This window comes from Budorcas taxicolor, chromosome 9 (assembly GCF_023091745.1).
Source record: "Budorcas taxicolor isolate Tak-1 chromosome 9, Takin1.1, whole genome shotgun sequence".
In the NCBI taxonomy this organism is placed as follows: domain Eukaryota; kingdom Metazoa; phylum Chordata; class Mammalia; order Artiodactyla; family Bovidae; genus Budorcas; species Budorcas taxicolor.
In genome coordinates this window covers 41028182-41172360 of record NC_068918.1, presented here as the reverse complement: position 1 = coordinate 41172360, position 144179 = coordinate 41028182, and the positions used below count along the sequence as shown (strand labels likewise).

General features: G+C 42.2%; 1 protein-coding gene across 1 annotated transcript; it reads right to left on the bottom strand.

Moving 5' to 3' along the window:
- Positions 1–49526: 49526 nt before the first annotated feature.
- On the bottom strand, positions 49527–118201 carry SIM1 (SIM bHLH transcription factor 1). The gene is made up of 11 exons (XM_052645929.1): positions 118027–118201; positions 108762–108844; positions 105377–105466; positions 104771–104879; positions 104550–104635; positions 103624–103823; positions 103320–103426; positions 102548–102695; positions 78083–78251; positions 52464–52866; positions 49527–50257 (listed from the first exon to the last, which is right to left on the bottom strand). The coding sequence occupies exons 1-11, from the start codon at positions 118199–118201 to the stop codon at positions 49527–49529; spliced, it is 2301 nt and encodes a 766-aa protein (XP_052501889.1).
- Positions 118202–144179: the final 25978 nt, after the last annotated feature.

Here is a 144179-nt window from a genome sequence, read left to right as displayed (position 1 = left end):
TGACACGGTTGCAAATCTCAAACCTAGGTAAACACTAAGACTATGACTATGCAAAAACACTTTCTATATAAATGTAACATTTATAGACATATTCTGGATTAACTATACAAAATCCCTTTGTGCTTAAAATTAATATCACTGTTGGTGATGACCAGACAGAAGACAGCCATTGGGAGGCAGATTACTTTATATTCCATCCATCCACTAATAATACCCCTTTAGTCAGAGCTAATGCTGCAAAAATTTTTTCTTTTGTTCTTTATTCTCTTCCCTTTCCCCAACGGGATTCTTGGCCTGAAAGGAATTTTTCCATTGCATCTGATTTCCCCGAAGTCCATCTAGGCAGCCTATCATTTGATATTGAATTGCTGTGTTTCTTGTGCCCACCCTGCTCGTGGCGATCCCGTTTCAGCTTGGTGCCGAGCCTGCATTGTCATCCACCCTCCACACGTTCTCCCCAAAGATCTTGTGTTGCAACAGCTTTGCCACAGGGTCGGCAGCCTGGCTGAGGTCCAGGAGCATGTTGTGGGTGATCCTGCTTCACGTTTCATGTTAAGTACGGCTGGTGGATGCTGCTGAAGGAAGGGCTCGAGAAGCCAGATGTGACGTCTAGGGAAGGCTGGACACCATCGTCATCTGGACAGCTTCCATTTGGTATGAAGCTGGATGCCATGTTGGTTTCTTGCAGTCTCCTCTGTTCTCACTGAGCATGGTTAGCTAATGTTCTTGATGTTAATGTCTTTGCTGAGGAAACAGAATCAAGCCAGGTAGTAAAAGTCATACTGTCTCTAATATGCTAAATAATATCATTTGTTCAATATTTGCATTTTAAGTCATAAAAAGATAGGCTTCCAACAGATGTTGGAAGATGTTCCAAAAACATCCATCCAATGAATATTTTACTGAACCCTTTGCTTTATACTGTGATCTGTATTAGGTATGGGAAATAGAATGGAGAACACTTATCCCTGGGTTGGATCCGTATTTATTTCCATCTTCAGTTAATTGTTTTGGCATTATAGAACCAATTCCAGAGCTCTGTTCAATTGTACTGTCAGTAGGAATGTTACAGATTTAGATATATGCCAGTATTATATTTTAACCTAAAACTGACTGAAGTACATCTAATTAAACCATTTCTTTTCTTGTTTGGGGGTGGTTGTCCTATACCTACATGTAGTCTTGTAAAATATGCAAACAAAAAGAATCATACAGAACAAAACCTATTAATTTCTGGCTCATTGCCCCTCAGGTCACCTGCAATACACATGTGTACTTATACACACATACTCACCTACTCCCCTCCCAGAAGTAACCTCTGTCAATAGTTTGGTATACATCTCATGCCCTTATATACATATGTGTTTATTTATCAATTATACTTCATTTCTTTCTGTGTAAATGGGATTATACAGTATTGTTGTTCTTGCATTTTTCATTTAAAAATATGTCTTAGAGATTTTGCCAAGTCAATATGTGTAAGCCTACCTCTTTCAACAACTAAATAGTATTCTTTACTAAGGATGGACTATATTGGATTTAACCCAGGTCCCAATTGATGCATCATGGAACCATTTCTCAGCTTGAAGGAATAGCATTTTATTGCCAATTTTTTTTTTCTGTTTTAAGGAATTTCTGAGAAAGGCTACACCATACATATGATCTCCATTTTCAATATGCTATTTCTTTTCATTAGTTGTGTTTGAAACGTATCAAAGCTCCATAACAGAATTCTGGGTCTAATTCTCTCTGGAGTCTTCTCTGAAGTACTCATTGCATGGAGGCATACGTTTCAAGTTATATATTTGGTGGCAACAGTAACTTTACAATGACTTCACACTTTGCATATTTTAAGACAATTAATTAGTATATAATATTGCATGTCCAGCATGGAAATTTAAACCCCATACTTTGGGCAAAATATGTAAAGTGACCTTGTAAGTCTTTATTTACATGATTTGGAAAAGGACATGTCTCCGAAAACAGAGAATAATAGTACAGTACATTATTCATTGGATGAACTTTGAAAATCTGGTCCCAATAGCAACAGAGGTTGGATCAGGATTAAATCTGAGCGCTTTGGTTATAATCCTCACATAGACCAAGACCCCTTAAGTTTGTCCCCTCACATACCTTTTTGATGAAGAGATAAACAAGTGTCAGTGAAAAAATGTGTTAGTGGGTAGCGGTGCTGATGTAATTTAAAATAATTTTGAACATCAATTTCATCTATTCTGGCTGTCACTTGTTGACCTTTGTTCCCCATCACAGATGAGGAATTGCTCAAAATCACTCTTCTCCGAGATGCTCTCCCAGGTTGTGAGCTTTCTGATACCCCATTAGGAAAAATAATGTACACACATAAGCATCAGTGGTATTCCCAGGAACAGGAATATTAACTGGTTTTGTGAAAATTTCTAAATGGAATGTTGTTATTTTTATCATCTTATGCTAATCTTTTAAAAGATCACTGAGTTGAAATTATGGCCATCCACATGTCTCTACACATTTTACCAAATTCTGCATAAGCAATAAGTTTAATTTCTTGAGTACAGGGGATTAGCTTCACAAAGTCATCAGACTGGGAAAAAAGCCTCTGAAGTCCATGAAGCACTTTGGAGACTGAGTGTTTGGGGCATGATTACTGGTGACTCAGGTGTATCAGCTTTATCCTTAACCCCTGGTCAGGTTAACCAGTAGACTGTCTTCATGCTTTCTGCTTTCACAGGTGGGTCTCAATGGTGTCTCAGCAACAAAGCCTGGGCAGAAATTGAAGGGGAAATCATTGTTCAACAACGGCAAATATTCAACACCATCCTCTTTTCTCTTGGGTATAGGAGGTAAAAAAGTGAGTCAACTGGAAAGTGACATAATCTACCAAATGCAGCCTCTATCAGGACAATGAGAAAAGGAATCATTCAGCCTTCGAACATCTTGTCAGGAATATTTCCTTGCTTCTACAGATGAACTGCAAGCACGCAGCCTGTCTCAAGTCTTCTCCAGCAGCTCACAATGCTGTCTCTGCCTCCATAGCCTCTTCTGTTGATGTCTGGAGTGGGGAGGTCTGTTCACTTGAAACAAATAAAAATATCCATACTTTGTGAAGTCATCTTACATGATAAAATCCATTTAAAGTCTTTTTATTTCCCTACAACATATGGTTTCTTTTCTGCTTCTTTCCTTTCCCCTTAATTTCTTTACAATAACAGAAATTGACTTTTTATTATGCCTTTATTCCATTTCCCCCTATTTTCAATATAATAATAGAAATAAATGCTATAGCTTGTTTTTTATTCAAAAACTGTAGGTAAAGATCACATCAAAATTAAATGACCAGTGACAATGAGATACCAGTTCACACCCACTGGAACAGTTCAAATTAAGAAGACTGATCATACCAAGTATTGTCAGATATGTGGAGCAATGAAAAGTCCATGGCTAGAGGGGATAAAAATTGGTAAAAAGCCATTTGGAAAGTAGTTTGGCAGTTACCTACATCAATCACAAGCATGGTGAATCATGCAACATGGAATAGCAGCCCCGGGCAGATCTGTTAAAGGGCCCACCTGGCTGTTCTTCCTAATTTCTTAACAATGGTTCCTCCTGGAGCTGAGACCCCTGTGTGTCATGGGGCCCCTCCATGGGCCATGTATTGTTTCCTATTGATGCCATAACAAATTACTACAAGCTTAGTGACTCAAAACAACACAAATTTATTAACTTAAAGTTCCGGAGAGAAGTCTGTTGTCAGAGGCTTCACAAGAGAATCCAGTCCCTTTTTCCTACAGGTTCCCCACCTTCCTTTACTTATGGCTCTTCCTCCATCTTCAAAGCCCAACTTCTGATTCGGTCTTCACATTGCCTTCTTTGTCCTTCATCCTCCAATCCATTTGTGATAAAAACTCTCAATAAACTGGTATAGATGAAATGTACATAAAGGCCATATATGACAAACTCACTGCTAACATCATGCTGTTCACTCACTCAGTCATGTCCAACTCTGCAACACCATGGACTGCAGCATGCCGGGTTTCCCTATCCTTCACTATCTCCTGGAGTTTGTCCATTGAGTCGGTGATGCCATCCAACCATCTCATCCTCTGTTACCCGCTCCTTCTCCTCCTGCCCTCAGTCTTTCCCAGCACCAGGGTCTTTTCCAATGAGTCGGCTCTTCACATCAGGTGGCCAAACTATTGGATCTTCAGCTTCAGCATCAGTCCTTCCAAGAATAGTCAGGGTTGATTTCCCAGGCTAACATCATATTCAGTGGTATATGCTGTCAACTGGCACATAAAAAGATGTTCAGCATCACAAATTGGGAAATACAAATGAAACAGCAATGAGATACCATCTTACACCTGTTAGAATGGCTATTATCAAAAAGACAAAAAATAAAAAATGTTGGAGAAGCTGGACAGGAAAGGGAACCCTCGTACGTTGTTGGTGGGAATGTAAACTGGTGCAGCCATTATGGAAAATAGTATGGAGATTCCTCAAAAAATTAAGAATAGAACTACCATGTGATCCAGTTATTCCACTTCTGGGTATATATTCAAAGAACATGAAAACACTAATTCAAAAAGATGTGTGCATGCCTAGGTTCACTGTAGCACTATTTACAATAGCCAAATACGGTAACAACCTAAGTATCCAATAATGGATAAAGAAGATATGGTATGTGAATATAATGGGATGCTACTCAGCCATGAAAAAGGATGAAATACTTCCATTTGTAATGACATGGATGAACCTTGGAGGTATTATGCAGAGTGAAAGAAGTCAGATGGAGAAAGACAAATACCATATAATTTCACTCGTATGTGAATTTGAAAGAAACAAATTTCCAAACAAAATAAATGAAAACAGACTCATAGATTCCAAGAATAGATTGGTGGTTACCAGAAGGGAAGGTGATATGCGAGTGGGGAAAATGGGTGAAAGGGATCAACCATATGGTGAGGGATGGCAGCTAGACTTGTGGTGATGATTACTTTACAGTGTACACACATGTCAAATTATAATGCTATACACCTGAAACATATATAACTTATAAATATAGACTCATATACATTTATACATATATGTTATTATATATGGATTGTTAGGAAGCAAGTTTGGAGGCATTGTAAAGGCATGCTAGCACCACACTGAAACTTTCCCTTTGATATACTCAGAAGAATTTAAAACATTCGAAAAGAAAAAAAAACTTACTCATAATATGATTTGGTTTTATTTAATCCATGTTGGGGCACAAATAACATCTCTTGTGCCATCAGCAGTGTAACTCTCACACTTCGGGAGATGCTGGTTTTAGTTATAAAGCTGCCAAGCCAGCCTCTCTCTAAAGGAACACAGTAAGGGAACAGAGTCCTATTCTGCTTATATTTTATGGATCATATCACATTCATCCCACATAAACAACATATCAGCACTAAGAAAGGAACTTGACTTGGATTACACAGCTAAAAAGCAGCCTCAAGAGGATTTAACCCTAGGTGGTCAAACTCCAAAGCCTGGCCTTATTCCATGTCTGAACCAGTGGAGAAAATGCAAATAAGGACATAACTGCTTCAGACTTTGGTCTAGAGAGGATTCATCCAGCTTCTTACACGGATGTGAACACACACATGTGCACGCACACATGCGCGCGCACACACACACACACACAGGTTCTGGGCCCCTGGGAACATTTAAGCCATATTCCTTGATTTCTTACCTTTTAACAGTGAGTATTGCCCTTAGCTGTCCATTGAAAATACCTGAGAAGTTTTGCACCTGAGCTGTGGCTAGACGTCCCAAGATACATCTAATGCACAGTCAAAGTTGAGAGTCCTGGAGAGGCACTGTGGGGGTAGGGTGCAATGGGAAGGGAATGAGTTCTGTGGTCAAGCTAGTTCAAATCCTGGTTGCTGAGTTTTTTTAAAAAAAAGGGTTTTTAAAATTTAATTTATATTGAAGTGCAATGGCACCCCACTCCAGTACTGTTGCCTGGAAAATCCATGGACAGAGGAGCCTGGTAGGCTGCAGTCCATGGGGTCGTAAAGAGTCAGACACAACTGAGCGACTTCACTTTCACTTTTCACTTTCATGCATTGGAGGAGGAAATGGCAACCCACTCCAGTGTTCTTGCCTGGAGAATCCCAGGGACAGAGGAGCCTGGTGGGCTGCCATCTATGGGGTCACGCAGAGTCAGACACGACTGAAGCAACTTAGCAGCAGCAGCAGCATAGATGCTTTACAATGTTGTGTTAGTTTCTACTGTACAGCAAAGTGATTCAGTTATACATATACATATGCCCCGTCTTTTTTGGATTTCCTTACCATTTAGGTCACCACAGAGCACTGAGTAGAGTTCCCTGACTTGTACAGTAGTGTCTCATTAGTTATCTACTTTACTATATATATATATCAATCCCAATCTCTCAATTCATACCACCGCTAACACCCTTTTCCCCTGGTTGGTGTCCATATATTTGTTCTCTACATCTGTGTCTCTATTTCTCTTTTGCAAATAAGATCATTTATACCATTTTTCTAGATTCCACATAGGCTTCTAGGCTTTAAAAAGAAATGATCTTAAGCCAAAGATTGTTAAGGTATGGTGGCTCAGCCTCCCCTTGGAACATATTAGAATTGTACATTCTTAAGCTCCACCCCAGACCTGTTGTTATTCAGTTGCTAAGTCGTGTACAATTCTTCACAACCCCATAGACTGTAGCACGCCAGTCTTCCCTGTCCTTCACTATCTCCCAGAGTTTGCTCAGATTCACATCCATTGACTCAGTGATGCCATCTAACCATCTCATCCTCTGTCATCTCCTTCTTCTCCCGCCTTCACTCTTCCCAGCATCAGGGTCTTTTCCAATGAGTCAGCTCTTCACATCAGGTGGCCAAAGTACTGGAGCTTCAGCTTCAGCATCAGTCCTTCCAATGAATATTCAGGGTTGATTTCCTTTAGGTTTGACTGGTTTGACCTCCTTGCAATCCCAAGGACTCTCAGGGCTCTTCTCAGCACCTCAATTCAAAGGCATCAGTTCTTCAGTGCTCAGCCCTCTTTATGGTCCAACTCATACCCCGGACCTACTGAGTCAGAAACTTCTGGGGTCAGGGGCCCAGCAATCTGAGTTTCAGTGAGTCTTCCAATGACTCTGATGGACTGAAGTTTGAGAACACCAAGTGTGGGCAGTTTTTCTTTCTGAGTCTGTTTCCTCTTTTAAAAAATGGAGATATACCCATTTCTACAATGATGCTGTTTGAATTCTGTAAGATAATGTGGAAGGATCAATGCTTGTTCTTCAGATAGCCCATGGGAATTTGTTGTATGTTTCAGGGAACTCAAAAAAGGGGTCTGTAACAACCTAGTGGGGTGGGATGGGGAGGCAGGTGGGAGGGAGGTTCAAGTGGGAGGGGACACATGTATACCTATGGCTGATTCATGGTGATGTTTGGCAGAAACCAACACAGTTCTGTAAAGCAATTATTCCTTAATAAATAAATAAATAAATTTAAAAAAATAAAGAAAACTAGTTCCTAGAACACACTATGTGCTCAATAAGTTATTTTGTTCATGGAGTAATAATTTAAAGGCACAGTGCAAATAATATGGGTGACCCTGGAGACCATCTTATGGTATATTTTTTTAATATAATTTTTATTTAATATATTCAGAAAATACATGGTTCAGGTGGACAGGGGGAAGGGACAACATTACACAATAAAACATCTTAGAAAAGCTCTCTCCCCATTTCTGCCACTCCCCATGGACTCCACACAGGAAGCCACCAAATCTTCTCCGATTCCTTCACATCTGCTATTCGTGTTCTTTTCCTCATTTTATTCCTGTCTTGCCCACCCTTTTATCCTTCTAAAGTCCTCATTTTTTCCAGTGGACACAAGATTTAGTCTTTTTCTATTCCTGCTTGAATGAAGGATTTCACTCTAAAGGAACCAATACGTTAGTTATTCTGAACTATTAAAATGAGTAGCACATCGATAAGATGGGGCTACTGACACCAGGTAGGAATAGGAGTACGTCAAGGCTGTGTATTGTCACCCTGCTTATTTAACTTCTATGCAGAGTACATCATGAGAAACGCTGTGCTGGAAGAAGCACAAGCTGGAATCAAGATTACTGGGAGAAATATCAAGAACCTCAGATATGCACATGACACCACCCTTATGGCAGAAAGTGAAGAGGAGCTAAAAAGCCTCTTGATGAAAGTGAAAGAGGAGAGTGAAAAAGTTGGCTTAAAGCTCAACATTCAGAAAACAAAGATCATGGCATCTGGTCCCACCACTTCATGGGAAATAGATGGGGAAACAGTGGAAACAGTGTCAGACTTTATTTTGGGGGGCTCCAAAATCACTGTAGATGGTGATTGCAGCCACGAAATTAAAAGATGCTTACTCCTTGGAAGGAAAGTTATGACCAACCTAGATAGCATATTAAAAAGCAGAGATATTACTTTGCCAACAAAGGTCCGTCTAGTGAAGGCTATGGTTGTTCCAGTAGTCATGTATGGATGTGAGAGTTGGACTGTGAAGAAAACTGAGTGCCAAAGAATTGATGCTTTTGAACTGTGGCGTTGGAGAAGACTCTTGAGAGTCCCTTGGACTGCAAGGAGATCCAACCAGTCCATTCTGAAGGAGATCAGTCCTAGGTGTTCTTTGGAAGGAATGATGCTAAAGCTGAAGCTCCAGTACTTTGGCCACCTCATGCAAAGAGTTGACTCATTGGAAAAGACTCATGCTGGGAGGGATTGGGGGCAGGAGGAAAAGGGGATGACAGAGGATGAGATGGCTGGATGGCATCACCGACTCAATGGACGTGAGTTTGAGTGAACTCCGGGAGTTGGTGATGGACAGGGAGGCCTGGCGTGCTGTGGTTCATGGGGTCGCAAAGAGTCGGACACAACTGAGCGACTGAACAGACTGAACTGACTGACCGACAAAACACAAGTTTTTCCAAAAATATGCACAAATGTCCAATAACATGTCCACAAATAACCCAAAGTTTGATTTTCCCTCTTTTACAGTTTTCTTAAATCTGGCTTTGATTACATAGCTAATAATAATTCTTTAGATGTATATAGCACTAGCTCACATTTTCACATATAATAACTGATTTGAGCCTCATGTCAATTCTTTGGGACTGAGAAAGTGTGTACTATTACCCCAATTACATGTGAGGTATTCTTTGCTCTTCCAGAGCCATAAGCACAATAGATTCTTCTGCAAATTTTAGCAACGTGTATTGAAAGTTTGCATGTGCCAGGCACAGTTAAGTGATTACTTTCAGAAACATATATATTATATAAGACATAGCTATATAGGATGTATATTATATCTGCTGCTGCTAAGCTGCTTCAGTTGTGTCCGACTCTGTGCGACCCCATAGATGGCAGCCCACCAGGCTCCCCCGTCCCTGGGATTCTCCAGGCAAGAACACTGGAGTAGGTTGCTATTTCCTTCTTCAATGCATGAAAGTGAAAGTGAAAGGGAAGTCGCTCAGTCATGTCCAACTTCTTACAACCCCATGGGCTGCAGCCTACCTACCAGGCTCCTCCGTCCATGGTATTTCCCAGGCAAAGAGTACTGGAGTGGGGTGCCATTGCCTTCTCCAGTATATTATATAATATGAAACAAACAGGAATGTAGCACATGATACACCTGCAGAGATTTATACATTAGGACACACTTTCTCATCCACTCTTCCTGCCAGATGCTACCATGCTTGGTTTGTCCCCTGGCCAATCCCAGCTAGATCTGAAGTCCTGGAGCCCACAAAACCCTCTGGCAGAAGGAAAAGACTCCCAGCAGTGCACCCCACTGGATGGTACCTCACCAACTGGTGAAGATCCCAACAGACATATTGTAAAAGGAATTATAGGTGAAGCAGGAAAGAAAGCAACTGAAAAAGTAAAGGACAGAGGTGGAGTCACAGGCAAGTTCAATTGACAGAACTGTCATCTTATCCTAGAAAATGCCCCAGTCCTCCCTGGGATTGGGCTCTTCAGTCCTGGGCAGCTTCCTGGCCTCCTCACTTTCCACTGATCCTCAGGGTCAACCCCACGAACTGAGGCCCAGAACATACTCCTGTTCCTCCCCTCCTGAGAGAGCCAACACACTGATTCCATGAAGGGAAACGTTATTCTGGATTAATTTTATTAATTAATGTTATTCTGGATTAATCTGAAAAAATCCAGCTGTTTCTTGTATCATTGAGAAAGAGAGTAACAATAATCAACATTGCTTCAATATTGGGGAGAAATGGTTTCATTGTCCTGAACAAAATAGTGGTTTTAACTACTGAAGGAAAGGAAATCCTTCAAACTTGGGAAGAGAAAGTGCTTTCCCAGGGAACTCTGCTCAAGGTTATGTGGCAGCCTAGATGGAAGGGATGTTTGGGGGAGAATGGATACATGTATATGTAGGGCTGAGTCCCTTCCTTGTCCACCTGAAACTATCATAACATTGTTAATCAGTTACATTCCAATATAAAATAAAAAGTTTAAAAAAGAGAGAAAGTGGTTTTTGTTTTCCCTCTCTTCTCCACGCTCATTAAATCAAAATATGAGCAGCCAACAGAGCCACGCAGTGTTAGCCATAAATGAACCAAACACACAAGTCTGCGCAATTTAACAGATTGTTCAGGGCCATTTAGGTCACTTTAGATTTTTATTTAAAACATATCACATTTTATTTATTGTTTATATTTATACTACAATGCTGCTAAAATGACCAAATCTAGAGGGTGCCTGCAGCAGGCTGGGGCCAGACACAAGGTTCTAGCAGACCGGGAATGTGGGGCTTGATATCCAGTGGTGTACAGGGTGAATGCTTTTTTTCCAACACAATGCACTCTCGGGAACTATGTTAGGACGAAAGCATCAGCTCCTGTTTTGTGAATCCATGTTTCACTTTAAAGTCACTCTCAATGTGTTGCTGTCACTGCAGGGAAACATACCAAAAATATATAAGTAAACAAATAAGAAGAGAATAGACTCTTCTTGTAGCTAAAAGTTTTATGACCCTTGTATATGTTTTTCACCTGTGCTGGTTGGAGCAAGTGTATTTGGACTATGTGAATAACAAATTGAGGAGCAACGGTTCTTGTTTTAAAGGAAGAAAAACATGGCTCCTGATTAATCTAGAAATGTTGCCGCTTTGTATTCTGACCCCATGACAGCAGGCTGAGTATCTCTCTTCCTGGCCCCCAACAATCACACCTGTGTGTTGTAAGCTCCTAAGTGTCATTAATAGAAAACACCATCTCTGTTTAAAAAATGATAACTCAGTTATTCCAAGATAGGAAGCTCTTCTTCACCCTCAACACCTGCATAAAACTGCCAGTCGTATTTAAAACAAGTGGGCTGGTATTTGTTTCCAAATACCAACAGCTAGATAAATACCACATGATGTGAGGGATAACAAACATTCTACCATGGCCTCTGATAGTTTACAGAGATTAAGTCAGACAACATTGAGAAAATCAAGCAAGCAAAGAATTTAAGATGTAACTTCCTCCCAAAAGTGTGAAAAGCAGTGGGAAATTTTAAAAGAAAAAACAAGGAAATGTCAAAAACTTCACAGAAAGAACTTATAGAAAATACCAGTACAGCTATCAGTGTTAAATTAGACATCTCTGGAAAGTGAAAAAGTGAAAGTGAAAGTCACTCAGTCGTGTCCAACTCTTTGTGACCCCATGCATTGTAAAGTTCATGGAATTCTTCAGGCCAGAACACTGGAGGGGGTAGCCATTCCCTTCTCCAGAGGATCTTCCCAACCTAGGGATCAAACCCAGGTCTCCCGCATTGCGGGTGGATTCTTTGCCAGCTGAGCTACCAGAGAAGCCCCAGACATCTCTGGAAGTGGACTTTACATCAGACAATGAGAAGTGGATTTTGACACTGCACCACCAAGTCCAGTCTTTAAAAGGATGTGAAACTGGCAGAAACAGGTATAGGACTGGTACAATTCCAGGGACATTGCTGGCTAAAAAGACCTCCCTTATTTGGTGATAAGTCACATTCCTCCATTGCAGTTTTATTTCTGTGGGTTATAGTTTGTTTCTCATCAGAAGGCCTATGTACTTGAGGAAAGTATTATTCACACTTTAGTGACAATTATATTGTTATTTCCTCAGAATAGCTTTCAACCGGAATGTGGAAGAGAACAGGAGAACTTAACAGTTGTTCTTTAAGCAAAAATACGTCTATTTTTATGTTGGAATCCCCCAAATGGCCATCAAGGTATAACTATGGACACCCATTTTCACCAAAATTTCCTTTTTTACCAGATATACATCCACAATTTATGTTACCACATGTATAATATTTAATGGAATATAAATGCATAATGAAATGAAAAAAGGTGAAAAGGATACTTTGCTGCAGATGGTGAGTATAATATAAGAGGGAAAAATCCATGTTAGGACTCAGGACTTCTGGGTTTCAGCTCCAGGTTTGCCTCAACTGACCATGTGACCACAGGCAAAGTGTTGACATCTCTGGAACAGAACTCTTTCCTCTATTTATAAAAGGGGGAAACTAAAAATAGAACTACCGTATGACCCAGCAATCCCACTCCTGGGCATATACCCATAATTTAAAAAGACTCATATATACCAGTGTTCATTGCAGCACTATTTACAATAGCCAGGACATGGCAGCAAGCTAGATGTCCACTGACAGAGGAATGGATAAAGAAGATGTGGGTCCATACACGCAATGGAACATTACTCAGCTATAAAAAGGGACAAAATTGTGCCATTTGCCGAGATGTGGATAGAACTAGATACTGTCACACAGAGTGAAGTAAGTTAGAAAGAGAAAAACAAATATCATATAATATCGCTTATATGTGGAATTAGGAGGGCTTCCCAGGTGGTGATAGTGGTAGAGGACCCGCCTGCCAATGAAAGACAAAAATTAGATGTGAGACAAAAATTAGAAAGACCATACAGATTAATTTATTTGCAAAACAGAAACAGAGACACAGATATAGAGAACAGACATATGTATACCAGTGGAGGAAATGAGGGGTGGAATGAATTGGGAGAATGGGGTGGACATCTATATACTACTATGTATAAAACAGATAACTAATGAGAATCTACTAACCCAGGGAACTCAGTGTTCTGTGGTGGCCTAAATGGGAAGGGAATACAAAAAAGAGGGGATATATGTATCAGTTCAGTTCAGTCGCTCAGTCGTGTCCGACTCTTTACGACCCCATGAATCGCAGCACGCCAGGCCTCCCTGTCCATCACCAACTCCCAGAGTTCACTCAGACTCACATCCATCGAGTCCGTGATGCCATCCAGCCATCTCATCCTCTGTTGTCCCCTTCTCCTCCTGCCCTCAGTCCCTCCCAGCATCAGGGTATTTTCCAATGAGTCAACTCTTCCCATGAGGTGGCCAAAGTACTAGAGTTTCAGCTTTAGCATCAGTCCTTCCAATGAACACCCAGGACTGATCTCCTTTAGGATGGACTGGTTGGATCTACTTGCAGTCCAAGGGACTCTCAAGAGTCTTCTCCAACACCACAGTTCAAAAGCATCAATGCTTCGGCACTCAGCTTTCTTTATAGTCCAGCTCTCACATCCATATATGATCACTGGAAAAACCATAGCCTTGACTAGATGGACCTTTGTTGGCAAAGTAATGTCTCTGCTTTTCAACATGCTATAGCTGATTCACTTTGCTGGACAGCAGATACTATAAATAATACAATATTGTAAAACAACAAAAATTCGTTTTAAAAAATGAAAATAAAAGAGGGAGGGAGGCACTCTTGTGTCAAGTCTGTCCTAGCTGAATAATCCGGAGAAGGCAATGGCACCCCACTCCAGTACTCTTGCCTGGAAAATCCCATGGACGGAGGAGCCTGGTAGGCTGCAGACCATGGGGTAGCTGAGTCAGAAACGACTGAGCAACTTCACTTTCACTTTTCACTTTCCTACATTGCAGAAGACAATGGCAACCCACTCCAGTGTCCTTGCCTGGAGAATCCCAGGGATGGAGGAGCCTGATGGGCTGCTATGGGGTCGCACAGAGTCGGACACGACTGAAGTAACTTAGCAGCAGCAGCAGCAGCTGAATAATCAGAATTTCTACTTAGGCGGAGAGCAAAATTTTGCTGGGCTTCTGCGGCTCTCCCACATTCTGCTCTTCTATTGGGCTCACACTGCGTTTAGAACTTTCTTCTTAGGTGTCTTCATGATTCACTGTGAGGTTCACTGGACATGCGAGACCTGTACAGACCCCCAGGACTCCCACTGCAAGATCTTCTCACTGTCCAAAAAATAAACATTAACATTGATACTTTGAAAAATAGAAATGTGAGGAATGGAATTGAAAATGACTTAATGCCTTCAGAACTTAAAATTTTTTAAACAGTTTTAATCATTATATTAACAGAGATCTGTAACTTATATTTGTGAACACCAAAGAAAAATCCTGTCCTATAGCATCATTACCTTGTTAACAAACTTTGCTGGAACTGATTCGTGTAGAAGGAATTGAGACACAGCAGACCACTTGTGATTTTAACAGAAATTATTTTGCTGATGGAGGCTTTCACCAGGATGTTACCCACACATATATGCCGCATGCATGTTTGTCTACTAGAGGAAGTATGATAGATACTGTGTTAGGTTCTCCCTTCTCTTATGGCCCAAAGAAAGAGGAAAAAAAAAAATTCTACTGCCTTAGCAGTTTGAAAGCGAATGAAACGAGCTTTTCACTTTCTAAAGCATTCTTCTTGTTTAGAACACTATGCAATTCAAATTCACTTGCCAGAATATAAAATCAGATCATTTAAGAGGTGGGGGTGGGAGGGGGAACAATTCAAGGGAAAAAGACCGAAGGAAGCCATGTGTCATTAATTCAGTTATAAATTATTAGCCAAAAGCAGCCTCTCAGCATTTGTATTTGATGAACAAAAATTGATTGCTTCAAGGGCATTTCAGTCCTTTTGATGTTCCCATCTTTTAGCCCACCACAAATCTGAATCCTTAACAGAATGATTATAGCATTATAGTAATCCTGAGAGCCAATACTAAAGGATTTGCAAGAGCAATGGAGATCAATAGTTTGAAGAAAGAATGTCTTTTTGAATCGACAGTGCTGTCTCGCCTGATCGTGAACCTGAACAAAATAAGTGGGGGTAAATACACAAGCAATCACCCAGGCCGCGCCAAGGGGCTGGAGGGGCCAGGACTCTCCTGCTTGAATAGGACTGAGCGCTGAATATTTCTAAAGGATTAAACCCTAACTAATGGCAACCCAAAGATATTTTGCAAACAATCAGTCTTTCCCTCAAATAGTTAAGATAATACATTACGGGTCCTGGTTTGGTATTCAAAAGACTGGGTTCAGCTACAGGTTCAACATTTGCTTTTGCATAGAGTTTGAGATTATGGGAAATTGGATTAGAGGTAACGTTGTCTTAATGGCTAGCTGCTTCGGGCCACTTTGAAATAGAGAATCCCCTGCAGTATTTCAGGACGGGCTGGAGAGAACCATGTTCTTAACACACAACACATTAGAAAACCCAATGGGCCAGAATTGTTTAAAGACACAATTGCCCACATCTATGGGATTTCCAAGTTGTAACATCATTTGATACCTCAAAAGACAGCGAAAGGCAGCTGACTGTTAAAGGCTCCTTGAACAATTCGGGGATTAGCATAAAATTAGACATAAAGGAGGTAAGTACAGCATCGGCACTTGCCCACCACAGTAGGGGCATTGTTAGCAAACGCAAATGGACTCAGTGAAAGTGTGAAGGCATCTTAACATTGTCTGAGGACCTGCATGCTTTAACATTGATGTATATATTTTCCAGTTCTTTGTTTCCTCAACAAGAGGCCAGCTTAGCCCACTGGAGTGAGGAGGCTTCAGATGGCACACATCTGGAGAACATCCCATGGAAAAATTGTGAATGGCTAAGTAATCTCTTTCAGTACCAAGACAAGGAGTGGTAATTTATGGTTTAACAGACTACAAAACCTGCCATTAATTCTAACATAACAAACTTTAAACCAAATGATTCGGAAGAGTGAAATAGGCAACAGCAATTAACAGAAGGAAAGCAACTCTTCCAGATGACACCAGCGTCACACTGTCTTTCGAACACACACAAAATTTTTTGTCCATCAGAGCTTATGTTTTTGGCCATCGTGTGGGATAGTCTTGTTGGCATTACACTGCTCGAATGGCATCGATCCCCACATTTCTGGCATCTAAAAGAGTGGCTCAAATTAAAAGCATGTTAAAGTCACAATCCCTGAGTGTTGTGCTGGGGCAGATGAAACATTTTATTTGGAGGCTGTGTATGATGTGATCCTTAAAGTCAACCTTTTTCTCAAGCTGTTTAAAATGTTTTGTAGCTGTTCTTGTGCAAATGAATCAAAAGAAGGATAAGCGGGAACTAGCATAAATAACAGCAGCCTTAAAAGGGGGCAGCAAAATTGATAGCTCTACAAATGGCAGCCACCTGTACCAGGAAAACTCAAAGAAAGAGAATAAGTATTTGAAGAGAAAGAATAATTGGAGATGTGACAGCAAAGAATAGAAATCACTCCCCAGGAGGTGTTTAAAAAGCTCTTCTCTCTCCTACTTAATCACAGTTCCCTTAAGCCCATAAATTAAAATGCAGTGCGTATGGTACATGCATTATAAGTATGAATACTCATGTAATCTAAAGCATCTTAACTTTGCCCAGCTTGTTTTCATACTGCCAGAATCAATTCCATTAATGATATAAGAACAACACAATTTTACAGTGAACTGTTCTCTATCACATTTTCTTATACTTTTATTAAATTATCATATTGATGGTGTGTTACTTAAGACCTCAACAAAATTTTGATTTCTCTAACTAATAAAGATTTACCATTCTTCCCTTTATCAACAGTATAACAGACATTTCACTAAATTTGAAAGAAACTTGTAAAAGAGTAAAGCACTTGCTGGCAATTTATCCCCAAGAGTTAAAATGGTGCAGCTTGATGTAGCCAGTTCAGTTACAGCTTTACTACATTAAAATAAATGTTTTAAAGGAAGCTATTGTGGAAAAAGAGAGGCACAGTTTCCTAACTGTTGAAAAAAGTGACATTTAGTTCTCTCTCTTTATCAAATTAATAATTCTATTCAACCAATATGATTGGCATGAACTGATCTTGTAGGAGAGATCCCAAGAAGAATAAAACACTTTACAGCAAGGATTTGTGAACTAGTAAGGGTCCATGAATCAAGGCAAATTGGAAGTGGTCAAACAGGAGATGGCAATAGTGAACGTCAATGCTCCAAAAATTAGTGAACTAAAATGTACTGGAATGGGTGAATTTAACTCAGATGACCATTGTATCTACTACTGTGGGCAGAAATCCCTTAGAAGAAATGGAGTAGCCATCATGGTCAACAAAAGACTCTGAAATGCAATACTTCGATGCAATCTCAAAAACGACAGAATAATCTTCGTTCATTTCCAAGGCAAACCATTCAATATCGTCGTAATCCAAGTCTATGCCTGGACCAGTAATGCTGAAGAAGCTGAAGTTGAATGGTTCTATGAAGACCTACAAGACCTTCTAGAACTAATACCCCAAAAAGATGTCCTTTTCATTATAGGGGACTGGAATGCAAAAGTACGAAGTCAAGAAACACCTGGAGGTACCAGGCAAATTTGGCCTTGGAATACGGAATGAAGTTTTGCCAAGAGAATGCACTGGTCATAACAAACACCGCTCTACACATGGACATCACCAGATGGTCAACACTGAAATCTGATTATATTCTTTGCAGCCAAAGATGGAAAAGCTCTATACAGTCAGCAAAAACAAGACTGGGAGCTGACTGTGGCTCAGATCATGAACTCCTTATTGCCAAATTCCGATTTAAATTGAAGGAAGTAGGGAAAACCACTAGACCATTCAGGTATGACCTAAATCAAATCCCTTATGATTATACAGTGGAAGTGAGAAATAGATTTAAGGGACTAGATCTGATAGACAGAGTGCCTGATGAACTAGGGACGGAGGTTCCTGACATTGTACGGAGACAGGGATCAAGACCATCCCCAAGGAAAAGAAATGCAAAAAAGCAAAATGGCTGTCTGGGGAGGCCTTACAAATAGCTGTGAAAAGAAGAGAAGTGCAAAGCAAAGGAGGAAAGGAAAGATATAAGCATCTGAATGTAGAGTTCCAAAGAATAGCAAGGAGCGATAAGAAAGCCTTCTTCAGCGATCAATGCAAAGAAATAGAGGAAAAGAACAGAATGAGAAAGACTAGAGATCTCTTCAAGAAAATTAGAGATACCAAGGGAACATTTCATGCAAAGATGGGCTCGATAAAGGACAGAAATTGTATGGACCTAACAGAAGCAGAAGATATTAAGAAGAGGTGGCAAGAATACACAGAAGAACTGTACAAAAAAGAGCTTCACTACCCAGATAATCACGATGGCATGATCACTCATCTAGAGCCAGACATCCTGGAATGTGAAGTCAAGTGGGCCTTAGAAAGCATCACTACAAACAAAGCTAGTGGAGGTGATGGAATTCCAGTTGAGCTGTTTCAAATCATGAAAGATGATCCTGTGAAAGTGCTGCACTCAATATGCCAGCAAATTTGGAAAACTCAGCAGTGGCCACAGAACTGGAAAAGGTCAGTTTTCATTCCAATTCCAAAGAAAGGCAATGCCAAGAATGCTCAAACTACTGCACAATTGCACTCATCTCACACGCTAGTAAAGTAATGCTCAAAATTCTCCAAGCCAGATTTCAGCAATACATGAACCGTGAACTTCCAGATGTTCAAGCTGATTTTAGAAAAGGCAGAGGAACCAGAGATCAAATTGGCAACATCTGCTGGATCATCAAAAATCAAGAGAGTTCCAAAAAATCATCTATTTCTGCTTTATTGACTATGCCAAAGCCTTTGACTGTGTGGATCACAATAAACTGTGGAAAATTCTGAAAGAGATGGGCATACCAGACCACCTGACCTGCCTCTTGAGAAACCTATATGCAGGTCAGGAAGCAACAGTTAGAACTGGACATGGAACAACAGACTGGTTCCAAATTAGAAAAGGAGTACGTCAAGGCTGTATATTGTCACCCTGCTTATTTAACTTCTATGCAGAATATATCATGAGAAACACTGGACTGGAGGGAGCACAAGCTGGAATCAAGATTGCTGGGACAAATATCAATAACCTCAGATATGCGGATGACAGCACCCTTATGGCAGAAAGTGAAGAGGAACTAAAAAGCCTCTTGAAGAAAGTGAAAGAGAAGAGCTCAACATTCAGAAAACGAAGATCATGGCATCTAGTCCCATCACTTAGTGGCAAATAGATGGGGAAACAGTGGAAACAGTGTCAGACTTTATTTGGGGGGGCTCCAAAATCACTGCAGATGGTGATTGCAGCCACAAAATTAAAAGATGCTTACACCCTGGAAGGAAAGTTATGACCAACCTAGATAGCATGTTAAAAAGCAGAGATATTACTTTGCCAACAAAGGTCCGTCTAGTCAAGGCTATGGTTTTTCCAGTGGTCATATATGGATGTGAGAGTTGGACTGTGAAGAAAGCGGAGCGCCAAAGAATTGATACTTTTGAACTGTGGTGTTGGAGAAGACTCTTGAGAGTCCTTTGGACTGCAAGGAGGTCCAACCAGTCCGTCCTAAAGATCAGTCCTGTGTGTTCATTGGTAGGACTGATGCTAAAGCTGAAACTCTAATACTTTGGCCACCTCATGGGAAGAGTTGACTCACTGGAAAAGACTCTGATGCTGGGAGGGATTGCGGGCAGGAGGAGAAGGGGACAACAGAGGATGAGATAGCTGGATGGCATCACCAACTTGATAGACATGAGTTTGAGTGAACTCTGGGAGTTGGTGATGGACAGGGAGGCCTGGCGTGCTGTGATTCATGCAGTCACAAAGAGTCAGACACGACTGAGCGACTGAACTGAACTGACTGAAGGGTAGTCTATGAGCCAGTTATAATATTATTTCATTTGGACTTTCCTGGTGGCTCAGTGGTAAAGAATCTGCCTTCAACACAGGAGGCATGGGTTCGATCCATGGGTTGGGAAGATCTCCTGGAGAAGAAAATGGCAACCCACTGCAATATTCTTGCCTGGGAAATTCCATGGACAGAGGAGCCTCGAGGGCTATAGTCCATGGGGTTACAAAGAGTCAGACACGACTGAGCAACTAAACAACAGCAACAGAAGTCTATGTGCCATTTGTAGATTATTTCCTTAGTGCCAATGTCGCCTAAAATCTGGTATTGATTTTAAAAATACATATAATTCCAAAGGGATTCGGGCATCATTTATAAATAAATGAGTCGTATGTAAGCAATAAGAAAGCAGGGCAAGCCAAACCACACCAGGCAACACCAACCTTCGCCAAATACTTCCCTTAGGACAATACACCCAAAATACTAATATATTCCAAGGAACACTTGTCTCAAAAGATGTTCTTTACAGAAAAGTGATTCCATGGCCACATACTTTAGATATTACCAAAACTATACACCGATCGTAGAATCACAATATGTATTGTTATATAAAATCCTTTTATAGACCTTTAATAAAGAGCTGAACTGTGTTTAAATTTCAATATTTCATAGCATATGTGTACATGCAACCCCTTTATTCATTACACTCATTAACATAACTGAGAACAAGAGCTCAAAGGAACAAATTTTGGTAAACTCTGCTGAGGGCCACCCTCTAGCATCATGCCCTGGGCTGGACCAAAGTGAAGATTTTTCTGCTCTGTGATTCAACTTCCACTGATACCGGGAATATTGCAGTTTCTTTCTTAAACATAAGTTAGCACGAACTATTATAAATATTCTTTACAGAATTTAATGCAACTTCAAAAACTGGATTAGAAATGAATAGATTTAATTAATCATCATTTCTTAAACTTTCAGGACAATTATAAGATTAGACTGTTCCAAATTTACATAACTAAACCAAAAATGTTGTGTGTTACAAGAGGTAAAAAAAAAATTAACTATCTGAAAAACTGGTGGATATTAAGTTCCACTGCACAAAAATAGAAGGAAAATGACACAGGTCATAGGTAAGTGACGGAGGCCCTTGAGTGGATGGTAACAGACTTAAGAGCTTGATTTCAAACCCTTAATGATAAGAACCAAGAGACTTTAAGTTATTTGATTGTTACTCGGTACCTTCAGTAAAAACAGAGAATTAATTATAGAGGCAGAGAATTCTTCATGAAATGGAAGGGTAAGAATACAGCTGAGACTGCCAGGCCACCAGGAATCCTGCAGGTCAGGTCCTTTCAAATCTCTCTGAATCACATCGTGGTTTTTCTTGTCTGTTTCCATTCTTTTTCTGGCTGCAGACAGGTTTTCTCTCCTCATGGCCCAATTTGACAGCCCTATGGTTCCCAGATTTACAGGTGACAGTAGCAGCCATGCGCAGCAACTAGAGGTCTCAGTTCCAACACCAAGTTATCGGAGAAAAAAATGCAACTGATCCATTTCAGGACAGGTACCCAGACAGCCTTGGTTAAAGAGATGGGTGAGTGTTAGTTGCTCAGTTGTGTCTGACTCTTTGCGACCCCATGATTTTCAGCCTGCCACGCTCCTCTGTCCATGGAGTTCTCCGGGCAAGAATACTGGAGTGGGTTGCCGTGCCCTCCTCCAGGGGATCTTTCTGACCCGACTGAGTCTCCTACAATGCAGGCAGATTCATTACCATCTGAGCCACCAGAACAGCATATAAATATGGGACTGCTAAGCAACTACCCTAGGGAGCTGAGAGGAGGCTCTCAGAGAGCCATAGATAGCACAGGGTTTAAGAAGACTCTTCAGAAGTACCCACTGCTGGCGCTGTGACTGTGGGTGTTTCCCACAGTCCATAGCAATTCGTGTCTTGGGAAAACGGACTGTAAAATGGGCTTTACAGTCCCACAGATATAGGAAGATTGGAAAATACCATTCTGCTGCTGCTGCTGCTGCTGAGTCGCTTCCGTCGTGTCCGACTCTGTGCGACCCCATAGATGGCAGCCCACCAGGCTCCTCTGTCCCTGGGATTCTCCAGGCAAGAACACTGGGCTGCCATTTCCTTCTTCAATGCATGAAAGTGAAAAGTGAAAGTGAAGTCACTCAGTCATGTCCAACTCTTAGCGACCCCATGGTCTGCAGCCTACCAGGCTCCTCCGTCCATGGGATTTTCCAGGCAAGAGTACTGGAGTGGGGTGCCATCGCCTTCTCTGAAAAAATGCCATTACTCGCACTAATAATGGAAAGGCCTGTTACTATTAGAGCAGAACTGCAGTGGTTTACAGAATATCGTAATCTCACTTCAGAGAAGGTGGTGTCCTAAGAATCCTTCTCCCTCTTGTCTGACTACAAGAACTAATTGTTTAGTAAGGTAAATACCTTGAAGACAATCTTAGATGTGGTCCTACTTAATAATTGCTAACATTTTCTGAGACACTGTTCTAGGTTTTTTAGATGAAATAATTCTTCCCTGGTGGCTCAGATGGTAAACAATCCATCTGCAATGCAGGAGACCCACGTTCAATCCCCAGATCAGGAAGACCCCCTGGAGGAGGGCATGGCAACCCACTTCAGTATTCTTGCCTGGAGAATTCCATGGACAGAGGAGCCTTGCTGGCTACAGTTCATGGGGTCTCAAAGAGTTGGACACGACTGAGTGACTAAGACACACTTCATCCCCACTTTATAAACTGTGAAACTGAGGCTCAGAAAGGTTAAATAAATTTTCAGAGGCCACAGACCTAGTCAGTGGCAGAGCACCTTTTCAACCAAAAGAGTCACAGTGGACCCTCAGAGTAATCAGCCTGTCCAATCTAAAATCCAAGAGAAAGGGAAACAGATGTGTCTGGAGCTGAGTGATAGAACACTGCCTTGATGTAGTCTAGATATCATCCACCTTTCTCATGAGATAAAATAAATATATTCCAATTTTAAAATGCAACTGAAGGACATCCCTGGTTCTCTGGTGGTTAAGACTATGGGCTCCAAATGCAGGGGTCATGGGATCAATTTCTGGTTGGGGAACTAAGGTCCCACATACCACACTGCTCAGCTAAAAAAATTAAAATGAAAAAAATGAATTAATTGCTTTGTGCACAGGTGCTCAGTCGTGTCTGACTCTTTGCAACCCTATGGACTATAGTCTGCCAGGCTTCTCTGTCCATGGAATTTTCTAGGCAAGAATATGGGAGTGTCAGTGCAATTCCAGAAAAATAAATGACCCAATCAAAAAATGGGCCAAAGAACTAAACAGACATTTCTCCAAAGAAGACATACAGATGGCTAACAAACACATGAAAAGATGCTCAACATCACTCATTATCAGAGAAATGCAAATCAAAACCACAATGAGATACCATTTCAGCCAGTCAGAATGGCTGTGATCCAAAAGTCTACAAGCAATAAATGCTGGAGAGGGTGTGGAGAAAAGGGAACCCTCTTTAACTGTTGGTGGGAATGCAAACTAGTACAGCCACTATGGAGAACAGTGTGGCGATTCCTTGAAAAATTGGAAATAGCACTGCCATATGACCCAGCAATCCCACTGCTGGGCATACACACCAAGGAAACCAGAATAGAAAGAGACACGTGTACCCCAATGTTCATCGCAGCACTGTTTATAATAGCCAGGACATGGAAGCAACCTAGATGTCCATCAGCAGATGAATGGCTAAGAAAGCTGTGGTAATATACACAGTGGAGTATTACTCAGCCATTAAAAAGAATATATTTGAATCAGTTCTAATGAAGTGGATGAAACTGGAGCCTATTATACAGAGTGGAGTAAGCCAGAAAGAAAAATACCAATACAGTAAACTAATGCATACATATGGAATTTAGAGAGGTGGTAACGATAACCCCACATACGAGACAGCAAAAGAGACACAGATGAATAGAACAGTCTTTTGGACTCTGTGGGAGAGGGCGAGGGTGGGATGATTTGGGAGAATAGCATTGAAACATGTATATTATCATAGGTGAAACGGATCACCAGTCCAGGTTTGATGCATGAGACAGGATGCTCAGGGCTGGTGCACTGGGATGACCCTGAGGGATGCGATGGGGAGGGAGGTAGGAAGGGGGTTCAGGATGGGGAATACATGTACACCCTTGGCGGATCCATGTCAATGTATGGCAAAACCACTACAATATTTTAAAGTAATTACCCTTCAATTAAAATAAACAAATTCATATTTTAAAAAAAAGAATACCAGAGTGGGTTGCCATTTCCTCCTCCATGGGATCTTCCTGACCCAGGGATCCAACCCGAGTCTCCTGTGTCTCCTGCGTTGCAAGTGGATTCTTTACCGTTTGAGCCCTCAGGGAAGCCCTAAAACAAATGAATAAATAAATAAATATAAAATTCTTTTTCAAAAAAGACCATGATACTGTATTACCTTGTGGTGGTGGGAGGTATAAAATTATCCAGGAATGGCACACTAGACAATACAAAACAAGAAACAATGGTTCCTGGATCTGAATGGGAAGAGGTGATGCTTGAAAACTACAAAAAAAATCTTAACATGCACAGACTGGACAGTTTAAAAAAAATTAAAAATAATAAAAATAAAAACAGAATTTAAATCAGTGTGCTAGCAAAGGCTAAGGAGCACACAAAATTAATTAGCAACCAAGACTAAAAATTATTGCCTCCAAAGGCAGTCAGGGACATGTCCTGTATACCATATGTAGAGAGACACTCAATCCACAGTCTCAGGAATTAAATTATTTCCTCAGTTCATAAGAATTGAGCAAGAAATTAAAAGAGTTCGTGTTGGAATAAAAAGCTTTCTAACCAGGTTTGTTCGCTGGAGTTAAAGGACTGTTAATTTCAAAATATGTGTACTTAAGAACAGCGTTTGATCTGCTGACAAACCAAGAATTTTCAATAAAATGGAAAAAGTTAAAATCTGGAAGTGATAAAAAATTGTCATGAAAAAGAAAATGTTTCAGTTGTGTGATAGCAGCTTGGTGCCAGGTCTGAGAGACACTGAGAGGATCCAAAGATTTTCAACGCAGAGGCACATGCTAGAGAATTGTCCTGTACACCATTCAGGTGTGGTACAGTCCCTGTCTTTTAGGAATCAGTAGTTAAGAGCAATGGTAACCCACTCTAGTACTCTTGCCTGGAAAATCCCATGGAGGAGGAGCCTGGTGGGCTGCAGTCCATGGGGTTGCTAACAGTGGGACACGACTGAGCGACTTCACTTTCACTTTTCACTTTCATGCATTGGAGAAGGAAATGGCAACCCACTCCAGTATTCTTGCCTGGAGAATCCCAGGGACAGGGAAGTCTGGTGGGCAGCCGTCTATGGGGTCGCACAGAGTTGGACATGACTGAAGCAACTTAGCTGCAGCAGCAGCAGCAGTTAAGAGCTACTAGAGTGTCAGTTTTCTTCTAGCTTCAGTTGGAAGGGAGCAAGGGAGACAAGGAAAGTTCTCCCTGTTTTTCCTAGCCATGGTTGCAGCCTCTGGACACGCTGCAGATGACCTGGGGTGTGCTTATTCATAGATGACCTCACGTTGCTCTCAAACAGCACCTATGCTGTCAATCAGTACGATAATTTTCAAAGACATGAGTCTGCCCTTAACTCGACAGCCCTATCTCCTGTCCATGGAACCGCAAAGGCAACAAAACTTTCAGTGGCTGGGGTGGAGAAACAAAAGTTGTAAGATTAGGAGAAATTAAAGCTGGAAGCAAATTCAAGGAGAGTTCCACAGGACTGAACTGAAGCGTCATCGTCAGGTAGGAGCAGAAACCTGAATGTGATTATCACAGGAAAGATAATCATATCTTATCCTTGAGCTTGACTGGAATGTAAGAATGAAGAATGCATGGCGGGAAGCCCCAAAATATCCTTTTCCTCTCTGGTTCTCAGCAAATGAGCTGCAACTTAAATCCCAGAGACCACAGCTTGAAAAGCTCCACTTCAAGATGAGAAGGAATGAGAATTACAGAAACTCAGAGTTCATTGAGTATAAACCATTCGCAGCCTTGTTAGAAATGAAATGCCCTGTTTCATAAAATTAACCCCAGTTACCATGTATGCTATGTATGGATTATTAGTTTCCAAAATATATGTATGCAAAACATTACACTCACTGCATTATGTGGAATAAACTTATTTGTCTCTTAGTGGTGTAGGAGGCCATGGAAGATCTCATTCTGCTTCAAGCACAACATTATTTAACACCATTTATCACTCAGCTAAACATGTGTGAAATTGCTAGTTAACACAATTCCTTTCAATGGTCTGCCAGATTACAAACCAGCTCTCACTCTTTGCAATATATGTCCTCTCTGTAAATTAATGTAACTGGAGTCAGAACCACAGGTAATACTAACATTGCTATACGATCAGGCGAAGGTCCGTCATGTGTCCTGAAATTCCAGGTTTCAGCCTTGCAGAGATGACATTCGCAGGGACTAGGTCCACATTCCCTCCCTTGCTTGCTCTGTCTCCCCCTTCCTTTTCTCCAGGAACCCTTTGAGGACCTTCTCATTTTGCCCCTTTTTCACTTGGTCTGTTTTCCTTTTTCTGCCTTTCCTATGTCCCTCTGGACTGCAGGATATCTTCTCCAAATTTGAATGTAAAAATCAGTTCAGAGAGCGTCTTGATAGAATTTGATAGCACTACTACTGGAAAGACTTGGATGGGGGTAGGGAATGATTTAATGCGTTGCAGAAGAATCATCCTTTTCTGCAGGCAGAAAGCATAACCCATTAGCATTCCAAACAGGCTGTTCAAAGCTTTCAAATGACGAGGCTGAGCTAGTCTTGCTCTCTCCCCAGGCACACACATCCCAGGGGTGCCTCCGACCTGGAGCCTCCACACACACGGCTGGCACAGCATCTGGGATTTTATCACCACTGCAGTGAGTCTGGACGGACCCACTGCTGCTTACTCCAAATATTTTTCGTGACTGAATGACTTGATATGCATTAACTCACATGATATTCTTTGTAGTTGATTTTTGCAGATATCTGCTCTTTTGACACATTTGTATTACAAAGAGGAACATATGGCCCCCAAAAAACTCTTTCTATATGTATAGGTTCCAGAGTTTGCAAATCTTTTTGTTTCTAATTTGGCTTTTAAAAAAACTTCTTTTTTTTACACTTTAAAAGTGGTTTTTCTACAAGGAACCCATGTAGTCATACTAAAAATTCCTTAAGGTCAATGGAGTTTGAGTGTGTTCATTTTACTTAGGAGATAGATAAATAATGTTAATTAGAAGGCTACAATAAACAAGAAATACAAAGAATGGATTCCCATGAAACAACGATGTAGTGGGTTACCAGACCCATCTTGCCCCTTATCTGGCATTTCTCCTAGCCCCTGCCCACCCAAACTCCATCTTCACCATCACCTCTAGGATCATGCCCACTGAGACTCAGAGGCCATACTCCTTTGACAGCTGGAATGCACAGAGTAACATGGGTGTTGTGGAACTAATGGGAATAAAAAGTAATCCTGCCAAAGTAAAAACAGAAAAGTGGATGGACCTGTTGTGTTATGTCTCAGTTGAAGAATCTTGGCTCAGCTGGGGAAGAAAACTGTGAAAGATGATACATATCTATTTACAATGTTTTAAGTGCTTAAATGAATACCCTATGATATAAGGACAGAGATTTTCAGCTATGAAAATTATAGTTACTTATAGCTACTTATCACAAGATTACTTTATGATGAAAATAGCAAAAACAGTTGAAACAAATTTCACCTCATGTTTTACTTCTGTAATACTAAAATAATTATAATAATAGCTCAGTAACAACCTATGTTGGTGGGATGGGGAGGGAGGTGGGAAAGATGTTCAAGTGGAAGGTGACGTGGGTAAACTTATGACTGATTCATGTTGGTGTTTGGTAGAAACCAACACAATACTGTAAAGCAATTATCCTTCAGTTAAAGATAAATAAAATTTAAAAATAATTATAATAAATGTTATATTTCATAAGAAAATTTCCAAACAAAATTGTTAAGGGCATGACTTCAAGGACATTCTGCCCTGCTTTCAGTGCTGGTTCTGTCACTTGTGAGCTCCTGACTTTGGTCTAGTAACTTACTCTCTCTAAGCTTCAGTCATTGCATTTAGCTAATATTCAATAGATGTTAGCTATTCTTATAATTTTGAGTCATTTTTGTGTCAGTAATAAAAGCATTTTTACTGTTTTAGTCAGAACAAGCAATGTTAGCTGGTATAACAAACAACTCCACAACTTCATTGAACTTAATTCAACAAAAGTATTTTCTGTCCATGTTACAGGATGAGATTAAAGGTAGTACTTTTTTCCCCTTTGAAATCATTTTAATAACCTGGCAGTGATTCAAAGTATGAAAAGAAGATTTAAATTCCTTTTGCTTAAAGGGATACAACCATGATTGCCTCACAACACTCATGATCAAGGGCAATGATGAGACCAGGAAGGGTCATAGGAAGGCTTCAGGCTCGCAGATTGAAAAGCCTGGTTTCAGAAAGTCTCTTGAGAGCTAGCAGGCAACAGGAAATATGAAATTGTATGAGATTCTCAGAAGACAGGGCATGGTTGCTGGGTAATGAGGACATTGAAGCATTCCTAGATGTCACGTCAGGAGTATTTGTCATCTAGGCGGGGGTGACCAGGATGAGTAGGGCAGGCCTGTTGTCCCATAGGGTCAAGATTATTCAGGTGTAAACCCAGTCGTCCTGCTTGTTGAATTCACCCTGGAGAAACCTGACCACACCGAAGTCAGAGGGTCCGATTCTGTCCACAGCTGTCTCTAACTAAGGATGGTTCTGCTCATCAGCATGGGGCTGAGACTTCTCCTGTCTTGTAGCCTCTCCATAGTCTATGGCCTTGAAGTCCATAACTAGATCTTCTCCATCCAGCCTATAGAAAGGGAACTCAAGAGACAGCAGCAGTAGCCTGCAAGATTTCACCACTTTTTCTCGTCTAGCATTTAATCATATGGCCCCACATCGATGTGAAGAGAATGGAAGATGCAATCTAGCATTGTGCCCAGAAGAGAGGAGGGCAAGGTTCTGCAGCAAGAAGACATCCTTATTCTTACTAGTCATCCTTGACACAGGGCATTCGCTGGAGGGCTACTTGAGATGGAAAGATGAAAAGAGAATGGTGTAATTATGATGTGACATTTTGTGAGCACTAAATAACTTGACCCACAGTAGGGCCAAAGGCTCAAAAATTGTTAGCTATTTTATTAACTCTGTATGCAAATTTACACATCTTAGGCATATTACACACCAAATACCCTGTGTGAGACTATACAACCTCCTTCCCACAGACCTTTCAAACCTATGATATATTTGTTACTCTGCTTGACTAAGACAGAAACAGAATATCCTTGGCAATAAGAGGATAAAACCGAGGCCCTAAATCAACATTAGGTTCCATATTTTCTAATAGTCCTGCTACTTACATCTCCTAGTCTTCATCTCAGCTTCTCTTAGTTGTTTTCCTGAGATTTCTGAAGGTGGAAAAGAGTCACGGTGTAGCCTGGTGACACTATTGTACGATCATTCAAGAACATGAACTTACTCACAGTTTCTCTATCTCATAGCTCTCCTGTAAACACGAGCTAGAATTACACTTTCTTCTGCAGAAGATCTTTAAAACCAATGAAATTGAGACTATCATTTCAAGGAGTAATATAACAACCAATCTTCAAAAAACAGAGACCTGTTAAATAAAAAAAATAATTATGTGATTGAAATCTAAAGATGACTTGTATCTGACAGGCCAGTGAAATACACCAACATATTATTTCTTCCATCGCTTTAGTCGTGTCTGACCCTGTGCGACCCCATAGACGGCAGCCTACCAGGCTCCTCTGTCTCTGGGATTCTCCAGGCAAGAACACTGGAGTGGGTTGCCATTTCCTTTTCCAATGCAGGAAAGTGAAAAGTGAAAGTGAAGGCGCTCAGTTGTGTCTGACTCTGTGCAACCCCATAGACGGCAGCCCACCAGGCTCTCCCATCCATGGGATTTTCCAGGCAAGAGTACTGGAGTGGGGTGCCATTGCCTTCTCCATCCATGATGATACCCTATGTGAATTAACTCATAAATGTGTCAAGAATATGTTTATTTTATTGACGTTATAGTTATCAATGGGGAAGAAAATCTCCTCCAAAAGCACAAGTTGGTTTTTGTAAAACTCTTGCCTTTTGAGTCCAGGAGAATTTGTTTCAGTTACTTTCCAGCAAGGAGAATAACCTACTTATATAATGTTGACAAAATGGAATCACAAAACAAAACAGAATGATCTTCCTAATACCTTGTGATACAACAAGACCAACTAACTTGCATATTCAGAATATTTACCAGATAGTGGTCTAGATGCTTTGAGGTAGGTTACATTACTAACCTCATTTTGCAGATGGGAAAACGGAGATCCGGAGAAGTAACTTACCTAAGGTCATGGTGTAGTTTGGGGCAAAGCTAGAATTTGAGTAGAGAATCTTGCTCCAGAGTCCAAGTTCTTAACCAGAACCAGTCCTTAACAACGAGGGACTGACAAACTCTCCGAAACTGATACTTGATGCGTATGTTAAATATTTCTCATGCCATTTCTGTGTAGAAAAATAACTATTTGGTATTCCAAGCCAATGGTTGATCCCTAGTGCTGAATGTAGGGGGTAAAGTGATGAAACTAAGAAAAGTGTTTACTACTTTCCTCCTGAACCCTCTCTTCACCAAAAACACCTCCCTCTGAACGCGGCTGTGGGCTGCAAGCATCAGACTGATTCTGGGCAGTATGGAAACTCAATGAGGGCACAGAGGAACCAAGAACTCCATAGTGCAATCTCCTAACAGGGATTAGGCTGGCTAAGATGACAGTGCCACAGGCTCTTCAGAAGTTCATGTCCACGTGCGTCTTGAAGAACGAATGTTCTAGCCCACATCTGTGGTCCCATTTCCAACTGAGGGAGGTGGTTTTTGTGTGAAGTCACACAGCCGGAGCCCAGGTACAAGAGTCCCTCACAGCCAGCTCCCTGGAGAGAGCTGGGGGCTTCTCCATGGAGACGCTGTCTCTCCCGCCCCTCAAGCTTACAGGCAAGCCACAGAAAAGATGTACTTTCTCCAGCTTTTACAATATGGGATAAAGGATAATGGATGGATTGCAAAAGAAGTTATTCAAATGTTCTTGGTCCTTTTTGCTTTTTTCAGTTGGTGTTTGCCATGCAAAGGGTGAAAGCCTGTTGAGTTTGTTTTCTTTCTTTTTTTTTTTTTTGGTACATTGAAGGGTATTAACGTTTTATGGAGAGGAGATGGATTGGTCTTTTTGAAGTGCTTGGTTTGCTATTACTGCTCAAAGGATGAAATCAGTTCCGCATTAAGCCAAGGCTCTCATAGTAGTCGGGGAGGCCAAAGGCACATCATGTCTCCACTTTCTGAACTCAAGGCACACAGCTCAGAGACAGTCATGGGATAGCTGAGATCTGCTTAGAGCCACTTGCAAATTAGTAGCTGTAATTGGATCAAAACCACCCAGCTGTTGTTTGTGGCTAAATGGGTGCTGCACGGAGTAGCCCCTCTTGTCCACGGTGGGAAAGACGCCTCAGTCAGACTGCAGATTAGACAAGAGTGAGGAGCCTTCTCAGGCCTCAGAGAGTCTGCCACTTTTACACAAACTTTCCAAATTACTGTGGAATTAAAACACTAGGGACCCATTTCAGAGTGAATAAAGAATGTATCATTCAGAGTGAATGAAGACCAAGCCATCTTCCCTTGGTCTTCCTCTTCGTCATGTCCAAAAGCTGAGCAGAGTAAACTCCACGAGGAGACACAACCCTTTCCTGTTCTCTCTCCTACCTCCCCTCTGCCCCTCAAACTCTGGCTGCCCATGTTCTCATCACAGCAGTTGCACAGCTAAAATTTGCTCCCAGGTTGACAGCAGTCTAGGATTTCCCAATGTACTCAAGGGGCTAGGGCCCACTGCTCTGATATATGTCTGCAGCTTTACCTTTAACCAAACTATGACATTTTATCTCTTACAAAATGAAAGTTTGTAAAGTCTGATTGTGACCCAAGTGACCTAGAGTAAATCATGGAGAAATCTCGGGGCCTCAGATTCCTCACCTGTCAAATGAGGACATTAAGGTTTGGGGGGGAAGAGCAAACATGCAAGTCCCTTGATGAGGTTCCAGCGTGGAGCAGGCCCTCTGCCCTTTGTCTATCCCCCTCACGATTAATGCCATGCCCTGAGCACCATGGAGTTCTTCCTACACACTGGGAAAGTTATCCAGTGAGAAATATTTAGGACTTCCTAGTGGTCTAGTCGGAGAAGGCAATGGCACCCCACTCCAGTACTCTTGCCTGGAAAATCCATGGACAGAGGAGCCTGTTAGGCTGCAGTCCATGGGGTCGCTAAGAGTCGGGCACGACTGAGCGACTTTACTTTGACTTTTCACCTTCATGCATTGGACAAGGAAATGGCAACCCACTCCAGTGTTCTTGCCTGGAGAATCCCAGGGACGGGGGAGCCTGGTGGGCTGCCGTCTATGGGGTCACACAGAGTCGGACACGACTGAAGCGACTTAGCAGTAGCAGCAGCAGCAGTGGTCTAGTGGTTAGGAATCCGCCTGCCAATGCAGGGGACACTGGTTTGATCCCTGGTTCAAGAAGATTCCACACACGATGGGGCAACTAAGCCCAAGCGCCACAACCACTGAAGCCTGCACACCTAGAGCCTGTGCTCGGCAACGAGAGAACCTACCGCAATGAGAGGCCCATGGACTGCACCTAGAGAGTAGCCCCGGCTCGCTGCAACTAGAGAAAAGCCTGCACAGCAACCAAGACCTAGTGCAGCCAAAAATAAATAAATTTTTTAAAGTAAAGTAAAAAATAAAGCTAATTTTTAAAAAGAAATATTTGGAGTCATTAAGGACAGCCCCAAATTCACACATATTTATATGAGCATAAATGTTCAATTGCTCAGTTACATTTCTTCAGTCTTATCATTTCAGCAATAGAAGAATAAATAACATGAAGATGGGAAATGGGTTGAAGATATATGACCCCAAACTTCACACCCTCAGAGGGTTTTATTCATCAGTAACATCTTGACCAGAGAAGAAAATTACTTTAGAATATTAAAGAGAGAAGAGGAGGAAATAATGACAAATAGCCCACTGCCGTTTCTCTGCCTTTCTTCAGGATGGCTCCCTGCTCAGCACTGGTTGGGGGCTACCTCTGTAACTCAAATCACCGTATCAGTAGGGTAAGAAAACAGCAAATTTCTGTTTCTACTCTAGACATCAGAACAACATATTTTACAGTGGGCTACAGATGCTAAATTATTTGAATCTTCGTTCAGATGTTCCTAATTTACATTGTCTGTGGCAAATAAAAAGATAAGTACAATCCATATTGCAAATGCATCATACCATGATAAATCTGTAGCCTTCTTTCTCTAGGTCTTCTCCACCTCGTGGAATTTATATTGAAGTCATAATAATGTCATACCTACACTATGAATATCTTCCTGCTAATTATGCCTGGTTTTTAAAACAGTGCCCATTTATGAAGACAGTATTATGGTATTCTTGATTATACCCTAAATAATTCTGTAAACATAAAACATGCTGAATAATATTGGAATTCCACTAAAGAATTGCAATAAAAATAAAACTATCACATACATTCCAACAGTTTTTTTCTTTTTGTAAAGAATGCTTTTGATGAGAGACAACATCCTTTGAAAAAAATCCCAGAACAAAAAAAAAATTCATAAATATTAATTCTGACTTCAGTTTAATCCTTAGAAACAAAAGTTACAGAATTTAGCTCAAAGAACAATATCAAAAGAATAATGATTATAAAAATCATAGCACTTATTATAACAAATAATATTTGTATTCTGAGCTAGTTATATCCTAAGTACGATGCTCCTGTGCTTTAAAAATATTATTTTTAATCCTTTCATCAACCTTTAAAAGTAGGTTTTATCCCCCATTTTATGGTCAAAGATATTGAGACTTAGATCAAGTTCTTTGCTCAAGGTCATATTGCTGGTGAGACAGAATGCAGAATAGCAAGACTTTAGCTTTGAGTTCACATTTAAAATGCTTGGTTTTATGAGTTCTTAAAATGCTTGCTTTTATGAGTTTTCTGCCAGAAATGGCAGAAAATTTCTCCAGTTAGGCTTAACCTATCTTATTAACTCTTTTTTTTTTTTTAATCCTAAAAGGACCTAGTAGATGACTCTTGTACAGTTTCAGTAGCTATCATAACCACATAATGAAAATGTCCAACAGTCAGACTCTGATTCCAGGTCAGATGTGTTAGAACACAGGACGTACTTGGACCACCTATAACCTCTGTGACTGGTTTTCCTCCTAATGCCCCCCCAGTCACCCAGCCCTGCCTGCTTCAACCCCAGCCACTGTGTTCACAGCTTGTCAACTAGAAGAATTTCTCAGGGCAGTGGTAGCAACAGCAAGATCTTAAACAGGTCCTGACGACACCAGAGCAGTTGATGCAGCTGTGTGACCTTCCCAACTGTTCTTCTGACATTTTAAAGCCTTGATTCAGATTCCAAAGCTTAATTTACATCCAGTTTGGCCATGTTTATGGTTCTGGAGTCCATGTCCAGCTCTGCAGCTGTGTGACAGAGTCCAGGTATGTGGGTGAGGATTGTTATTCCTGTACCTGATGGTCACCTGTACCTTTGACACCCACTTGAGTCTGGGACAGTCCCATGGGGTGATGGGAAAGTGAAAAGCTGGTTTCAGAGTGCTTGAAGTGTTTGATTTCATTTCAATGAGCAATCCTAAACTTAGTGAATAAGATTAATAATTAAGATACATCACATGTGCTAAAGACACGAACATGATTTACTCATTTTGATGCACAAAAAATGACAAACTTCCCTATAATTTAAATTTTGAAATATAATGCTAAATTAAAGAAACCTAAAAGGGTAATAGCTTCATTAAACTACATTTCTCCCCACAACATCATCTCAAATCTTAGTGTAATTAAGTGATCTGGCAACTTCTATATAAAGCAATTTGAACTGTGTGAGTAGCCTCTATGTTACCCTATACCCCACGGCACCACACACACACACACAAATCTCAATAAATGAAATGACTCCTTGGAGAAAAAAATGAACACTTTAGCAGAGATCAGTGCAAATGAATATTTTCTGATTAATTACAGTTTATTAAATAGGATTTGGTCTGAAATAAATAGCTCAAGCTTTGGGGTGCACTAATTTTTTTAATATTTAAAAGATTTATATTCTTTGCATTCTTCACAGAATCTTCTTTCCAGGGGATAAATGAAAAGAAAAATCCAGTTCAATTCATTTCTTCCAACATAGCACACTAGGACTTACTCATTTAGACTCCAGACAATGTCCCCTCCAGGCTCCTCGTCCCCTGAGCCTGAATGGAGGGAGACTCTCTCAATGTATGCTCAGCCACCAGCTACCACAAGTCACTTAAGTAAACACAGAGGCACCTTGGTGAAAGCAATTGCATGGTCTGAATACCATCAACTGACACTTCTATTCAGTGACCCTCTCAGGTCTCAGAAATGGTCTTTTCAAATTCCAGGTCTTGAGGTATTGATTTCAATCAGCAGCTTTTCCTAAGAGCATCATTTCAAAAATAGCCCTGTCACAATTGCTACCATCTCATCTTAGTTTCATCTGGGCTTTGTATTCCAATTTGAAACCATTCAGCAAAATGACACGAGAGGGTTTTACCGAGGCATTGATTCAACTTCATGCATAGGTAATAGCATTTATTCTCCTGTATATGAGAAAACATTGATATTTCAGTTTGGTGGAGGGAGGTTCAGGTTTATACAGTCTAGTTACTCTTTTTTCTTTTTCTGAAGAAATAAAAACCTCAAAAGAGGCCAATCTCATCATAAAATTCTCATGCTTACTGCTAAACTGGTGACTTAAATCAGCATAATTCTATTCTTTCAGGTTCTAATGTGGACAGACAAAAATTTTTAAAGATGTGTGGCAGGTATGCACACGTGATTAAAGTAGAAAACATGAAATAATAAACTATAATTTGAATATAAATTTTTTACTAATTGGCCTCTGGCATCTATATGATATTAAGTTTTTCTCAAGCTGTAATTATGAACTCCCTAAATAGTGTTTATTTGATGACAGTGATCAAAAGAAGGCGGACACCAGTCCACTCATTTTGTGGTGAGAATGTAGAAGTTCAGTCACCAATAATTTTATCTGTTAAAAAATTTTTGATTGCCTGGGTAACTTTCCCATGACAGATAAATTCAGCTTATTTTTCTATATCAAGGGGAAAACAAAGGGAGAAAACCTTAATTACTTTCTATGCTCTAAACACTGTAATATATGCTTTACATATATTCTTTCATTTTGTCTTTATATAGACCCCTTAAGGAAATAATACTATAATTCACAAATGGCAAAACAGACTGATATTAAATGACCTGTCCACATCATTAGTAAGCAGCAGAACTGGGATTTTAATGCAGGTATTCAGAACACAAATATTGGCATTGTTTTAGTATCTAGTATGTAACTAGATGTTATGTGAGGTGAGGGGCATTTATAGTTGAACAATATATGTTTGCTGTCCTCAACGAGCCCATATTCAAATAGGGGCAAATATAAAAGAATGGCTACAATTGAAAAAATAGAGAAAGGTCTGAGGTTAACATTAGCACACTGAATGCAGGTGTATATTAAAAGATTAATCTGATGAAGTAGGTTTTGGCCAGGAATGCAAAGATGTTTCCGCATTAGGCAAGAATCCTTCAAATTAGGAAACAAGAAAGAAATGTACTATCATCTTGAGTGCCAAAATGGCATTTGATGAAAAATGTCTATTATTGATGTTTAAAACTTATTAATACAGAAATTTTTAAAAAGAATTGCAAATATTAGAAAATAAATATTATCATTTGCCCAGAAAATCCAAAGGGATCAACTGAACACTATTGGACATGAGTAAACACTAAAAGATCATTGGTATGAGATATATATATACAAAAATTAGCACTTTCCTATACACTACCAACTAAGGTCCATCTAGTCAAGGCTATGGTTTTTCCTGTGGTCATGTATGGATGTGAGAGTTGGACTGTGAAGAAGGCTAAGTGCCGAAGAATTGATGCTTTTGAACTGTGGTGTTGGAGAAGACTCTTGAGAGTCCCTTGGACTGCAAGGAGATCCAACCAGTCCATTCTGAAGGAGATCAGCCCTGGGATTTCTTTGGAAGGAATGATGCTAAAGCTGAAACTCCAGTACTTTGGCCACCTCATGTGAAGAGCTGACTCATTGGAAAAGACTCTGATGCTGGGAGGGATTTGGGGTAGGAGGAGAAGGGGATGACAGAGGATGAGATGGCTGGATGGCATCACTGACTCGATGGATGTGAGTCTGAGTGAACTCTGGGAGTTGGTGATGGACAGGGAGGCCTGGTGTGCTGCGATTCATGGGGTCGCAAAGAGTCGAACACGACTGAGCGACTGAACTGAACTGAACTGATACACTACCAATTCAAAATTAGGAAAAAAGTTATAGAGTAAGGTCCACATATTAATAGCTCACACAATTATTGAGAACCTGGGAATAAAGTCAAGAAATCCACAAGACCACATGAAACAAGATAGGAAACTGTTAAAAGACAAGGATATAGTCTCACATACGACATGGGGGAGAGTCCACTTTCACACTGTCTTTGGAAGGCAACTGGATAGTCCTCAAAATGAAAGATACTCTTCAACTCAGCAATTTTACTTCTAGAAATCTATTCTACTGAAAGCCAGTCACAGATGCAAAAGGATCTTTTTGCAGATATTTATTGTATATTATATATATATGTAATGTAAAATAGTAAATAAAAATTAGAAAGAAGAAGATGTCTACCAAAAGGGGAATAGAAAAGTAAACCATGGCACATCCATACTATAACATATAGTATATCCATTAAAGAGAATTAAAGATGTATAGAAACTGATGTAAAAGGTTGCCCATGATACATCATTAAATGAAAAAAAGAGATCAAAACATTGTTTGCATTCTCATTACTAAATACATTTATGTGTTGTATCAATTTTTAACTCACCTATTGTTTTTGTAGCTATAAAGCACAACTAAAACTCACTGTACACTTGATAAATTTGATAACAGAAATATGAACCAAATGGAGTGAGAGCCCAGAAAGGAAGTGTAAAACATTCCCAGGGGGAGTAGTCAGGTTTCAGGCATCATTTGAGAACCCTGTGCCATGAAGGGTGAAGAGGGACTTTCTCAACAAACAATGGCCGTGGAGCATTTAGGAAGAGAACATCCTGTGTCAGGATGTAGGAAAGTGAAAGCCATGATGTGTTCCAGGAAGACTGAAAAACCAGTGCAGTGGAAACCTAGGCGGTCTGGGGGAACAGATGGAAAACACAGCAAGGAAGTAGTCTGGGGCTCAGTTGTGAAGCACCTAATATGACAAGCTCAGAGATTTACAACTTCTAGGCGGCTCAAATGGTAAAGAATCTGCTTGCAATGCAGGAGACCCAGATTCAATGCCTGGATCGGGAAGATCCCCTGCAGAAGGAAATGGCGACCCACTCCAGTATTCTTACCTGGAGAATTCCATGGACAGAGGAGCCTGGTGGGCTACAGTCCATGGAGTCACAGAGTCGGACACAACTGAGTGACTAACACACACACAGCAGCCAACAGGAACACAAAAGCCTTTTTACAGTACATGAATGGCATAAATTCTGGGGAAAGACCTTATCAAGAGTAGAGGAAATGTATTGTATAGAATGAAGGAGGAAAGTTTGAGGGGAAGGAGAGGGATTTGGAAAAGGAAGGAAGGAAGTTGAATTTGTGGTAGTATCTCACACAGTGACAAGCTAAGATTTGGGAGTGAAGTGAAGTGAAGTCGCTCAGTCGTGTCCGACTCTTTGCAACCCCATGGACTGTAGCCTACCAGGCTTCTCCGTCCATGGAGTGGGTTACCATTTCCTTCTCCAGGGGATCTTCCTGACCCAGGGATCGAACCCGGTTCTCCCACATTGGAGGCAGACACTTTAATCTCTGAGCCACCAAAGTGTTCTTAAAAGTGAATCTGTGTCATGTAACAAACTTAGAGATCTGGAATATGCATCAGAAGTGTAGAAAGAGGACTGGGCAAATTAGGAGGCAGGGTAGGTTTGAGAGGTAAGCAGAGCTGGGAGACACAGTGCTCATACTGACAGAAGTCAGGAACTGCCCCCAAAGCGTCACGTCCATGTCATCTCCTCCAGCATACAAGTAAGAGGGGAACATCACTTACACAGGTGAGACCTCAGGCCTCAAAATCAGAAGATTGAAAGCAAGTTGCAACTCTTCCCCCATGAAGAGAACATCAAGCATCACAATGTTTAGAGAATTCAGAATCCACAAGCCACAGGACGTGAAGTAACACTGACTGTAGAGCAAGAGGAAATAACCTGAAATAACAGCGCCATCTTTGGTGAGGGAGCATGTATCTACGGTGTTTCTATCATGTGCGGGCACTGTGCTGGGGGCTGGGGGTTGGGCACAGTCCCTGAGATGAGGGCGTTTCCTGCTAACAGAAGAGCCCAGACAGGCACATTAGAGAACATCAGCTGCCAAGCTGGTGAGAGCGTCAACACGGGGAGTCCAGGAAAAAAAAAAGTGGGTCAGTAAGGGGAAGTCAGGAGAGGTGGGCATCCAAGGAGGGGCAGCATGGGGGGAAGTGGAGTGGAAGGGCATCCGGACCCTCCCTCACCTCTCCCACCCCCACCGTGGATCTCTTGACACAGGTGTTTCGTCTGTATTCCCAGTAGCGAGCTACATATCATCCCTGGAGCCACTTGATACCTGTTAGTTGAATGCTGACGGGATGACATATGAGGGGAATGAGAAAAACTGCATAACCATATTTTCAGAGGCTCAGATGCTAAACGCCAACCTCTATCATGCACTTGCTGTCCACAGAGGGCATTGTCTCGTTGAATATCCACCACAGCTTTTGGAGATACAGAACCCAGAATCCTCATTTGACACAGGAAGGCACCTGGTTCATGAGATGAGCAAAGACCCATCTATTTTGAGATGTTGGGGAGAGATACTAAGATGTTTCAGGAAATCAAGAGCTACAGAACACCTAGTCTGCAACTCAGAGTGGAATTTCAATCGTTCTCAGGATTTTAAGCAGCAGCTGTGAGGGCTAAGGGTTGTTGTGTTGCTAAGTCAGGTCTGACTCTTTGCGACCCCATGGACTGTGGCCTACCAGGCTCCCCTGTCCATAGGATTTCCCAGGTGAGAACGCTGAAGTGGGTTGCCATTTCCTTCTCCAGGGAATCTTCCTAATCCAGGGATCAAACCAGAGTCTCCTGAATTAGCAGGTGCATTCTTTACCACTGAGCCACCAGGGAAGCCTTGAGTTAAGAATAACTGAGCAAAAAACAGGCTTGATGAACTGAAGGCTGGCCACATCTGGGAGACCCTGTGTGTGTGTGTGTGCACGTGCACATGTGTGTGTAGGTATGTACCTACATATGGCTCAAGCAAACACTAGCACACAATTAAAAATCCTGGGGAGGCAATGATTGGAATCAGGAGAGGAAGACCATGAGGCAAGTCCATGAAGAGAGCCATGGAGGGATTGAAGGCTGCAACTGTCCAAAGAGAGGCTTCGGGACTTAAAGACATAGGGACAATTTTTCACGCCTGGTCTCAATCTCCTACATTTACAAAATATCACATACTGAACAAGATAGTGAAAATGAAAGTTAGTTACTCAGTCATGTCCAAACTTTCGAACCCATGGACTGTAGACCACCAGGCTCCTCTGTCCGTGGAGTTCTCCAGGCAAGAACACTGGAGTAGGTTGCCATTCCCTTCTCCAGAGGATCTTCCTGACCCAGGGATTGAACCTGGGTCTCCTGCATTGCAGGCAGATTCTTTACTGTCTGAGCCACCAAAATGCCATACACTGAATGGCAAGAAGTTACCATTAATTTTTGCAGGTGTGAGAGTTATACATACATATTTTTTAAGTCTTCATTTAGAGACGGGTACTGAAGTAAAATGAAATGACGTCTGCAGGATGAGGGGAGCTTGAGAAAAGAGTAAAAATTTGGAATAATACAACATGACAATTTCTGAAGAAAGAGTGGGCATGTGTGCTAAGGTGGCTACAGTTGTGTTTGACTCTTTGTAACTCTATGGATTGTAGCCCACCAGACTCCTCTATTCATGGGATTCTCTAGGCAAGAATACTGGAGTGGGTTGCCATTTCCTCCTCCAAGGGATCTTCCCAACCCAGGGATTGAACCTGCATCTCCTGCGACTCCTCCATTGCAGGCAGATTTTTTACTGCTGAGCCACCAGGGAAGCCCCTAAAGGAGGAGACCTGGCCATAAATCAACCGGAGGGAACCTGAAAAAGTGATTGAAGCCTCTAACCATCTTATTTCATTTTGAGGACATTAAGTCGAGCAACAGCAAAGTCTATGAAAGAAAAATAAATTTCAAAAATAAAATTCTGTCTCTTACATAAAAATACACTTTCTACATATTTTAATTCATGCAGAAAAAATATCAGGACTAATTATATGGGGTATTAACAGATGTGAGTATTAACAAGGTACACAGGTGAATGAGAGAAGAATTTAAGCAGTGTGAAGACTTGCTTGTTTTCCCACCACTTCTCTCACCCTGGGAGAAAAAATTTCTTAACTATTGATAACCTTTCATTTTGTAACAGAATTGTAAATGTTTTTTAATAGGGTGTCTCTGACCTTTCAAATGTAAAAATGGGTTTAGCATCACACCATGAGCAGACCCAGTATCTAGCCTAATTAATAGGGCATGTGACTAACACAGGACTAAGGTTGAAATTAGAAATGTAGAAATTCACTGAATAATGAACTTCAATTATTTTCTGGATGATTATCCTCAGTTCTTAACACTCAATCTCAATTCCCCATTCCTAAGTGAACTCTAGAGATCTTACCCATAAAAAGAGTCTTCAGGTTCAACTTTAAAAAAATACATATATACATAAAATACAAAGCTATCAGAAAATCCTCACCAGATACTGAGAATGATTTCCTTATGGCTTGGGAGATTCTGCCAAGATTCCCTTTAAGGTTTACTTAGATGGCACTCAAGGCAGATTCCCATATGGAATTACTCCCCACACAGGAGCCTGACCTGGGGGAAACTGAACAAAGCAGAGATTATTTACAAACTCCCAAAGCACAGGCTGTTTTACATTTCTCCCACCCTGGATCTAATTCCACTGGTAAATACAGCACATATTAAGTTATAAAGCATAATTATGAAAAGGCCAAGAAATGCTACAGAGGATCAACCTTCCTGACACTGTGAGGCTGCGGCCAGGGACCCGGGGTGGCTGGACAGGCTGCCGGGGTTGCTGGCACCCAGGAGTTATCACCATCACAGAGGGAACCAGAGGCAGACTGATGCCAGCAAGCGTGCCATTGCTTAAGGACATCTTACAGGACGCATCTGTGTTCTGGGGACAGTCCAGCAAGCGTGCCATTGCTTATAGACATCTTACAGGAATCATCTGTGTTCTGAGAGACAGTCTTACTGTCAGAAAACTTTGGGGCAATTTTCCCTTGTATGGGGAAAATACATAATGTGGGAGTTGCAATAGCCCTCTAAGCTCTCCCTGAAGAGTATCCTTGAAAGCAGGCCCTTAAATAATACAGATAATACTGACACACATAGGTTCTTGATGGAATGGGTTTTTGGTTGGTCTTTATCCAACGAGGAAGGAAATTTTTCCACAAAACAAAACAATATTTAATGGCAATCATGATAAACTCATACCTTTTGTTTTGGCTCGTATCTTGAGTATGTTGGTTGAAAAAATATGTAGTTTATACTTACTGTTTAACCCACTTGTATTTTTGTTGAGAGAGTCTCAACATTTTTTTTTTCCAAACATTATGGAGATCCTGCTAGAATAATTTTACTTGTAGCTTGTTTAAGCCCTGGACTTTTCTTGGGATCACATTCATTTAAAAGAAGCATCAGAGCACTCACTTACCAGGAAGGCAAACTATCGTGCAAGGATGTAGCAGGATTGGCCTCTGTCTGCCTTGGACCAGTGTGTCAGTGTGATAATGGAGAATGACCTTAGTACAACCTGAAGACCACACATCCAGTTACTGGCGTCACCACTAACTGGACTGAGGAACTATTTTATGCAACCACCATTTAGACCATATTTTCTTTCACTTATTTATTTATATACATAAAGCAGATTAAAGTAAGGTAGCATTTTGGAGTAAACCTGCCTGGGTTCTACTTTCACCTCAACCACTCACTTACTTAGCTGTGTCACTGAATTACTGAGTCACTCTATCTCACTTTCCTCATCAGCAGAGATAGAGTGTATTGGTATTTCCCTCTGTGACAGGGTCTATTCAGACTCCAGTGATAATCTGAGCTTGGTTCAATGCCTGGCACATGATTCAATAAATGCTTGTCATGATGAGCTAAGGAATTTACACTTTCAAAGCACATAAGGAAAATCAAAAACCCTCTTCATGTGCTTTCCTAGAAGGTCCTACACGGAGAAAGATTCTGGTGTCTATCCTCTGTGGGGCATATAATAACGGATTCCATAAGTGTTGTGAATTAAATTGGAAGTGCAAGTTATTTTCATATGTAAAGTAAGTGAAAACAATTTTATTTTCAGAAATGGAAGCACTAAAACAAATATTTAAAGAATCACGTAGAAAAATACCTGATAAATGCTGTTGTGTTAATGGCAACAATATTTTGTGGTACTTTGTCAAAAAGCTTTATGAAGTAGAAGTACCATTTCCATTGAATTAAAAATATATCATGCAGGTTTGTTGAACTGTCTAATGGTTGGCCATTTCTGGAATGCTTGTGTGCTTGCTCAGTTACTTCATTTGTGTCCGACTCTTTGTGATGCCACCAGGCTCCTCTGTCCATGGGATTCTCCAAGCAAGATTACTGGAGTGGACTGCCATGCCCTCCTCAGGGGGATCTTCCTGCCCCATGGATCGAATCTGTGTCTCCTGCACCTCATGCACTGCAGGCAGATTCTTTACCCCTGAGCCACCAGGGAAGCACCATTTCTGGAATACATCAAGGTAAATCAGAAATCCCTGGAAAGGGAAAAATACCACATTGGGTTCTATGAAAATGAAAAAAAGAGAGAATCACCTGGCCATCTTTTTTGTTTGTTTGACTTTAATTTCTAAATTTTAAAAATACCTTGAGTTCCAAAAGAAAAAGTATTCAAACTACATTTTTAATGTTTTTAAATTACAGCAAACTAATCTCAATATTATATGTTTTATTTTCCCCCCTTGGACATTAAACATGTAACCTATACTTTGAAATTTTTCGCTTTATTTTAGCAAAGTGGAGACCAAAACAAGCCCACTTAAGATGTTCTGATTAAAAAAATTGAGAAAACATTCTCCAGTATCTAATGAAAATCAGGCTCATTACTTAATAGATACTGTGCATATGTTTAAGTTTCTATCGCTAGGTCTCTTAAAGTATATGTGGGTGTGTGGGGGTGTGTGTTACCAAGAGAATCTAGTGCTAAAACAATCTTTATTTTTTTTACATTGCTAGTCTTCTTGTTGGTGGTCTGTTTTGTCCTACAGAAATTTTTCTTTCAATGAATAATTCAGACTCAAATTACATATTGATAACTATATTTTAAACCAAAAAATTCCTCACATAATAAATACATTTTATGCACATTAACTTCGAATTTACTTCAGAAAGCTATTTACAATATAAATAATTATAAATGGGAACACTTTGCAAGATATCATTGACATAGCTAATATTTTCTACTTTACATTCCAAAGTAAAAGTTCAAATTACAGACTTATATACTACGATGTCACTAAAAACTATACATTGCAAGATGGTATTTGAAATATTGGCAATCAGTATCTTCTTTCACAAATATAATCCTTTTTATAGCGTGTCAGTCAAAAAACAAACAAAATATTTTATCTCTTCTTTGAAGTGCCTACTCATATGTTTCACTTTTTGAAATATTTCCCTTTGGGGAAAAATAATGGAAAAAAAAGTTACAGTATTTCTAAAATTTTTTCCACGCCAATTTTAGTTCTTTTGAAATGTAAACACACCAGGGTTGTTGGGTACAAATTCAAATGTGATTAAATGTGTTCCAGATCAGAAAATTAGGACAAACTCTCCACTATATAGGCCTATGAAAGCAAAGTCCCATGCAGCAAAACTGCAATAAATAAAATGATAAAGTTTGGCATTAAATTATTAATTAGAATTTATCATGTGAACCATCAGTTTTTCAGGAGCACAGCAGAGTAGAATCTTGTTACTTGTTTTACACTTGTGTTTGTGTGTATACATATATACACATGTACACAGCCTTTCTGCATACTGTCCTAGAGAAGGAACTCTGAGCAAACCCCTATTTGGATATGAGCACAATCTCACTTTTCAAATTCAGCATTACCCGTAGAACTCTTGTGCACAAGAAATGAGCCCCACACAAAAATTCCTCTCCCCAAGAATATTTTCTATGCATGTGTCCATAGCTGTTCTGTCATTCATTTGACATTTAGAAGGAAAATGAATGTTTTATCTACAATGCATTTCCCAGTAAGAACTAACCAATCGATCTTGCTGTCAAATTCTTATTCACAAAAGCTGACACTGACATGAAAGTTGAATCACTTATTTGGAGAACCACAGGATTCACACTGTTATTAAATTATTCCAAAAACAAGATATATCTTTCTGTCCTGTAATTTGCGTGAATGAAGGAACCAAATCTGGGCACTAAAACTTTTTAAATCAAAAAGAGCACATGGAAATGTAAGCTCTTCCACTGGTCTAGGTAAGTGACCCCCAAATAGCCAAATTCTCAATTTTCCAAATATCCAAATATCCAAATGCTACTAGCACTAATAGAATTGCACAGAATATTTTAGTAACATTCAGCTCTTGAAAGAAAGAGAGAGCTACAAAATATTATATCTGTACTCAGATAGTGTCCTTAGCTGTAGTGTCTTCTATTAAACTTATTTGGTCTAGGTTTTGGGGGGGAAAAATCCTCTCATTTTATTTTAAAATGTCGATGCATATTTTCCAAATGATCTTTTATTGAATTGATTCTCATCCCCCAATAAAAGAGACAAGAAAATGAAGGATATTATCCTCTTCTAGAAGAGCCCCTTAAAGTCTGGTTTAAGTGGAATTCTCTGCCCAGAGGCAGCATGTGGCAGCAGGGTGTACCGAGAATTAAGAATAGTACCCAGTGGAAATATTCTAGCCCTATAACATATAATCAAGAAAGAATGAATGAGTTTTCTGTACAAACACTGAAGGCAAATCTTTTATTGTATCCTGTCTTTCACATTGTCACATCAGCCCTGTGTCATATTATCCTATATCAGGCAATTACAGTTTAGAAAAAGCCAGCCCATTATACTCAGCATACTATGTCAAAAAAAAAACCTGTGTAACACATCTAAATGTTGACCTGTAGTGATTGGGACATTAATATTATGCATCCAAAAATAATGTGCCAAATCTGTATCTTCTCAATAATAGTTTTAACTAAATGTTCCCAAGGAAGAGGGGGAAATATTTATTTCTTTGGTCATACAAATATTTAAGTTAGGTAGGCAGACAAGTAAAATGAGAAATAAAAATATTCCTACCATTATTAGAGAGCATGAGGTTTGTATCATCTAATGAATTGCCATATATGTACTAGTAACTGGATATAACACGTTTTTATGAATCCCCAAAGTGATAGAAAAATCGTACTTCTCTCTCTATTTCAACCAATTTTCAGCATTTAGTAAAGTTATGAAAATCAAATTTTAAAACTAATTCCAATTTAAGTTTAGTTTTAAAGGGGAACATACATATACACATATAGGTATTAAGTTATAAAGCTGCTACCATAAAAATTTTGACCTGTAAATTACATAAATGGGTTGTGTAAAGCTGGATCAATCTAGCAAAAATTGAGTCAAGATGTAATTCAGTTAATTCTGTCTTCACTTAAAAATATTAGTTAAACCATTTTAAAGTGCATTACTCTTTCTGAGTACCCCCTATTTGCAGAGTTCATATTTTCTTTCATCAATTAACTTTCTTTCATATAAAAACCCCACTGAAATTTCTTTGACAGTGTTTTCTTTCATTTCAGTTCATTTTTCTTGATTCTTGAGATTCCATTCCTTTTATATTGATAACATCTGTCCTTAGAGCACTTTTGGTAGAACATGTATCCATCAGTAATGCCCACCTGTACAGATTTATTTTCCAAAATGCACCATATTCTTGAGCTATGTGTGCCTTTGAACCATTTGTCCATCTACAGAATTCAACAAAAATTTTAGCATTCCTAAAACCTTACTTCATGTTGCAAATTGATCAAAAATTCAGTTGAAGTGTTCCAGAGCTTGTATAGTTCAATTTTTAGTTTTTTTATTATTCTTTGAACATTTTTGAAAGTATACACTGACTGTCTCACTCACTTGCCACCTTTTTCATTTATAGCACAAATGTTGCTGCCATACCCAAGAACTATTTAATTTTATGTAGCCTCCTTTCTCATGTACAAACAGTATTCATCTCTCAGATTACCATCATTCAGATTGTCACCTGCCTCTGGACTTTCAAATAACTGTGTTAAATGATGAAGATATAGTACCAATCCCTGAGTGCTCAATGTCATGTTCTGTCTTCAAAATGATAAGTAAGTTCTTCCAATACACCCCACGCCCTTCCATATCACATGAGTTTTAGGCAAGGGACTCAGGAAATATTTTCTACAAAATTTCTCTAATCACTTGTGTCACTTTGCTTTGATTACTAGAGAATGGTGCATTAAATAAATATTATTTATATTACTTCTCCCACAGTTTCTACCGTCTATACCTTGGCTGAACTAGAAAGTTGACTGTAGCTATAACATGTCTGAAAGAGCCCATGCACCTGCTTGAGTTTCAAAGCATCTAGACCTCTCTCTGAGTGCAGAAAAGCCAGAAAGATGAGCCTTGATAACGCACATCAGATGGTTATTAACTGGTTGACAAGCTCAGTTCCAATGAACCACAGAATCTTGGAACTTTAGAGCTGCCATACAGATAAAGAAACTGGGGCTCAAGCATGGTGAGTGCTCCCAAAATAAGTTACAGGCAGGGTCAGAGCTGGAACTCAGAGATCTTGACATCTAGTCCACATCTTTCTACTGTATCGCATGAACCTAAGACCAAGTTTATTTTGCTGTTTACAAACAATATGGAAAATGAACACTTTGCCTGCTCCTTCAGTCAGAGAACTGCTCTTGCCCTTTTAGCCACTTGTCCATCAGCCCAAGCTTTTATCTTAGACTCTCTCCTGAGGCTTTCCACGTGTCACATTTGCACATCTGTGCATTGACATGTGTTCAAACACTTCAAACAGCTATACTGCTGTCATGTAGTACTTCACTGGTTTTCCTAAGTTTTTCTGTTGGCTTTTTTTTTTTCCACTTATCAGCCTTTTTTCCTGGTGAGTTAGTTTGAGTTTTCATTTGGTTAGTTTTTTGGCTAGTTTTTTTTATAAGCTCCCAATATGTTGATTACATCTGCTGACACTTGTTTGTTTTGAGATATCATTTGATTTTTCTCTGCTTCTGTCCATCTTTAGTAAGCTATTTCCAATTGGGCACACCAAGCTTTTGATGTGTGTCCCAACACTCAGTGTTTTTACTTAGAAAAACCCTTAACGCTATGTCAGTGTGATCCTGTTCTTTGTCGAACTCAAAAGTAAGGTGCAAAATCATACTTCCTGATTGCTTATAATGGATACCAGGTGAAAACTCATTCTTGTATTAGATTCAGAGCAATTTTGTTAATTTATGCCTAAATCAAATGCTTTAGATGGTTGAAACCACAAAGAAAAACTAGTTTATGAGATGTATCTCCCTCTTTCTAGGTTATTTTGGGAATAGAAATTTCTTTCCAATGCTCTATGTGCTAGGGTTAAGGAAAGTTACCCACTTGGGGTGTACTTATGAAATACAGTCAATATTTCTGTATGTAAAGTATATACAGCAGATTGCGGATAGTGGTCTATGTGTATGAAGTTCACTGGATCACTATAATGCATTGTCATCCATCTGTCCTTTCATGTGGTATATATGCTCACTTAATCTACACAAGTATTTTTCAATTCAAAATTTAATCTAGTCTGTCTCCCATATAAATAGAGGGGCAAATCTGTGTATTCACTTTAGCTCCATTATCGATGTATAACCCTGAATGCCAGTGCTCTGTCTTTGATTTCACAAGAACACATGTTAAATACCCAGTAAGTTAAATTATCCATTCTAACAATCTGTGGCATTACAAATGCTGGTAGTGGGGCATTAAATGATAAATATGTTTCAGAGATCCTTAAAGAACAAAATATTTTAGAAAAAACATCAGCTTCCATTGGTAATTATAACAGATGTTCCCTTATGTCCTTGTGCTGGATCCGGCTGCATCCTTAGATGGGAAGTTACATCAAAGTGTGAGCCATTACAGCCCAAGGAATAGTTCCTAATGGTTTCGCTGTCATATAAGTGCTCCAGGGCATATCCAGTTAATGTGTAAGCATGCTTGTCAAAATACTGCCGGTGGGAGCCAAAGCAGTTTGGAGAGATGGCAGGATGGTCTCCTGGTGTCTGATGGGGAGACATATCAGAATGTAGATAATCTTTAGCTAGGATCAAACTGGATTTGGAAATGCGATCTGAATTGGGACTACTTATCCGAGACAGTGCTGTGGGACTGTTGTCGTACTCATTTTCACGAGGGCTCAACATCTTTCCCTCTCTCTGCTGGATGTGGTCACATGGTGAAGTGTTGGCAAGAGCTGAGCTGTGGCAGACTTCACCTGTTGGTGGGGGCTGCTGGTAGTTTGCAAAACAGAGGGAGTGTTTTTTCCCAGCTCCATTAATGGAAGCCAGTTGGTCTGGGGGCGCTTTCCTTAGCTGCAATCTGTTCTCCTCTTCTTTAATCATTTGCTGGGTGGCTCTTATCAGAGTTTCGATTTTGCTAGGTTCATGCGGGCTACTCTGAAACTGCTCAGTGCGGTATCGGTCACCTGATTCGCTGGCAGACCCAGGGTCTGGAGAACTGACCACACTCTCTTCATCCCAATGACCTCGCCCTAGAAACCAGAAAAAGTAAAAAAGTAAGTGGTCTCAAAATTCACCCCCAAAATTGCAAGTGAATTTCTTTTCCCTAGGAGAAGGAAATGCAACCCACTTCAGTATCTCTGCCAGGAGAATTCCATGGACAGAAGAGCCTGGAGGGCTACATGGGTCGCAAAGAGTCAGACACTACTGAGCGACTTTCACTTTCACTTTTTTTTTCCCTATTAAAAGAAACCTTTTATCTTTCATTTTTAATATGTGCACCAATATTTGAAACAGACACAGGCGCACATGACAGAATATCAACATATTGTCCTGGAATTCATAGTTCTTAGTGGCTTTTAAGTGCAGATGAAGTTTACAACAAGTTTAGAAGGTAAACTTGGTTCGTGCACTGTGAACGCCAACAAGTGAAACAGTAAAGTATGTTTATATTTGTCCATGGATGAATATCCCTGGGACCTGACTGTAAATAATAAAGAAAATACACATTTGGTTTATGTTATTTTCTAGAGAAGTGTTCTGTTGATGCTTAGAAATGCTTTCAATTAAGATTGAGGATGAGGATAATATAGTCTGGACTATTTTCTTAATTTCCATTAAATCACCTAAAATGTTAAAATTGCTATATGTATCTTAAGTAGAGTTACAAAAAACCTCTAATGTTAGTTTTCAAGCTATTTGAGGGTTAAAAATATCTACACATATTCATACATGTGTATGTGTGAATGGAGATATATATGTATGTATATATCATCCTGATCAAAAATACAAATATGGTCTTCCTAAATCTAGTGTTAAAAAATAAAGCTCAGTTTCACACACATATAATCATATAGAAACTCTGGCATTTTAGATTGCTTCTAAAATAAAGTGAAGAATAAATAAACATTTTAAATGTTAATAATAACCTGTTTTGAACCAAAGAGAGAGATGAAGAGTGCATCCAAACCATTATTCCATAAACTACATTATTCTCCAAAGAGTTTGAAGTCAATATAAAAAGAGAGAAGAGAAGCAGAAAGGGACCTATGAAAGCTGAAACTGCTTAATGCAGCAGAGAAGCCCAGGATCACACTAGTCATTGCTTTCCTTTTCCCTTTTCTTATTTTATATCTAATATTTCCCTCACGACCATGTGGGTTAAGCCAGGATTCTCACTTCACTTCCATTCTTTGGCAAGCAATTACCCTTTGCCCTGGGTTTCTATTCCCAGGCCACCAAACTAGAGAAATTAAAAATAAAAGCAGAAAAATAAAAAGCAAAAATGGAAACGAAGTAAACTCATTCATAGAAAACAGTCAGTGCCCAGGTGGTATTTGCAGGAGACTTTATGGGGAGAACCGCAATGTCCAGCATATTTCTCATTTGAGAGACACAGCAGGAAGAGAAATACCATGGCCATTGGATCAATCTTAGTGTCACTGCCTTTTAATGAAATGGGGAGGGGTATCAAGACCTGCCTGGGCCCAAGCTTGGAATGGACAGGATGAGGTCTCCTTGAGCAGATTACATTGAAATGGACATAGAAGAGCATTGATAACACTAAAGGTTTTAACTGAAGCACCCATTTCTATGTGTTCACAAAGCCATAAAATAATCCCAAGGTGAAAATCCCCATGGGCTCCAAATTTCACTCCATCCTCAACTCACAGAGGATACTATGGGCTGCTGTAATGGCACAAAGGGAGCAGTTACTAGCATTTAATGCCTAGAGGACCAAGGAGGTTAAGACACCTGTGACAGTGAGTGATAGGCCATAAAACAAAGGCAGGCCTCCCCAACACCCCCAATACCACCTACAGTGTCCTCATTGAGAAACCCTGCTAAAGGAGCCCCAAGCTACTCCCTGTCCACATCTGAAGCCTGAGAATACAGAAGAAAGTAAAACAGCAGAAATTTAAACGCATGCATACTGCACATTAGTAGGAATAGACTTAATTCACTTTAACTTAATTCCTTTCCTTTTTTTTAATGTTAAAATGGGAATCATGTTTACTCGCCTGTCCAAAATAAACGGATTAAGCAAACATCAGCAAAATCGATACTCTTCAAAAGAGCGGATTTGGTTCTTAAGATCCCATTGGTTGGAGTTTCTGATTTGTAAATTCCAAGGAGAAAACTCACTGGGTGGGGTTCACTCCAGGGTCCAACCTAGACTAAGATAACCCTGCCCAGAGGTGCCAGGCTGCGCGTCGGGAGTCTGGAGCTCGCCCTTACCGTGGATCCTGTGCACCGAGGCGATGTGAGGCATGCTGCTCTCATAGGCTTCTCTGCTCTCCGGGGAGGCCTTGGTCAGGGGCAAGGCTGCGCGAGAGCCCCACCAGGGCTCCCTCCCCGCCTGCGGCGCTCCCAGGAAGTACCTGCCTGCCTCACACCGGCCGCCCTCGCAGGCCTGGGTGTGGAAATGCCTCTCCTCCACCAGCCTGGAGTGGTCGAGCGCGAAGCCGTAGCAGAGGGAGCTGCGGTCCGAGAACTGCCTGTAGGCGCACGACGCGTCGTGCTGGGAGCCCGGTCGGTCCGCGGGGTCCAGGAGCTGCGGGGAGGCCGCGTCGGTCAGGGGACTGCCGCCCCACTGGCTGTCGTGATCTGATTCCGATCTTTCCGTGGGAAATCCGGAGTACTGAAACCGAGAGGACGAGAAAAGAACATTTCAAAAAAAAAAAAAGGCCCCAAGGTCTGAAAGCATCCTTAAGGTCATATTGGGCTCTAGCGCCAGGCAGGGCTCCCCTGATTTAGATCACCCAAGTCAGTCATGATACCGCGAAGAAAATCCTTTAGGCCGCTGGAAGAAGGAGATAAAACTAATGACGAACATGGGCTGAACTAAATGCCAGGCACTGCTGGACGCACTTCCCGTGAACTACTCGACATAACTCTTACAAGCGCTTTAGTGAAAATATTTGTCGTTGTTTAGTTGCTAAGTTGGGTACAACTCTTTTGGGACCCCTGGACTGTAGCCCACCAGGTTCCTCTGTCCATGGGATTCTCCAGGCAAGAACACCAGCGTGGTTTGCCACTTCCTTCTCCAGGGCATCTCCCTGACCCTGAGATGGAACCCACATTTCCTGCATTGCCAGATGGATTCTTTACAGCTGAGTCACCAGGGGATCCCAAGTGGAGATATTAGCAACCCATTAAATGGGTAGGTAAGCTAAAGCCCTAGGAAGGGAAATGACTTGCCCAAGATGACAGGGTTAGCAGCTGGCAGAGCCGGAATTCAAACCCAAGTTCTCCATTGCTACACAAGTGGTAGTGTCAAAAAGAGAGTCCAAGAGAGCACCATATTTTTTTAAAAATATATTTATTTATTTATGTAATTAGCTGTGCCCCCATGTTTGTTGTGGCAGACAGAGTTTTAGCCACTGGGACCACCAGAGGAAGTCCTGAGAGCACCATATTTTACTCCTGTTGGCTTTTCACATTTTTTCTTACATCAAAACAAAACAAAACAAAAGCAAGGTTTAAGGCTTCACACTGGACTGGTAACTCTCTGAGAGTCATGCTGGATACAGGACAAGGTAGTTAATAAATACTTAACCTAATTCAGTCTCAATGTGACTTTGGGACAGTCTTGTCCCATATAAGTTAGCCTGTTCACTAGGATGTGTTTCTTGCTTTCTAAAGTGAAACTTCAAATATGCACAGGCTCGTCAGGATAACATAGCTGCAGGCAAGGCTGCACTTCTGCGAAATCACACTGCTCACCTGTTGCCAGAGTATTTGGTCAGGTGCTTTAAAGAAAACATAAAAGGCCAGAGGACCTCCCCAGGAGGTGAGTTTCCTCAAGGGCCATTAAAATCAGTAATATAATCATTTCTACCAGGTTTTGGTCTCCTGATGCTAAACACAATTCTTGGTACCATAGAGAGATTACCTGCTATAATAATAGATGTTATTTATTGGGAACTTACTGTGTGCCCAGCAATATGCTAACCCTAACCACTCACGATATATAAATGAATCCTTACAACCACCTGGACAGTAACATAGCTCCATTTTATAGATGAGGACACTGCATCACTGAGTTTTAATAAGATGCCACAGCCATCCCACAGTTTATCTGGTTTCAAAGCCTGCTTTTATTCTTCCATGGTAAGGAAGAGAGGAGAAAGAAAGGATTCAATGTTAGAGAGATTACCAGAAAAGTGGCTGAAGCTGCTTTATAGGTTCAGGAATCAAAATACAAGTCCAGTTTGCATTTTCTTTCTCATCCCCAAGAAGGAGGGATGGGTATGTGAGGTGGGAAGGAGGTTGAGCAGGGGGGTAGGGATGGGGGGAGGCACAGGGACAGGAGAAATTCCCAGGCTCTATTGTTCTTCATGTTACACGCTAGTTGAGCAAATGTGATCCCTGATGAGGGCTTATCAGAACAAGTCAAACTCTCCCTTTTCTCCTAGGCCCACCCTGAACAGAAGAAAGAATCCCAACCCTCCCCAACTCTATGCAAACAGGCAGCTCCACCAGGGAGATGTACAGAGGTTCCTCCAGGGCAACTCCATAGCACACTGATAAATATCAGGACAGAGTTCCAGGTGATTCCAGGGTCAAGATTTTTCCATGGCTATTTCTAATGTTAATTTAATTATTTTCTGAATGTACATATGGACTATCACCATATTCCATCAAGACAAAAAAACAGAAAATTGAACTTCTTTCCTGCAGGCCTGTAGGGTGGACATATCACGGCACCCCGAGCTCCGTTTCTCCTACTCACGCCCCCACCTGCCATCTGCCTTTTCTCCCCCTGAATACCAGCCTCTCATTTCACCAAGCAGGGGCTGCCACCCTCTCTCCTGACTGAGTGGGGACCAGCGTGCTATCCATTTGCCCTCTGGTAGCACCATCCACATGCTTGCTAGGAAAAATTCAAGATCATCAGTACTATTCCACACTAGGAATTTCCCAGACTCTCCTTGTTTTTATAAAAGTATAAACCAGGCCTATTTCTGAAGTGCTCCAGTCAAGACTTTTGAGCCCTGCTGAGAGGACTAAAAGCCTTCCCTGAGTGTGTATGGGAAAGTGCTGTTGGTGCAGCAGAGAACATTCTGTCCTTCGCTGACAAAGAAAATTCAACATGAGGCAACCCTGGCGTACGTGAGGTACACATTTCAAGAGCACCTGAAGAAGAATTTGACAGAGAAGCCTCTTGTTGATAATCAGGAAACCACAGCAGTGCAGGCACTGACCTTCAAGCAGGCGGGAGCTGGGTGGTTCAGTTAGACTGAGCCCTCCCACTGCTTTAGAGGTATGGAGGAAAAGCCAAGCCGTAAAGCTTTGTTTTATAAGAGAAGGCCTATAAACTTGAACCTGAGTGCACCATCAAAACTGGGAGCCGTGGACTTCCCTGGTATTCAGTGGTTAAGACTCCACATTGCCACTACAGGGGGCACCAGTTTGATTCCTGGTGGGAAATTAAGAACCCTCATGGGACAAAAAAAAGCCCCCCAAAACAAAAAACCGTGAGCCATGTCCACCCTTTAAAACAGACCATACTTCGTTAACACTACAACCCTGTAATTTGATCTGAAGTAGTTCAGTTGTTCATGACATGTTTGAGGAAAGAAAGAGGGCAGAAAGGCAGGCAGGCAGCCAGGCAACATATGCCACCTGTGAATAAGTGCCACAGATGAAGACTCCTGGTCTCCCTGGCACCTACATCTGCTACTTAACCACATGTACAGTCACAGGCAACTGATTTAATTTCTTGTGTCCTAACAGGAAAAGCTGAACCAGGGTTGGGGCCATTTAATGGAAGAGTCCCTAGGGACAGGGAGCCAGGAGACTTGGTTCCAGATCCATTCTTGATAGTTACTCTCAGGGTGTGAATGTGTGCTGAGTCGCTTCAGTTGTATCCGACTGTTTGCAACCCTATGGACTGTAGCCCACCAGGGTAACCTAGGGAAAATTTATCTTTCTTAGCCTCAGCTATAGAATGACATATGAGGTTAGGTTAGTCCTTGAACTTTTCCAGCTCTAATATTCTTTATGATAAAGCAATTTTTGGTATCCTTTCTAGTGTTGAAACACATGATCCCTATGCCTGTTCCTGTTCCTGTCGCACTTATTTAAAGTAGATAATTAGAACTATAATATGAGTCCAAGAATTTTTATTTTCATGGTTATAAGAAGAAGGCTATTATGTCAGTCATAATTTTGCTCTAATGTTAATTTCCCCCCAAGTATCTCATAACACAAATTTTATAGGTATTATGAGGACTTTTGGTCAATAAATCATTCCATTCTAGAGGCTTCTGAGTAGGAAAGATAATAGCATCCATTTGAATCTGCCTCTCTTCACACATCCTCCCCCAAGAAACCATAAGGTTATCAAAGAGCACAAATTAAACCTCACATGACCTATGCTATCAGCATTATTAGGAGGCAAGGAATATGCCAAATTTCAAATTACTTATAAGTAAAAAAGAGAAAGTCCAACAGCAGTTGCTGTGAGTCTGTGGGTACAGAGAGTAGGGTACAGAGCAGCTTAAGAGACTATGTAAAAGAGAGAGAGAGAGAGAGAGAGAGTGGGGAGAGAGGGAAAGAAATGAGGACATAGGCAAAATGAAGAAAAGTATTCTCAGAAAGAAAGAGCTCGATCAATGCCAAAATATGAACACAAGTTAATATTTAGTAGCTCATAGCACTGACCACAGGTAAGGAACTCAAAATCAAGCAAAATCAAGAACTCCCAAACTCAAAAATAAAACACTAAAATGTGTGAAAGACATGAAGAGACATTTCACTCAGTAGATAACGAGGTGACAAAACATGATGGAAAATTCAAACAACTAAGAAATATTATCACATACCTATTAGGCTGGCTAAAATAAAACTGGGAGGGATTGGGGGCAGGAGGAAAAGGGGACGACAGAGGATGAGATGGCTAGATGGCATCACCGACTCAATGGACGTGGGTTTCGGTGAACTCCAGGAGTTGGTAATGGACAGGGAGGCCTGGCGTGCTGCAATTCATGGGGTCGCAAAGAGTCGGACACGACTGAGCGACTGAACTGAACTGAACTGAAAATAAAAAAATAGTGACAATACCAAATGACAATACAAAGATGAAGGAAAACTGGCTCACTCGTGCAATGCTGATAGGAATGAAAAATGATATAGCCCCTCTGGAAAGGAGCTTAGAAGTTTCTAAAAAGCCTAAATGTGCAACTGCTATCTGCAAAACTGGACACTTTTTCCAGATAAATGAAAATTATATTTATTTTAAAACCGATACATGAATGTTTACAGCAGCATTTTTTCCCACTTCCAGGTCCTCTGTAACTGTTCTTTTTCTTTTTAAAATTATTTTTAATTGTGGGAAAATACACATAACATAGGAGAAGGCAATGGCACCCCACTCCAGTACTCTTGCCTGGAAAATCCTATGGACAGAGGAGCCTGGTAGGCTGCAGTCCGTCGGGTTGCTAAGGGTCGGACATGACTGAGCGACTTCACTTTCACTTTTCACTTTCATGCATTGGAGAAGGAAATGGCAACCCACTCCAGTGTTCTTGCCTGGAGAATCCCAGGGACAGGGGAGCTTGGTGGGCTTTCATCTATGGGGTCACATAGAGTCAGACATAACTGAAGTGACTTAGCAGTACACATAACATAAGAGATACCCCATATCCAAGGGAAGAGAAGCCCTAGCAAGACAGTAGGTGCAGGGGCAGTGGCTGTGCAGTTCTCGAGCAACTGTGAGGCGATACCCCACATCCAATAACAAAGGAGAAGCCCCAGCAAGACGGTAGGAGGGGCGAAATCACATTTAGAATCAAACCCTATTCCTGCCAGAAACGCTCAGAGGGCTCAAACAAACCTTGTGAGCACCAGGACGCAGAGACCCCACAGAGACTAAGACAGAACTGTGTCTGAGTGTCTCCTGTGGAGGTACAGGTCAGCAGTGGACTGCCACCGGGACACGGGCTCTGGGTGCAGCAGACCTGGGTACAGCATAAGCCCTCTTGGAGGAGGTCACCATTAACCCCACCACAGAGCCTCCAGAACTTACACAGGACTGGGAAACAAACTCTTGGCGAGCACAAACAGAACCTTGTATGCACCAGGACCCAGGAGAAAGGAGCAGTGACCCCACAAGAGACTGACACAGACTTGCCCGTAAGTGGCCAGGAGTCTCTGGCAGAGGTGTGGGTTGGCGGTGGCCTGCTGCAGGGCTGGGGGCACAGAGTGTAGCAGTGCATGCATGGGACCTTTTGAAGGAAGTCTCTATTATCTTCATTACACCTCCAACATAGTTAGGCCCCAGGTAAATAACAGGGAGGGAACACAGCCCCACCCATCAACAGAAAATTAGATTAAAGATTAACTGAACATGGCCCTGCCCATGAGAACAAGACTCAGTTTCCCCCTCAGTCAGTCTCTCCCATCAGGAAGCTTCCATTTGTCCTTCTCCATTGGAGGGCAGAGAGAACGAAAACCACAATCACTGGAAACTAACCAAACTGATCACATGGACCACAGCCTTGTCTAACTCAATGAAACTATGAGCCATGCCATGTAGGGCCACCCAAGACAGACAGATCATGGTGGAGAGTTCTGACAAAATGTGGCCCACTGGAGAAGGGAATGGCAAACCACTTCAGTATTCTTGCCTTGAGAACCCCAGGAACAATATGAAAAGGCAAAAAGATAGGACACTGAAAGATGAACTCCCCAGGTTGGTAGGTGCCCATGATGTTACTGGAGATGAGTGGAAAAATAACTCCAGAAAGAATGAACAGATGGAGCCAAAGCAAAAACAACACCCAGTTGCAGGTGTGACTGGGGATGGAAGTAAAGTCCAATGTTGTAAAGAGCAATATTGCATAGGAACCTGGACTGTTCAGTCCATGAATCAAGGCAAATGGGAAGTGGTCAAGTAGGAGATGGCAAGGGTGAACATCCACATTTTAGGAATCAGTGAACTAAAATGGACTGGACTGGGTGAATGTAACTCAGATGACCATTATATCTACTACTGTGGGCAAGAATCACTTAGAAGAAATGCAGGAGCCATCGTAGTCAACAGAAGAGTCTGAAATACAGTACTTGGATGTAATCTCAAAAACAACAGAATGATCTCTGTTTGTTTCCAAGGCAAACCACCCAATATCACAGTAATCCAAGTCTATGCCCTGACCACTAATGCTGAAGAAGCTGAAGTTTATGATTCTATGAAGACCTACAAGACCTTCTAGAACTAACATCCCCAAAAAGATGTCCTTTGCATTATAGGAGACTGGAACGCAAAAGTAGGGAGTTAAGAAATACCTGAGTAACAGGCAAATTTGGCCTTGGAGTACAGAATGAAGCAGGGCAAAGACAGATAGAGTTTTGCCAAGAGAATGCACTGGTCATAGCAAACACTCTCTTTCAACAACACAAGAGAAGACTCTACACATGGACATCACCAGATGGTCAACATTGAAATCAGATCGATTATATTCTTTGCAACCAAAGATGGAAAAGCTCTACACAGCCAGCAAAAACAAGACCAGGAGCTGACTGTGGCTCAGATCATGAACTCCTTATTGCCAAATTCAGATTTAAATTGAAGAAAGTAGGGAAAACCACTAGACCATTCAGGTATGACCTAAATCAAATCCTTTATGATTATACAGTGGAAGTGAGAAATAGATTCAAGGGATTAGATCTGATAGAGTGCCTGATGAACTATGGACAGAGGTTCACGACATTGTACAGGAAAAGAAATACAAGACCATCCCCAAGGAAAAGAAATGCAAAAAGGCAAAATGGTTGTCAGAGGAGGCCTTACAAATAGCTGTGAGAAGAGAAGTGAAAAGCAAAGGAGAAAATGAAAGATATACCCATTTGAATGCAGAGTTCCAAAGAATAGCAAAGAGATAAGAAAGACTTCCTCACTGATCAATGCAAAGAAATAGAGGAAAACAATAGAATGGGAAAGTCTAGAGATCTCTTCAAGAAAACTAGAGACACCAAGGGAACATTTTATGCAAAGATGGGCTCAATAAAGGACAGAAATTGTATAGACCTAACAGAAGCAGGAGGTATTAAGAAGAAGTGGCAAGAATACACAGAAGAACTATACAAAAAAGATCTTCATGATCCAGATAATCACAATGGTGTGATCACCAAGCTAGAGCCAGACATCCTGTAATGAGAAGTCAAGCAGGCCTCAGGAAGCTCACTTGAACTAAGAACAAAGCTAGTGGAGGTGATGGAATTCCAGTTGGGCTATTTGAAATCCTGAAAGATGATGTTGTGAAAGTGCTGCACTCAATATGCCAGCAAATTTGGAAAACTCACAAGTGTCCACAGGACTAGAAAAGGTCAGTTTCATTCCAATCCCAAAGAAAGGCAATGCCAAAGAATACTGCAACTACCACACAATTGCACTCACCTCACACGCTAGTAAAGTAATGCTTAAAAGTCCCCAAGCCAGACTTCAACAGTACATGAACCATGAACATCCAGATGTTCAAGTTTAGAAAAAGCAGAGGAACCAGAGATCAAATTGCCAACATCCACTGGATCATCGAAAAAGCAAGAGAGTTCCAGAAAAATATCTACTTCTGCTTTATTGACTATGCCAAAACCTTTGACTGGGTGGACCACAATAAACTCTGGAAAATTCTTAAAAAGATGGAAATACCAGACTACCTGACATGCCTCTTGAGAAATCTGTATACAGGTCAGGAAGTGACAGAACTGGACATGGAACAAGAGACTGGTTCCAAATAGGGGAAAAAGTGTGTCAAGGCTGTATATTGTCACCCCGCTTATTTAACTTCTATGCAGAGTACATCATGAGAAACTCTGGGCTGGATAAAGCACAAGCTGGAGTCAAGAATGCTGGGAGAAATATCAATAACCTCAGATATGCAGATAACACCACCCTTATGGCAGAAAGTGAAGAACTAAAAAGCCTCTGGGTGAAAGTGAAAGAGGAGAGTGAAAAAGTTGGCTTAAAGCTCAACATTCAGAAAACAAAGATCATGGCATCCAGTCCCATCACTTCATGGCAAATAGATGGGGAAACAATGGAAACAGTGATGGACTTTATTTTTTTGGCTCCAAAATCACTGCAGATGGTGACTGCAGCCATGAAATGAAAAGACGCTTGCTCCTTGGAAGGAAAGTTATGACCAACCTAGACAGCATATTCAAAAGCAGAGACATTACTTTGCCAACAATGGTCCATGTGGTCAAAGCTATGGTTTTTCCAGTAGCCGTGTATGGATGTTAGAGTTGGACTATAAAGAAAGTTGAGCACTGAAGAATTGATGCTTTTGAACTGTGGTGTTAGAGAAGACTCTTGAGAGTCCCTTGGACAGCAAGGAGATTCAACCAATCCATCCTAAAGGAGATCAGTCCTGGGTGTTCATTGGAAGGACTGATACTGAAGTTGAACCTCCAATACTTTGGCCACCTGATGAGAAGAACTGACCCATTGGAAAAGACCCTGATGCTGGAAAGGATTGAAGGCAGGAGAAGAAGGGGACGACAGAGGATGAAATGGTTGGATGGCATCACTGACTCAATGGACATGAGTTTGAGTGAACTCCAGGAGCTGGTGATGGACAGGGAGGCCTGGGGTGCTGCAGTCCATGGGTCACAAAGAGTCGGACACGACTGAGCGACTGAACTGAACACATAACATAAAGCTTTCAATCCTACCTAATTTTGTGTACAATTCAGTTGCATTAAGTATATTCACATTCCTATGCAATCATCACTGCCCATCTCAAAACCTTTACCTTGGAAAACTCTCTTGTCATTAAACAGTAACTCTTCATTCTCTCCAGTACCTGGAAACCACTAAGCTACTTTCTGTCTTTCTGGTGTCTTCCTGCCAGAGGAACAACAAATGAGCCCCTTGCATGCATGCATGCTCAATCATTTCTTACTCTTAGCAACCTCATGGACTGTAGCCTGCCAGGTTCCTCTGTCCATGGAATTTTCCAGGGAAGAAAATTGGGGTGGGTTGCCATCTCCCCAAAACTCCCAAACCCCTAGCTTGGTGTTAGGGTTTCCCAGAACCTAACCACTTCAGAAATCTTTTTGAAACTCCTATCTAATCATGTTATTCTCTTGCTTAAAAAACATTCTTTTTTTCTTGTCTTTCTACCTATGCATCAAATAACTTGGTGATAACAGCTACATAAAGCCAAAGCCATAGAGATACAAGGAGTAATACCCTAATAATAAGAGACTAAAATGCCACTTTCAGTATAAGGCAAATCCCTTCAAAATAAGGGAAGTTACAGAAGATGTAAAAAAAAAAAGAAAAAACAATAAATGGTATGGTTATATATCAGACTTTACACACTGATAATAAGGAATAAGCCTTAGCCTCCATGATGAGCCATCAAAATTCATAAAATATTAGGTTATAAAAAAAAACTTAGGAAATTTGACCAAGTAGAAATATTATAAACAACACTCTCTGACTTCAATGAATAACAAATAAAAATTAAGAACAATTAAAAAAGAATCTTTCCACCTAAAAAAAACAAAACTAACTCCTGGAGAAAATAGGAAAATAAAGTATAAACTACAGAATTTCTAGGAAAAGGATAATTAAAATACTACATATCCAGATTTATGGGATATCTAGCTGTAGATACCTAATTCAATAAAAGTGAAAGAATAAACATCAATTCAATTCTCTATTCAAAAGTTAGAAAAATAACAGAAGAAAAGAAAGCACAAGGAAAAATACTCAAAAGACATAAACTGACTATTCATAAAAGTATTAAAACAGCCTAAACATATGAAAACATGTTTAACTTCTGAGTAAGATAAATGCAAATTAAAACAATGAAATACCATTTCTTTTTCTCTTTTTAATATTATTTGGCTGTGCCAGGTCTTAATTGCGGCATATAGAATCTTTGGGATCTTACAGCATGTGGAATCTTTAATTATGGCATATGAAGTCTTAGTTGCAGCATGTGGGATCTTAGTTCCCTGACCAGGGTCATACCTGGGGCCTCTGTCATTGGGAGCTCGGAGTCTTAGTTACTGGACCACCAGGGAAGTCCCTGAGATACCATTTCTTAACCATTAGATTATCACACATTCAAAAGCTTGACAATACATCGCTTGACATAGTGTGGGCAAACAGGTACTCTGTCCCACCCACTGCTGATGGAAATGCAGACTGATAACAGCCTCTATGGAAGGGAATTTGGCAGCAGTTAACAAAAACTGCAATTCCCCACTGGTAGGAAGCCACTACACCAAGCAATATATTGATACACTGAGTAGTAAGGTGTAGGTAAAGAGGTATTATATATGGAACCTACTCTAAGCTGGTTCAGAAAAAATAAAAAATGAGGGCAGGTGGGAAAAGAGAAAGAGAATATGACAAAGCAAATATGGCAAAATGTTAAGCTGTAGTGAACCTAGGTTTAGTAGGCAGAAATACTTTACAGTCCTTGAAATTTTTCTTTATGCATGAAATCATTTCAAAGTTAAGATTTTGTGTTTCATTTCTGTTTGTTTTTTGGCCCCACCACGTGGCTTGCAGGATCTTAGTTCCTTGACCAGGGATCAAACCAGAGCCCCTGAAGTGAAAGAACCAAGTCCTAACCACTAGACTATCAGGGAATTTCTTCAATATAAGTATTTTAAAATAAGAAAATCCTATATAGCAAAATATTTCATTTTTATAGAATGATTAGAGACAAGGCCATTTGTTTTAAACTTTTTTTCTGAAGAAATAGAAACATGCTCTGATAAAGCTATAATTTAATTAAATATCTTTGTTTTTTATTACTGATGATTAATATTTTGTGCATAAAAATATTATTTTAAGTTATGAATTAGAGATTCCAGTAGAAACAGCATTCAGATCTAAATTCAAATATGGGTGGACCCTGATCTACTATCATCCAACATGACTTGTCCTGAAGATCACCTCCTATGGGCTTTGATTTTTCCATCTGCAGAACAGGAAAAGACTGCCTGCATTATACCATTGCAGGGAAGATCAAGTAAATAACACGCATCTAACTACTCTTAAAATGCAAATGTTACAGATATATATGTAGTAAAGCAGAGGTCCCCAACCGCTGGGGGCACAGATCAGTAGTGGTCTGTGACCGGTTAGGAACCAGGCTGCACAACAGGAGGTGAGCAGCAGGCATAAATGTAATACACTTACATCATTCTGAAACCATCCCCCACTCCACCCCAGGTCTGTGGAAAAACCGTCTTTCATGAAACTGCTCCCTGGTGCCAAAAAGGTTGGGGACCTAAAGGTCCTTAATCAATGATTTTCTTTTCAGTAGAGAGGAATAGTTATACCACAATCTTGTAAAAATGATTTTTTCCCTAGATTATATCATCTAGAGGTCATATTTTCAGTTCCATCCTATTGGCATGTCAGAGATAAAACACATAGGTTAAAGGATAAGGAAATCAACATCTCTTTTGGAAAAAACATGTCTTGTACACTGCTGGTGAGAATGTAAATAGGTACAGCCACTATGGAAAATCATATGGAGGTTCCTCAAAAAATGAAAAATAGAACTACCATATGATCCAGCAATTCCACTCTTGGGTATACATCTGGAAAAAATAAAAACTCTAATTCGAAGAGATACACCTCAGTGTTCATGGCAGTGCTATTTACAACAGCCAGGATGTGGAAACAACCCAAGTGCCCATCAACAGATGACTGGTTTAAGAAAATGTGGTGTATATTTACAATGCAATATTAACCATAAAAAATAATGAAATCTTGTCCTTTGCAGCAACATGGGCGAACCTAGAAAATACCATACCAAGTGAAGTACGCCAGACAGAAAAAGACAAATATTATATGCTATCACCTATACGTGGAATCTAAAAATAATTCAAATGAATCTATACACAAAACAAAAACAGATTCACTGACATAGAAAACAAACTTGCGGTTACCAAAGGGCAAAGGGAGGGGGGAGGGATAAGTTAGGAGTATGAAATTAACAGATACAAACTACTATACATAAAATAGATAAGAAATAAGGATTTACTGTAAGGCACAGGGAACTATGTTCAATATCTTATAATAAACTATAATGGAAATAATCTGAAATATATATATGTATATATAACAATCACAGTTGCTATATATCTGAAACCAACACAATATTGTGAATCAACTATACTTCAGTATAAAAAATTTAAAAAAGAAATCAACATCCCAGCTGCAAAAAGAAATCAGATGACTGGCCAATCACCTAAACATTACGGCCTTTTCTTCCAAATGCTCTGATTTTCAAGGTTCAAATGCCCTTTGGTACCAATGATTCTTATCACTTAACTTTGACAGAAAGCCCACAGATCTGTTTCAAGGGTGGAGAGAGAGGACACTTATGATCGATTAGCCAGCACCTGTGGATGGTTCTCCCAGCAATTGTTGATATCTAGACCATTTTTAGGTAGAAAAAAAAAATCACATTTTAGAACTTATAGCATATCTGCTCTTCTTCTTTTGAAAAGGTAATGACACTCTCCTCTGTTTAAAGATAAGAAATGGAATGATTCGATTCCCTATTTTAATTAGATTTTATCAACAACGAAAGTTTCAGTTCAGTTCAGTCGCTCAGTGGTGTCCGACTCTTTGCGACCCCATGAATCACAGCACCCCAGGCCTCCCTGTCCATCACCAACTCCCAGTGGTTAATTTTGCATAAACTTCTATTTTTCTTTCTTAGAAAATTTATTATTATGAATACTCTGCACCTTAATTTATCCCTATTTCTTATTTAAAATTTAATTTTCAAAACAGGCTTTCATGTTGGTAAATTTAAAAAATGAGTCAGATGAAGGATGCCCTGGTTCTAATAAACTTGAAACCACATGTCACCCACCAAAGGTGGGCTAACACCGACCAGCAAAGAGCTTGGATGCCTGCCAGCAATGGATGTCAGATCCCAGTCATAGCCCCGAGCTCTCCTCTGAGACTCAGGGCTCGTGAAAGAATCATTCCTTCTCAAAGAGAATGACACTTCATCCGGTTAAAAATCTGAGCCATCAGCTGGGGTTTTACATGCATTCAGTGGAAACTATTTACAACAATTCACTCTATGATTCATTCTGATATTTACTGAACATCTAATATTGGCAAGGCAGTATGCCAAGTGATTTGAGAAATACAGCTCTATGTTCAAGGTGTTCATATTAGAAGCAGTATAAATAATGTACAAGACATAACTTGAATACAAGTTCAAAAATGGCATGGGCTGAACAAACAGAAAAGCAATGTAGTTAAGGAGTTCAAAGAAGGGAGCTCTTACTCTCTATTAACACTGTAGCTACTTGGGAAGGGAAAATGAACTTATGACTAAGAGGCAGTTTACCATATGATTTGCATATGCTAACTAATACCCATCACACAACAACCCATCACACTACCTTTATCAAATACTTGCTTCACTCTGGTCACTGTACTGAGATCCCACAGACATTATCTTATTAAATGCTCACAACATCTTAAATCACTGATCCCTTTACTGATGCAACAAATGAAGCAAGAACAAAAAACCTAATCTGCCCAAGTTCACATGAGTATGATATTTAAGAGGAGAGACGCAATTCCAGAATCTTTGCTCTTTCCAGAATCCTGGACTCGTCTAGACTTAGGTACCTAGCTAACAAAAACAGCAGTGTCCCACCCTCTAGGTAGCAGTAATGGATCTCAGGTCCCCAAGCATGTTCTTACAAAGGGAGCTTTCTCCAGCCTCTACATTCCAGTAGACCATCTCCACACAGCCTCGGTGATGTCCTCATAGTACTGAAGCACTCTTCCACAACAGTTATAGCACAGATATTCCCCTTTTGATAACAAGTCATGAGAGTCTCTCCTGCCTCAACAGCATGTTCCAGACAGGTGCTCTGCATTCATCTGGATATGGCAGCAACAAGGCAACTCAGGAAAAATGCCAGATGTTCCAACGATAGATATTATCATTATCTATTTTTATTCTGGCAGCTCACTGAGGTTTTTTTTTAAATATCATTTTTAGCTGTAAAATATAGAGAGAGACCCTCTTATGGTAAAGTCCTGTTTTCTATGAAAAACTTTCACTCTATCAGGCATGAACAGCTTTCCTCTTGATTTGTGTCTGAACCATGAGAAAAAAAATCACAGATGCAGACTGCATTGTACTAAGAACATATGCATGCTTTTAAATCACTTTTATCTTACTTTTTACTAATGTAACCCTGAAACATAAAATATGTCCTTTTTTTTTCATTCACTGTTATGGGAAGAACAGATGGTAAAAGGGTTAGATTAAAGTAATACAGCATGTCCATTAAAATAACCCCCACTGCTGGGGGTGCTTCCCTCAAACAGGAGTTGTGTTGGCTATGAAGAACGGCTTTGGTTTATACACATTGGAAATTGCCAGGGGTTTTGTCAAGGATAAACATAAGCATAAGAGAAAAACTAATGTCAAAATCAAATGCATTTTAAGATGACAATTATGCAAGTTATTTTGCTAATCTGAAGGGCTGACTGAAAACATTTGCCTGTGAAAATGTAACTGAATAGCAGTCAAATAATAAAGTCCATTTCTAACATGAAAAACTTTACTACCTAGAAATTGTAAATAAATGAAACTGCAAAGAAGATATCAAGTAGACATTATTTGTTTCATTCCTGCACTCCTATTAATGGCAGGTAGAAATTTTTGCTTTTACTTCATGTGTAATTTATTATCTAATTAATCAACAGCAAGAATAATTCAGGAACATTCAGGAACATAATTCAGGAACATACATTTAAAAAGGCTAAATATACCATGATTTCTACATAAGTCTCACACATGTTTAGCATTGGAAAAGCATCCTCATGAAATTTTAGATGAAATTCTGTTTAATTATATACAACTTCAAAAGAGTTAAGCTTAAGGAAACCTTCAAGGAAAATTAGAGAATGCATTTTAAAAGAAAAAAATGTCAATCTTGAGTCACATTCCAGAGTCAAGGATGACTCCACTAGAGGAACTACACAATAAATATTTCTGCTTAAACTATAAATAATTAGAAAGCAAATACTGATTAAAAATTTAATGATTAAACATTTTAAATACTTAGGCCATTTCTCTCTTCATTTTAGAAAATGGTATAAATCGTCATCTTTAATCAGATGAAGATGACAGTTTTAAAGAATGGGTTCACAAGATTTTTCACTCATTATTTTTATGATCTGCTTCACTCCTAGTATATAATCTGTTGTTTTTTGTGACATATTTAGCTTTAACCCACATTTTAGTTATTTTTAGTTCAAAGAATATTTTGGTGAGAAATCTTTCATACCTGTAAGTTCCTGATAAATTTCATGAAGTAGAAACATGGGATGTTTTTTTATGTACCTCAAATGTGGTTTGAAATGTCATAGGCCTTCTCTTAATCCACCCCCCACAGTTACAAAAATGTCGCTGGGATCTGGTTCGGTCATTTTTCTCACAGAAAAATAAGTACAGTCGACATCTCATTAGCTGTCAGGGTGACGTGCAGCTGGAACCAGCACTCGGAACCAGAGGCCGGGTTTTCTCCAGCATAATTCTGTAAGGAATCCCCTAGACGGTTCCATATGGAGAGAGCTGTTCCCAACCATGAAATCCACAGTCCACATCCGTCTATAAATCCAAAGGTAAAGTCCCAAAGGCTGGCAGGTATCTTCACTGCACTGAAGATTTTAAACAGGTAATAAACATTTAATTAGGCCCTTTAATGTCCTGGCACACACAGCTGTAAATGATTAAGGAGATCTCAACTTCACATTGATAATACAGAAGTGGCTCTAGCCCACTGGATAAATCCTGGGTTTCCAGGACCAGTAGCACTAGTTTTAATGGTAATCTTCTTCCCTGATGGGCTTTGAGCATGAGCCAGAACTACTTCCGTCTTTTCACTGATACTGTGACTCACTCTCTGGTGTTTCACATATAAGTGGCAGATTAGATGGGCTTGAGTTAGATGGGTGCAGGTGGTGCCACCTGCTCCAGCCCCTTATTGCAGCTTTGTCTGGCCTTCCATCGGTTTATTCTGAGTCTCGACAAAGAACGGCTGCCCAAGCTGCTCTTGGCACTGTCCTAGACTTGGGCCAACAGATTATTGGCAGGCATATCACTGGCCTTCTGCATGCTGAAAGAGGAGGCCTATCAGACTTGTAACTCTGTAAAAAGAAACTAAAGCTCAAAGGCCCTCTACCGAAGTGATCAATTTCAAACTGGTATCTGTAAATGGAAGGATGGATCTACTTTCTCATCTTCTAAGTCAAGTACAATAAGGAAAATAATAAGGAAAACTAAAAGAGCACAAACTGTTAAATAATATACATCCAGAACTTGACCTTCCAGGAAAACACTGCAATTCAATGTGCCATAATGTGCTTAAAGGGGTTTCCTAAAAATCTGTGAAGGATGGATGAGTTAAGGAAATCTAAATTTCTTAGCAAAGATATTCAAATCCAACTTAACTCTACAAATTTCCCATTATGACTGGGTCAGATCCTTTCCCTGGGCATATTTTGATGGTGGATTCAGCCATCCCCCTGCTTTGCCTCTGTTCAGCTGTGGGGCAGAATCACAAATTCCAGCCATCATTTCCATTAAGCCAGAAGCTTTCCATTTGATTTAGCACAGCTGCTTTGCCCACTGCCCAACTTCTTTTTTGACACTAACTCTCCCCTAGATCCAAACCATCCTATGTTATGAAAGAGAGATGTGTTTAACATGAATTATGCCTTACAGCCAGGGATCTGCGGGGGTGAGAGGTGGGCTGCAGCTGTGCTTTGGGCGGCTGGGTAGGATTTAAGAAGCTCAACAGGAAAGGTGTCCTTAGGCGAGTACACAGCTAGAGTGGAGAACTGATATGGTGGGGCTAGAGGTGGCTGACAGATGCAAAGATGTAGCCAGGACCAGGTTGTGGGATTGGACTTCATACTATAACCAACATAGAGCCTCTTTAGGTTTTTAAGTAGAGCTTGGGGGAAAGGGGGTGAGCAGTGGGTACACAACGAAAAGGGTATTTCAGGAAGCTTACTCTGGCAGAAATGATCAGAGACCAAAAGAACAACAGGAGGCTGATGAAGTAGTCGAAATGTGATATGTTCTGAAGAGCCCAGAACTGGACAAAGATAGTGGGCATGGGATAGAGGAGGAACTAAGGGTCAAGAAAGATCATGAAGGAACATGACCTGCACAAGGCCTTTTGTGTCCAGAGGTCAAAAACCAAACCAAACAAACAAAGAAACCAAAATTTTAAGAGACTTTTCCCTTTCTTATGGAAGACAACTATAAAGATACAGTACCATAAATGCACTTGGATTATTAAAAGAATAAGAGAGTTATCCAAAAAGTATCTACTGATCATGGGAATTGGACCCTGGAACTAGGGCTGAGCCTATGAACAAAGACAGGTTTCTGAGATGGAAGGCAGAGCCAAACAGCAGTGTTTCTACAGTAAGTCCCCTACACACGAACAAGTTCTGTTCCGAGAGTACAGTTATAAGTCCAATTCATTTGTAGGTCCAACAAAGTTAGCCCAAGTACCCAGCTAACACAATCAGCCATATAGTACTGTACTGTAATATGTTCATAATACTCTTCACACAAATAATAAAAAGAAACAAACAATAAAGAAAGAAAACATTTTTACTCTTTCGGTACAGCACCTTGAAAAGTACCAGCTACGTCACTGCTGCTTTTATGCTTGCTTCTGGACATCCTGGGCCTGAAATAAAGATACTGTACTACTGTACTCTGTACAGAACTGTACAGTAAAGTACACAAAAGCACAACCACCTCTACAGGATGCACACACGTGACAATGTGCATGAACTAACTCACATGATCGGACATGTGAACACACGTTCTCACTATTAGAAAGTTCACAACTTGAAGGTTTGTTTGTAGCGGACTTACTGTATAGATACCTCAGGGCAATTATTTTGTGATCAAAACACACACATACACACACAGGGTAAATATCAGTTGTCACTTCTCTCTGTCGTTGCACTGGAGGTGACAGTGGAGACATGGGGACTAGAAAGCCCACTCCAGGACAGGATGTAGACGGTTCTCTGCCCTAGAATGTGAGCCAGAGAACACTTGCTCAAAGTTTTGCTCTTGAAAGAGCTTCTAGATTCTACCACATTTAATTCCTCCTCAGCAGGTAGGTGTTTGATTTGTACTGCAAGATTTTGTATTTTGAAAGCATCCTTAGGTTTTTTCCGCATGTGTATCTTTTGCTTCTTTACATAGGTTATACATTCCATAGTAGCAGAATATTTTCCCTCCTTGGGGTTTTTAATGTCTCTATAGGCAACCAACAAAGTATCCACCTTCTTCTTAAAGTCTTTACTTATCCATTCATTCATTTCATTAACATTCAGTGAGTGACTATGTGGAGGACACACAGATGCTGGGTCAAGGTGGGGGGCAGGCATGAAATAGCTGGTTAATACTTTCAAAGATATTATAGTCCAAAAGAGAAGCTCTGACATATCCAGAAGGCAGTAGAAGACAGATTATTCTAAATAGAGGCACAAAGGAGAAAGTTATATTTCATGAAAGAGGTAGCATTCAGTCCTTAGATGATAGGCAGAATTTTGAAAAATAGAGGCAATGAAGGCAGAAATAAATGCATAAGCACAAGCATGGAGGCAGGAAAGGACAAGGCATTCAGCAAAGAGGGAGCAGAGAAGTCTGGCTGGATCGCAGGGTTCAGGTAATTTAGGACTCAATTATAGGTGACCTTGAGTAACAACTAGGACTGTGGCAATTCTCCAAACACTGACATGATCAGTGGTCCTTTAAGGTCAATCTGAGAAGCAGGAAAGACTGAAAATGAAAAATTTCCAAAGTGGACAGAAAATTAAGATGAGCTCCAGTCCTCTAGCGTGACAGAGCTCCTGGGACACAGGCAGTGGGAGAAGAAGGATAAATGGGCAAGGGGTGAAAGCACAACTGGAGGTGGAGAGTGAGTCTGGCCTTTGACAGGGCGCCCAAGAGGTTAGGGCCTTATTGACTGTCAACCTGCAGCCCCACTGCAAACCTTACAAACAGGAATAATTTTTTTTTTTTTTTTTAGTATTTATTTATTTATTTGGCTGTGCTGGGTCTTAGCTGGGGCATGCAGGATATAGTTCCCTGACCTGGGATCAAACCTGTACCGTTTTCATTGGGAGGACTGAGTCTTAGCTCCTAGACCACCACAGAAGTCCCAAAACAGAAATAAATTTGAACCTGCTGGAAACATCCCAAGGTATGAAGGTCTCTAGGCCTAGAGGCTATTGTCAGCCTCCAACTCCCACCTCCAGTTCACTGCTGGAAGGGCAAGGGAGCCCCTCCAAGACACCACCAGAGCTTCACCACTGCCAACGATGCCTTTATCACATACATGCTACACTGTGTTTAAATTTTTTGTTTACATTTTTATCTCCCCCACTGAATCTGTAAGCCTTCTGGGGAAAGGGCTATATACTGAGGTCATCTCAGCCCTCCTCTTTTTCTTTATCCACCTATCTTATCAACTTCACTCATCTATCAATTCATTGACCTATTCACTCAATACGCTCTAAAGGCTTTTGGGTACCCAAAGCAATCTGGTTATCAAGGGCAAAATCTCCTGTCCTCAAGGATCTTAAAGTCCCCATTTACTGCCTCCAAATTTTCTTCCTTTCATCTTCTAATAATAATCTCCTGATATTTCTATAGACGAGGTGATATCTGAAGTTCAGATACAACCAGAAAGCATAAAAAGCCTGTACATATAAGAATTTCAGAGAAGATAACCTCTTTTTTTTTTTTTTCGGCAAGATGCATTACAGTTTTTGTAGTTAATGGTCAAGGATTACATGTTTTTATGTAACATATAAAACATGAAATGAAGGGCTATCTATCCTAGTATTGATAAAAGTATTGATACTATGTGTAAGGGGAATTCTTGGTCCTTCTTTTCTCTGTAGCTTCAAAAGCCAGCATAGGAGTCACTGGTGTATTTTTTTGAGGCCAGAAAGAACCTCTGTAGGAAGAGAGCTTCTACCTTCACCGAAAGGAAGCCAGATTGCTGGCAGTGAAAATTAAGAGGGTTCTGTGGGATTATTTAAGGTAACAGATGTGGAGTTAAACCTGCAGGTGTTACAGTGTATCTGTAACAAGAGATTAAATACTTTCAGATTTCAGAAGCATACATAGTTTTATGCACTGTTATTATAGAATTATATAGTGTATTGCTTATTACTGACTAGGGAGAAAGCAAGAGGAGGGCAGAATGAGGCAATAAAACAGGAGGGCACACATTGTCTCTAATAAATGTAACAACTATAAACATGCCAAGAGGAAAAGTTTCAAAGAAAACTAGAATCAGGGGGCAATTTATTCATGATTGATGTGGCTACACTATGTCAAGATAACTCCCAACTGTATTAGAGTAGCCATGACTAGTTCCTTCAAAATAGATGGAAGAGACTCTAGCAGTTGCTAGAGGTAAGGTCTGAAAAATAAATTCCATAAACTCAGTATTTTTAATTCAACAGAACTGTGAAAAAAATAAGTTGCTATATTCATGAATATAAATACAGTACCAATAAAATATAACATTCATATTGTTACGATAGCTCTACAGCAGCACAGTAGCTACCTGCAGAATCTTCGGGAGTTATCTATAATATTTCTTAAAACAAATCTTTCAAAACCATTCAAAACAATTTTGACCTCTCTTGTCCCGAGCAATACATAGAAGTACAAAGGTGATGGAGTCATTCATTAAGTGACTATAATATAATCAAGTCTAAAATCCTTCCCAAGGGCATCTCATACCAAGTGGGGACCTGAAAGTTCATCTACTACTGCAAACTGAGTAGTGACAGTGAATTACAATTTGTGCATGTCTCGCATCTTCAAATAAGAGTACCTAAATAATTCCGAAAAGCAGTGGTGCTGTTTGCTATTCATCAAATGTCTGTTAGAAATTTCCAGATATGCCTAATACATAATAGAGCTAAGAGCTTAATAAATAATATTGATAGCATCATTACATCATTTTCATAACTAATAAAAAGCACAAGATGTTACCTTATGAGCTCAATTTTGTTTGTTTGTTTGTTCTGGAAACAGCCTCTTGAAAAATCTGATAAGAATTTGCATACTAAAAATATGTAAACATGGAAATAACAAAAAGTAAAAGATTGTATTTTTGAGAGGAGGAAGAAGCATTTAAAATTAAATACTATGAAAATCTTCATCATTTTGTAAATAAAAATATATTTATTGTGCATCTATTAATATATAAAGGAAAATTCAATACATGTCACTAAATACAAAATGTAAGCTTTAAAATACAATTTCACAGACTTCCCTGGTGGTTCAGTAGTTAAAAATCTGCCTTCTAGTGTAGGGGACAAGGGTTCAATCCCTAGTCCAGGAACTAAGATCCCCCATGCCATGGGGTAACTAAGTCCTCGCACCACAACTAGAGAGCCCATGCTCCACAACAAAGACCCAGAGCAACCAAATATATATAATTTCAAAAATATATCTATAATGATCAAAATATATCTATAATGAGAAGAGGTACAAGCAGTCAAGGATAAAAATAATTTTATCCTTCCTTCCTCTACAGCCCTTTTCACTTCAGTTGAGAACTTTAGCTCAGACCCCTCTAGACTCACCCAGGACTGTTAAAATGAGCCTCCCGAGTAGTCTGCCTTGCTTCAGCCACCTTAATGCTTCATTTCCAGTTCAAAACCTTTACTGGTTTTCCATACAACAAAATCCAAATGCCTTGACCTCGCAGATATTTGGCACCAATCAATGAATGTTTCCAAACATATAACCCCTTGTCCTTAACCACAGGGACCCACTCTCCCCCACTTCACCCCCAGTCACACTCAGGGTGTTCCTACATCTGTTCAGAATCTTGGTCTTTCTGAAGGGTCCTCTTCTTTCCCTTATGTGCATATACCTGAATTTTACCCCCAGAGCTAGGTCAACAACCCTCCCCAGGCATATTGACTGACATCTCTCTTGAAGCCTTTTGTATACATCATCCTCTATATGCTCTTCATTCTAGTTCATAACTTATCATTCCAACTGTATTGGAACACTTAAGGGCATTTCTTATACTACTTTTTTATAGTCTGGCACCTTCTACTCAAGCGCTATCCCCATTCATCACAATGGCCAGTATAGCATCTCTCTAATGTAGGCCCCCAGCTAGCACTGACTGAACCAACACATAATAGCAATAATGCAAGAAAGTTGAAAAATAAGTATTCTTCAATAATATAAGAGTGATTTGGACCAAATAAGACTTTTGAGAAGCGACATTATTTTCTTTTCTTTAAAATTTCTGAGGATGTAGGAGTCCAGATGGTAGTACTGAGCTGTTTCCTTTCAGCAGAAATGGATGAGTTTGCCCTGGATGTCATGCTTTTCCACTGTGTCACCCCAGAGGACCCGCTGTTTACCCGAGGACAACTGTCCTAGGACAATTCACTGCAAAGCCTCTGTCTACATGCATGGCTCCTTGAAAGCAAAGACTGTGTTCCATTTCCGATCTCTACATATCAGTAGTCCATGTACTAGGAACTCAGTCAGTGATTGACCTAGCACCATCATTATCTAAAGCAAACGCAATTAAAGAATAACCTTTACTAGGCGCATAAATGTTAAGTAAACTTAATTCATGACTGAGATTTCAAATGAGACACAGGGCCAAAATTCTAAGGACTGCATTTATCTAAGAATTAACACAAGAATGAACATTTTAAAAAGTCAAGAGAAACTCTATGTGAACATAGGTGTGTGCACGTGAATGATTTTTAGGCATCATAGTACATTTCTAGAAGAAACCACCATTTTGGAGAGGGAAAAAGAGGAAATAGTGGGTGATTTGCTACTTTCCACTCTTCCGTATTGCTTCTAAAAAAAACCAAACTATGAAACATGTACAATTTCAAATTAACTCCTCCTCACACGAACCCAAGGACCAGTCTAATGGCAGTTAAAACTTTTTTTTCTTTAATGTGTAGATAGTCTAACATTGTGTGCTAAGTCGCTTCAGTCATGTCTGACTCTTTGCCACCCTATGGACAGTAGCCCTCCAGGCTTCTCTGTCTATGGGATTCTCCAGGCAAGAATACTGGAGTGGATTGCCATTCCCTCCTCTAGGGGATCTTTCAGACCCAGGTATCAAACCTATATCTCCTATATCTCCTGCATTGGCAGGTGGATTTCCTTGCCACATGGGAAGTCGTAGTCCAACATTACTGTAAACTAAAGAAATTTTAGACTTAGGAGCTGAGGCGAAAGAAAATGTAGATGGTGAGGTTTTGGAAGCGCAGTGGGGATATTTGGGTTGTGTAGCTTTATTTCTCTGTAACAATGGACAAATTCCTTCTTAACTTAGTATTTCCTAATTTAAATTTTTCTTTCATTTGTGTCCAGCACTCCTATCCATATAAGGATAAAATTACCCAAAGGAGTAATTCATTCTCCCAATAAAAAGAGACAGTAAAACTCTTTTCCCAAGGTATGAGATAGTAATAAAGCTTCTCAGATACTCAATAAAAAGAAGCAGCTCCATCACTACAGTAACTTGGACTAAAATGCACTTTATACATAAAGTGCTCAGTCTTCATAACAGAATGCTTACACTGAAAAATGTCCAGGCATCACACATCTACTCCTCTTTACACTTTGTCAGGGTAAAGAAATCTGGTCTTGGTGGGAGATTTGGAACCACGTGACAGCAGTCCCTTGGGACACAGATCTCATCTTCGCATACCAAGCTAAAATAATCTAGCACATAGTAGCTTCTTAGTGACCCATGAGCTCAACGAATGACACTTCCTCAAACAGTACATACTTGTTGACGTTATCAGAATTAAAAATGCTCTGATAAGTAAGGAAATAATAGTTTCTGGACTCGCTAGATTGCCATTTTTACTTTAAAAAACTAAAAACACAAATGATAAAGACCACCTTGATGAAAAATCCCTGAATCCCAGTTGGTTTTCTACCAGCCCAGGAATCATCTCCTGAATTACCCTAATGAACTGCAGGAATTGGGACATGGTGCCCTTAAAGAAAAGGATGGTCACAGGGTACCAGGAGTGAAAAATCCTCAGTTCTGTCCTACTTCCTTCAGGCCAGGAGAGAGTTGTGCTTACATTTGACATAGACAAGTTTCTATATCACAGAGGCTGATAAGGAAAAACATTCTTTTCTTCCTTCCGAGCATCAGGACTTGTCTTTGTACCTTGCGGTGTTTCTGGAATACCTCCTCTGGGTCTCATCAGCTCACCACCTTGCAAAGATGAGAAGAGGGCTGCTTTTTCTACCATTCCTGCCATCTGGAAGACCCTCTTTGTTTCATTCCTCCCCATAAACAGTCCATCTGTGCTCAAATCTCATGGTGAAATGTACCCTTGATCTTTTGCCTCCACCTCTTAATTTATCCTTTGACTTCAATTCCTGTCCTAAGATTCCATTTTTCTACATCAAGCTCTTGTTTTCCATATTTTTCTATGCTTGCCCCATCTTTCTGATTAATCGTTGTTGAGGAAAAAACTCAGGACCGTTCTCCTTGAAAATACAGTTATGGTTTTGACTGCAATGAAGCCTCTCACAACCTTCATATAAAAGCAGTAAACCACAAGATCACTTCGAATTTTTACTAGCACAGTTATTTTAAAGGAAGAAGATATTTTTAGAAAGCTTTCCAGATTTATAGAAGTTTTAAATGTATTAAAGCCAGTTAATTAATTCCAAACAGCTTCAATACTTCCTCCACTGCAAGACCAAACCAAGTCACAGAAAAAGAAAACTGCCAAGTGGCATTGCACCTACCTGAGGGTATGGGGAAGTCCTGGATTTGGACTTTGAGCTGGAGAGCCTGGACTTGGCCCCCTTCCTGCTGTCAGTCAGGGCAGGAGTGGAGCTGCCTGCATAGGAGAAGGCTGGTTTGGAAGCTGCGATCTGATCCAGGGAGAGCTGCAGCCCTTTGTATTCCGTGTCCCTGCAGGGTGGGAAGACACAGCCCTTAATAGGCCACCACAGGAGACGGATACACATATTCTCTTACTGGAAATGACAGTCATTCATATTTGGAGAGGAATCAAGTGAAAGTTAGCCATATAACTGGTTTCCACAAACACCTTGATTATTTTGGAAGTACCTAACATTTAACAAATGTCTGTGAATGTAGCTGCCAAATTATATGATATGCTCATGAAGATGCCTTGATTAAAATATACATTGCTCATTATTTTTATATAGTAGAAAATAAATCTAGAATTCCAGTTCTCTGAGCTTTTGTGTCCCTGCTGGTGAGTTATGGATTATAAAGGTTTTCTATTTGTGGGATGAGCTCAGCAGAAAACTGACCAACTGATGCTGTCTGATCATTGACAAAAAGAATGTCTTTTATCAGCTGTTCCTTGATCAGTCATCCTGGGTAAATATTCCAAATACCCATATGGCTAGCAAACTAGGGTATCCAGGTTAACTAGTTAAAAATCCTTTTTCAACAGGCTAACTAACTCAGTTACCTGAGGATATACTTTCCCATCAGTTCTTTCTACTCCTTTACTCAGTAAGTATTTATTAGGCTCCTAAAACATATCAGACTTTGTGCTATATGGAGATGAAAGGATAAATAAGGCATGTAGAGCCCCCTACCCCTGTGCAGATTACCATCTCTTGAGGAGAAGAAACAATAAAGAAATAAACATAATGACTGCAGGCTGTGATGTGACAGGGGAAAAATGTATCTCAAGAGAGTTCACTGAGAAGGTACTGCTGAGGTGTTCAGGGACTAAAGATGACAGCTTGGTCCTGCCCACAGCTACCAACCACCTCAGCCTGCTCCCAGGCAGCAGGAAGTCTTGGCTGACTCCTCGGGTTTCATAAGAGGATATCAATCCTTCCCACTGGCAGCCAAAATAAAATGTTTCAGAGTCTTCCTTATGAGGACTCATGGGAGAACTTTCTCTCAGGTGCCAGAACTAGCCCGGCTGCTTCTGAGTAATTGATTTCTTTTTATCTCACAAGCACTGTGAATCATATCATGCGTCATGTTTCCTTCTTTGCAATGAAGTCAAAAAGCCCTGAGCCCAAGTTTGATGTGTCACCACCTCTAGCGAGTATACAAATCCTCATGGCATGAATTCTGTACAACAGACTCCACTGTCTCTTTATTTTTTTTTTTTATATTATTTTTCCTTTCTTTAATGGGTTTGCCTTTTTAAACATTCTGCATGCATTTTCCACGCTCTTCAGATTAAGATAGCTATGTTAAGTGTAGTATTTGATAAAATTATACACGTAAGAGTGGTTGGCAGATCTCTACCGTTCAGTGCCTATTCTTGTCCTTCTCCCTATCTGTCCTGCTACAGAGAGATCAGGCAAAGGCAAAAGTATAATTCAGGCAAGGAGTTCCTCCTCAAGTGACCAGAAATAGAAACCGGCTAAAACAGGGCCAATAATATCACTACTACTAACTGGAGGGTAGTGATAGATGTCATCAGATTACAATGGTTTCATATCAAATAGCTCATCTACTCAGAAACCAACACAATTCTGTAAAGCAATTATCCTTCAATTAAAAAATAAACTTTTTTAAAAAGACAAAAAAATTCTCCTTATGTAACAAAAATTTAGAAGGTAGGCATGCAGTTTGTCTTTTGGGTTTTGGGGGGTCTGATTACCTCACTGGTCTGTTATATGCTCTACTTAACTCCCAAGAACCACACACGGCACAGACTCTGAGCACTCCCTGGTCAGAAACTCATTACCTGCCAAAATGTGGCACCCATCTATTTTTCTGACAATATCTCAGAATTTTCCTTCATTAGTCCCTTGCTTCATCCAGAATAGTTCTCCTCAGACTGATCTTATCCTTTCTTGACTTTCTGTTTCTTAAAATCCCTCTTATAAAGAACTACCTTAAGTCATACTCACCTCTAGAAAGCCCTTCCCGGCTACTAAACCCATCCGTTCCTTCAGTGTGTGTTTACTGAGCATCTCTGTAGTGGCCATTGGGGGACAGCAATGAACAGAAAGACTAAGTTACTACCTTCATGACCAAGGCACTGGGGCCAGTTCCCGAGGGAAGTGAGGAGGGAACCAGAAGGTTACCTCTTTCCTCCTCAAATCTTATTTTTCAAGGGATTATATCTTATCTTGCCCAGTGGATTCTGAGTTCCTGGAAGACTACTGTCAAGAGCTATTTTGTCTGTTCCAATGGCAACTGGCACAGTAGCTCACCTAGATGGAAGAGGAAGAAGATAAGGATGCAACTAAAAAAAGATTGCTTTCTTCAGTGACTGCTAATAACCTAGAACCCAACAGCCTTTCTCTGTGGAAAAGACCCCTGTGGACTGTGAGTCCCCAGACACACCTGACCCTGAGGTCACGTGCATGTGACAGTGAGCAAGCTAGGCGCTGACAGGAGGCAGGGCTCCCATCCTTGACCATATTCTGTGTCAAAATGTACTTCCATCCACTGGACAGTGGAGTATCCACTCAGCCCCTAGAACTGACAGCAAGAAACACATACCTCTGAAAATCAGCTAACTAATTTTTGTCAGTTCATTCTTAATGCAACATTTCAGCACAGAGATGTACAAGCAGAGGCTACAAGCAGAAAGTAAACAGGATTCATTTTTCTCTTACACACTATCAGACCCCAGAGTATGCATCTTAACCATTGAAAAAGTCCAAAATTTTTGCATAGTTTCCAACCAAGGAAATACTCCAGATTAAATAGGCTTAAATAAAGTTTGAAAGCCAATAAATGATTGTAAATTCTACATATTCATATGAAAAAGCTAATAGATATAAAAAGTCATACTTTGATTTTTTTTTTTCTTTTTTTGCCACATTGTGGCATGTGGAACTTCCCTAACCAGGGATTGGACTCATGCCCCCTGCAGTGGCAGTCCAGAATCTTAACAACTGAATAATCAGGGAAGTCTCCGAAGAGTTATACTTTGGATACACCAATAAAAATATTAATGTTTTGGTGCACCAAAAAATACAAAAAAGGATTCATCAAAACTGAGCAGAAGATCATGAAGTCAAGTAGATCACAGTGTGAGCCTCTTACTGTGTGATAACCTGTCTAGACTTCAATTTCCTCTTTACACCTCATAGGGATGTGCTGAGGTTCAGATGAAACACTGTGCATAGCTTATTGGACAGTGCTAGAGGATAATACATGCTCAGTAAGTAGTATGATTTCCACCCCCAGGGCACTTTTTGGCTCCCGCTTTCCCCGGAGCAACAGGTCCACCTTGACAGCAATTGTAATACGTTTCATTCCAAACACCTCCCTGTGACATATTCCTTTCCTTTCTATCCGAAACTCATTTTGATTTGCTCTGTTCCTTTTTAGCCTCTAAACTCTATTGTAGTGTGCCCAAAATATTTATTAAGTTAATTAAGTTTTTTATTGCTAAGTCACCAAATGAAGACCATAGCACAACACAGACGCGGCCTTCTGAGAAGAGTGTTTCTCTGTTCGGGACTCTTAGCAGCTCAAAAGATGTGTCAGGATGAAAAGCACAATAAAAAAATACCCACTTAAAGACTTTTCAAGTACGGTTGATGTGCTGCCAAGAGCCGCTCTGAACGGTGGATTCACTGAGAACAAAGCATTTGTTTTACTGTTAGAATTCTATTAAACTGAGTATTTCATTTGTGTAGATTAAAGGTCTAGATACTGATGGGAATCACATTACGAGTTCCATTTCCTTCCTCCAAACTCAGACCCAAAGAAGAGTCTGGCTCCCCCACCCCCTCCTCCCCTAGAGAGATGTATTCTGGTATCACACACATATCCTTAAAGGTAGGTGTACACCTAGGAAAGTCGGTCAGTGTTTCCCTGGGCAGTAGGACAAAATAACACATGTGGGTGCACAGATCTTAGACCCTGAAATGAGTATGGAGCTTGACTTAGCTGACTTTAATAAAGGAAGAAATCAGCCCTGGTCAAGTTTTCTTGAGAAGCGCCACATGGGTCATATTCAGAACCCCACAGGTAACCCTCTTAAGGGCAGCTCTCCCAGATACTTATCAAAAGCTTAGCAAAAGAGGAACTGTAGCATATGCCATTTGACATATTTTTCAAAATGGCTGTTGATACCAAATTACTTTTTATTTTTCTCCTTTTAATGACTTGTACCAGCTCTGCAGACATCCTCAGGTACCCAGACCCTGAAAGCAATGTGAAACAGGTAATTTGCAATCACTAGGACTTGCAGTTTGTCAATCTCATCCATATTTGCATAGACCAAAGTAATCCTCTTATTCCACTATGGACAGCCAGAAATCATTCAATTTGCAGAATTAACCATCTGAGTCTACTCCAAACTTTATAATAGTCATATACATATTTAGAATTACTCAAATTCCAACTGAATAAAAAGGGGCTATTTTTGCACCATTGGTCTCCTTAGCCTCTCCTTAAGTAATATCCCATGACCACTCACAAGGTAAATGCCAACTTGCGATATGGGAAGCTCAGAATGATGCCCTCTTGCAAAGCAAATAAAAGATGTCTTCACTGCTGAAAGGTACTGTCAGCTTCAGAGAGATGCGTCAACATCACATCTATCATTTTGACTGGGAGCCTGGCATTCTCTATGCCGACAGCAGCACCAACACATGTATGACCCTTGAAGCGAGTTGGAATGAGTGCACAGAGAAGTAATCAACAGTATTTGATCAGTTCATGTTGAGTCAAGATTCTTTGAAAGAATTTCCCTCTTCATCTCTACCTTACCCTATACTGCTTTTATTTTAGATTACTGAATTTTTGCTTCTGTCCTGTCAGTTTTGGAGCTGGCCATTCTGGAGTTTGTTGACTTTATGTTATGTGGCGATTCTTAAAAGATGTTGCCAGATTTCCCAATTGAGCTACATTTTTTTAAAACAGCTGAAGGTGATCAAATTACTGAGGAAAACGTGGAAACAAAGACATACAATTGATTTGGCTCCAAAGGCGCTGACTGAAATAAGCAGAGGATTGCATTAAACCGTGATCGGATTAAGTAGGAATGACTGTGCCTTATACTAAACTTTTTAATTGGATTCTAGAGTCACTGTTACACGAAGTGCATGACCTTCTTAATATTCTGGCAGAGTTGCAGCCTGGCCACTGGGTAAACCTCCACAGCAGAGAGACCTACTTTCTGTTTCATTTTCAGGCTCCCATGGAGCCCAGCAGAGATAGCTGATAAGGAGGATTCCATACTGTGAGGGGTTCATGAATGAAGACAATCTGCTGGGAAATTAGGCGAAGGCACCCTTGGAAATGTAATAGTCTCATACTAATAAGTGGATTTGTGTTTGCTCCTTGTGGTTTTCTCCATTTGATTTGGTGATTTTAATAGTTCCCCAAAAGTCTTGGGTTTTATATAAACATTGCCTCTGCCTAGAAACCTCTTTCTCCTCCATTTTGTAGGTTTCATCCAACATGCTATGGAGTGGACAGCCCCACAAGGGTAAAGGATGGTTATCCTTCCCGTATGTGACAGTAAATGTTACATAATAGTGAATGAGGTTTACCATCATGTTGTGATTTCAAGAAGGAAAAGCAGGGGTATAAACAGCAGGCAAACAGCAACAGCTAAAAAGTAAGTCAAAAACTGTAATGTAAGATGTGGCAAAACCAACCATCTTCACAACAGGGATAGCATAATGCATTTGTGCAAACCCACGACACAAACTGAAATATAGCTAAGTAAAGACTGCACATGCTGCGCCTAACTATTCCCTTCCCCTCAGTGGCCACAGTGATCTCTCCCTGCTCTCTCTCTTGAGCTCCTATACCAGTCACTGCCCCTACCACTCATTCAGCACTTATTCTCTCTCACATGAATGGAATAGCTAATGAAGTGTGTGGGTACCTGTAGACTAAGTCACTTCAATCGTGTTGGATTCTTTGCGACCCCATGGACTGTAGCCCACCAGGCTCCTCTGTCCAGGATTCTCCAGGCAAGAATACTGGAGTACACTGTCATGCCCTCCTCCAGGGGATCTTCCTGACCCAGGTATCTAACCCACGTCTCTTTTAAGTTTTCTGCAGTGACAGGCAGGTCCTTTAGCACTTGTGCCACCTGGGAAACCCATCTAACGACAACCTCCTAAATTTTTTCTCTTCTAATGGTCTTTGTTTACTGTCTTGCAATATACCTTACAGAGAAAAACACTCACTTGCAAATGGTTGACAAAACAATTCTCACTGCAATAAACTGTCATTCTTCTCCAATCCAAATGACCCAAAATTGAAAAATTGGCAAAACTTTCTACATATATGGGAAAGAAATATCTGCTAGGTAAGCAAGTTTATGTGAGGCATTTTTAAATTCCCAGGTTATAATTAATAGTAATCATTCTGAAATTCTGTGTGATCTTAATCAAAGAAACAAATCATAGGCTACCATTTTAGTGGTATGTATATTAACTGCACTTAAAAAATCAAGTTGTAATGCAAGCATGACATATGTGATATTAGGGAAACTAGAATACTAAATTAATTTCATCCTCAGCTATGTCTGTAGAACCATTAGAGTTATATTGAAGGGGTGAGTAGTAATAGTGCTTTAAATCCCCAGAGATATACTTCTAAAAATCAGTAAGAAATATCTATGTAATAGAAAAACATAAAAAGGTTGTAAACAATGCACAAATTGCTGAGAAATAACTCTCTAAAGGTTCAGCCTCACTAGCAATAACCTGTGTGAATTCATCAGCTATCAGATGTCATTTTTTAGAAAAAGATTTTTTAAATGACAATAAATCTCAATGAAGACAAGGTGAAATGGGCATATATACATACTACCAGTAAGAGAATAAACTAGCAGTTTTTATCAACAGCCTTAGGTGTGTCCAAACCTTAAATCCAGTAATTCCACTTCTATATCTTATGAAAATAATCAGAGATGGGTATCGAAAGGCTATATAAAAGGGTGCTTATCAGCATAATTCTTATATTTAATTGTAAATAAGCAAATAAGAACCAACAATAGAAGCATTAATTATGGCATAACATTGTGATAAAATATTATGCAGTCATTTTTTTTTAGTTAATGTAGAAATACTATAGATAAAGTGAAAAGTTACCTTTTAAAAAATGTACTGTATAGGCATGTATATGGGTGTGATAAAGAGCTGGACACGACTGAGCAACTAAGCACAGCACAGCATAGCATGTAATATAGTGGGTGGCAAAAACCTAAAATGCTAACCGTAGAGATCTGGAAAATAGATTAATGATGTTCTTTACATTCTCTTTATAACACTCCACATTATCTTAATTTTTCTATAATAAACACGTGTGACTTTTATAATCAGAAAAATATTTCTTGAAAAAGAAATACCAATTGAGGCAAACTTTAGGCACTCCTATCTAATGGTTAAATGGGTTCCCAATTTCTTTTCTTTACATAGAAGAAGCCTGGGCTGCTTCTTTGTGAATAATGTTAAGTTACAAAAGAGAAAGCACGGCTGAACTTCTTTTCCCGTAGGTTCAACATCTCGTGCGCACCATTTATAATTTTTAAATGTCCACATGTCCTTCTGCTCTCTCAGTGCCTGTACACTTCACTTACTTTCTGATCTATTTTCCACCCTTCTTACCTTCTAGAATTATCTGTCTCTAAAGGCTTTCAAGGGAACTATGGGGCATTTTATTTCCTTCTTCGGAGACTATGACTTAAAATATTACTTATAATTGAAAAAAAGGAAGGCTCACCATGGAGTTTCTTAAAACAGTTTAGCTTCATGTGAGTTATAAATGACATATTTATCATTGTTTAAATGGCATAAACCCTACTTGGGGGACACATTTCTTATTCTGAGGAAGTTAATTTTTTATGCTCAGAAATTCATTCTGTGCTACTGCTAAGTCACTTCAGTCATTTCCAACTCTGTGTGACCCCATAGATGGCAGCCCACCAGGCTCCCTCGTCCCCGGGATTCTCCAGGCAAGAACACTGGAGTGGGTTGCCATTGCCTTCACCAATGCATGAAAGCGAAAAGTGAAAGTGAAGTCGCTCAGTCGTGTCTGACTCTTAGCGACCCCATGGACTGCAGCCTACCAGGCTCCTCTGTCCATGGGATTTTCCAGGCAAGAGTACTGGAGTGGGGTGCCATTGCCTTCTCCAATTCATTCTATACCTGGCTACTAAAGTTCAGGTGTGTTTGTGAATTTTCCTAGTCTAAAGTTCCAAATCCTATTGCTCTTATGGCTAGTCTATATTTTATTGTCTTAAGGTGATCTTTAAAAATCAAATAAACAAATGCAAAATGTGCTGCCTCTTTTATCAAAGGCATAAATTAAAAACTGTCAGTCTCCTCTCCCATCATGAGAACCCCTAATCTGAGTCTACTTCTAGAGAAAAAAAAAAGCCAAATATGAAGAAAGAAAAATGATACAAATACCAATCAAGTTTTTCTTATGTTTTGAAATTTCCACAAATAGAAAATAAAATGCATACATATCACTCTGACTCCTCTTTTTCATCTGTTTCCATCTGTCTCCCCTCCCCACCCTCTCTGTCCATCTCTATCACATTTGCTGTCATTTATGAAACTGATGTTTTTAAAATATATCTTCTCTTTAGAGATCTTCCAATATCTGAGATACATGAAAAATTGGGGAATCCCTCACCTAACCCCTTGCATTTGGTTGAGGTTCCATTCTCACACAATAGCTTGCTCACCTAGTTCTTCTGACCCTTAGAAAGTTGATTCATAAACCCTAAAACCCTTTGGCAGAGAGGGTGAAAGAGCACATCTCCTGTTTTCAACTCCATACAAACTCCAGGAATAGAAAAGAAACCTGTAATCACAAAGAAATCCTCTTCCCACAATACTGAGAAGTTTCCTTGACTCCCATGAAAATGTCTCAAGAAAATCTACTGGTTGATATTCAAAATCTATCATTAGACACTTATTTCTTTGGCTGTAGACAAATCCTGGGCTTTCCTGGTGGCTGATGGTAAAGAATCTGCCTGCAACGCAGAAGACCTGGATTCAGTCCCTGAGTTGGGAAGATCCTCTGGAGAAGAGAATGGAAACCTACTCTAGTGTTCTTGCCTAGAGAATTCCATGGACAGAGGAGCCTGGCAGACTCCTCTGGTGGCAAACAGTCAGACATGACTGAGCGACTAACACACACACACAAACAAATCCTATCCTCAGGATCTCAGGGTCCCCCAATTCCCCACAGTGTTTGAGGAGGCCCCACAAGGCCAAGCCTCATGACACTGTTGGAAGCTCTGCCCTTTTCCATACAAGACAAGACCCTGGCATTTCTGCAGATCACAGAAAAGGTGAACCTCAGGTTTCAAACTCCCTGGAAAAAGATGCAGCGAAAAATGATGGTGTGATGGTGTGATGCTGTATTTTCAAACGCACAAGTCTTCATTTGTTTAACTTAAATATTTTAAAATATGTCCTATAGCATTTATTCTTGATTAAACCTATTCTAGATAGTTAATCATTTAATGGTTTCTTTACAGTTGCTGAGCAAACAGTTCATTCATACCTATGACATATCAAATCTCACAGATGTGTTCTTTAATTGAATTCATTTATTTCTAATCTCCTTAAGTCCTTACTATTGTAATGCTTAACTAAATATATATTAAACTCTATTATTTAAACAGCTAAAATAAATTTGACATGTATTTTATGAATAAGAATTTACAACTCAACAAATGTTCTGTTATTATTATTATGTACCTTGGTATTCAGGTTTTATTTTAAATTGCCTGATAAGTAAGATGTGTTTTAACAAAATAAGTTCTGAACTGCTGCTAGAGATTTTGGATTGCCCGTTAAAATGCTAAATTTTTCATTATTGCCATATGTGGAGTCGGTGAACTTGTATAATACTATATAGAATATATAGTTATAAATAGAGCCCACTCTAAAGACAAGATCAGAGAATGCAATGGCACCCCACTCCAGCACTCTTGCCTGGAAAATCCATGGATGGAGGAGCCTGGTAGGCTGCAGTCCATGGGGTCGCTAAGAGTCAGACACGACTGAGCGACTTCACTTTCACTTTTCACTTTCATGCATTGGAAAAGGAAATGGCAACCCACTCCAGTGTTCTTGCCTGGAGAATCCCAGAGACAGAGGAGCCTGGTGGGCTGCCATCAATGGGGTCACACAGAGTCGGACATGACTGAAGCAACTTAGCAGGAGCAGCAGCATCGTAGACAGGATAGGCAAGTAGGTAGCTGCCTGCTTTTATGATTTGAAGGGATGGAGAATTTCCTTGGCTCCCATGAAGATGTCTCAAGAATAGTCTAGTGGTTGATGCTCAAAATCTGACATTAGACATTTATTTCTTTGGCTGTAGACAGATGGCTCAGAAAAGGACAACAGGATAAGCCTCATCTACTATCTTTCATTGATTCAGTTTATCAGTTCCTTTCCCTAAAGCAGTGATTCTCAAATTTCTGCATGCATCAAAAGCACATGAAAAATGTATTAAAACACAGCTTACTACGCTCTACTTCTTAGAGTTTCTCATTTGCTGGTCTAGGATGGAGCTCACAATTTGCATTTTTAACAAGCTCCTGGATGGTGCTGATGCTGCCAGTCAGTGGACCACACTTTGAGAACTAGGGCAATTGTTATCAGGGATGAGAGAAACTAACAGAATCAGAGGAAAGAAAGGGCACCACAGGGAAAATAGAAAACCACTGAAAAGGGAGGGAACATTCCAAAGACAAAATTCACACTTCCCCCAGGAACTGCCCTGACTGCATATATTTCACCAAACTACTCCCATCCACATCCCTGACTGTTTGCTTGCTTTCAGCCTCCTCTTGGACACTTCCTGTTCCTGCAGACTCTACACCACTCAGGCTGCAGGGCTTGGTCCTCAGGCTGCTTCTTTATTCAAATCCACTCCCTAGTGATCTCAGTCCCTTTGCTGGCTTTAAATTCCATACGTTGATGATCCCCATCTCTAGCTCAGACCTCCTCAGACTCCAAGACACCCAGATCCAATTGCCTACCTGATTTTTCACTCTGATGAACAACAGGCATCTCAAAATAAACATGTCCACATACAACTCTTGATTGCTGCCCTTTCCTACAAATCTATTTCTTCCCATTATTCACTCAGGTTCCTGAGGTTGCCATTCTTGACTCCTATTTTTCTCATAACTCATGTCCAATCCATCTGCAAACCCCATCAGTCTGCCTTGAAAACATCCTGAACCTGACCCTTCACCACTACCTCATATTTTAAGCCATCATTTTCCTTAATCTAGGTGATTATAATCACTTCCTACCTCGTCTCCCTGCCTCTTCCCATTACCCACCCTGAAGCTTACTCTCCACATCAGCCAGATGACCCTTTCAAAGCTTCTATTACTTCATGCCATGCCTTTGGCTCAAAACTCTCCATTGGCTTCCCAAGGCCTTCAAAACTCAACATGATCTGACTCTGCCTATTCTAGCATTATCTTCTTCTGTTCTTCCCCTCTCTTTCTCTGCTCCAGCCACACCTCCTCTGTTCATCAACTTACCAGGATTGTTTCTACCTCTGGGCCTTTGCACTCGCTTCTCACTGTGGAAATGTTCTCCCTGCAGGCCTCCATATGGCTGCCTCCCTCCCTTCATTTAAGAGTCCTCAGAAGAGCCCTCCCTGCCCACTTCCATCTCTTTGTACTGCTTAATTTTTTTCCTTTCATTTTTTGACATCACACAACTTGCTTCTTTGTTTATAAGTACTGTCTATTTCTTCCACTAAATCATGTTCCATGAGGGTAGGAACCTTGTCTGTTTTGGTCATGACAGGATCTCACCACAGAGCTTGTCATGTAGACGGCATTGGGAAAAAACTTGCCAGGTAAACTTCAAGAACCATGCCCAGTTTTCAGTAGAGAGGACTATGCTCTCAAATGTTTCTTACCATCCTCTTAATTACAGCCACAGAAATTAAGCTGAATCTAATGACAGAAATTTGTTTATAATGAAGGTCCTATTGAGTCAATGGAGATGAGACACAAATAGAAAAGAGACTATAATGTGAAATGCCATGTAGCGTCTCAATATTTTCCTCTGGTTTTCAATTAGCCCGCACAATAAATGCCACCCTGCACTTTGCTATTTCTTTAACTGCTCTAATTGGAGGAATGAGATTGACACCCACTCTGCCCTCCCCTTTGTGGGCTTCATCCTTCCAGCATTCCTAAGCTATAACCCTGCAGGGGTCCATTACCCAAATCCGGCACAACAAATAACTTCACTTTGCCAGGATGATAGTGAGATTTCAACAGCTAATAGAAATGCTGTGATGCTATTAGGCTCTTAACGGCTTTTAAAAATTAAAATGAAAACTCTGTGTTGCATTCGGTTAATTCTGGAGGAAAAAGAAAATGCTGCTCTTTTCCTGCTGTATATTTGGACTCCAATAGCAATTAACGGGAGTGTTGAAAGAAGTAAATCTTGTGGGTCCTTACTTTCAGCCATCAGAACATATTACAGTCATCACAAGCGCAGAGAGTGGAATGAATGGCCAAGGAGCAGCAGCAAACTGAAAACCCCTAAAAATGCTCTGAACCCAGGATTCTATTTTTATCGTGGTTTTCAGTAGGAGGAGGAGAGAGCCAGCACATTCTCAGACTGTGTTACCAGAGAATGTTGCTATTCTCAGAGAGATGTTTAAGTGGCAAGGGACTTGGGTTTAAAAGTACAAACACAGAGGGAATTCCACCTTAATGGGTACCATTATGACATCCAGTTCAATGTAATGAGGCTGTTTTCACGATCTGGCCAGCAGCCCGTATTAGCACGGCTTTACTGATGTGGATACAACAAATTCTGTTTGAACAAGAAATCCCAGGGAAAAAAAGAGAGAGAGAGAGAGAGAGAGGTCTTTTCACAAGCTCTATCTATTTAGCAATCAATCAAAGGAAAGATGTTCTAGTAAAGACAGCAGCTTGCATTTGAATCCTGGTAAAATATAAGATGTTCTAAGTAAAATAATGATCTATAGGTGATGCTTACAGCTTGCAGCTGGGTGAACATGTCTTAAATGTTGGTGCTTAAACTGGTGGAGGGGAGAGGGCTGAGGTATGGAAGGTGAGCTGACTGGTTCTGAGTGTACCCAGACTGGAAAGCAATGGAGACCCCATATTGTACAAGAGAGTGAACTGTCCACAGACCTTGGTAAAAATCTCTGTAAAACATCCTATCAATTCCTGAGTAATAGGTAGAATTTATGAAATTGTTAATTTTGAACTATTCTGATGTCTAGAAATGGCAATTTCATATGTTTCACCCTAGCATGACTTTTGAGTCTCTTGTACAGCAAGGAGATCAAACAAGTCAATCCTAAAGGAGATCAATCCTGAATATTCATTGGAAGGACTGATGCTGAAGCTGAAGTTCCAATACTTTGGCCACCTGCATCAATATTGACACAAATTGTCGATTCATTGGAAAAGACCCTGATGCTGGGAAAGATTGAGGGCAGGAGGAGAAGGGGACAACAGAGGATGAGATGGTTGGATGGCTTCACTGACTCAATGGACATGAGTTTGAACAAACTCCAGGAGAGCATGAAGGACAGGCAAGCCTGGTCGTTCATGGGGTTGTAAAGAGTCAGACACAACTGAATGACTGAACAACAAAAACATCCTAGTACAGTTACCAGCTTAAAGACACCAAGCCCAACAGGAAATAGGTAGGCTCTGGATTCTAGGCCCTGGGTTGGTATGCTCACTCATGAGCCATGTTGTATTGGCTAAGTCACTTGGTCTCTCTGAGCCTGTGGCACAAATTAGCCACCCATCAAACGTAAGTCCTTCTTCCTCCCTAACCTTTCCAGGCAAGAGAGCACCTTCTCATCCCTCCTTCAGCTTGAGCAGACCATCATCTTCCAATCTCTCCAGGGCAAGACAATCTGGGAATTACCCTTTATAAGAGAAAAGCTTAAAATATTACGAAAACTTAAAATAATTAGTGACACTTTCTAAAAATGTAATAAGTCTGCAAAGACTATTTTAACTCTAGAGAGATTCTTTAATTCACAATTTGTTAAGCTTCATAATCCTATCAGAAGTCAGCCCCACAAAATACTCAAAAATCCCATTCAAAGCAGAACAGAGAGCTATTCAACATCTTTCCAACAGGACAGAAGTCAGCCTGGGAACAGCTATTCTCTCTGCGGCTCAGGTAGTGAGATACACAGGACTTATCCCGGGTACTGTCCCTGTGAGTATTCAAGCTGGACTCATTAGCTGCAGTCAGTCACTTTGCTGCCAGTCATGATCTCCATACATACACAAACACACGTGTGTGCACATGCACACATGTGCACACACACACACAGCTCTCTCCAGGGGCCCAGCTCCTCCCATCACCTCCACTCCCTCCCATCACCTAACCAGAGGGGAGTCTGACCTCCCCTACAAGCCTATCCCCCAGGGATGTCTGAACAGTCCTAAGGTACTTGGGGCCCTGCTCTTTCTAATGTGGGTGGAAACACATCCCTCCAGGAAGGAATCTCGGTCGTCAGTAAGCCAAGGGGGAAATCAAACTAGTCTACTGCCTGGCGCTTATTTCTTTCCCTGCAGGTATTGTCTTGTTCATTTTGATGTCCCCAGAATGTAGCACTGTGCCTGACACATTATAGGTGCTCAATAAATCATTTATAAATGCTTATAGATCCACTAGCCCTCACCAGCTGAAGGAGAGTCTCACAACCCTTTTCAGATGCATCAGAATGTTTGATGACTTTTCATTCTTGGGCAACCCTCTGCCTTCCTGAGTTGTGCTGTCCCTCCTTCAGCCCAAAGACTCACAGACATTTATTCCATGTGTACAGGTAAGCCAAAAATTATTCTCTTTAACTTCACTGAAATAATCACCCTAATAACTCACACTTAATCCTTGTTACTTTGTAATCAGGCATAGTTCCAAGAACCTCACACATTATCTCATTTAATGTTCACAGTAACCCTCTAAGGTAGATATAATCATTACCCGCATTTTACAGATTAAAAAAAAAGAAAGACAGTGAAGGTAGGCAATTTTTCCCATAGTCCCAGAATGGCATCATTGGGATTTAAATAGGCAATAGACCCAGAGCCCAAACTCTTAACTAATAAGCTATATTGCTTATAATAAAAGCTATATAATAAAAATGTAGTGACATTTCATTACATATGTTTCAAATATCTTGTAAAACATCCCTATGACTATCAGAGTTTGAAACAAGAAAGTAAGAAACCTAGGGGTTAGGCTGCATCATATTCTAACAGTAGAATTACAATGTCAAATGCAGCTTGAAGGAGGCTTTCCCATCCTGCAATCTGGAGCTGGCCACAGCTCTCTTTGTGCCTCTCTCTCCTCCAGTCTGCTGCTTTTTGTCATTCTAACGCACATCTCACATTTACTCCCTACAAATAATTTTTAAAATAGAACCATTACACCACTGTGGCACCATTGTATATTCATTTCAATAAGATTTATGTTTGATGCAGAATATTAACATCCCTTAAAATTTTAAAAATGGTGTTCTATACCTGGATGCTAAAAAATATATATTTTTATTACTAAAGTCAGATGAACATGTTGAAGATATACTAGCATTCATTTGGGGAAGGTAAGAGCCTTGGGGAAAACAGTTTCCTATCCTGATGGAATGCGCTCAGTTACATCAAGACAGTTCAGGTAAAAAGGTAGAGACACAAAGAAATTTAGCTTAGACAACAGCAGTGGACAAGCACAGTTGGATCAAATTGGAAGAGTGATAATATCACAGGAATGCTGCAGCTGCTAAGTTGCTTCAGTCGTATCTGATTCTTTGTGACCCCATGTACTGTAGCCCACTAAGCTCCTCTGTCCACGGGATTTTCCAGGCAAAAATACTGGAGTGGACTGCCATGCCCTTCTTCAAGGGATCTTCCTGACCCAGGGATTGAACCCGGGTCTCTTATGTCTCCTGCAGTGGCAGGTGGGTTCTTTACCACCAGTGCCACCTGGGAAGCCTGTCCCAAGAATATTTAATGGAAAAAAAAGGAATGGGACAAATGTGCAGAAGGCACTGTTTCATCTCAAAAGATCCCACCTCTGCTTCCAGCCCTTAAAATTCTACTCCTTTCCTGATAGCTCTACCCTTAAATTCTGTGCCCTTAGCAAATACTGCAAGTGGATCACATCATTTCAAACAGGCTAATCTGAGTGTTTAAATATTTAAGTGAAATTCTTATTTTGTCATCTAAATTGTAAACTACCCAAGAGAAGCCAAGACCTCTGCTTCATGTATATACCCAATAAATCACTGCAATCTGCCATACTCTGGAAAACACTGGTGAGGTAGCCATATCAGTCCATGGAGAGAGATGGGGAACACACAAAAGGCTCCACTAATCATCAACAGTACCAGTGTCATAGGTTTTATTCACTTTAAAGTATAATTACTGATTTGGTAAAATTGACATAACACTGGTTCCAACTAAACTAACTTCAGAAATCTGATTACAGTTTAATTTCTTAGAATGCACTGTTGCCCTGTAAAGCACCATTTCACTATGTAAGGCACTTAGGAAATGCTGGTTTACCTCTGTCCAAGCAGAAATCTCAGCTCCCTTTAGAACAGCAGTTCCCAATCTTTTTGGTACCAGGGATTACTTTTATGGAAGACAATTTTTTTTCATGGACCTGGGGTGGGATGGTTTCAGGATGATTAAAGCACATTATATTTACTGTGTACTTTATTTCTATTATTTTTATATCAGCTCCACCTCAGATTATCAGGCATTAGATCCCAAAAGGCGGGGACCCCTCGTCTAGAAATTAACCAAACTATTGAAGTTACCACACACAAAGAGCACAATGCTTGGAGGGGTATGAATGGAAGGACTGAGGAAGGGAAAGAAAATAGGCACTTAATTTGTGGATTCGAGGATTTTGAAATCCAAATTAAAGAGGGAATTATTCATCTTCTTTCAAAGTATATCAGTTGATGTCACATAGCTGGCAAGAGCTGAGCTACCAGGAAGTCCCTTAATAATAAGAATTAAGATATTGTGAGCATCTGCTTTCTGCCAGCTACTGTGCTATATATATTTTCTCTTTTAATCCTTTTCAGTTCTTAAAAATGGCTTTCCAAGTGGCACAGTGGTAAAGACTGCCTGCAATGCAGGAGACTCAGGCTCAATCCCTGGGTCAGGATCATCCCTTGGAGGAAGAAATGTCAGCCCACTCCAGTATTCTTGCCTGGAAAATCCCATGGATAGAGGAGCATGGTAGGCTACAGTCCATGGGGTTGCAAACAGTCAGACACTACTGAGTGACTGAGCATGCAAGCCATCCTTAAAAAGTGTGTGCAAATGTCTCCATTTCACAGATGGGGAAACAGAGGATCAAAGGAGCAGAGCTGCGCTCATAGTCTCACAGCTGTTGTGCAGCCATGCATGTTTGAACCCAGATACATCTGACACCAAAGTCTGTGCCTTTCCCTTGCAGGTTGCTTCAAATTATACTGTGCTTTTAAAAAAGCAAAATCACAATTCCAGCGCAATATAACTTCCTAGAGTGAGGTCACAGATGGTAAACAGATGGCTCAGACTCAGGCCACAAACGTTGTCAATGCCCAACAAAAGCAGGTTCCTCTCTTGTGGCCCTTAGCTCTACCCTCACCATGGATCATCTCTCACCCCTTCCAGCTCCCTGGACCTTGGATGCCTATGGCAGAGAAAAAGGAAGTGGGAAGTTACTCCCTTAGACAAAGAAGAATGTTAAATTCCTCCATTCATAGGCTCTCAGATATTTCCAGGTTCCATCTAAACTCCAACCAATCCTTTTTGCATGGTAGCTTAAACACAGACACTGGCACTTCAACCCAAATGAGCTTTCAATCACCACCTGCTCATCAGCAAGATGTCACAAGCCAATGAGAACAGAAAACAGAGAGGAAAGCCCTGGATAAAAGGAAGAAAGTAGCAGTCTTTTACTAAATTATCAAGATATGCATAATCCAAAAGAAGGAAATCAACTATACTTCAATTTTTTTAAAAAAAAGATACACATAATCCACCCCCCAACACATATCTTATATGAAACATAACAGTGTTTGCCTCATGACTACACTAAGTCAGAAGACAAATCATGCTTCTCTGGAATTCCAGTAAAGCCTTATTTGAATTTGTCCATCCATTCACGTTTTTCCATGATGTGACTCAAAGATCAGAACCTTTTTCCCTCCGAACAGCCAGAGGCGAGTTGTCAGGCTGATCATTTAGTCAATACCAAGTGGCTTCCATCTAGGAAGTAAAGGGGAGGTCCTGTGAGTCAGTGCCCTCCAGGTCAGGATAACAAGACAGGAAGGAGGGAAAGCCAGAGAGGCCTGTGGAAGGGGAAGCAGCCAGGCAGCAGCACCACCAAAGGACCAGAGGATGACATACCTGCCCAGAGCATGCTGGGAAGTTCTCCACTCCCAGCCTCTGAACAGCGTCCCCAGGAGACAAGCTTTTCTATCGTTCTCCTTCAAAACCAGAAAAGAGCCAGTGCTGCCCCTGCCCCAATGCTCACCTACTCTCTCTCTCTCTAGGAAATAGCCTGCTGCCACAGGAGGTAATTTAGTACCTGATTTTAAAGGATGAGTTGGTTTGCCAATTCAATGACTTTTGTTTGTCAAGAACATAAAATGTTAAATCTGGTTGTAGAAATGAAATAATTAGTAATATCAATTTTGTATCTATGTAATCTAAAAACAAACAATTCGATAAAGCAAAAATGTTTGCAGGCCACATTTTTTTCTTACAAAATAAAAATGTCCTTAAGGGGAAAGAAGATACATCCTTAACTGAACGTCACTGAGAAGGCAGCACTGCTAATTTAACCCCCTAAACTGTCAATATCTATACTTATCAATACTTGTGAAGCAGCAACACAGAGGCAGTGTTTGGCTCCATCATGAGTTCAGATGAAAGCCTGTCCAGAACTTGGGTAGCCTAAACCTGCAGGCCTTACTCATTTAAACCCATTCCTCTCTCCCAGACATTTTCTCCCAGCCCCCAACCCCATATAGAGAGCCAGGGGATACAGTCAACACTCCAGGCTTTAACCCTGGCTTCACCACTTACTCAACGGACCTGACCTCAGCTTCCTCACATAGGAAATGGGGAGTGTGATCCTGGCCCCAACCACCACACAGAGCTGTCAAAAAAACAAATGAAGTAATGAATGCGACAGCATTTTAAAGAAATGTGAATTCAACATGGGGAAAAATGTTGAGTATAAATGATGAATTCAAGACTACATATGATCATTTTGACAAAAGAATTACAATTAGTGAAAAGTATATGAAAGGTACGGAAGGTAAGATTATTTAAATGAGTACTGGTATTACGTACTGTAAAACTGACTAAGTGTCCCAGCTCTTTCCTTTAACAAATTATTTTGGTAGTTATAAAATCACTATTAATTACTACTAACAGCTTTGATTGTCAAAAAGTACTATCCACACAAATGTGACTTCAGTTTGTTTCTATGACAATTCAATTACATAACAAGTCCTTTGAAAAGGACAAGGGTTTTGATGTTCAATTTTATCATAATAATAATTCAACACAATTAAGGGGCAATCCTGATTTGAGAGTATACATTGGTATACAATTATTATTTTTAATGATCAAAAACATTAAATCTATTCAACAAGTGCTTCATTGATCTGAGGCACAAGAGTAAATTACTTTACATTTTGATGTAGATTGCTAAGTCAAAAGGCGATTCATTTGACATTATCTGTAATATAAAAGGATGGTTTTGCTAACCAGAAAAATAAAGTCCATTTTTTATAACTACCCAAATTATTGGTCAAGTTTTTAGAATACATTTTTAAAAATTTCCTAGTAGTAACAACAATAATATTCCTGGGCCTTTAAGTTAATTAAATTTTTAAAAAATTTTAAGTGCTCAAATTAACACTCAATACACTTGAAAGAGCAAACTAATATGAGCATGTTATGTTTACTGCTTTATGGTAAGGATACATAAGGTTTATATTCACAGAATATGTTAACACTGAAAAACCCTTTTTAATTATGAGAACAATGGTTTTATGCAAAGAAGAACAAAAATTATGGGATCTGCAAAAATTACAATGTAGATATCCTCTTTGTCCCCCCTTCCCGATGAAGGAAGTATGGCTCCTTCACCATTTGCCCTAACTTTTCCACAGATTTACAAGATTATCAGTAGATAGCAAGTTATAAGGACCACTAATGTAAATTGTCTCTATTTGTTCTGCCTTCTCTAACACTAAGATAGAAACTGTAACACAGAAAATTACCTTCTTCTATATGTTCAATGAATCACTCTAAAACAGGATGTGAGATTTTCCACTGAAACACTGTTCCATCCTAAACTTAGAAATAAACAGAGAAGTCTTCTTTACCCACAACAAAAATGGTTGAAGATATTAAATGTATCTGATTCCAAAATTACCAAATCACTCTCAAAAATCTTCTCTTTTACTTTCCAAGTGAAATATGAGCTTTTATTGCTTACAATTCACATTAGAAGTCTAGTTTAAAATACAATAACATTTTACTACTATATACTACAGAAAAAGACAAGGCGTTTTGATGTCCCCTCACAATATATAATCTATCAATCAGCTTAAATGAGATCACACATCAGTGAGTACTTGATGAATTTCAGTGGCAGTCTGTCTTTAATGGCATCAGTAAACTAGATCTCATGTATATTTTTGCAACCTTCTAAACACTGTAATTTGAACACTTTAAATGTGCCATCATAAATGGTATAGTGTCTATGTAAGGGAATGTTATTTAAGGATGATGTATCGTGATGTCTGTAGTTTATTTTAAAATGATTCAGCAGAGGAAAAAGTGCATACACAAATAGACATACACATAGGAAGAGAGAGACATAAAGCAAATATGGCTTATAGATGACGTGTATACGGTTATTCATTGTACTATTCTTTCAACCTTTTTGTATTTTTGAAAATTCTGTTTTAAAAGATTTTAAAGTGAGATTTTTATATCTTATTGGTTTATCCTTAAGAATAGATTATAAAAGTTTTGTTTTTAAAACATAAAGAGAATCAAGACCATTCATTTTTCTAGAAATTACTTTTCATAGTTTATTGGGTGTTCCACATTTTCAATTTTCTTCACATTGAGTATTAATGTTTTCCATCTGAACTGCCTATGAATAATTAATACTACTAATTAAACAAACTCAAGGAAATACAAATTCAAGAAAATTACTTAGGCTTTACACAGTATGCTCTTTTTCACTCTCTACGTTTCTCTGGACTTTGTCCACAGTCACTGTTACTAGCTAGACACTAGCTCCATTCAACTCTCCTCTTGAAAATAATTAGGGAGTAAGGCTTTGTCAGCCTGTCATACTTAACACTTATTTCAAAGCCTGTGGGCACTCAAAGTTTATAGAAAGGTTTTTTTTAAAAGCTAACAGGGTATGTGTGCCTTACAGAGAGTCATGAGCTGATCAGTTTTTTTTTTTTTTTTTTTTTCCTGTTTTGAGTTTTTTAGGGGGAGGGATAGCCCTTAATGAAGAGCTGCACAAGCTCCACGGAACCTCAAAGACTCAGAGAAAAACTAAGAGAATTTTAAAAATTTAATCATAGTGTCTTCTCCTTTTTTCTCCAGATTTTCAGAATATCAACATTTTGTACAGAGGTCATACAAAGCCAGTATAAGTACCACCTACCTCTAAAATTCCTACATTCACTGTCACAGCCACTAATTAAAACAAGGTAACTGAATATTTCTATTCATCATTACTTTTGTTAGATAATAATGACTGATTTTTCTAGGCATATTTTAACTTGAACAATAAATTTACCATCAGGAAATCAGAAAAATGAGTTTCTCAGGAATGTAGCTCCCACCAAAATGTCACACTTTCATTTGACCAATGATTATCTAAAATTCTCTCTGCTTTCATGACATGAAAACCCCCTCACAATATATGCTATTAAAATATCTAAATTTGGAAAACATCTGGCCTGTCAAGTTATTTGGAGGGGCTTGTGGTTTGCCGTGTATTGTTTGAGATAGTGTATTTGGAAGGAATTCACTTATCATTCTCAGGCTTCACAGAGAACTAGCCCTGAAAACAAATGTATGTGGTAGTTCACTGCTACCATAGAGAATCAATAGCCATCTATTTAATTTGCTAAGACAATGTAAATTAGTAACTTCCAGCCAGATGTGTGATATACACATCAAACAAACTGCAACCTGTTCATTATGAAAATCCTGTCAACACACACAGAGCCACTTGATGACATTCCATCTAAGGCAATTTCCACATTTACAGCTATAAAAATTGTTCTCAGAATTTTTATACAAAGAATTGGAGCTGAGACTCATAAAAGGGTAATCAATTTCAGCTTTTCATCTTGTGTGCTTCTGTGTGTTTATTTCTCTTTTCATTCAGCAGTATAAAACATTCAGAAAATCGTGTGCAATGCTATTTTTTCTTCTGTAAATCATTTATCCTCATTACATCTTTTTAATCTTATGTAAAGTTGGGAGCCTAATCCTGCAGCTCTGAAGAAGTGTGTAAAGTGAAGAATGACGGAGTCAACAAAAGAAAGAAAGTACACTTGCCCACCAGAAAACAAAACAGAATATTTCAAAATGACTCTAAACATAAATTAAGTTTACCCATTGGGAGGTCCAACTTGCATTCTGATCATTTATATGGGGCTGTGTGACTATATACCCTGCTGTTTGATAAAAAATGATTACTAACCACAGGCACCCACCAGAGAACAGAGTGTATGTATAATGCTCGTGATGTCTCAGACATACAAAGCACCTTCTTAAAGAATGTCCGTTTCCTTTCCATGGTAAGCAGACATAATTTTTCACTCTAATACTTCTGCTTCACAAAGTGGCTTGTTTTATGAATTATATTTTGCCATTTTCTCTTATGTTTATCTTAATAATGTTAAAAGCTGCATTTATTAAAATAGATGGTTTTGTACCCCAAATATTGGTATGTTTTCTGCTCTGTATTAAAATCCACAGCCTTCTTGTTATTACAAAAAACTTAACAGTATCCATTTCAATACCATTTACTAAAATGAAAGAAAGAAAAAGTTTCTTTATCACCAGCTATTTTTCTTGAATACTGAATCCTCATTTAAGCCAAATTCATTTTCCAAGTCTACTGAATTAAATTTTATTGTAAAACAGGGCAGAGTAAATAATCTTATTGCCAAGCATAATATTTCCAACTACTACATTTTTAATTTGCTAAGTTAAAAGAACATGAAATTAATCTATTCCTCATGGCCAATAGTATAGTCTGATTCAAGATAGCATCCTTTAACCAACATCCTAATGTCAAAATAGCATTCCTACTAAGTGCTCAGTATGTCAATGCTTCCAAAGTAAATAACTGCTCAGGCTCTCTAAAATCACAAGAATTTCAACCTGCACTAAAAAATGAAAAACAACAACAAGAGGTAACTGCACACAAAAGGGTTCTTCATAAAGGCTTCAACGCTAACCAATTCTACTTTCACAAACATTATACAGAATGTGTTTTCTTCACCAGTGGCATACCAGGACATGTGATCAGCCTACAGGGCCACACTGGCAAACCGAAACGATTATTGTTTCTAGAAAGACTAAGGCTCCAGTGTGGTCACCTGGCCGCCCAGCCAGTCTCATCCACAGGTGGCTTCCAGGCCGGTTCCTCACCTAGAGAGGACAGGGCAACAGAAAGGCCCCGCCACGACTTGCAGCCCTAGCTCCCGTGGGGTCTCTTCACTTCCTAGAGGTTAAAGTTAGACCCTCCTGATCACTTAAACCCTGTTTGTGGTTCAGGGACGAATCCCTCTCAGAACTCTGAACTTTGATTGGAGACTCTGGTTAAAATTAAGCACTTCAAACCCAGCTTTGAAAAGTGAAACAGATGTCCTGTTTGTTCACTATAAATGGCTCCGTACGTAGGACCCTTCTCTCTCTCTCTCCCTCCCTCCCTTCCTCTCTCTTACTGCCATATTAAATTTTATTTAAGAGTGCGCTTAAAAGGTTAAAAAAGAGAGTAGACATCAAAAAATAGACTGTGAAGGGGAAAACTCCTAAACCTTTCTCTGGAACATAAGGACCGCTCTTCATGATGATGAAAGTGCTAGAGCTGTCACCTCCCAGCGCAGTCAGCGCTCGGGGTCAAAACTGACCCTACCCAGTGGACCCCAGCCTCGCCTGAGGAGACCAGGGTCGCCTGCAGTGGGCCACGGAGTCCCAGACGTGCACTCACGTGAGGACGTAGTTGACGCTGACGATGCAGTGCGGCCTGGACGAGCGGCTGTTGTGCACGATGGTCGCATAGCTCTGCACCCACACCCAGCCGCCGTGCTTCGCCAGGAACCGGTAGTATTTGGTGGTCACCTGCCCCTTTACCAGCACTGATGGAGAGACAGAAGACGGCTCGTGGTGAACAGACTTGCTCCTGAATCGGCCCAAATGTTATCCCTGGCGGTGGGGAGTGCAGGTCCCCAGGGAGCCCTAAGAGCTGTGCCCAGGCAGGAGGGAGAGACATCCAGAACATTCCCAAACGAACAGTTCGTCCTGTTGAGCTGCATTGAGTCCTCCGGTCCCTCAAGATTTAAAAAAGAGGGGAACACTTAAAAGTTGGGGGATTCTCGAGACTCGACATTCTAACTATAGAAGGTCAGGTGTGGTCATCAACTCCCGGATGCTCACATTCCCTGTCCCAGGAGATTAAGCTCAAAGCAAAGTTGTTTCAAAGCTAAAGTGAGTCAGTGCGAGCTTGAGCCCAGCGGGGAAGCCTTAGATTCCATTTCCATCTTGGGGGAGGGGAGGAGGCGGAACAAGACCTTCCTGGGAGAACTTCACCCGGGAACTCAGAAACTCCCTCGGCCTGCAGGAGGCCCGGGGATGATTAGGGAGATGAGCTGGGGCCAGTACTGGGGCGAGGCGCGCTGGGCCTCTCCTAGCAACACCACCGCCCCTTCCCCTTACCAACACCGTCCCGCCCCCACCTCCCGCCCGGCAAGGTGGCGTCTTACGCAGGTGGTGGGCGCAGCGCAGGTGGAAGGTGTCGCAGCCGTGAACGTGGTGATACAGAGTCTTCTCAATCAGGTCCTGAGGTTCGTACCCTGTCAGCTCCGCCACTCTGCGGAGAGTAACCCCACAGGATGAGCGCGGGGTGCGGGACTGCCCCCACCGCGAACAGCCACCTCAGAGCTGTGCCCATCCTCAATTCTCAGGGCCCCCTCAGTCACCTCATCCACAAAATGGGTCGACGAGGGGCTCTCGGCGACTGAGCTGGGCCGCCCTCCCGCTAGGGGGACTCTGGCCCTGACCACCCACCTGGAGTCCAGGAAGATGAGCTTCATGTCCAGGCTGGCGCGGAACATGAACATGTTGCTGTGCAGTTTGATCTCCGTGACGGCGCTGGGAGGCAGCGAGTGGCCCACGGCCACCAGGCCCACGTTCTGGTAGCAGCCATCGAAAGGGGACATGTCCAGGCTGTACTGGCGGATCTTCAGGTAGCCGCTGCAGTGAATGACCTGAGGCGGACGGGGAAGGCCGGAGGCTCAGCCACAGGCAGGAAACACCCCAAAAAGGTGGAAAAGGGACTGAAACATTTGCAGACTTTTCTCAGCCACAAACGCCTGTGCCCCACAGCCGGTGCACTGAAGTGTCCACAGTTATGGGGCTCCCATGTGTCTCAAGGGACTGACGGTCCTGCCCCAGTGGACTCATTTAAGAACTGATGAAAATGCAGAGGTCTGAGCCCGCCCAACCCTAATACATTCAGATCGCCAAGTGGGGCTCTGGGATCTTCATGTTCGCTGCCATTAAACAAGAAAATCTTGCATTCCAGCTAAAGCTCTGGTTCTTAACCTCTGGCGGGGGAGGGGGCAGAATCTGACGCTATGAGTAAACTCTTCGAATCTACCGAACTGTTTCAGATGCTTTACACATCCCTAAGGCCCATTACCAGCCCGAGGTTAAGATCCCCAGCGTTCAAGGCAGTATTCGAACCCACTGAGACGTAAGCAAGCTTAAAACACAGTCTCCAGCTGTTCACAAAGTTTAATGGCCCTTGCCACGCGCCCGTCACAGCAGCGCTGTGACGTTTGGGGCTGGGGCGGGGGAGAGCCGTCCAGGGTAGTCCTGGCTGCAGGAACCCCTCTCCCTACCCTCACGAGCCTCCAGTCCTGCCCCCTTCGCCCGCACGCTGCTCGGTGGGCGCGGCCGCCAGGAGGCGTGGATCTTTCTCAGCCACGCACCTTGTAGCCGCCGCAGGTGAGGCCCGCGTTCCTCTTGGCCAAGACGCACTTCATCCTCAGGAAGAAGGAGCGCTCGATCTCGTACTCTGCGGGGGGTGGGGTTGGGGTGGGGAGCACGTGAGAAAGGCGGCGGCGCCACGGTCCCTGCCATAGCTAAAGGAGAAACAGCTAGCAGCTGACTGCGATGGGTCCCCGGTGTCGCTCGCACGCGGCTGCCTTACCCTGGACGAAGTGAGAGTGGTAGGGTTGGTGGGCCGTGAGCACCGCTGTCATCTCGTCGTGGTCCGCCGGGTGGATGTATTCGTAAATGCTGTTCCCGGTCAGCTCTACCTGTAAAGAGGTGGGTATCACCGTCTCCGAGGTGGTGGGACGTCCCACGGAGGGGCTGAAAGATTGAGCCAGGGGGTCTGCAGGGGACAGGAGCCTCAGCTCCAGAGCTGATCCTGAGTTCTAATTCCAGTTCTGCCTGCTACCTATTGCAACCTATCTACGCCTCAGTTTCCTTATCTGTGAGAGGAAAGAATAACAATAGTAATTATAGTAATAGTAGCAGTAGCAATAGTAACAGCTTCCTGGCAATCTGAAAAAGACATCATGACATAAATATGTATGTCTTTGGTTTAGGCTATAGCAGCTGGAAAAGGCAGCCAAAAGGGCTTGGGGTGGATGCTAAAGGACAATTAGAGGAAGGGGAAGATCCAGACCTCCTGCCAACTGAGATGTTTTCAGTCCTAGAAACACATAGAAACGCTTTGGGAAAGCCCCACCCCCTGCCTCCAGCCCTGGCTGTAAATATTGAAGGCTGGAGGTGTGGACCACTCACCTACCTGAGAAAGACCCAGGTGGACTGAGGCTGTCTCAGAGATGTACATGATCTTCCCATCTGGGGCCACCACAAAGATGAAACCATCCAGAGTCTGCGGAGACAGAAACCATTGAATGGAGAGCCCTCTGGGCCATTGGGAGAAATTGGGGGTGGGGGGGAGTGATACAGAAGTACAGAGAGATGGAGTAGACAGAGGCTAGCAGGAAGGAGGGCAAAAACAAAAAAACCTAGCCACAAGAGTTCTTTTGTTTATTCCAAATTTGTAAGCATGGAGGAAGTGGTGGGTGAAGCTACTGTCCTCCAAGACTGAGGATTCAAGAAATGAACAAAGCAGACATATCTACACATACACAGACATTCTGGGGGAAAACCATAGCCTGTGATAAGAGGTGGGATGGGTACTAAGAAAACCAGAGGTTTCCTGTGTCAGTCTTGGAGAGTTTCATGGTGGGACATTCTATAATGGAAAGCGTGCTAGTGGGGTTTGGGGAACAGTAGGCACTGGGAGATGTGGAAGGGCTGGCAGTCTGAAAAGTTTGTAGACAGAAGGCAGTTGGCCAGTGGCTCTGGAAAGAGTCCAGGAGAGGGGGATTTAGGAGATGAGAGTCTTTCGGGGCAGCAAGTCCACACAGCAGTGCTACAGAGTATATGTGTATGTTTACACTGATGTAGCAAAATGACAGGCTCTCCACAAAGAAAAATCTTAGACTTTCACCATTTCTTTATCTTTGTGAATAAGGCTTCAGTCCAGGTGGTGAAGCATCAGGATGAGTCAGATCCTGCTCTCAAGGAGCCGGAAATGTATAAGGGACAACAGACCTAAAGCCTATATAATGACCATACAGCTGAATGGACAGTGCTGTGAAGGACTAGAGGCTGAGTAGCCTGAGACCTGGGGAAAATCAGAGTGGTCAGAGAAGCAGAATTTAGAAGAGCTGTCTGAGCAGAACCTTGAAGAGGAAGCCTGAATATGAAAAGGGAAGAAGGTCATCCTAGACAGAAGAATGATATATAGAAAGCAGGCACTGGGGGAGAGGAGAGGATGCATCTGGTGTATTCAGGCATGAAAGGTTTGGTGTACCAGAGATGAGGCTGAGGAAATAAACTGGTGCTGGATTGTTGGAGAGTTTGGGATGTCATTCTGAGGAATTCAGAGATGCTTTGCAGGTATCAGGTTCCAACAGAGTAGGGAAATAAATAGCAGGCTTAAATGTGGATGTGTTGGTGGTGTTTTTTGTTTCATTTTTCTGGCAGAATGTGGACAGTGACCTATAGGAGGAAAGAGGGGAGATGAGGAAATCAGGGATGGTCAAGCCTCAACTCGGTGGTTCAAGGAAGACAGAGTGGGGAAAGAGTCTAAGATGATTCTGGCTGTTGTGGAATTTGTGGTGGCAGAAAGAGAAGCTGAGACTGACTTCAAGATCATTGAAATTTACAGAGGCATGGTGAGTTTTAGTATGAGTGGAAGTCTGGAAGAAGGAGATAGTGAGTTTTTGTCTTGGGCATGCTAAATTTCAGGTATAGGCAGATTTCCATTTGGATGTGTCCAGATGGCAGCAGGAAATAAAGGTCTGTTGCTCAGGAGAGGGATGTCTAGACAAGAAGTCATGCAAATGTGGGGAAAGGAGTTGATATGGTGGTGTTGGCTGAGATAACCCAGGAAGCCTTGAAGCTGTAAGAGGAGAAACAAAGCTGGAGCCTTGGGGAAATGCCAGCATTTATAGTCAAACAGTGGTGAGAAAACCTAGACTAGCAAGCAGAGAAGGGGAAGAATCCAGGAAAATGTGCTACTTTAGAGACTAAGGGAGAGGCAGAAAGTCAAGTAAGCCATGTCACCTCCATCCAGTCTTTGCCCAAATGTCACCTTCCCAGTGAGGTCCTCTGCAACTGTCTTACCACTAAACACAGCCCTCTTCTTCTTCACCTTCTTTTTCTCCATGGCACCCACACCACTGTCTTACTATGCAGTGCACCTGAGTGGATTTGCAAGGCTGCTCTCCTTAGAATGTCAATTCCATGAGGCCAGGGCTTTCTGCCTGGCATGCAACTGGCCCTCCTGTGTTTGTGGAATGAACAAGGTCAGGTAAGATAAGAGATGAGCATCTTATGCTGAACAGCAAAATACAGCCTGTGCAGAGCACACCTTCTAGGAGAGAAGCCATACTGCAGTGGTGTGGGAGTAAGGAGAGCCAGGTAAGCCATGGAAACTGAGAGGATCACTAAGTCTTGTGAGGAGTCTGGGATGAAGATGAGGGAAAACATTGGGCAAGGACTAGAAGGGGTGACTGTTTGGGTTGTGCTCTCTTGTTTATATTGATGAGGAAAGTTAGCTGGGAATATGGAGGGATTTCGGAGGGGGTCAGTTGCTGAGAGACAACCGATGAAAGGTGTCCCCGAGAAAGGGAAGAGATAGTGCCTTTTAGTTAAATTCAGGGCTGTGGAGGCCACACCTGGAAGGGAATGCTCACACAGGGCCTCTCTTTGCCCTATGAAACTAAAATCTCTTTTGGCCTCTGGGATTGAAGGAGGAACTGAATAGTGATGAGACTGGAAAGGCCAGGCCACTCCTGCCATGAGACGCTAAGCATGCCTGGCCAGGGAGGGAGGACCATCTGAGAGTCCCCAGTCTGATGCTAAGGCTCCCACGTGAGGAGCTTTGGTGGACTTGAATAACAAGAATAAAGGGGTGCAGGGTGGGGTACAAGTGTCAAGCCTAAAAATTCAACGGGGAGTTTTACTATTTTAAATATTTGCTAGGCGACTTACTCGGGCAATGGACAATTTCAAACGGTGTACACTGCAGACAACGTGGTAATGGGCACCTCCACAATGGATAAACTCATTACCTGGGGAGGTATGTGTGCTACCGCGAGGGTCCCTGCACGGCCTGGCAGGGCTGGGATGAGGGCGCCTGGAGAGAGGAAGGAGCCCCGGGAGCTACAGGAAGCAGATGAAACGAGTTGTGGTCGCAACTGCACCCGGAATGTGTGGGCTTAAAGCAATGACGGGCATTTCTACCAGATCCCGGCTATTTCTGGGATAAATTCTTCATTTCGGACGGTTGTGCAGCCGGGCTTCGGCAGCTTGGCCCGAGGGCTGCGGTTCCCTCTGCCGAGTGGTGTCGGATGGTGCGCCCTCCCTCTGTTCAGCCGTCCCGACTATGGCCTTAAAGGGCTCCCCTCCAAACCCAACGCGCCTATTGTCACCTGCTCCTCCCTCTCCACCTGGCCAGGAGACTTCCACACCCAGCGAGGTCAGGAGCCTAACATTTTAACTTTATAAGGAGTCATAGGGACCGCGTGTGAGACGGCCATCTTCGGACAGTTTCCCATTTTCTGGGGAACAGGAAGCCTGGCCCGGGCTCTCGCACACGTCCGCGTCAGTACCTGGAGCAGGTGCGAGCCCAGTTCGCGGCCGACGTTGTCCAGGGGGCTGGTCCTACTCGAGTGGCCCCACGCCTCGCCAAGCCCTGTGAAACACAGAGACACCCTTAAAAGATGCACTCCGACCTGGCTGGCGGTTTGAGAAGTAGTTTAGTGGGTCTGTCACCCAGGCAAGCTTTCACACACAACCGGACACCGTCCGGGCTCCCTGCCCACCTGGACCGCAGGAACCCATTGAGTCAACTGAGGCTCCGCCCTCTCAACTCCAAAGGAGTTTAACAGACGTCAGACTCCCTCTCCCTCTGCATGACTGGCCCGGCTTCTCAGGAAGGACAGGGTCCTGGCTGAGCGCCCCACTCACCCACCCCGGCAGCACCCCAAGTGGCCTGTTTTGAGGGCACTCTGTGCCCAGAGGGGCACGACACAACAGCAGAGCGGTAACTTTTGTGCAGGTTCACTAGTGTGCTTAGAAGGGCGAGGGACACTACTCACCCCAAGTTTCATCATCCTTATCACGAGGCCGAGGGTGTCCACACATTCAGCGAATACCGCGGCCTGCCCAGAAAGACCTGAGACTGTGGGCCAAGGTCAGCTCGTCCTGGTGGGCTTTCTGATTGGCTGCGGGGCTCTCCAGCCCTTTTCCTCCCCTTGGCCTCTGACTTTAAAACGCTTCGCAAAAATTCGTTTGCTTGGGGATGGCTTCCAGCACCAGCTACCCTCTGCACCCTTCCTCTGCCTTTCCTCTCTCTCCTAGCAGCCCCCACTTAACGCGTCCTAACCTCAGGTCCCCACCCTCACCCCAAGAAAAACCCAGGAGCTTTTCTGAAAGCCACTTATTTTCAGGTGCTAACACCATCTTACAATATTTACGTACCATTTTGGACATAGGGAATCACTCCCCTTCTCTAATTCCCCAGCATCAACTACTAACAAAGACTGCCCCTTCCTGTCCTTGATGCTATCACCTTAAGCTCTCTCCAGGCTTCGCCACAAATCAGTTCTCTGGTGATGTCTGAAAAATAAACCGCCCTGTATGCCCGTGGCTCATTTTTCAAAATTTAATATGGAGTTTGCTATGGTACCTGTTTTCAGGAAGAAAATGAAAAATAAGACAGAAGAAACTTGCAGAGGTTAAACTACTTATGGGTAATATCTTTTAACAATGTTGCTGCTGAAATTAACATAACTAGGTAGTCCAATTCTTTTATGCTTCCAACCACTGAACAAGGTTAAACGTGATAAAAATTGGTGGGGGGGGGGGGGGGATAATTGACTGAATTACTGCTTTTATGGGACAAATCACTATGAAGTACCCAATAACAAACACTCGCATTGTAAATGGGGGTGGGGGCGGATCTTTCAGAATAAAACACAAGAGTTGGGACTCAAAGCGGCTTCCGAAGCAGGCGATCAAAACTCTGGTAACGAGTAACCGTGAGCGCCCCTTAAGCTCGAATCGGGTTTTTCTGGGTGTTTGCACATCTAAATAAATCTAACGATTTCCCCACCGCTCTGCAAACACTGATCCGCCCCCACCAACCCCCACCCTCGCCGGGACTCCTCTCCCTTCCTCGCGTTGGGCAACTCCTCCTGATTCTTCCTCCCTCCCCAGAGTGACTCCACTGCCCTGATTCCTGCGGTCTTCCTGGACCTTTCCGGAGGGCCCTGCCACAACAGCCGGCACACACACAATCCTTCCTTCGCCTTGTTACTTTCTCTTAGCTCCTGCCGTCTGAGTCAAGCTCTATTCCTTGGTTTCACCCCCATCACACATACCCAACCAGAAGAAGTGGCGGGAGGGTGTAGTCGAGGAGGTGGCACGGGGGAGTGGGGAAAGGATCCTGCCGGGAGAGCCCGGGACTCGGGTGGCGCTGGCCCTTTGACGCTGGGGCCCAACGGAGGCCTGAAAGCCCCGAGCTTCCTGGGGCGAGGGGCCGGGCGCTCGGCGGGCAGGGAGCTGGCCGCAGCCGCCTTGCGTCTGGGATTGTGCCTTCCGCAGCTCCCCGAAGGGTGTGAAACTTGCTCGTGGAGCCAACAAACGCTTTATTCTAAAATTACTAAGGTTCTCCAAGGCGGCTGGGAACACCTGGGAGCCACCTCCCGACCAGAATCATCTGAAACCCCCTACCCCCGAGCTGAGCTCAATGTTGAGTATCGGTTTCGAACTCCCGGCGCCAGCCTCGGCTGGTTGTGGTCTCTGGCGGCGGCCTCATTATTATGCGCCTACGAGGGAAAAGTAAGACTTCCCTGCAGGTTAATAAACAGCCGGGCCGGGCACAGGGTGACAGGAGCCTCCCGCGCCCTCTCCTGTACCCCCCACCCCCTCACCTTTTAAGGAACCTTTTGCTTTCACGGAGCATTGCCTTCTCTCCCGTTCCCGGTTGAAACCTCCCGCACACGGTCGTGTCTGGGTTAATGTTTTATAAAGAACTGGCTGCCTTCCTCTACCTGTCTGGCTTTTCTGACCTAAGATCAGGGTTCTGAGCTCTCCTTTCAGCCGGCCCAGGACACCTTCCAAGACCGGGGCATGGGTTTCATCTCTCAGAAAGCCGGGGGTAGAGTGGAAGCAGAGACCCCTCTCCCTGGACCCCGTCACCTTCCTCCCGCACTGACGCGCTCCCACCCCCAGTTTCTGTTGGAGAGGGGGGTAAGCCGAGATTTCGTTTCTGCACTTGACCTACCGCAGAAAATTCGCAAATCCTTTGATTGTCTGTTTAAAATGAGGAGGAAACCAGCTCCCTTTGCGGCAGGATTACAGTGGGAACAAGATCTAAAGATTCTCTTGTAATTCGGTGAGGCCGAGGGAACGGGGTTTTGCAAAGGAGAGAAGGAGCTCTGCGAGGGAGGCGATAACTAAATCGGGTTTTAGACAAAAGGATTTTCCCCAGCTAAAGTGGCCGAAGACAAAGGAAAACATAATCTATTTTGGAAGATTTCCAAGATATGCCACATTAACCTTAGCAGATAAATTTTTCTTCTCCCCGCCCCCTCTCCCCTTAAAGTCTGGTTTATCATATTTACATAAGTAGTATTAGAAGGGATGTATCTATTATGGATCTAAAGGACTAGCTCACATTTCACGTGAAACCCCGGGCGAAGTTTCACTGTTGCTTTACCCTCAGTGCGCCGTTGAGCCATTTCCATTTAAATACCCCCTGACCCAAGGATTACCTCAATGGACTGACTGCACGGGTTTTGTAATTTCCTGAAAATGAGATTTCGATTTATAAAACAAGAAACCAATTAGTAACCAAATGAGGCGAAGTAGATCCACTAAAATTGACCTAATCCCACAGGCACAATTTAGGCCCGTTCTTGGCGAATGAATGATGAGCCCCAGTCTAGCGTGAGCCCAAAGCATCATCCAGCTGTGTTATTGCAAGCAGCAAAAATAAATTGATCGAGCTTTTCCTTCGGAATGAGTTTCATACCCTTGACAAAATACAGATTGCAGACCAGGTATCTCCTCCTTCACCCAGTCAGGAGAGGAGGAGGAGAAGAGCTTGTTCTACAGTTCCGCCGCCGCCCCCCCCCCCCCCCCGCCCCCTTTAATAAATACAGTATCTCAATAGAAAGGTGTTCTTGTTGCCCTTCCCGGAAACCTTCAATTCTTGGATGACAGGGATCTGTCCCGTGACCTGACCACAACTTGGTGACTGAGACGGGAAAAGCCCTCCGAGACCCCGCGTCTAACTTCTGGTCCCGGGGGACTTGTCTCAGCCACCTGGTTTGTCCACAGGGCCTCCGCGTTCTCACTGTGCAACCCTTTCAGCCTCAGAACAAGCGGTATTCGTGTTCCGGCTCCAGGAGCCTCAGCGGCTGGGCTCTTTGGGGCAGAGAGGGACGGAGATCAGGAGCGTTTCGCCCAGACCGAGCGGTCTGGAGCGGTCACTGGGCAGGAGGCCGCGTCGCGCACCGAAACGCACTCAGTACCCCCACCTGGGACGCCAGGTGCGGCCTCTGGGCCATCTGGCGGGTGTGGCCCACATTCCGACGACACTGGTGGCCGCGCGGGGCTGGGGTTTGCCCCGTGCAGGGTCCCGGGCCCCAGAGTGCGCGTGTGCCCAGTACTCCCCTGCCTGCCTCGGAGACCCCCAGCCGCGCCCAGGGAATCCACTTCTGTCAGCGTGAACCTGGGGTGGAGACCGACGGTCGCAGCGCTGACACTCTCTGGGCGCTCGTTGGAGCTTCGGCCCCTGAGGTGGGGCTTCCCGGGCGGGGCCGAGCCCGAGAGAACACGAACTGCAGGAACGAGGACAGGCCAGGTCCGGCCAGGTCCCGACTAACCCGTGGGACGGACACGCACGAAGGGTTGACAATAGTGTGCGACGGCTGAGAGCCTCACGCAGTGTCTCCCCAAGACCGGACCTTCGAGGCTGGCCCGGCTGGGCGTCCGAAGACCGGCGCGGGCGAGGCCGATGGGTCTGTCCCGCGGCGCGGGCCTGTCCCGCTTCGGTTCCACTTGGCGGTCGGGACGCACAGCTTTGCCCCTCGGGCGGCATCTTGGCTTTAGAAGAGTTTTAGAGGAGGGCCGGGCCTGGGGGCAGTGGCCCGCGCAGCACCAGGCTCGGCGGGCGGAGACGTCCTCACGCCCCAGGAAGGCAGAAACAAGGCCCGCGCGAAGCGTGAGGAGACACCGCGCGGAGGCCGCGAGCTGGCGCACTCTCGGCCACCGGGGCCAAGGCTAGCGGGTCGCTGGCCGCCGCCGCGGGGAGAGAATGGGCCGCACGGTGGGGATCTGGCCCGCGGGCCTTGGCCTACAAGCCTCCCCGGCGGCGGGAGCTTCGACAAGGTCGCTGTCCCTGGTCTGAGCCACGGAGGTCGAGTGATATCGCTCCGGAGCCGTCTGCCCAATGGCGCTACCAGAGGAAGAAGCTTTGGTCCTCAATGCTCAGACAATGTTTTAGTGTTTTCTGATTAGGAGGCCCGTTGCAAAATAATTAAGGATTCCTCATCCCCATGCAAAATCTAAAATTTCTTGGACCACAGACTGACAATGAGTGCACAGCTATTATCATAAGGTTTTAGCTGGGACGAAACCTTATTCTCTTGAGAAATACCTGATCCGACAAAGAAATGAGGCAAGAATTCATAGATTTGAATTCTGTGTCCACATTTGTATCTGCAAAACCTGGAATCTGCCAAGAATCCCCCAGATTGAAAAATAACTCCCCGTAGAAATCAGGTTTGTCCCCTGGAAATTTAACTTGATTTTAGTTTCAGAGGAGTGTACCCTGCTTAAAAGTATTCTGCCATAGCTTATCATACCCTGTTTTTATAGTTTTGCTGTTGTTGCTATTGTTACTGTTTTTATTAATGATTACTCCCTTTTCCAAAAAAAAAAAGTACTTCTTCCATTGATCTGGTCTACAATTTCTAGCACATAAATCTGCCTTGCAAATGCTCTGCCCAGAGTTTAGTTTTGCACTCTACATTTTAAGTCAACATCAAAACTGGAATTAAACAGAGAAACTCAGCGTGGAGCATAAACTGTGCTTAAAGGTGTTTAAATGAGAAAAACTCCTGTAAGAAAATAAACATGGAAACCTAATGCTCAATCATTTCCCCAAGCAGCAAGAAAAACAGCCTTAAATCACCCATCCACGTGGGAAATGGGGCCTCTTTTCCTCTTTCAGTTCTCAACCTCAAAAAAAATATAAGGTGATTAAGGATTTCAGTCTTGAGGTGAATATTACAGCAAGTGTCTGTGGAGGTTTTCTTTCCAGCCTTTGTAGAGACTCCTACACAGTTACTGATTTCAATTCTGTCATTATTTTTATTTTGCCAAGACATGTTGACAAAGAAATGGCAGTAATGTTACCAAGATATTGAATGGCCATAGATTTGAAAACATTTGATCTTTTCAAAGGCCACACTATGCAAGCCACTATGCCCCCAGTAAAAACTGTATTATAACTGGATAACAAATACATATTTTAGTTGAACTTGTTCTTTTTTGTATACAAATCAAGTCATAACATCTCTTTTTTTTAACTTGCCTCTTTGGCTTTGAGAACACCAAAGACATATATATCCAGATATGCCAACTTTTCCTTTGCAAGACTGTTTTAGAATAGAATATATTACCACTTGGGATATGCAGTTCTAATGATTTCCCACTAATTGTCCCAGACTTTTTGTTTTTATTTTTACTATGAAATTTCCAATTTAATACTGTATTCTTAATTATTCCAGGGGCCCATATCCCGTTCTTCTGTTTCTTCTCCCTCGATTTTTTTCCCTCAACAGCTCAATTTTATCTATTGAGACAAATAAAAGCTGAAATTTGCTCTCAGACCAGGAATTTACTAGACTCCTGGGCGCAGGGTGGTTAGGAATTGTATTCAACAAATGGTGGGAGGGTAGCTATATTTTAAGTATCTTTCATTTTTTTCACGTGTAAGTATGGAAGGATTTCTGTTTAAGTCTTTTGGCATTACAGGGTATTATAAATAAAATGTAATATGAGCAAAACCAGTAAAGTTTTATAGTCATTTTATGCCTAATAACTGATGCCACCAGATTTAGAATTATTTTAGATTATATACTTTGCAAAATCCATGTTACATGTGATAGCAGGCTTATTGTGATGAAAAAGTTACCTTCATCTCACCTTTAAAAATTTGTTGAAGACCTACTATGTGCTAGGATGGTGTCAAGACAGATGTAAAAATGTACTTCATTTTCAAACAAATTATTTCCATCTCTCCACACTAAACTATATTACCTCCATAAAAAGTGCTCAGTTTCCCCCACTGCCATGGGCCTAATTTTGCCCACCTTTCTGCCTTCAGGCAACAGCTGAACCCAAATTTGGCACCCTCTGCAGGTTGTGCTTGGTTCTGCGGCCTTGTGATTATTTTGCTCCTGAAAACTGTTAGTTTTACTGTTTGTTGCTGTTGTCCTTTAACATTTTAAAGGGCTGAATCTGGTTTTGGACTTTTGAAGCTAATCTAGACTCAAAATTAAAACCTCATTCCTAGGAACCAGCTGTCCGGATGACCCTAACTCACCCGGTGGAGGCTTCCGGTGAGTTATGAGCTCAACAGTAGCTGGGGAAATAAATGATGTGCCCAGAGTTCACACATCGTCCATCCCCTCCTCCCCATAAACTCGCACGCATCCAAAGAAGGGAGAGGAAGGATCGGCCCCTGGCCAAAACTCTGAAGGAAGGTGAGTGGGGCTGCAGAAAGTACATCGCCTTTAAAGTAGCCACAGGGGACAGGCCTGGCCAAACAAGGGGACTCCAGCGGGAGTCTTCACCCGCGCTCTTTTTAAAATTAATGAGAAGTTGGCTAAGAGGATTTACTTTTTGTTCCTCCTATTTATCACGCAATTTATAATTTGTGGAGTTAGCATTAAATTAAACAAGAAAGCTTGCTCTCTTAAAAACAAAACCAAAACAACAAAACCCAGCCCGATTCCCTCCGGCCGCGCCTGCCCGGGGTCTGCACGACACAGAGGAGCCCCTGGCCCAGCGACTCCCCGGGCGCACTGTCCCTCTCTGTGCCCTCCCGGGAAGCCGACCCGCTATTCTTTTCCTCCGCGATTACTCGCAGCTTCACAAGCAGCACCATATGCTGCTTCTGATCAAACAGCGAGCGACATCGGCACCGATAATTGACGAGACCCGCTAGAAATCACGCAGAAAGGGAGCCCACTGAGACCGCAGGGGCTGACAAATCACTGCTAATAATCCTGTTAGGAACAGAGCGGCTAGCGGAGTTCGCAATAGCTTTATTTTTATAAAGTAGGCGCTGACAGTATAAAGACAACGATATCTCTTTTTTAAACAGAAGGCAATGTAGCATAATAGAAATTTTCCCACCGTCAATTCTCAGCACAGGTTGAATGGGAAATGTGGTTTTTTATTACATAAGTTGCCCCTCCTTCTTTTTTCTCTTTTCTTTTTTTAAAAAACTTTTCAGGTATGTTAGGTTTTGATTCCTCTCCTTCTGTAGTTTCCAAGGTCAGATGAGATTGTTCAAGGAACTGCTTTAAGACAAAATGACCATACTTACAGCTTTGGGCTAAAACTGAACTATAAAAGTTGTCCTTTAGTGCTCCTGACTAATTTGAGGGCATGTTTTGCAAGATTTTGATTCAGATAATAACTTGTAGTCAAAATGAAGCAAAGTGAAACTCAAAGTCCAATAGTGATTCTTTCCTTCCCTCTTTTCACTAAAAGAAACAACAAATTCCAAACATCCAAAATCAACAATAACATAAATCTCTCTGGGTCAAATAAGACGTTCTGGTTTGTAAATAAACAGGGTTCCTTCTCTAGAATTTGTTTGTTTAGTATTCTCTCCTTTACACTTCCAAATCGTCCTTCCCCAGCAAAGACATATCTAAAATATTTTAAAAATCTGTTTGTATGTTATTTGAATGTGAGTTAAGGAAAAGATGGGGAAACAGAAGAGAGACGAGTCCTTCACCTACTGAATATAAATGGTTTCATACACGACAGTGTTCTATGAAGGCTACTTTGTCCTCACACAGTGAATCTTGATAATCTAAATACATATTTTAAATCATGTCAACAGTTCAGCTATTCTAACTTCTAGGCCTTATAAGACAATTTTCCCAGGGATTCATTTGCCAACCTGCCACCTAAAAGATATTTTCTAAGCAGGCAAGTGATCTTAATTCAATCTTATATCTCAGAAAAAATATCAAGCCCAGAGTTGCAAATCAGAGTTAGTCTCAGAATCTGTGACCATCTCAACAACTCAGAATAAATTTGCAATAAGTAGTCGAGAGACTGGGTAAATTCAGAACATATTTGTTCATGAACTAGCCTGCTCCTCATCTGCTGAATTACTGATATATTGAGAAATTATTATCTCCATGTACATGGGTCTGTCTAGACATAGCAAAAATAGAAGAATTTAGAGATGTTCCTGGTCTCTACTAGATATAAATCTAACAAGAGGAATTAAAAAAGAAAGTCATGTTTGGGTTAGTAGTACTTCCGTCAGAGCCCAGTTATCTAAGTGTTGACAAAAGCACCGTTGGGCTGCTTCCCAATCAAACACATCTGATGGACAGAAGAGAAAGTATTAATGGGGAAGTAGAAAGAGCCACAGAAAGGCAATAGAAATTCTAAATCCAGCAAGGTTCTTAGTTATTCCAGCATGCTAAACTTCCCTTTGCAGTGAGTGTGTAGGTACATATGCATGTACCTCTCTGCCGGTAGTGTAGTCATTCACTGGCAAATCCCTTACCCCTTCTACCTTTGAAATTCCATCTGGTCAAAGTCACTTACCTTCTGGGAACACTACTCTCATTTTGAGATAGCTGGTGGTGAGTCTGATTATGGATGCTTTGTCCAGCTGCGAGGTGATAGCTGAGGGCAAAGGCAATAATTTAGCCAGTTCGTAAAATTCACTGTTTTCCTTCTCCCTCCTAGTCCGGGCAGCATTTTTGGACTTCTCTTTCATCGTGTCTCGTTCTCCCTTTCTTCTTACAACATAAGTTCCACAGATTCATCCAAAATCAAAAATAAACTTTCAATTAGAGATCATATTTGGCAAAAAATATAAAGCATACTTTGACGAGATTTTTGCTTCAGTGTTTTGATGGTAGTGAAAGAACACCGGCGAACAGATTTTTTTCTTTAAAAATATGGGATGCGAATAAAATTGCTGATCCACGGCAAGCGATTTCGACAACTCTAGGCGTAGCTGGGCATCAAATGCCGGCGGGAACCCCGAAAAGCCAGCCTTTTCTTCTGTTCCGCGCTGCAAACCCCAGTCCTCGGGAGATCGACATAATAATCCCCGACGGGTGCTCTCAGTCCCGAGGCCTTGGAGGCGGCTCCGAGCCCCTCGGGGAAGAACACGATTGCCGGACCACTCTTTCAGGCCACTGTGAAGACAACAGCATCAGAGCGTCAGACATCTGCGGCTCCACACTCACTCACGCGCTCGCCCCAATTCTGGGGGAAATGGCCGGGAAGGGCCTCAGCGCGCCTCCGCTTTTCCTTGCCAGGCTCAGTGTTTTGGTTGGTTGGTTAAGATTTGGAAAAATCAGCAGCGAGACTGAGTCCCCTGTAAATAATATTCGCCTTCTCTCACCCCCGTCAGACACATTCTCCAGCCCCCTGGGAAATTGCCCAAACCACAAAACACAGGTCTCGGAAGACCCTTAGGAGCCCCAGGCCAGGCGTACGTTCCCAGGTTTCAGCAAATCAGAATTTCTCCGCAGCGCTCGGGCGCCTCTCGGTCCCCCTACTTCGGTAGGTCCGGAACTTGACTCTAACTTAGGTCTCAAGTCTCAGGGATTCCTCAAAAAGTGGCACTTATACATCGAGTCCCTCGGGACAGCCAAGGAGGAGACCCAGCGCTTCCCTTGCCCAGCGGGGGCGGCAACACGCCGGGCACGGCAGCGCCAGGTTAACAGGTGGCACATTCGCGACAGCCCCTCGCAGGCACCGGAGGGCGGGAGGCGCCCGGCCTCTCCTCCTCCGCCGTGGAGCAGCGGGCGCCACTGGGCGGGCGCAGGGCATATTCCACTTCACCTACCTTCAGTCCCTGCCGGCGGCAAAGCATGCGGAGGCGCCCACCTCTTAATTGTACTCATGCCTACGGTCCAACTAAGCCACTCCGCGGGCCTCGCCGCTTCCCACCAGCAGAGAGGAGCAGAGCGCGTCCTGGCCCTCTTCTTCTCTCGGTCATGAATTGGGGGATGGGTGCGAGGGAGAATGAGGGGAGGATTCGGGCTTTGGGACGGGTGAGGTGGTTTTAGAATCCTCCTCCTCGGTAGTTGTTATGAAGGAAGTATTATTGCTAATTGGAAGCCGAAAACGCCCCCCTGTAACTTCTTTATGGCTTTACAGGGTTTAGCTTCAACTTCACTCCCGGGCTCCCTCTCTCCCGCCCTCTCTTAATGCCACTCACAACTTCCTCGTTTTTGATTGGCTCGGTGCGTCTCGGGGTGCGACGCTCATTGGCCAACAGGCCTGAGTGATGCGTGCACGACCCGAGCCTCCCCGCCCCCCACCCCCCTCCCAGCCCCGCGCCCCGGCTCTCCGCAAGCCGCCTAGCTAGCCGCGTGGCCGTAAAGCTCCAACTAGCCCCGGGCACGGAGTCTGCGCTGCCACCCAGCAGCTGCTGCTTTTGGCCTCCCGGCTCTTGAGGGCGATGTGCAGAACCCGCGCTCCCCTCTCTCCCGGGGGTCTAAGGGCTGTGCACTCACCCCTGAGCGCCGGTCCCACAGTGCCGAGGGCGCCCCAAAGCGACTGGCAGCGGCCTCCCGGCCGCAAAGGTCGGGCCCGTGGGATGGGGCGCCCGACAGGCGAGGCGGGAGTCGCCCTGGCTGCGGGAAACGTTTGCCCAGAGGCCGACCAGCCGGCTGCTCCCTTCAGGCCGGCAAGTCGCGGGGCTCACGGCGTGCTTAGGGCCGGTGGGTTATATTTTCTTGTTCGCGTCTCTGAAATTACGGCGACACCGAATTCATCGCCAGAGAGGATAAATATACCCATCTTTAAATTAATCCCAAACAGGAGCACCTTTTGCGAGATGGATCGAATATGGGGGCTGACTTGTTCACCGTAGAAAGCTCAGTCTCGGGGTTTTCCTATGAGGAGCAGTTAGGGGACACTAGAGGAAAAGAGGTTACACTTCAGGCCAAAATAGAGTCGTTGACATACAGATACCTCACAGCGATCTGTTACCCTAATCCTGAGCGAAGATTTTTGTTGTTGTTGGGTTTTGTTTCAGGAAACCAAAGTCCAGCACCAGTATTTCTTAACGGAAGGATACAGTCTGCATGAATGAATTTACAGTATTTACAATCCTTTACAGGAACGGTTTAAACAAACGCTTGTAAGTACTATTGCTGACAAGTTATTTTAAAGAGAACCTCTAATTTGACTCGCCTTCTCTGTCATCTGTGGATTTAAAAAAAAAAAAAACAGCATCGGGGGAAAGTTCCTCGGCCCTGGAAGATAATTATTGCTACTTGCAAATCACTCCCTACAGAAGCGATTCCTTGCTTCCTTTTGGTGCTGCTGGTGGCCACTTAAAGGCTCCCGGAGGTCGGCTTGGAGGCAGTTGTTTCATCAACGATAAAAGAGAACACTAGTCATGTTGCACTCCTCGTTTGTGGCGCTAATTGCCTCGGAGAAAACATATACTCTGAAGAGGGGTGTGTGTGGCATCCTGCTGATATTTGGAACAAATTTAAGAGTGTTTGTTCAAAAATATATACATCCACCGCCTCCTTGCAGTCCAATGGCAGTAAGTTTGAAGAACGACAGTGGGAGAGTCCTGGGGATATTTACACATCTGGGAAACACCTGGTAGGAGGAAGTGGTGAACGTTCTGCACAGGAAGGGGGGGGGGGACTTTTTTGTAAAAGAACTAAATGTAGAGACGTTATAGGTGTTCCCAAACTGGAATCCAGCAAATGGACTCTAATCTAGAAGGAGTCATTTCCCCAGAGGCTGTAGCCACTTAGGAACCTGGCTCTGGGCGGTTCAACTACCAAGTAATGCTCTCTTCGAATAGGAATACAGAGAGAGATGTGCTGGGGCTCGCTTATACACAAGATTCTGGAAAGACCAGATAAGATCAAGCTGACTCGTGCCAAAAAAAAAAAAAAAAGAGGGTGTTTGGAAAGGGTGAAGGAACCTTTCTTGAGAGCCTTCTTTCTCCCTACTTCCCCAGCCCCCAACCTGGACAGATCTTAGGAGTAAAATGGAGCGGCCAGATGAAGAAATGACACTTCAGGGATAAAAAGCATTTTTCTATTCCGACTGTTCTAGAAAGGATTTCACTTAAGTCGGCGGTTAAGGTAAACCCTATTTCCGCTTCAATCAATGTGCAGAAGTGTTGGACCTCTACAGTGGTCCGAAACCCTTGCCCACCGATGGGACTCGGAGGGGTCAGGCAGCGCGGACTTCCCATACAGGTCGTGATTGGCGCCAAAGAAATGGAATGTTTTGCCTTCAGATCAAGATGAATATGGAAGTCTTCACACCAAAGAGGACGGACCGGAGGTGGGGGCTAGGAGGGCCACTCCAGTGTCCCAGTGAAGCTCAGTAGTCGATGAACTGAGAATGTGTCCTTTAATAAACAAAGTGAATGCGGGGCCATATGGTGACGGCCCCCTCGCTAAGTCCTCCGCACACAACAGTCTGAGCCGCGTTTACCGAGAGAGTGAATTAGCATGGCGGCGTAACACCTGTTTTTCTAATCTTTGAACCCGGCTGGAGCGGGAACGCGGCTCTGGCACTCCCCCGCCCGGCGACCCCGCCCGAGGCCCCGCGCGCACCACGCCTGTCGGGCAGGAGCCGCGACCTTGGGTGCCTCCCACGTGCTCGCAGGATCGCTGCTCGCCTCTAGCAGGGGTAATTTTAAACCAGCTTCTTGAGGCTAAGAGGCTTATCCTACCCACCTTTTAGACGATGTAAGGGGGAAAGTCCCAGAAAGGAAAAAGAGGGGCACACGGGACCCACCAACACCAAATGAGAACCCTAAGAGGCTAGGCCACCGCCTCCTTGCGCGGGTGCCTCAGTCTGTAGCCACCTGACGCCCCGGCACTGTCTATTCGACCCCAGAACCCGGTCCTGAAACGGGAAGAAACCAGAACCGATTTATAAACAAACATCTCCCTCCTTCCCTCGCCACCCCGTCCCCCGCCTTTTCCCAGGAGAGCCAACAGCCTAGAGTGACAGTAACATAGCGCACTTGAGATAACCCCAGGTTGCATGGATCCTATCCTCAACGGGCCTTGGTGCCAAGATGCGCAGAGGTCCAGGGCTCAAGTTCGGAGTAGAGAAAGGCGTGCACGCCGTGGCCGAGCCGAGAACCTGCGGAGCTCCGCGCGCTAAAAGAGGATCTCCGAGGACATCTCGCCTGCTCAAAAAGCAATCTAGAGAAGCTGAGCTGGGTTGTAAAAGAACGAGTGAACACCCAGCGGAATTCCGGTGCACACCAAGGAGCCTGTTTGAGCACAGACGCTTCGACCCCTGCTTCGGGCACAGACTCCCTCAAGCCTCTGGTAACTTCTCCCTGCGCCCTGCTGCTTCAAAACTAGACTGCTGTCTCCCACGCCGCCCGCATAACGCTTAAGAAAAAATAAAAGACTGCTAGGGACTCACAATGCACTTTTACACTCTATCATATCACATATCACATATGATAGAGTCGCATAAAGCACTTCAGGCACAGATTTTACTCAATGGCCAAGGTCAGGATGAAGGATTTTTATATTCAAGATTAAAATTTGAAGATGGTCACTTAAATATCTCAATATGTTATATCCAGATATTCACTGTCTATTAGTGGAAAGGAGACTTTATCTAGGGAAATATTAATGTCTAGGGAAACACTAACGTTTTTCTTCTTCCATGTACGTGAATGAGTGTGGCCTCATTTTATTACCACATTTAGTCGTTGTGATGTTGACGCAGAGACAAGGGCCCCTGACAAATTTAACCCCCCGAGGGGTGAGTCTGCCAGAAAACAAAGACAAGGAGGAACCTCCAAAAAACAGAGCAGTATTTAATCTTTCTCAAATTATTGTAAGTATATTGTAAGTATTCCTTGTTTGATCAGGATGTTTGGGAAAGTATAAGTTATTTCATGAACAAAAAACAGCTCTCTTCCGAGGTACTACTTCTCAGGCGCCCGCCTGAATTGACCAGAAACTTAACATGGACTTTAAGGACTTAACATGGACTAACTTTCTGGACTAACTTAACATGTCCAGAAAATTAGCTTCAGTGGTTACACACTAAAAAAAAGAAAGTGGGCATGGGGCGGGGGGAGAAAGAGAGAAGGAAGGAAGGAAAATGTGTTAACGTGAAAATGCAAGTAAAGATTTTTCTTTATAGTTTCTCTAAATAGTCTGGATATTTTCCACCCAGATTTTGAACTGTAGTCTAATATAACCTTGAATTGGTCCCTGAAAAACAAGAGTGCCTGTTACACTGCGCACTTTTAAAGAGCTGAACCACTAGAGCATTAACAGCAACTGAGAAACTGATGCTCCGCGTTCTGAGGACAGGAGCGGGTGGGTGCCTGCAGCTCAGAGCGCGGAAACTTTTAACAATTTTCTTTTCTAGAAATCGAGCTAAAGATGGAGTGTGTGTGTATAATTCAGCAAAGCAGAGCCCAGGAACGCAAATCAAGGTGTGCAAAAGCTGAAGATGACGTTGGTTCGCTACTTCGGGTTGGAAGACGCTTTGATTCCTAAATTAGTTTCCAATTTTCAGGCTAAATCATGCTCTCGGTGCGCTACAGGAACGCACGCCAAGCCTGGGGGCGCAAGTGGGTGGCTAGGATGCGCAGGGGTGGGGTGCGGGGTGTGAGGGGAAGCCAGGTGGCCGAAAGGGGGCCGAGAGGAGTCTGTGACTTCGAAAAGGGTGAGGGGCGTCAGAATTGTGAGGATCCAGAGGGCTTGTGCTTCATTCTCCTGCGTTGAGAGTCTTTGGGTTACGTTTCTGGAGAGTTAATCCCTTCCTGAGCCGCAACTTTTGAGTCTAGCTCCTGGGATCGATGTGCTCCAGGGACTGTGCGGTGAGCGCCTGAAAAGGATCCCCTAGCCCCGCACTCTAGGCGGAGTAGGTAAGGCATTCTCCCGAGGCGGATGCTTCTCATCCATAAACGGATGACGGCGCTTCCAGACCTGGCTGAGCCGGGGGTCCCTGAGGGTGGAGTTTTGTGCCATGCTTTTAACTATGGACCTTCGGGCTCCATTCTGATTTAGGAATCGGAAATCCCGGTTGCACTCTGGAGTCCGCATTTATAAAGTATGGGAGGGGCGGGGGTGGTCCAAGCACTAGGAAACTCCAAGAGCCGCAGAAGCAGGGGTGAGGACGAGCTCCGAGAGGGGGGCGCGGGCGTTTCCTCGCACCGTACCGCGACTGCGGTCGCAACCTTCTCCGCTCCGCCCCCGACTCTGCTCTGCGGCTTAACCCAGCTGGGGGCGCAGGCAGACTGTAGTTTGGAAGAGCTACCTCCCTCCGCCCCCATCCTTCCCCTCCCCTCACCCCCGCCACCCCCTTCGCCTCGGGCATCACCGCAGGATCCCAGCGAAGTACCTCTGTTTTGGGATAGGGACCAAGTGATTCTGGCGTCTGGGACATGTTGGAGTTCCACTCTAGCCAGACTCATCACCTCTGTGCCCTTGGGAACCTGCCCTTGAAAAGCTGGGCATCCTTGCTCCTGGCTGGTGGTTTTGGAACTTGAGCCTGTATGGGGATTACCTGGGGAGGCCTGGAAAAACACTGATGGCTGGTCCTTGCTCCCAGAGTTTACGATTCAGCAGATCTGGGATGAGACCCAGTAAAGTCACCTTTCTAACATGTTCCCAGATGATGCTCATGCTGCCAGTCAGGGAACCACAGTTTGAGAACCATTGCTTTAGTCTGCCTTTTCTCAGCTTGTCTTTGGAGAAGATAGTCTGGAGGGAAAAGATTTAAAGTGAGAGTCCTATTATAGGAGCCTGAGCATATGGCATAAAATAATATGATTGTCTAGTTGAGGTCCAGGGATGAGGCTTGAGGCTGTGAAGATGGGTCATTCCTACCTTCTTAAGAAAGAGGATAGTGGCCTCAGGATGACAGAGAGGAGGCCAGGGAAACCCAGCCAGGCCAGGCTTCAGTGGGGAATTTGGCCTCCAAAGAACAAGGAAGTTTTCAGAGTACTCCCAGAAGGTGCCAGAGCTCCAGCATTCTCACTGGAGAAGTCCACAGGGTTTGAGCCAGTCCACCTAGGGTAGGACACGTTGGAAAAATGACAGATAACCTATTGGTCCTCCTTTTGGCCTTGAAATCATTCCCTGATTTTGGAGAGTTCTTAAGCATAAAGGACCCAAGATGTGTGCGGTTTTGCTGCAGGGGGACTGTCCCTCAAAGAAGCAGCCCTAGCTGGGCCCATGGGACCTGTGAGGTCTAGGCCTCCTCCTAAGTGGTGCATGCTCTGTCCTGTGCAGGGTCATGTTCAGCATCACATTGGGACAGTATGACTTTGTAAGTCCTTGGGCACTTAGGTTTTTATGGGTCACTTCCTCTGTTAAAAATACTAAAGGTTATATTTTACATTTGAGTTAGTGCAAATATTAATGCAAGTCTGGCTGAATTCATGATCTTATATTCATTGTTCTTACATATTTTTTCTTCTGATTGTACAAGAGCTTAAAATTAAAACATATTATGGGCTTCTAAAACTGCCAGGGAGAAAGGAGAAGGAAATGGCAACCCACTCCAGTGTTCTTGCCTGGAGAATCCCAGGGACAGGGGAGCCTGGTGGGCTGCCATCTCTGGGGTCACCCAGAGTTGGACATGACTAAAGTGACTTAGCAGCAAAACTGCCAGGGGCTTTAGGCCCTGTCCTGTGCCTGTTGTGACAAATGCTGCCCTGGGCACAGCTGGGAGGATGGGGCTGATAGGTGTGTCTTGTCACAGGTTCTGTTCCTAAGTCTCTTTAGGAAACTTGGAGAGAGGTTTGGGACCATCATGTTTATCCATGAGTCACAGCCCTGCTTCTGGTACAAAATGGATTGGCTCCTCAGGGCTCACACTGCAGAGGCCCTCCACCCTGCTTTAGTTATGTCTGAGGTATGGCCCTAAAACTGGGTGGAAAAATCCAAACAGATTAGGTTATCAGCACCATTTCTTATCTTACCACCTGGCCTGCTTCACTTTTTTTTTCCCTTAGCTGGATATCAGATTATTAAGTGAAATCCAATTTTAAAATGGTGTGCAAACCAAGCAGATGCAAACCAGCAGCCTTGGGTTGCCAGCTGGTGTCCACTGCTATACAACAGTACCTGATTTCCTACTCTCTTTATAAAGCTGCTTCACACATATTCAAGCAAACATTAAGGCTGATACCTTACATTGTCCTGCACCTTGATTTGTTCACTTTCCATGACAACTTCATCTTGTCTTTCCTAAAATCTCTATAGCATTCTATCTTATGAATATATCGGTATAATTTATTTTACCTGGCATCCACCAAGGGCATTTAGGTTGTTCCTCATCATCACTATCACAAGCAGTCAGTTACCTGTGTGCCAGTGTAACCACAGGACAGACTCGCCACAGTGGAATTGCGAGGCCAAGGGGACGTGTGTTTGTACTCCTAATAGACACTACCACATTGCCTTCCACAGAAGTTGTGCCCATTGACGCCTCCACCATCAGTGCACAAGGGTAGCTGTTTCCCCACAGCTTGCAATGAAGAACATTATAGCTTTTTTTTTTTTAGCCAATCTGGTAGGTGAAAAAAAAATCAGTCTAGTTTTGTCTTTCTTTTATTATGGAGGGTGAATATCTTTTCATATGCCTAAAGGCTTTTCAAATTTCTCTCCTCTTGAATGGTCTTTCCAGAAACATTTGAGGGTGGGGCCTTCTTGGCTCTGGACAAGGTTAAGGTTCCTGGGCTGGAGGAAAAGCTGGGACCTGACTTTTAAGGGAGGTGAGGGTTTCTTGAACCTCTCGGGGAGGAGAGCTCCCCAGACCTCTGGGAAGTGAAAACAGTCAGAAATACAGGTTCAAGGCTCTGGAGTCATCTACTGCACTTCCCTCACCCCTCATATAAAATATTTAATATTCTTTAGTGTAAAATACATAAGATAAATATACAATTATAATTTGAATATGTCTTCATCCAATTGATCTCCTAATTATCTTCAATTATACTGTACATATGTTAAAATAGTGGTTGATTTATGGATTCTGTATGTTTTGAAATTCAGTTGTCCCAGGTTGATATTTGAACCAACTGTTTTTGTATTTTACCTGCAAACACAAGGAGACTTTATCACAAAAACAACTCAAGCATTAACACATGCCAGCCAATTGTGTTGTATGATTTAAGCCAATAACTTGAAGGAACAAGGGGACAGACTGATCCTGGCAGTAATTTCACAGGAAAAACTTGTAATGATCTAGTTAAGAATCTAAATAAAAATGATACATGGGAAAAAGCAGAGGAAAAAACAAGGGTGCTGCAAGTGTGCAGCCTACTGTGGCTTAGATCTGCTTTGATATTTATTTTTATTCTCAGAGATCTGATAACTTGTTTGTGAAGATAAATGTCATATGATAAGCCACTGTATATTCTCCTTGAATAATCAGAAGTCACGTGATGGCAATGTGACTGTTTCACTCCAAACCAGACAGCAATATAAATGTATGTTAAAGCTGATATTAAAACCCTCCTTAAGTTTTAAATATCTGATTAATATTAGGACTTGACTGTATAAGAATTATAACAGTTTTATATCAAATAACAGCCCCATCTATTTGTCCGTGTGTCTGTCTGTCTCTTTCTCTTTTTCTCTCTGTCCCTCTTCCCTATAAGAAAGACATGATAATGAAAAACTATTCCATCAGGAGGAGCTGGTTTAGAAACAAATGGATTCCATGGCAACTCCTGACTCCACATGACTTCTAATAACTGGCATTTCAGTTGGAAATTGTCTATGTGATATTCTGTCCAACACTGGTGCTTTATGTGGGGTTTTCCCTACTTTACATCTCAGAAATGGAGTCTTAACCTCCAGTTTCATGAATAAGCAGCAGCAGCAGCAGCAATATGTCACCACCTGTAACCTTAATGTGGCCGTTGCTTTGTCAAGTGTTTCTGGTTCCAATTTTCTGACTAGCTGACAGAGATGAGCACTGAATGAGAAATGTTCAGAGCTAGTATCACATAGTGTAGAAAATCTGGGAGGTGTGTTCCACAGCAAATTGACAGCGAGTCAGATGTTCTCACTCAACTGAAGAGAATGTGTGTCTCAAGGCCCAGACAGCACATCATGACTGTTGGACTGACCACAGAGGAAAACTGAACAAGGACAAAAATAGCCAGCCAGAGTTCCCTCTTCCTCATTAAAGGAAACCAAAATGGTTTGAGCTTGTCCTAGGGCTCAGTGATCTGCTGATCTCCCAATGAGTATTGGCACCACTGTTGTGGAGACAAAAAAAAAAAGAAACTTGTAACAGGATGGGTTTGTAATACTTTGTGTCTAAGTATTTTGTGGAAAAAATTGTGTCAAGGGGTCACAAAAAGGGTCAAGTGATTGACCAAAAAAGGGGTCAAGTGATTGCTCTTAGAAACAATGCAAGTCAATGATGGAATCGGTGCAAAGGTCAAAAGGAGCCAAGCTTGTGTTCCTGAACTTGGTGGAGAGCTTCTGGGTCCAGTTGGGGGGCTTGTGCTCCACCTGGGCAGGTCAAGATTGAAATTCAGCTATGACTCAGTCCCATGTCCTACCCAGGGAAGATACCTTTTCCTAAGTTGCACAAAGGTGCTCTGTGGAGTAGCTCTTGTTGGGCTAACACTGCCCCACTTGTTGAATCTAGGCTGTGTGACAGATGTTGAGGAATGTTTATTATGACCCTTTGGAAATCATCGTGCAGGGGTTTCAGTGGTTAACTCCAGTTGCCAGTGTTGGTCAGAGCAACCAGCAAATAATGATTTACTCTAGGAGAGTATTAGAAGTGACACAGCAGATTTGTTTACTAAGGTCATGTTCCAGAGAAGTAAGGAAGTGAAAAAGAAAGGTTACTGTGATGAAGAGAAGCAGAGAAACATGTGCAGGTGGGAAGAACTGAGGGAAGAGTGTTTGGAAAAAGTGTTGACATCAAAATGCACGAGATAATTTTTAAATCTGTTGGTCAAATTCAGGGGAAAATGCCTTAAAATAGTGGAATATATTTATTTTTTAAAAAATCCACTGAACAGTAAGTTTATGCATTTTAGGTAACTTTCAGAAAATCACACTTGGGTTGACTAATTTGAAATTCAAGGAAGGGTATAAATCTATTGTAGATCAAAATATTTAATAGCGTTGTTAATCACCAGTTATCCAACAGTTGGCAATACTGTAAATTCATAAAGACGCTTCACATCATTCTAGAATGAGCTGACACTTGACAAAGGAGACACTTTGGTGGGAGCCCCTGAGCAGTGAGGAGAATGAGCAGGGCACTCCGTGGAGAGGATTCTCATTCCCTCCATGATTTCAGGACTTCACTGGAACATCTGTGAATTTGTAATCCTCAGCATTCCTATGAGGAAGGGGACAGATGATAGCTCTCCAAGTTTCCAAAAGCAAGCTGAGTAACTTCCTCAGAACCCCATGGGAATAATGTTCACCCAAGTGTTTCAAGATTTTCTTTTGAAAAGTGCTTGGAACTTTTAGAACACGATCAAGTAAAAGGGGATGATATGCACTGAAAATACAGAGAATAACCCAAGGGGCAAACATCCCTACGAAATCAAGGAAGCAGAAGCATCTCTAGGCTGAAAAAGGAGGAACTTACTAGCTGGCCTGGATCGCTTTTTGAAATTTTTCTTAACTGTTCATTTTGAACTAATTATAGATTTATAGTAGATTTCAAAGAAATGTATGGCGGAATGCCAAGCATCCCTTACTCTCACCCCGCCTGCCTCAGTGTTAACAGAGCTTAATTGGGTTTCTCCAGTTATGAATGCGCTCGTGTGTGTGTGTGTGTGTGTGTGTGTGCGCGCGCGTAACATCACTCCAAGTCTCTTTCACACTGCCCTTTACAGCCACACTTGTCCTTTCCCCCACTCTACTTCTCAAATCCTAGCAATGAACAATCTGTTTTATATTTCTCATTTTTATTTTAAGAATGTTATATAAATGGAACACTATAATATGGAAACTTTGAGATTGGTGATTTTACTCAGCATTAACTCCCTTGAGATTAATCCAAGTGGTTACATGTAGCAACAGTTTATTTCTTTTTACTGCTGAATAATATTCCATGCTATGAAGCTTCCATAGTCTGTTTAACCATTCACCCATTGAAGGGCAGTCTGGTGATTTCCAGTTTTTGGATATTATGTATAAACCACTGTGAACATTTGGATGTAAATTTTAATGTAAACATATGTTTTCATTTCTCTGGGATAGATGCCCATGAGTACAACTTCTGGATTGTATGGGAAGTCCATTTTTAAGTTTTAAAAGAAACTGCCAAACTATTTTCCAGAGTGAGCATACCATTTTATATTCCCATCAACAATGTATAAGTGATCTGGTTTCTCCATATCTTTGCCAGCATTTGGTATTATCATTATTGTTTCTTTGACAGGTCTGATATCTTTATGCTGTTAATTTGCATCTCTCTAATGGTTAATGATGTTGAACATTTTATTATGTGCTTGTTTGCCATCTCTGTCTCCCTTCTGATGAAATGTCTGTTGATGTCCTTTGTGCATTTTCTACTTGGATTCTATGGTGTTTTACTGTTAGTTTTGAGAGTTTTATGCATTTGAACAGTTCTATGAAGATCTACAAGACCTTTTAGAACTAGCACCCCCAAAAGATGTCCTTTTCATTATAGGGGACTGGAATTCAAAAGTAGGAAGTCAAGAAACACCTGGAGTAACAGGCAAATTTGGCCTTGGAATACGGAATGAAGCAGGGCAAAGACTGAGAGTTTTGCCAAAAAAATGCACTGGTCACAGCAAACACCCTCTTCCAACAACTCAAGACAAGACTCTACACGTGGACATCATCAGATGGTCAACACCGAAATCAGATTGATTATATTCTTTGCAGCCAAAGATGCAGAAGCTCTATACAGTCAGCAAAAACAAGACCAGGAGCTGACTGTGGCTCAGATCATGAAACTTCTTATTGCCAAATTCAGACTCAAATTGAAGAAAGTAGGGAAAACCACTAGACCATTCAGGTATGACCTAAATCAAATCCCTTACGATTATACAGTGGAAGTGACAAATAGATTCAAGAGATTAGATCTGATAGACAGAGTGCCTGATGAACTATGGACAGAGGTTCATGACATTGTATAGGAGACAGGGATCAAAACCATCCCCAAGAAAAAGAAATGCAAAAAAGCAAAATGGCTGTCTGAGGAGGCCTTATAAATAGCTGTGAAAAGAAGAGAAGTGAAAAGTAAAGAAGAAAAGGAAAGATATACCCATTTGAATGCAGAGTTCCAAAGACTAGCGAGGAGAGATAAGAAAGCCTTCCTCAGTGATCAGTGCAAAGAAATAGAGGAAAATAATAGAATGGGAAAGACTAGAGATCTCTTCAAGAAAATTAGAGATACCAAGGGAACATTTCATGACAAGATGGGCTTGATAAAGGACAGAAATGGTATGGACCTAACAGAAGCAGAAGATATTAAGAAGAGGTGACAAGAATACACAGAAGAACTGAACAAAAGAGATCTTCATGACGCAGATAATCACGATGGTGTGATCACTCACCTAGAGCCAGACATCGTGGAATGTGAAGTCAAGTGGGTCTTAGGAAGCAGCACTATGAACAAAGCTAGTGGAGGTGATGGAATTCCAGTGGAGCTATTTCAAGTCCTAAAATATGATGCTGTGAAAGTGCTGCACTCAATATGCCAGCAAATTTGGAAAACTCAGCAGTGGCCACAGGACTGAAAAAGGTCAGTTTTCATTCCAATCCCAAAGAAAGGCAATGCCAAAGAATGCTCAAACTACCACACAATTGCACTCATCTCACACGCTAGTAAAGTAATGCTCAAAATTCTCCAAGCCAGGCTTCAGCAATACGTGAACCATGAACTTCCAGATGTTCAAGTTGGTTTTAGAAAAGGCACAGGAACCAGAGATCAAATTGCCAACATCTGTTAGATCATCGAAAAAGCAAGAGAGTTCCAGAAAAACATCTACCTCATCTATGTAGTTTTATTGACTACGTCAAAGCCTTTGACTGTGTGGATCACAATAAACTGTGGAAAATTCTGAAAGAGATGGGAATACCAGACCACCTGACCTGCCTCTTGAGAAATCTGTATGCAGTTCAGGAAGCAACAGTTAGAACTGGACATGGAACAAGGCACTGGTTCCAAAAAGGAAAAGCAGTACATCAAGGCTGTATATTGTCACCCTGCTTATTTAATTTATATGCAGAGTACATCATGAGAAAAACTGGACTGGATGAAGCACAAGCTGGAATCAAGATTGCCAGGAGAAATATCAATAACTTCAGATATGCAGATGACACCACCCTTATGGCAGAAAGTGAAGAGGAACTAAAAAGCCCCTTGATGAAAGTGAAAGAGGAGAGTGGAAAAGTTGACTTAAAGCTCAACATTCAGAAAACTAAGATCATGGCATCTGGTCCCATCACTTCATGGCAAATAGATGGGGAATCAATGGAAACAGTGTCAGACTTTATTTCTGGGGGGCTCCAAAATCACTGAAGATGGTGACTGCAGCCATGAAATTAAAAGTCTCTTACTCCTTGGAAGGAAAGTTATGACCACCTTAATGAATGAATGAAATGAATTTCCCTCAGTCGTGTCCGACTCTTTGCGACCCCATGGACTGTAGCCTACCAGGCTTCTCCGTCCATGGGATTCTCCAGGTAAGAATATTGGAGTGGGTTACCATTTCCTTCTCCAGGGGATCTTCCTGACCTAGGGACTGAACCCGGGTCTCCTACATTGGAGGCAGACGCTTTAACCTCTGACCCACCAGAACCTAGACAGCATATTAAAAAGCAGAGACATCTTTGCCAACAAAGGTCTGTCTGATTGGAGCTATGGTTTTTCCATTAGTCATGTATGGATGTGAGAGTTGGACTACAAAGAAAGCTGAGCACCAAAGAATTGATGCTTTTGAACTGTGGTGTTGGAGAAGACTCTTGAGAGTCCCTTGCACTGCAAGTAGATCCAACCAGTCCATCCTAAAGGAAATCAGTCTGAATATTCATTGGAAGGACTGATGTTGAAGCTGAAACTCCAATACTTTGGCCACCTGATGCGAAGAGCTGACTCATTTGAAAAGACCCTGATGCTGGGAAAGATTGGAGGCTGGAGGAGAAGGGGACAACACAAGATGAGATGGTTGGATGGTTTCACCAAGTCAATGGACATAAATCTGAGTAAACTCAGGGAGTTGGTGATGGACAGGAAGGTCTGTCGTCCTGCAGCCCATGGGGTCACAAAGAGTGGGACATGACTCAGCGACTGAACTGACTGACTGATGCATTCTGAGTAAATAAACCCTTTGTTAAATATGTGATTTTCAACTATTTTCTCCCCAGATTGTCTTTTTATGGTCTTTCACATAGCTAATGTTTTATATTTTGATGATGTCCAATATTTCCATTTTTTCTTTTTGAAACTTATTTTTAAATCCATAGGACATCATCATCCACTGGGGAATGTCTCAGTGTCAAAACCACTCCTCTGGGAATCTGCTTCATAACTGCAACAGGGGAATGAATGGCAATTCCAATTGCATAGGTTTTTGTTAAGCATTTATTGTGTAGCAGGTTCTGCTCTGTGTACTCAGGAATTTTCAGTGAAAAAAAATACAGCAAAGATCCCCACCAGTGTGGCAGTTCCAGTCATGGCAGAGACATAGACAGTGAACATGATGAAAAGTTACATAGTAGGTAAGAGGGTTGTAAGTGCTCAGGGAAAAACAATAGAAACAAAGAAGATAGGGAGCCAGAGAGGGCATTTGCAGGATGAAGTAAGACTTGAAGAGGGTGAAGGACTTAAGGGATATCTGGAGGGAGGGGACTGCTGGTGGAATAGCAGGAAGGTGGGTGTCTGGAGCAGAATGGAGCAAGGAAGAGAGAATAGAGAAGTGCTGAGAGGGGCAGGTCCCTGGGGCGGGGGAGAGGTGTGGATGCCATCGTGATGACATCACTGAGTGAAGTGCAGACCCTTCAAGCAGAGGGCTGCCACCGTCTGACCTGGTGTTAGCAGAGTCACTTTGGCTGCTGTGCTGACAATAATTTGAAGGAGGCAAGAGCAGAAGCAGAGAAATGTGTAAGAGACCACACAGGCATCCAGGACAGAGATGATGCTCGCTTCCACCAGGTGCTGGCAGTGGAGATAATGAGAGCAGCTGGGATTTTGGATGTATTTGAAGGTGTATCCAACAGGGCTTTCTGATGATCAGATGTGGGAGAAGGAGGAGAAGGAAGACTCTAAGGTTAAAGTTAGAATGTGGGATAAAAGTGATGCAGAGACTAGGATGAGAATAGAAAGTTAATAAGAAAGAAAACAAAAAATCTGGAATGAGTCAATCGCAAGTGAATGCAGCCTTCTTGGAGGATGATCTAACAAGATTTATAAAAATGTATATATGCTTTGTTCCAACGGTTTTTCATTTTTTAGGAATTTATCCTTGGGGGCTACTTCCACATGTGCAGTTGTATGTAAAAGGATTTCACTACAGAATGTTTGCAATAGTGAAAAGCAGAAATAACCTAAATATCTACCAGTAGGGGAATGTTTTATATACTATGGTACATCCAAACTATAAATCACCATGCCACAGTAAACCCAGTGACATATATCCACAGGAAGTCCTCTAAGGTATATTGTTAAATGGAAAAAGCAAGTGGCAGAATGATATATGAAGTGGGTAAAAAAACCTCTGTCTGCACACTTATGTATCCACATCTCTGTAAATACATAGTCATAGGTCTGGAGTAATACATAGGAAACTTTTGAAACAAGCAGAGAGTGGGTTTACTCTCTTTCTGTGTCTAAAGTCATTTAATGTGGTTCTAATTAAAGATATTTTAAAAGACTGAATTATATCCAAAGATTTTTCAGTAGTGCGGAAAGACTTTTTTTTCCTTACTGATAAATTAGATTCTGCATTACCTTCCTTAGAGTTCCCAGGGGGTCCAGACCTATACTTTAGGAAACAGCCACCCCCAACCATGGTTAGGGAGCAAGTCTTGGTTAGCTGGGGCAGCTGAGGACACTATTCAGAAAAGCTCTGGAAGACCCAGCTGAGGCTCCTTTGTGAATGATAAGACCCAGCTGAATTAGCCCGATCCCCAGTCCTGGATCATCTCGTCACTTTGTGCCTTGTAATGTGGGCAGCATACAGCGGCAGACAGAGATCAGACTTGCAATCCAAAGGTCTGGGCTCTAGTCGTCTGCTACTGCTCTGTGTGTATGAGCTTCTGTTTCCTCGTCTGTCAAACTGGGAACAACGGCTGTGCCAGATGAGAGCTATTGCTGGAAGGGCTTTGTTGCGGAAGGACCTGCACTGTCAGGGCTCTCAAGGTGGTGAAGTGTGTCTTTTTCACTGCAAGCCAGGGGGTGCTGTGTTGTAGCACATTTATTGGTGCAATTCTTCCCTGTGTTTTTGCAGACAAATCAGACCAAGTATTTTGTGAAGTTATGTGGGTGCTTGTTCATTGTGCATTTGTGTGAGAATGTTATCTCTGGATCCATTTTGCTTCCTTATTTTCTTTCTTTAAATTTCACTTTCACCTCCATCCCTGGTGACAGTTGTTTCAAGGGCACTCAAGGACAGAATGCCAGCAGTGTAAGTTTGCCACCTATAGGTGAACTTTTTCATTACAAGTGTTTGCCTGTGTCTGAGATACTGATCTAAAACAAAAAACAAAAACCTGTCATACACAAAAAATCCCCAGGACATCTCCTCCAACTGTATTCTCCAAGTTTGCTTTCAGTGTTCCCATAAGGGTCACCAGCAACCTTTAGAAAATTAAATACAAAGAACAGATCTAGATCACTCTGTCCCACTGCTTGTAATGTAAGTGAAGGCAGAGTTATACAGATATAAAGCATCATTCTTTCCCTTGAATAATGTCGGGCAGTGACAGAAGACCATGGGCCTCATTCTATGACAACCGAGCCCTGCTTGATCATGGCCTGAGCATCTATTTCCACATCTGTGAATGAAGTGATCGGGCTAAAATTTCTGTGCGGTTCCTTCTGGCTTTAATGAACTAGACTCTATGGGCCAAAAGTAATCATAACAGTGATCGCTAACATTTATTAAGGCCTTACTACCTGTCAGGCCCTGGGCTAAGCCCTATCTTATCTGATCTGCTTGACAAACCTATGAAAGTGAAAATTTTAGTTGCTCAGTCATGTCCAACTCTTTGCTACCCCATGGATTGCAACCTTCGAGGCCCCACTGTCCATGGGACTCTCTAGGCAAGAATATTGAAGTGGGCTGCTATTCCCTTCTCCATTATGTCTTCCTGACCCAGGAATCAAACCTGGGTCTCCTGCACTGCCAGAAGATACTTTACTGTCTGAGGTACCAGGAAAGCCCATCTTATGAAAGGTATTATTTATAGGTACCCCTATTACAACCTGGGTTTCCCTGGTGGCTTAGGCAGTAAAGAATCCACCTGCATTGTGGGAGTTCTGGGTTCGATCCCTGGGTTGGGAAGATCCTCTGGAGGAGGGCATGGCAACCCACTCCAGTATTCTTACCTGAAGAACTCTATGGACAGAGGAGCCTGTGGACGACAGTCCATGGGGTTGTGAAGAGTCTGACACGACTAAGCAACTAAGCACACATTACAACTTGCCCAGATTTCAAGGAAGTGAGCAGTAGGAGCAGAATATGAACTTGGATGATCTGATTCGTGAGCCAACTGAGAGTTTAGCCACTGTAATATATTTCCAAATAAGTGCTGTCCGTTTTTGCATAGTCTCTTTGAAAGTCTATCCATATATTCCAATGATGCTGCCACTACTTTGGGGGAGCTGTTTTAGGAATAACAAATTAGTCTAAACTGTTGGGATAGTGTAAATCAAACAAGAAATTTGGCCTTGGCTGTCTCCAGAATAAGCAAGTGATTGAATCAATGGTTTCTGTTTTTGATATGTATTTATTTGGCGTGCATTGCTAGATGTTATTGCAGCATGCGGGATCTTTAGTTGCAGCATGTGAACTTTAGTTGTGCCATCCTGGATATAGTTCCTTGACCAGGAATCAAATCTAGGCCCCCTGCATTGGGAGCACAGAGTTTTAGCCACTGGAGGGAAACCCTGGTAGGAAGCCACTGGACCACCTGAATCTATTGTTTTTGTATCCATCTACATCCAATACTCATGGAGCACCTAATTCTCCAGATGGGGTGGAGACAAAAGACCCAGACCTTATAAGACAGCATGTGCTTCATGGATGAGATGTGGGAACCACTGAGGGTCAAGGAAAGGAGCCATCGGCTAGGCCGAAACATTGTGAAGTGGGAGCAGGGTGCTGGCACGGCAAGGCATAGAGCATGGGAAAGGAGGCAGGGTTTGGAAAGTGGAGGCAGGCTGGACAGAGACAAGGGTTAGTCTCTGGAATGTTGACATATGTGGAGCCCAGGGGAGGAGGGCCTTGTGTGCCATGCTAGGCAATACAAGATTCTCTTCAAGTCTGGAGGAACTGCTCAAAGCAGGGTGCTTGCAGGGCCCTACCTGGGTCCTTTTCTCATCTCTGCCCTGCAAGCTCTGCATGTGTTCTTTACCCCAAGGTGTCAGCCATCACTCATCCCATGGCCATCAATCTTTCTTCCTGGCTTTGAGACCTCCAGATGCTTTCCAGATCTGCATCCACATTGAGTGTTAACACACCCACCCAAGGACTTGCCTGTCCCATTCAGTTCAAGGCCCCAGCTCAAGGCTTGACAATCACAAGGTCAACCCCTAAAAGACATCATGAGATCTCCCCTCTTCCTCTTTTCCCAGAACCCCACCAGTCCCTGAGTCTTGTTATAGGTGCATCTTCCCTGGGTAAAGCACACAGGCTCCAGGGTCAGAGAGACTTGCATTCAGATCTGGACTCCACCACCATTAGCTGTAAGCCTTGCTCGAGACACTTAAGCTAATGGAATCTCACTTTCACCATCTGTAAAATGGGTAAAGAGATAATGTATGCAGCACAACCTTGCTCAGGGGTCTGGTGTGAATCAGAAGTAATATTAAGGCAACGTGCATCTTTGAGAGTCATTCAGTGTCCATTAGATTGAAGGCTTCTGAACAATCTCCTTGTAGCTGTGTGTTGGTTATTTTCTATTGCCCCTCTCTGGGTTTCCCTGGTGGCTCAGACAGTAAAGAATCCGCCTGCAAAGTGGGAGGCTTGGGTTCAATCCCTGGTTTGGGAAGATTTCCCTGGAGGAGGAAATGGCAACCCACTCCAATATTCTAGCCTGGAGAGTCCCTATGACAGAAGAGCCTGGCGGGCTACAGTCCATGGGGTCGCAAAGAGTCAGACACCACTGAATGACTAAGCACAGCACAGCACTCTGCTACAGATCCATTCTCTAATCCCCAGCACAGCACTGAATCTCCTCAGAGGATCCCAGAGGGAAGCTGGGCTCCCCTCAGCTTCGGACTGAGTTCAACCAGTGGGCAGCCTTTGGAGAATGGGAGAGGGGAAAGGCTGGATGGTTTAGTATTTTCTACTCTTCCTGCCGTGGCCATGGTGGTGGTGGTCGTGCTCCCCTAGGCTCCAGCCCTGGTGGATAGCCCTCTTGTAAAGCTGCAGCTCTCTCATCTCTTGCCCTCTTAGGCCTGGAGGTGGAGAGGGCTTCTTACTCTTGCCAGTCTCTAGGTGCTCCAGCATCCTTTTGGCGGCACCCCAAACCCTGCTCCACTCTGCACAGCCCTTTCATTAAACTCTTCTCACTTTAACTCCGTCAGTGTGCCTGCCCGTTTCTATCAGAAGCACCTGCCAGGACAAGGTGCTCGTGGCCTTTGGGGAAGAACAGCTGCCCTCAGGATGATAGAGAGATGGGATCCATCTGGAGAGAAGGGTAGATGAGGGCCTCGGATAGAAGAGGCAGAGACGCAAGGGTGGGGAGGAAGGCAGTTGAGAAAACCCTCTCTTTTGCTCTGCGAAGTGCCTACCTCTTCTCCTGGCTATGCTGTGGAGTTGACATGTGTGTTCATTGACTGCTTAGAAAACCAAATGCTACTTTTAGATGCATGTTCGGGGAATTGGAAGATAAATCTTGAGAACTGAGCATCTCATAAGCAACCACAGCGTCACAGAAGCCCTAATCCTGTTTTGTCCGCTCGAGCCTTGCCTCAGGTCTGGTTGCAGCTGATGCTTTATTTAGGAGTATAGAAGCCTTCTCCCAGGTGGGCCAGCAGTAAAGAATTTGCCTGGTAATGCAGGAGATGCCAGTTTGATTCCTGGGTTGGGAAGATCCCCTGGAGAAGGAAATGGCAACTTACTCCAGTATTCTTGCCTGGAGAATTCCATGAACAGAGGAGCCTGATGGCCTACAGTCTGTGGGGGTTGCAAAAAGTTAGCTATGACTTAGCAAGTAAAACAACAACACATAGACGCCTTTGTGTCTCTCTCAGCAAAGTCAAATGCAGACTCTCCAGGCTCCCATACCCCTTCACAGACAACCCAATTTAGGACAAAGTGTTGACTTTGTGTCTTGCTTCCCTAGTGCCCAGCCCAGAGCCTGTGTACCCTCTGCTGCTCTAAGGAAGCCCCTTTGAGTGCCTGAGTTGAGGTGCTGGCAGCTGTCCGTGTGGATGAGAATAAAGGGCCCATGTCCATGGCAGGTCAGGAGAGTAGTTCTGAAGTGAGTGGCTTGTGGGAGGGAAAGGGGAGCCACAGGAGGAAGCTGGTGAGCTAAACGTACACTCCTGTCAAGATGTCACAGCACTCACAGGAGGAGGGCAAGGCTGGTTCTCTCAGCAGAGCTGCCTCTGTGACTCTGGATTCTTTGCCTAATTCTGGATCTGCAGTGTACACATGTCATGCTGGTAAATAAAGGTTACCATCCATTGCTCATGCTGCTGAACTGGCTGCAAAATTGTCTCCAAAAAGAGACTTTAGAATATTCAGTAAAAACGAGCCTACAGTTTTGAGTTTTGTCTTCTTGTCTCCTTTGGGGATTGGTAAGGGTAATTGACAACATATGTTTTCATTTCAGTAGGATCCATGGTGGGTTCACGGTTGAGTTGCCATAAGGCCTATGGTACAGTAAATGCTCACAAAACACTTGGAAAGAGCCTGATTAAGGAAGGCTGGAGAATTGGGCATCTCATTGGCAGTGCCTAGAACTGTCTGCCTGGAATATCCCATGGACAGAGGAGCGTGGTAGGCTGCGGTCCTTGGGGTCGCTGAGAGCTGGACTCGACTCAGTGACTTCACTTTCACTTTTCACTTTCATGTATTGGAGAAGGAAATGGCAACCCACTTCAGTGGTCTTGCCTGGAGAATCCCAGGGATGGGGGAGCCTGGTGGGCTGCCGTCTATGGGGTCGCACAGAGTCGGACACGACTGAAGCGACTTAGCAGCAGCAGCAGAACTGTCTGCACCTCGCCAAAGATGCCATCCTATGGTGGTCGACTCTCCCATCACAAATTTGAGATTGGGTCTAAATGAAGCACATTCTGCACTCTGCTCCCTTCCCCTGGCTTTCCTTTGCCTTCATCCTCCCCTCTTTCCTCATGGTGGGAGCAGCTTTGGCCCTGGAAACTGTCCAGGCAGAGCAGCAGCCATGGCGCAGGCCCTGCTGTCCTGGCCTCTCTCCCTTGTCTTCCCCTGGCTCTCACCCACCGCATTTCAGGACTGGGAAAGGCATCGTAAAGACTGCCCCGATCGATTCCTGGATTTGAAAGGATGGCCTGTGGAAGCTGTGATAATCACAAGAGGAGAGCGAGACCCTGCCCCAAGTAAACGCTTTCCTTTTTTGTTTTCATGTTTTGATCTTATGAGCCTTGACTAGGCTCCACTGAAAACAATGGCAACGTCTTCAAAGAGGAGCATCAAGCCCTCTGAATGGGCTAATTCTGCTGCAGGTTCCCGCTATCCATCCGCCCTTGACAAGCGCCAGTAGAAGTCAACAGGTGGTTGTCCAAATATAAATGAAAAGGCTTAACTCTGAAAACATCGCCGTCTGAGGGGATTTTGAGAAGACTTTACTCTGTGGTTTTGGCAGTGACTACGGGTTTCTTTGCCAGCGCACAGAGAAATTTGACCTGTGTCCCTCAGGGGCTAGAGATTTTCATCATGACTGTCTCCACATAGCACCTACCCACCCTTTCTTTTCCTCAACAAGCTAATAAATTCAAAAATAAAAGGTGAAGAGAGAGAGAAAGGCTGAAGAAAGAAAGAAGAGGGAGTACCTGAGTCTGTATTTTATTCCCTTATTAAAATCACATTCACATGTGTCAAAAATGGGAGTATTTTGATGTGTGGGAGGAGAGGTATTTTGCAAGCAGATTTCTCTCAGTAAAATTTCCTCCGTGCTGACAGTACTGTGACAAATTATGAGTTATCTATACAAACAACATATATTTAAGTTACTACCAGCTTCTCAAGTGAGGATTGAGAAATAAAGCAACAAGGGGGGAATGGAGGAGGGAAGCACCATAGTATATAATCCTTCTAGTTTATCTGTAATTTTCTTTGGTCCTTTCTCCTCTTTACCTCTTAGGCAGCCAGCCACCAGAGACAGGCCATGTGATCCTACAAGAATACATTGACTCCAGGCAAAAACCCATTTTCCAAAGCAGATTCTGTGTGTTTCAAAGTGGCTGTAAATTTGTCAGTAATGTATCCTATAGAAACCTTATTACAAACTTAGGGATTCAATTCAGAATCTAACTTTACATTCTTTGTCTTCTTGAGCAAATAGTTCACCTGATGCCAATTTAGAAGAGTCACCTAGCTTCACGTTCCATTTTGGGAAGCCATCCTGGGTGTTTAGGAATTACACACAATCACTGGGGCTTCCCTGGTGGTTCTGATGGTAGAGAATCCACCTGCAGTGCAGAAGACAGACTGTTTCCAATGCAGGAGACACTGGTTCAATCCCTAGGTCAGAAGATCCCCTGAAGAAGGAATGGCTATCCACTCTAGTATTCTTGTCTGGAGAATCCCATGGACAGAGGAGCCTGGCAGGCTAGGATTCGTGGGATCACAAAAGAGTCAGACACAAGTGAGCAACTAACATACATTTAAAGGGATAAATACGGCACCTTTCTCTAATCTAGAGTCACAAAGATTTGATTATATAGAGAAAAGAGTATATACATCAGAGCTCAGCTTACATATATGACATTAAGTTATATTAATACTATAAAAATCTCCAGGTAAACATCAGTGACAAAGGTAAACACTCACATTAAAAGTAGACCAGCATGAAGTCCTTTATCCTTTTGTCCAGGGGAGGAAAAACTTGGACACCCCAACCCCAAAATATCAGGTTGGGTCAGTAGGCGAAACAACTGACTTTAGGAGCCACCATCTGAAAGGCTCTTTGCAGGCAGGTCCCTGTGTCGCTTGACCCGGAGTTTTCTAAGATGCCTGAGTCTCCTCTGCGCACTCTCCTCTGACATGGCCCAGGGGGACACACACCCTGTTTTAGCCTGATGCCAATTTCAGATGGGCTTGTGACAGCTGACCTCTGCAGAACAGGCACCCCTGGTAGCCCGGGTGACTCTACTGTGTTCCCAAACACCAGGATTCCATCTCACCCTCTGCGGCCGAGCCTCGGCGTTCACTGGAAAAGGGAAGATGCTCGTGTGCTTTATTTTTGGCTGGATAAAAGAGGCAAATTTGGACCACAAGGAAGCACACAGATGCCTCAAGTGGGCGCAGGGAGAGCATCATTTAGAAATAACTTTATCCTTTTTCTTCCCGTAGGTACCACCCTGGATCTTGCCCCAGAATGTGGAGAAATTGCCATAGGAACTGAGCAAAAGGCACTTATGAACATTGTGGGTGTAGAAAAATTTTGTCTTTGTGATGAGATGGCAGGGATTAGCACTTGATAACCTTGATAGTCATGCACTTTTGAAGCAAATAAACGTCTCCTAATGAGCTTCTAAATTAGAGAGGAGAGGAGGCCCAGCTAACCTCCACAGGTTACTGGCATCAGAAACATGGTAAAGCTATAACTTAACTCTAATCTTAACAGCTTATGAATGCCAGAAAATGATGCAAACTAAAGAAAAAATCTACTGGGCAAATCTACAGTGGATCCTCCACCAGCTAATTAGTTCTGTGGGCTCTAATTTTCTACACCAGAAAGTTTTCAAAAAAATAATCACTGATCCCAGGTGAAAGGAGAAGTAGTATCGTGAAGTTGTAAGTGGCTAATTAAAACTTTGTGAAAAGCGACTAGAAAAAAAAACTCAATACTGAGATTTAGGCTCAAGAAAACTAGAGAATGACTTTTCATACACCTGAGTGAACATCCAGCTTGGCAGGGCAAGCTCCTACTCCAACAGGCTGCTGGTGTGGAAAACACTTGTTCAGACTTCTGTTTAGGAACGAGTTTCAAAATCAGTGTCTCCGGAATCATAGTCTCATTTTGTTTTTGACCAAAGCTGTTTTTACCAAGACTGATCATATTCATTTTTGGTCATTTCCAAAAGTTAAATTTTCTCTCAAGAGAACAAACGTTTGCCACTACTAAGAAATGTACCTTCGGTTCTGAATTGATTTTGGAAAGGAAGTTTCAAACACTTATGGGAGATAACTTCATTGTTGAAATAAGCAGAGTCTTCTGAGCTAATGACTCTGAAGTCAATAACACTGATTCAGATGCTATTTCGGGGATTTGCTAAAAGTCAGACTGATTTCCAATCATTATCGTAAATTTGAGTACTTATATAATCAAATCCATAAGTCATTTTCAACCAAAGAAAGCTTGTTTAAATTTGTA

Bases quoted from the DNA above. Each gene is read 5' to 3' on its own strand.
- SIM1 (XM_052645929.1), bottom strand. From the start codon at position 118,201: ATGAAAGAGAAGTCCAAAAATGCTGCCCGGACTAGGAGGGAGAAGGAA. The intron at 104,636-104,770 runs GTAAGGCAGCCG...CACCCCCCGCAG, and splicing joins CCACTCTCACTTCGTCCAGG to AGTACGAGATCGAGCGCTCC. The intron at 52,867-78,082 runs GTAGGTGCAATG...TCTCGGTTTCAG, and splicing joins GGACTTCCCCATACCCTCAG to TACTCCGGATTTCCCACGGA.